At 40.7% G+C, this 114,937-nt stretch overlaps 6 protein-coding genes across 14 annotated transcripts in view; 2 read left to right on the top strand and 4 right to left on the bottom strand.

The window, feature by feature from the left end:
* LOC111865420 (mitochondrial Rho GTPase) overlaps window positions 1-2,376 on the bottom strand; it is a 44,088-nt gene extending 41,712 nt beyond the window's left edge. For 2 of the 6 annotated variants that reach the window (XM_023853436.2, XM_023853442.2), the window contains exons 1-2: window positions 2,261-2,374; window positions 1,081-1,290 (exon numbers count right to left, since the gene is read on the bottom strand). In XM_023853436.2, coding sequence (XP_023709204.1) covers window positions 1,081-1,276 — 196 coding nt within the window. In that variant the 5' untranslated portion in view covers window positions 1,277-1,290; window positions 2,261-2,374. Of the gene's footprint in view, window positions 1-1,080; window positions 1,300-2,260 lie in introns of all 6 variants that reach the window. The other 4 variants (XM_023853438.2, XM_023853440.2, XM_023853439.2 and 1 more) reach the window with 3 other exon arrangements.
* Window positions 2,377-8,166: 5,790 nt separating this feature from the next.
* LOC111865432 (annexin B9) lies at window positions 8,167-30,617 on the bottom strand. Of its 4 annotated transcripts, none has more exons than XM_023853464.1 (10): window positions 30,477-30,617; window positions 26,209-26,251; window positions 20,195-20,719; window positions 18,101-18,277; window positions 16,135-16,339; window positions 14,461-14,540; window positions 12,601-12,673; window positions 11,782-11,955; window positions 9,395-9,576; window positions 8,167-9,221 (listed from the first exon to the last, which is right to left on the bottom strand). In XM_023853464.1, the coding sequence occupies exons 2-10, from the start codon at window positions 26,239-26,241 to the stop codon at window positions 9,168-9,170; spliced, it is 1,503 nt and encodes a 500-aa protein (XP_023709232.1). In that variant the 5' UTR covers window positions 26,242-26,251; window positions 30,477-30,617; the 3' UTR covers window positions 8,167-9,167. The 4 variants fall into 4 exon arrangements, with proteins under 4 accessions (XP_023709232.1, XP_023709234.1, XP_023709235.1 ...); XM_023853466.2 differs by having other exon boundaries at window positions 30,507-30,606; XM_023853467.1 differs by lacking the exon at window positions 20,195-20,719 and having other exon boundaries at window positions 30,477-30,611.
* A 5,644-nt stretch (window positions 30,618-36,261) lies between these two features.
* On the bottom strand, window positions 36,262-44,090 carry LOC111865422 (BTB/POZ domain-containing adapter for CUL3-mediated RhoA degradation protein 3). The gene is made up of 5 exons (XM_023853447.2): window positions 43,499-44,090; window positions 42,718-42,977; window positions 37,843-37,895; window positions 37,524-37,722; window positions 36,262-36,763 (listed from the first exon to the last, which is right to left on the bottom strand). The coding sequence occupies exons 1-5, from the start codon at window positions 43,662-43,664 to the stop codon at window positions 36,563-36,565; spliced, it is 879 nt and encodes a 292-aa protein (XP_023709215.1). The 5' UTR covers window positions 43,665-44,090; the 3' UTR covers window positions 36,262-36,562.
* A 2,008-nt stretch (window positions 44,091-46,098) lies between these two features.
* Window positions 46,099-48,442, top strand: LOC111865443 (intraflagellar transport protein 20 homolog). The gene is made up of 3 exons (XM_023853490.2): window positions 46,099-46,235; window positions 47,753-47,907; window positions 48,299-48,442. The coding sequence occupies exons 1-3, from the start codon at window positions 46,112-46,114 to the stop codon at window positions 48,413-48,415; spliced, it is 396 nt and encodes a 131-aa protein (XP_023709258.1). The 5' UTR covers window positions 46,099-46,111; the 3' UTR covers window positions 48,416-48,442.
* Window positions 48,443-51,289: 2,847 nt separating this feature from the next.
* LOC111865425 (probable protein phosphatase CG10417) lies at window positions 51,290-69,004 on the bottom strand. The gene is made up of 7 exons (XM_023853452.2): window positions 68,769-69,004; window positions 66,939-67,206; window positions 62,572-63,436; window positions 60,006-60,195; window positions 55,995-56,229; window positions 54,330-54,550; window positions 51,290-53,727 (listed from the first exon to the last, which is right to left on the bottom strand). Exons 1-7 carry the CDS (start codon window positions 68,877-68,879, stop codon window positions 53,524-53,526), a joined length of 2,094 nt encoding a protein of 697 aa, XP_023709220.1. The 5' UTR covers window positions 68,880-69,004; the 3' UTR covers window positions 51,290-53,523.
* A 41,555-nt stretch (window positions 69,005-110,559) lies between these two features.
* The window catches only part of LOC111865430 (heparan sulfate glucosamine 3-O-sulfotransferase 5), a 102,586-nt gene continuing 98,208 nt past the window's right edge, over window positions 110,560-114,937 (top strand). The window contains exon 1 of the mRNA XM_023853463.2: window positions 110,560-110,628. The gene's annotated coding sequence lies outside the window, so the exon portion shown is untranslated. The remainder of the gene's footprint in view (window positions 110,629-114,937) is intronic.

Raw genomic sequence — 114,937 nt, 5'->3', positions numbered from 1 at the left:
GGCAATCTACACATTTCATTTGGTATATGCCACTTTTATTGTATTTATCTAATTGTGGTTTTTGTTTGAGTATGTTTTCTATTGTGTTTCGTGTGCGGAATGCTACTTTTATCTGTGTGTCTTTGAAAAGTTTTGTAATTTTTTGCACTTCTTTACTACTATAGGTAAATATGGCCCACTTTGTTTTATGTTGTTGTTCGTTGTCATGTGTGTTTGATTTTTGTTTTCGTGTTGTCTGATTTATTCTTTTGATTATGTTTGTGTCATATCCGTTGTTCTGTAGTATGTTTTTAATAATGTTCTTCTCTGTTTGCTTTCCTTTTTCCGTTATTGGGTATGTGTTGAGTCTATTTATTAGGTAATTAATACCCAACAATTTGTGCTCGAATGGATGGCACGAACTGTTAGGTATTATGATGTCTGTTTGTGTGGGTTTCCTATATATTGTGAATTGCAAACTATCTTCATTGCGATATATTGTTATATCTAGAAAGTTAACTGATTCTTGTTGTTCTCTTTCAATGGTGAACTTTATATTTTGTTGCAATTCATTGATTTCTTTGAGTGTACGTTCTATGTTTGTTGTTTTTTCATCACATATTATTAATACGTCATCGACATATCTGAAGTAGGCCACTATTTGTTGTTTTACTAGAATGGGATATATTTGTGTGTGCTCCATATATTGTATATATGTTTCTGCTATTATAGCTGATGTTGGGGCTCCCATAGCTAGTCCATCTGTTTGTTTGTAGTATTCTTCGTCAATTTGGAAATAATTTTGTTCAAATACTGTTTTTACCATATGTATTATTTCTTTGTGGCTTTCTTTATTTATTTTATGGTTTTTTCCTAATATAGTGTTTATTATATTTATGGTGCTAGTTTTTGGTGAGCGACATGAGTGTTATACACCTGATGAAGGCCGTCTGAGGCCGAAACATGTAGTGTAGGGGAACAAGATCAAAGACACAAAATATATTGTTTGCACTTGAGACGGAGTTTTTATCATTATATCATTTATCGTATGGAGTGCAACAGGATGCTTAAATATAATATCATCTGCTACACTGTTCATACCTGAGTAATCAACAATAAATGTGGGAACTTTCTCAGGTGTAACATCACCTGGGATGGTAATCTCTTCTGCTTTGGCTGGGACATCTTCTGTAAATTCTTCAGTCACCAATGACAACACAATGGAGGTCTTGCCAACACTCCTCTCCCCCACAAGAAGAATTCGCACATTCTGACGAACACCAACAGGCAATACCATTTTGGTAAATTGTCCTGTAAAAACTAAAAAAAGTAAAGCTATCCCTGTAACAGGCCATGAAGGCCCCTAGGGTTGTGAGACGTTGAGGGTCCAACATCTAGACAATCGGCTCAAAGATGGTGGTAAGATTGTCGGCCCTATGCGCTGGCTGCGCTTTACTCCCCAGGAAAATTATTTAATTAATTCCTGGTACTCATTTCTGTTACAGGCTGAGTCGAACCCAGGGCAATAGTGCGGCTGGAAGGATTGGGTCAATTGAAAAAAATCCAGTGACCTCATCAGGACTTGAATTCCTTGTTTCTGTTGCATAAAAGAATCATAAAAAAATAAAACTCTTGTAAATTCTTAGATTCTCATAGCAAAGGTTATGAAGAGTCTTCTCTTACATTAATAACGATGTGTACTTCTTTGCAAATCAACTGACGTTCCATAAGAACATGTTGGCTCCATCTTAGATAAAGATATGTTCCTCCAAAACGTCAGTTGACTTTCAATGGACTACACGGCGTTGTATCCCAAAAGATAGTTATGTATTCTTCAACATGCCTCTTCTTTATGAAATTGGTAACTCAGCTGATTAAATAAAATGTCTGAGCTCCTGAATACACAGGCAAGTCTCTTCAGGACAGGGGTATCTGTGAACTTCACACATCTTAGCATTCCAATATATATATTATATATTTTCCAACCTGCCAATATTTCAGCTATGGTAAAACACGTTAAAAGAATAACAAAATCTCACAACAGAATAAGGAATGTTGTGTATTATCTGAAATTACTATAAGGCTACTCCTGAAATTCGTAATTAAATATGTATCGTGAGTCAAACTGAGTGATGTTACTAAGAGCGGCTGATTAAGGGATTTTGTTAGAATACGAAAATTTACACATTAGTCTTGCGATTACTTTTACTTCTCACGGATACTGCATCGTATACGGCATACCTCTCCTGACAAACTTCTATGAAAATGAAATTATACTTACAACTCTAAACTAAATCAACCACACAGTTTTCAACCCTCCGTCAAACCCCCACTATGGCACCATTGCTCACATATAAATAAGCGAATCAACGAACCACAAGGACAACAACCCGCGCAGTGTCACCAACTGAAGATATGTCAGGCAATCTTCTTCTTCTTCCTCTTCTTCTTCTTCTTCTTCTTCTTCTCCTCCTCCTCCTAATGAAGGCAACGGCCAGCACGGACACCAGCGCCTGTTCAGCGACTCGACTTGGTGGGAAAGTCGAACACGTGTGTTCTTATGTTGTTTGATCTAAGTAACTAAAAATTTACAAATGATATTTTTAAAAACCAAACTTCCAGGCAACAAGAAAAATGGCTCCGTCTTATACTAGAATAGTTCGCTTGCGGGCTAAAACCACGGAGTCTGTCAGTCTGTGGTCAAACTATTTATATTCGACTTGAGATGCAGAAAAGCAATTACGTTGATCAAATTAATTTTCCTAATGCAGAATTTGAGGTTCTCGCACCGGTGGTGACGAAGAACTTACCTTCTGGTATATAACGCCGTGTAGTCCGTTGAAAGTCAACTGACATTTCGGAGGGACATGTCGCCACCACATTCAGTGTCAAAGCCGAGCAAGAAACAAGCAGAACTTTCCACGTGCTTTCACGGTGATTTCTTGCTCGGCTTATTCATGGACCCTGAAGATGAAGGCGACGTATTCCTCCGAAACGTCAGTTGACCTTCAGCTGTCTACACGGCGTTATATCCCGGAAGAAAGAACTCTACAATTTTCATAAGTAGAAAAAACGACAATACAAATGGGTGAGAAGAGGAGAGCATATAGGATACTGGTGTGAAAGAGACCACTGGGAAGACCAAGGAGTAGGTGGGTTGACAATATTAAAGTGGATCTTAGAGAGACAGGATGATATGGATTGGATTGATCTGGCAGAAAAAAAAAGAAAGAAAGAAGATAGGGACCAGTGGAGGGCTCTTGTGAACACGGTACTGAACCTTCAGGTTCCATAAAATGCTGGGAAATTCTTGAGTAGCTGCAGATTTGGCTTCTCCTCAAGAAGGACTCAGCTCCATAATTAAGTAAGGATGAAAACATTTTCCTATTATTAGAGGAAGGCCATACAATCTTTCTGGTGGTATGATGGGTGGAAATTTTCAACCCATTAGATGAAATGGTTCTTCGGACCTTTGGTATGTCTGTCTGCACTGTTTATGATAAATCAACATTTTTACGACATTTACTTGTGGTGTGCTGATAAATACCCCCCTCCCTCCCCCAAATTCGACCATGCTACAATTTTATTTTTTACTAGTTTATTCTAACAAACATAACAACATATTTATTCTTGGTCATTCCCATCATTATTCATACTGTCACGTGACAGATGACTCTAGACGGGGTTTGGATTGGTAATTGAATTTATTGAACACTTACAGATCATAATTACAAATAACTATAGTGATATCTCTAATCCACACACTGCAGTTCACTACCATATATACTCAGTCTTCTCAGTGTACTGTGCATGCACCTGTCATGGCCTGGTGAGATTCAACAATGCCCTCTGCTTCCACGATCAGTTTCTTACTGGCTGGAGACTGTCTCACTTGGCACGGGTTGCACAGAAAACACCATTCCCCTGTTTTTGTATCCATTGTTGTGTTCTCATCCCTTGGGATGCCCACATGATCGCTACTGAGCCGGCCGTTGTTTACAGAGCCACTATTTAACAACAGCTGTTATGTAACTGCTTATCTCATTGCCATTGCCTAGCAACAGGTCTACATGTTGCTGTCTTGTTACCAGAATGCAGAGCAAAAATGACATAGAGAGAGCTATCAGATCGTTTGGAAATTTGGCACAGTTCAAATATTTTCCTGAAACTTTTGTCTTCTCATCTGCTGTCTAAAAACACAAAAATTAGAATCTGCAAAACTTCTTGAGTGCCTATGTTTGTGTGTGTGTGTGTGTGTGTGTGTGGAGGGGGCATAGTAATTTGGCCCTTGCCCACAACCATCACTGATCTACATGTAGGTGTGATGCTTGGTATCTTGACATTACAGGAGGAACATAGACTGAGCATGTTTGAGAACAGGGTGCTGAGAATATTTGGACTGATGAGAAATGAAGTGACAGGAGGTTGGAGAAAACTGCATAATGAGCTTCATAACTTTTACTCTTCTCCAAGTATAATTAGAATGATCAAGTCGAGGAGGATGGAATGGGCAGGCCATGTAGCACGAATGGGGCAAAGAGGGATGCATATAGGATAGTGGTTGGAAAGCCAGGAGGAAAGAAAGACCACTAGGAAGACCAAGATATATGTGGGTGGAAAATATTAAAAGAACATGGTAATGAACCTTCAGGTTCCATAATTGTTAGGAAGTTCTTCAGTAGCTGCACAACTGGTGACTTCTCAAGAGGGGCTCAGCTCCATAAAGTTAGTTATGGGGACTGGACTAGAAGTATTGAATTGGATAATAAATTTACATCTGTGCAGTAGAATGGAAATATGAATTTAGTGATAGATGAATCTATCTCATACCACTCTATTTAGACTCAGGTCTCCCTTATTAGAAGGCTCTTTGGAAACAGCCAACAGATGTTTCCATCATATCAGTGGGAGACAAACAGGGAAGAAACTTCTGTTTCAATTCTTAAAAATTTGTGATATTTGAGTTTTTGAAGCCCGTGATTATGAAGGTTGTGGTCTCCTGGGATGCGATGCCATGTAGTTTGGTAGACAGCAACATTTTTCTGCTTCCAGGGTGGAAGAGTGTAACTACCTACCAAACTACATGGCATCACATCTCAAAAGTCAGTATAATTTGTTTCAATATCTTTTAAAATTATACTTTCTTGGACATTAGATGCGTTCCACATGCCCATCTCTGAAGATGTTAAAAATATTTAGTTTTCTTTTAAGTTCATGTATCATAAAAATACTACTCTAACAGTAGACCATTTTATGTAAATACTTTTCTATGACACTGCATTATTATCGAAAATGTAAACATATGGTGCAGATGAATATGATTTATGAAACCTGTAATACGTGCACACAAACTGCTGACTTTATTAATATACTTCATAAACACAATACATAACAAGATGTGCACCTATAATTTAACACACTGGCTTATATACATATTTTTCTCTGCATCTTGAATTAGGCAAAAGTCAAGCATATAACAAACTTCATAAAGACTATTTCTTACACTATAGATAATAATAAACAATTCTGCTGTAATTATCTTAAGTACATTTAAACATTTTTTATACAGAAATTATATAAACAGAGAGTATTAAATCATGTATCCAACATTTGAAAAATGTACTTAATTCCTGCTTGGAAATAAAAATGAAAATATCAAGTCAATGGACGAATATTAAAATAGCACAGAATGAAACTATACTGTGGTCAAAAGTACATGAAAAATAAAAAAATATTCCATAGTACTAGCCTCTAGATGGAAATGTACTATCACATATTTTGTACCATAATTACAGTGTAGTATTTTTATAAAATATAATTTTTAATATCAGTATTCACTAATGACCAAGATTCCATTTTACAATGATCAGATCACAAGAGAGATATACTGATAAAATTTTAACTCAGAAGGAAATATTTTCGTAGTATAAATTTCAGCTTTTGTTGCAAACACAAATTATATCCTGCAAGATATGAGATTCTTGTAGTATTGAGTATACCGTATTTACGCATGTATAGGCCGCGTGCGTGTATAGGCCGCTGCACAATTTTCAGACAGAAATTACAAAAAAAATAATTTTCTTGGAATATTACTTCAGGAGTATTACACCCTGTATTACTAATTATGAATATAATTTTTTTTAAATGAAGTGTGATTTCGAATATAAGCCGCACCCCAGTTTTCCTCTTGAATTTTTGGCAAAAAATGTGCAGCCTATACATGCGTAAATACGGTACTTTCTTGGATCTGATGCTGTGTAGTCTGGTAAAACCTTATCAACCATTTGGAGAAACACAATGCCTCCACCCTCAGGGTCAAAGAAGTACAAAAGCAGAAACTGCTTACTTTGCTTTCTCTTTGACCCAGAAGGTGATGAAGCATCTGTTGACTTTCAACAGGTTACATGGTGTCACATTCCAAAGGACTGTGCTCTTCAGTCAAAGCTGTCAGAATATCAAAGCCAACAGACTTATGTTTGGGGACACATGTACTGCCATGGCATTAGCAGACATCTACAATACTAAACACTACACAGTGAAAACTTTGTTTTGGCACAGTGTAAACCAGTGGCTCACAAAAGTTCTGATAAAACACCCCTCCCCCCATTTGGGTTTTCACAAAACCCCTATGCCCTTCCTCCAGTGTCTTACTAATTGAAATAAATGCAACCCTGTACACACCTATTTATAACACAATTTTTGATCAGGTAACCCATAAGTAGTAAAACACTATTATTATTAATACAAATTCAAATTTTTAAAATGAAAATGCTGCACGCTGTTAGCTACTGATGAACAACACAGATAAATTTTTAAATCTAATTTCTCAACTCAAACTTTGGAGGTCATTATGCACATTAATTCTGTACAAGGTTCAGGGTGCTGCATAACAGACTCCCATGCTTCTGGGCCATTCATTTCTCTATTATATACATGCATTATTTCTTCCGCTTTTTACGGGCTGTCACCCCAATTATTTAGTTGTCTTCACATTGCAGCCATTCCCCCCCAAGAAACACGCATGACAAATCAGTGCTGCAGATAATGCAGTGTTTTGAGACTGTTCTTTCACAATCCTGTACAAAAGGGAAGGCAGGTATTATAGTCCATTATAAATATAATTTCTATCTTCTTCTGGAAGACCAGTTGTGTGGACTATAATAAAGTGAAATCCCAGCTTAATAAAATCTCAGGGAATAACTTTTTTTTAATATTAAATTGCCATGTTCACTAAATGCAGGTTATACAAATGCAATAAAAACTGTTTTCATATTCTTATATGGGTTTCTAATAACAGTGCAATACCATAACCCCCTGTGAACTAATATATACATCTATGCTATCATCCCTCTCTGTGGTTCAGTTAGAAGTGCAGTTCTGCACACTGTTGCAGGTCCCTATCAGACTGTATAGTGACAGCAGGCACATGAAAAGCTTCACAGCCTACCTACAGTAAGCTATAAAATTTCCCTGCAGTCATAAACAAATCATGAAACTTTAGCTGGCTGCAGCTACACTTTATGGCAAAAAAGGTGAAGCTATCCCTGTAACAGAATGTGGAGGCTCATAGGGTTGTGAGATGTTGAGGCTCCCACATTTTGTAGACAATTGGCACACAGATGGAGATGAGGTTGTCAGCCTTCTGCCCTTTCCCCCAAGAAGATTCCTGGTACTCATTTCTTTCAGAAGATGAGGTGACCCCAGGGCCATAGTGCAACTGGAAGGATTAGGTCAACTGAAAAATCCAATGACCTCATCGGGAATCGAACCCGCAACCTTCCAGCTAGTAGCATAGTGCCTAAACCAACTACACTCCTGCATGCCACCCCCCTACATTCTATGAAAGAATCTATATTAAACTGGGAGCTGGGATGGTGCAGTCAGTATAGTGACTGGCTGGATAGCTGAGGGGTTGGTGTTCAAGTCCCAGTAGGGGCAAATTTTTCTCCTCTCCATATCATCCAGACTGGTTCTGCACCCCATCCAAGTTGCTCCTATCCAATGGGTACTATGGACTCTTTTCTCTGGTGGTAAAGCAGCCAGGTCATGAAGCTGACCACTCACCTCCCACTAGTGCCCAAGGTCAATAATACATGGATATATATACAACCACTCCCCCATACATCCTCATGGCATAGTGCTTAATTAGTTAAATACAGGAGTGACTTTACCTTTACCTTTTACCTATTTTAAATCTGACTTGCCAAAACCATGCAGGAGTACAACTATATTTCAAATAATTCTTAATATCATGGCAACCTTCCTCAGAACCAGTGGTGACTTCCTGGGAGGTAATGATTCACTGAATTACTTACAGAAGTAGTTAAACTGCTTTTATACAAATAAACGATATTGCATAATCAGCACTACTGGCAAATTTTTCTGGAAAGGTGAAAAGATCTTACATTGAATGTTATAAACGAAACCAACCTTCAAAGAATACAGGAAAAAGATATACATACTGTTTCTCTGCTGGGCTCTTGCTGGGACAAGAAAAAAATATCACTAAATACTAGATTTCACTATATGTGTGGGGAAAACCAAAATGCTTTAGGTTAGTTCTTGATAAAACAAGAGACTTGCACTGAAGTCATATAAGAAACTAAAGTTGTCCCTGTGCTTAATTAAGCACCACCTCATGAAGACATATGGTGGAATGAATCCCCACCATTTTTAATCTCAACCCTGAAGTGGTCAGCTTCACGCCCTTCCCACTTTACACCCCATGAAACAACCCCCAGTATTCACTGTATAAGAGGCTGGTTGGGTCCCAGAGCCAGTCTGGACATTATGAGGAAGAGAGGAAGCCCTTGCCCTTACTTGGAATTGAACCATAGTTCCTCAACTGTACTATGGGGCAGAGTTAAAATGAACTGCTGTGTGATCAGTTACAAAAAGAAGGAACATTATAAGAAGGGGGACATTACACAAGTAAATATGCTATCAAAGATCAAACTCATAAATCATTAAGAACTATGATTTTCATAGTTTGATTCTTCATATTGAGTAGGCACAATGTGTGCAGGTACAGTACAGAGATAAAAACTTCACACTAAAATGTAAAAAGTATATATATCTTATATGTAGTATATAGGCCTATATATTTAGAACAAGAAGGCATCTGCTAGAATATGCAGCATGGATGTAGCTTTTGAATGCTATGCAGTATGGACAGAGAATTATCCATATTATTGGGATGACAAAGCAAGCAGGCACTTCTTATAGTCTCCCGATGTATCATCCTAGAAAGAAGTAAAATGGCATCACTTTATATAAAATACAAAGAAACAAGTTTTATGATAATAGCAAGAACCAGATTAGCGAGACTGTACAAAATGAACTGTCATCACTGTGAAAACTCTGAATATCAAAAACACACCATCATTACTTCAAGCAATAAGATGAAGCCACTTACTGATATAAAACTCTCCAATGTCTTGCCATATTTACTCTGAAAAGCATTCTTAATATCGACCATATCCACTTCGCATCGTGTCACCATAATGCGAATCAGAGCTCGGTCTTTAGTACCCATACCAGCCATACTTTCATATAGACGCTCCGCAAAAAAGGCTGCCTTGTTGCGCACAGATTTCACTGGGGGGAAAAAATACATCTAAATAAAAAACATTTCACTTTAACACTGCCAGATTTTTCTACTCACAGGCTGAGCCCTTCATTTCTAATTCCATTGAGCCAAAACCTCCCTGAGAAGGTAAACATTGCTAAGCTAGTCAAGATACTACTCTGTCCAAAAAGTACCCAACCTTGGGCCTGGAAAAAGAAGTTCTGTATCTGGGTGGTTACAATACCTAATCGCCTTCAAAGTAGGCCCCTTGTGACTCCACACACTTAGCCAAGCGGTCCTTCCATCGCTGGAAGTAATTCTGGAAGGCTTCTTTTGGAATGGCGTGCAGCTACGCCATCGCATTCTGTCCTCACGGCTGTCAAAACAGCAGCCTTTTAGCGGGGTCTTCAATCTCAGGAACAGCCAGAAATCACAAGGAGCCATGTCAGGAGAGTAGGGAGCCTGGCAAACCTGCGGAATGCCGTGCATGGCCAGGAAACCCTGGATCAGGTGTGATGAATGAGCTGGGACATTATCATGATGCAGCTGCCAGTTGTGTGCGTCCCACAGTTCAGGTCTCTTGCGCCGAACTGCATCACAAAGATGCCGGAGGACTTCTTGGTAGTACTCCTTATTGACAGTCTGGCCTAGTGGTGTGTACTCATGATGCACAACACCCCGGTAATCGAAAAAAAAAAAAACAGTATCACCTTCACATTGCTCCGAACCTGTCGTGCTCTTCTGGGCCTCGGGGATGTTGGATGCTTCCATTGTGACGCCTGGACCTTGGTTTCCGGGTCATTCATATCCATACACCCACAACTCGTCACCAGTGATCATAGTCTTCAGGAACTCAGGATCCCTGTTGGTGCACTCCAGCATGTCCTGCACGACCTCAAGACGGAGTTGTTGCTGCTCTGGCGAAAGCAGCTTGGGCACAAATTCTGCCGCCACTCATCGCATGCCCAAATCCTCAGTTAAAATTGTGTTTGCGGAACCTCTGTTGATCCCAACCTCATCAGCAACTTCACGGATGGCCAAACAACGGTCCTCCATGATCAGTGTCCCCACTTTTTCAGTGACATCAGCACTGACAGTCTGCTGGAACGCTGCTCACTGTCCGCCGACATACAGCCATGTTTAAAGCAGCTGAACCACTCTTTACTTTGAGTGACCCCCATTGCATCATCGTCGAAAGCCTGCTGAATTTTGTGAATTGTTTCCGCTTGGGTATCCCCAAGTTTCTGACAAAACTTAATGCAGTATCGCTGCTCCAAGCGTTCTGTCCTCTTGAGCAAAACGAGAATGCAACAAACACGTGTTACACCACTTCGCTATCTGGCAGCCACAGACACATCTGGCAGTGTTGCAAGTCAGTAAAAAATCACACATGTGCATGAAAGTCCCTTCTACCACTCTGCTCAGTTTCCCCACCCCTTTGGCCATTACTTACAGTGGAAAAAAATAAAGTCGGATACTTTTTGGACATACAGTATTCTCATAAATTTACTGAACTCAAAGTTCCATTACTTTCTTCATAACAGCCCACCACTGGTCACCATCCTGAGCCAGATGAATCCATTTTACACCCTCGCATTCCAATTCTTTTGTTTTAATATCTCATCTACAACTATGCTGCCAAGTGGTCGTCTCTTTCTTTATGGTTTTCCCACCAAAACCATGCATTTCCCACCTCTCCTACACCACCTCTTTTCATCAACCACATGGTTTGTCCATTGGACAACATCCCACTCCTCTGTGCCACCAGTCCCCAATCTATACCAGAGGAATTTTCCTGGATGGACTTAGGGAAACTACAGGAAATCTCAGGCAGGACAGCTGGTACCCTGGCTGAGATTCAAACCCAGCACCTCCCAAATATGAGTCAAGAGGGCTCACTGCTATACAAATTCGCTCAGTACTCCCACACCTGAGCATAGCTGTTTACCATTGCTCTGTCCAGACTACCATATCTGATCAAGGTCAGATGGTACCTTGGCACAACAAGACAAAATTTTCTCTTTCAGAACTCAACTGGAGCAACAGTTTTTCCCTCTGCTGGTAGATAGTTCATACAGCTACTTTTGCTGTTCTCTGGATCTATGTGTATCACTTGCTACTCATTTCTTTGTTATGGTACACTGCAAACCACTAATGTACCATTAAAAGTGGCTAAGTTGGGAGGTTAGTGACCAGTAGAGTTGCTAAGACTGACAGCATAAAGTTTTTCTTACCAATAGCAAGCAAGCCTGCTTCAATATCCCCTGAGAATTCATTCTTTATAGCCTTCTCAAAGTCATGTCCTGTCAGACGCTGATATTCATTGAAGATCTGTTGAAGTTGTGGGTAACTGCGAGAACACAGGATGGCATTGAAGGTCGATTCATCTGTTCCAAACTGTAACTCACCTAGCATATAAAAACAAGTTGGAAATTTGGTGAGTACACCAAACATAATGTGACGATAAACATTAATTATATCACTCCTTTTCCCCACCAAATTATGGCATGAACAAAGAACCAAGTACAAGTGAAGACCATGATTAGATTGAGTAACCACGTGGAGGCAGATAAGGGGAGAAATGAACTGGATTAGTCTGTTCTTTTTATTCAATGATACCGCCAGTAGCTCAGATCATACAGTATAAAATGGTATGCTAAAAAATAATGAACTATAAAGGATATGGAAGGAAACAGTCATGGCCTAATCTAAGGTACTATCCCAGAATTAGCTTGGAGTGAGTGAGAAATACCACACAAACCTCATTCATGATAGCAAATCCATGGGCAAAAATTTGAGTCTATGAAGCAGGAGTGCTACCCACTTGACTGTGAGGATTGGTGACTGGAATGATTACAAATTCCAGAGTTAAAATCTTTCTGAAAGATATAGTTGTTAATATTTTATTAATCTTATAATTAACAATGGATATAGTACTTGTGTAATTGCTCCCTTTTCACATCTCATGATAAAACAGTTCATTTTAAGTGTGCACCAATGGAAACATGTTTTGAAAATGATGACTCCTGAACAGTAGAAGTGTCTGTACTTACCGGCTCTCAGTAGTGTCTGCGCATCCTGCACAGCTGCTGCATGGTCTACAGTGTAACTTTCATCACGGTTGCCCTGCAACAGCACATTCAGATTAACGGACATTCCCACACAGCAAATAAAAAGAATATAAATCTATGCTGCAGTTGTTCAACTCCTTGCAATTCTTACCCACATTCCATCAGCCAACACCAAACACACACAAACTAACCAAACCAGAATGCCGTATATTACAGTGTTGGACTGAGCACCAGTTTTATTAGCAACACTGAATCTAATTTTAATTATAGTAGTAAAGTATGTAGCACGCATAGATAAGACCAGTATTGCATATAGGATATTGGTGAGAAAGCCAGAAGGAAAGCGACCATTAGGAAGACCAAGGTGCAGGTGGGTGGATAATATTAAAATGGATCTTTTGAGAGATATGATGGAATGGTATGGACTGGACTGAGCTGGTTCAGGAAGGGACCAGTGGAAGGCTCTTGTGAACATCGTAATGAACCTTTGAGTTCCATAAAATGCTGGGAAATTCTTGAGTAGCTGCACAACTAGTGGCTTCTAAAGGAGGGCTCATCTCCATGGAGTTAGGCAATACAGCCTTGTATCTACAATGACTATATATTTACAGTGTATCCATGTAACCACCTGATTATGACCATACAATAGTGGAAAAACACAGTGATATGAACTAAGAATTTTGTGCCCAGTCTACAATAGTGAGGTTGTGATTAGTTAATAAATAATTACACAACTGAGCATCATCAATGGTGTCCCAAGTAGAAAAGACCATCCAAAGTGTAAAAGTTTTGAGGTTTATGCAGCAGTCATTGTTCAGAATGTGATCATCTCAAGTGTGACACCACATAGTCTTGCAGGAGGATGACATTTCAAAGGAACATGCTGTTTCTATCTTCAGAGTGGAGGACTGATAAGGGAAATGATGAGGATCAAACTCCACCTTACCAGAAAGAACAAGAAGCATGGAATCTCCATGAAAAGGTCATGGAATGAAGGAAGGGAAGATGGCTGTGCTTTCCAAGGACAAAACATTTACTTCTTACTGAGAAAACACTCAAAAAAAAAAGAGGTCTAATTTTTCACTTCCCACCCAGGAAGACCATGAAAGGACCGTCTTTCCCCAGTGCTCTATGTCCCATTTTCTCTTCTGTAATAAAAGCAGGTAGAGACTCTGAAAATGGCAAATTTCCTAGCCTTTAATCATGCTGGCCCAAAATGGGCTCCATTCTCTTAACCCATCCCATGGGTATAAGTGACCACTATCCTTGCACACCTTCCTACATAACAGAACTAGTTCCAACCCCAAAGGTGGATGCCACATGTTCTTCAGTCTTTATCCAGCTACAAGACTACAAGGTGTTACAACATGGAAGATCACAATCTGAAATAAGAAGGTGTCTGAGGTTCTCACACCAGCAAACATTAAGATAATGGCCCTGTGGGCTCTGATCCCATGTAGAATGGTAGACAGGTACCACTGTTTTGGAAGAATGTTCTCCCTCCGACAAAAGCAAACGAAGGCAGGAGATTCCTCTGCAATGTCTCTACCTACACCACAAGTCATCACATCCCACAAGGCTGTCAAGACGAAGATATGAAATTCATTACAACAGGCACAATACTTCAGCACTGCAGCCTATTAGATAACACATTACCATGGAGTGTCTCCAGAGATTACAGAAAAAAATTCTTAATTTCGTGGCTTTGTTAATTTTAGCACAAACCTTCCAATTGCACCTTTTCAATATTTATATTAAACACAATTTATGTACCAAAAAAGGCATAAAGAAATTACAGCACTTGTGTTTACTCGGTGTATTTCTTCAGAATTATTAACTTACAGTGCAAAGTGAAACCAAAAGTCTCCTGAAGTTTCCTGAGGTATCGCCTGACAAATCCTTTTCCAAGGAACTGCGAAACACTGAAAACAAATGAACCATACATTAATCTAAAACAAAATGAGGTACAGCATATGTGTCTCCCTTAATTTATGAGAGTCATGTTGCCAAGAGCAGCTGCATAACTCAAAATCACGTAACTTAAAATGTCTAATTGTTTTTTGTCACACCTTTATTTTAACTGCATTTAATTTTCATTAATAAATCTGTAACTTAATCAAATTTAATAATTAACAAAATAAGAAATAAATTAGTGCAAATTAATACAGTGAAACTTCCATTTCAGGCTTCTTTGTGGAGCACTGGATTTGAAGTTTAAATAGAAGAGAATCTTAAACAGAGGAAATTTAACACTGAGATAATTGGTTTGGGATCACTGAAATTGAACATTAAATGAGGGGAAACCTTAATCTGAGAATACCAGAATGTAATATAAAACGTTAATAATTAACTTAAAAAATTCAGCATTCACAGATCCTTTTTAGACAATTAACTTAATTACTTTTCAGTCTTCATAGGTACACTGCCCTATAACATTTAGACGGTCATATATTTGCTTACAAACAACTGCCACTGATCAGAAATTTCTATTAAATTTCTATTGCTTCAACAATACATTATTAATACAATAGTTGAGCTGTATGACAATCAAAAACAGAGTTTTTTCTGAAAATTCTGATACTACAAAATGTATTGAGAAGAAAACAGGCAACCATATCACATTTCTACATAGATTTATTTCCCATTAAAAACAGAGTCATACTAATTTGTAATACTTATTCATATTTACAAACTACTTCTGAAAGATATTTCAGTCCTAACTATTCTCAACTTCGTAACAGGGAGCATGAAATGCCTGTGATCAGTATTACCTTCACATTTTTCCTCATTCATCTGTCCTACAATATTTCAATTCACTGCACTGACCTTGGTCTAGAAAAGCAAGGTTATTTGTCATTATGTAAGAGGAAAAAAGATGGACATGAATTACCGTCCATCAAAAGAAAGAACTAAACATTTATACAATGATGCATTTCATGTACCTCAATGATATATGATTATGCTACCAGTATGCTCCTTGCTTCAGATACCATAAATGTACTCTCAGGCTGTATATGGGGAGAGGGTTCTTTTTTATACAACTCACAATGCTGATTTCAAATGTGTAGTTCCTTTTGACTGTTTGTTGCTCAGACCTGTGATGAATGAAGTTCATTTGAACAATATTTAAAAAAGAAATTCCCACCTTACAGAAAAAGAAATAGCCTGGCTCAAAATCACTGTTTATTGTGAGAATCACATGAAGCACATACATACAATGCATGGTCAAAATGAATAGCTTTTAGCCTACTTTCCTTATTTTTGGAAACATAAAAAGGTGGCTTATACGATCACTTTGCTGTCTGTATGTGTATCCCCCCCCCTATATCTTTCATTTTCTGTGGTCTGTATCATATAAAAGGAAAACAGGAGATTAGTTCTTCCCAGAACTTCTTGTTTACTGTTACAATAGGTAGTACATACAGTTACCACTGAGCTATAGTGTTGAGAGGAACAGCTGCATATAACTTTGGTGCAATGCCGAATTTTTTAAGGTTCATACATAGTATTACTTACTTCTCTCATAGGCAGCTCGAATTGTGTGTATCTCATGATTGGTTGTGGTACACAGTATCTCAATTAGCGTAGTTTCATTTGTACCAATTCCACTTATGGCATCATGCAATTCTTTAGCGTAAAACTGTGGAAGTGGTGTCATCATGGCTACAATCAAGTCCTCAAAACGACCACTGAGTTCGCTTTTCAGGTCTGATATCAAGTCCTGCCAACAGGAAGACGGACAATAAACAATACTTCTGATTTGGGAAGGCAAAACAACTGATTCATTAAACAAAGTAATTTTATTTGCAAAAATAATGAAATGACAAGGAATGTGTAATGCTGAAAAGAAAGTGTAATATTCTAAAATAATTATGTATTTATTTATTCACATTTCTAAATGAAAACAATATATATCACTCCATATAACTGGTTCCTGTTTATTTTAATGCTAGTGCATGATCCATCAAACATGATACAAAAAAAAAATTTCTTCTATTCCTTTCAAACCCTTGTTTCCTTCCCTCCATTCTCCCGTCGAAGCACGTGGTAGTGTAGTTGATTAAGACCCTGCGCTATAAGCAGAAGGTCACGAGTTCTATTCCCAATGTCACTGCATTTTTCAATTGGCCTAATCCTTCCAGCCGCATTATGGCCCTGGGGTTGAGCCAGCCTCTAACAGAAATGAGTACCAGGATTCTTACTGGGGGCAAAGGGTGGCCAGCACATAAGACTGACAATCTTACCACCATTTGTAAGCTGACTGTCTAGAAAATATGGGAGCATTGGCATCTCATGACCATGTGGGCCTCCACAGCCTGTTACAGAGATAGCTTTACATTTTTTTCCATTCTCCTATATTGTTTTCCCATCCCCATTTATCCAATTTTTGTCATTTATCTTCCCCTTCCGTCCATTCCCTAACATTTAACCAGGGCCGCACCCCAGCTCAAGCGGTTAGTCACTGGCTTCCCATCGCGGCAGCATAAGTTCGATCCCGGAGCTGGTCAAGTGGGATTTGTGGTGAACAAAGTGGCGCTGGGGCAGGTTTCCTCTGATTACTTCAGTTTCCCCTGCCAATCTTCATTCCACCAACTGTTCCACAATCACCCTCACCTATCATCTGGGGCTGGTACAATAGGACAGAAGTGGCCACAGTACAAGGGACTTAGTCCCACCCCATTAGCAACTAAAAAAAAAAACATTTAACCAGCTCATCATCCTGATTCTTCCACAGCTATGTCCCTTTCTTGCCTTTATTTCTTTCCCTCCTTTCTCCCATATCCTTTTACCATTCCTCTCTCCATACGCTAGTAGTGGCATGTTGCGATTTCCCAAAGCATGAAAAGAATTAGTTATTACTTAAAAATAAAGTAAAGTAAAGCTATCCCTGTAATAGGCCGTGGAGGCCCATAGGGTTGTGAGATGTTGAGGCTCCCACATTTTCTAGGCAACCGGCTCATAGATGGCGGTAAGGTTGCCAGCCTTACGCACTGGCCGCCCTTTACCACAAAGAATATTCCTGGTCATTTCTGTTAGAGGCTGAGTGAGGGCCATAGTGCGGTTGGAAGGATTAGGTGAATTTAAAAAAACCACCACATCGGGATTCGATCCCGCGACGTTCCGGCTTGTAGCATAGTGCCTCTGTAGATTATTTGTGTCGAAAGCAAGCAAAATGTGTTGTATACTCCCCATACCAACTTAAATTTCAGAAAACTGACACTGCAAAATTAAGATTTGCAATCACTGAATTTCTTCTCTACTTCTGGCTATTACAATGATCACACAAAACAGTTTGGAACATAAAGCTCACTTCAGGAACCATTCTGACAAAGCATCTCTATGTGTCAACCCATTTCATACTCTAAATGTAAAAGAAAAATAATGGCATGAAATAGATAAAATACATAAAAAATACATAAAACTACAGTATTTCATACAGACCAACCACAAGCTGAAGCAGTAACAGAAATATTCCACATACCTTCCCATACAGCGTCTTAAATTGCACCGCAATCTCAAGTCTTTGGCTATTGGTCCTATTTGCAAGGACATTAATAATGGCTTTCTCATCAGTCCCAAAACCTTTCATTGCCTTTCGTAGAACTTCTGCATCTTGTCGAGGATTGAATGATGCAACAGGAGTCACAGTAGGAGTGCCCTGAAAACACAATTGCTTCATCTCACTCATTCATTCCCTCACCCACACACTAACTCACTCACTCACGGAGCTCAGTCCTTCTTGAAGTATCGAACTCCCCCAGTGACCATATTTTAATAGACTGGAGACGGCATTCACGTATACTTGATGTCCGACCATTCCAACACTACAACGCTCGCAGCCAAAAAGGAAGGACACATCACAGACACAGTACACACAGAAACGACTCCCATAGTGGACAAACCATACTATACTCGAGCTTGAATTTAGGCATATAGATGAATATCTTAACAAGTTTTAGTATATACAAATTTTATTATAGTTGACGAACAATGTACTTTCTAAATAATTTTATGAAAGACACAAGATGGCAAACCATGTAATAGCTTAGCGTAAATAACGAACCTGAAGATGGCACTATGTTGCCGAAACATGTAGTAAGAAGCAACATATGAAACTGAGTGCACTACAAGACGGCCATTACATACGTATCATGGATGAAAATCAGTGCAACAGGATGCTAAAATACAACATTATGATTAAAATGTGTTTATTTTAAATTTCCTGATTGATACAATTGCTTCATCTAATCTCATTAATAGGATAAATTCTTCACTGTGCAAAATTTGTGTTACTAAGGCACACACAAGCATACACCATGCTCCATGCAACAAGTTCAGTCTTTAAGGCTATTTGTACACCAACCAAATTCATCCTGGTCAAACTGAAGAGAGCTGGACCCATGAAGATGCTGCAAGGGGAGGCACTCTCCTTCATGCAATCTGACAAGACTTGTGTAGTTTGACACGTACACATGAATTCTACACAAAGTCAACAGGTCTGCCTTCATAGCATCTTCAGACCTTTATGAGACACATCCTACTGTGTGTCATTTACGAAAAGATATAATTTGGGACACTTGCACAACAAACAATGAAAAAGAAACAAAGAGACACTCTGTGTCAACCTTTGTTTTTATTCGTTGTTGGTGGTAACGGTACATGTTTCGACCACCCTTTTTGGGTCATCTTCAGGCATACACGAATACTGTTTTGCTTCTGAATTGAATCAGTAATCAGTATGAATTCATATTGTGTTTGTATTGTTCTATACTGACAATTATATCTTAATTTTAAAATGTCGTTCAAAAGTAGTTAAAACCTGACATTAAACTTGATATTAAATTTATAAAAATTATAATTAAAATGGCTATTAAGGTATTTATAAACAATATTAAAAACAGCACAGCAGTAACACTCATCAAGGGGATCTGCATATATACATAACATCAAATTCAAACGTCCCAGTCCAATGGGATACCCCAAACATGTTCAGTCTTTACACGTTTAATAGGAAGGTCGAAAAAGAAAAAAACCAACACGACCTACATTCTGAAGAAATGTCCCAGCAAGCACTTACCCCACAGCACAATATCACTACCACAGTGGCACAACAAACAGACATACGATATTCAACAGGCACAAGTTTCAAATTAAAATTTTTAATATTGGCTATAAATGCCTTAATAGCCATTTTAATTCTAATTTTAATTTTTATCCATTTAATATAAAGTTTAATGTTTAGTTCTAACTATAATGGAACCACATTTTAAAATTAAGATATAATTGATAGTATAGAATAATACAGACACAATATGAATTCATACTGATTAATGATTCAATTCAGAAGCAAAACAGAATTCGTGTATGCCTGAAGATGACCCAAAAAGGGTTGAAACATGTAGCCTTACCACCAACGAATAAATATAAATGTTGACACCGTAGTGTCTATTTTGTTTCTTTTCGATCATTTGTTGTGTTACTGTCCCAAATTATATATTTTCATGGCATCTTAGTTAGGCAGACTCAATTTGACTCGACTGGATCGGTGTGACTATTAGTAACTCATGCTCCTCACCTTTGTGTATGTGGAACGAACTGTGTGCGTCACATTAGAGCCAGGTCTATTCAAGCTATGGCCACCCTGAATCATGCTCAGGGTGCCTGCACCAACAGCCGAAACACAAGCAGGTGTAACAGGGTTATATGGCTGAGGCTGCGGTGCAAAAGTAGCCGGCACTGGAGTAGGGAAACAATGCTGTGAGGTTGGATAAGGAGAACTGGACTGTGTCAACAGTGGATATACAGGACTGGGGTGCGTAACTGAGTTTGTGGGCGGATACATTGCAACCTGGTTTTGAGGCGAATAACCTGGACATGGTGGATTGCTGCTGGAAGGATATATGGAAGTGTTTGATGATGGATATGGAGGATACTGTGACATACTAGGAGCATTTATTTGACCAGCAAATCCAGGACCAGGAGGGTTTATTTGCCCAGCAAATCCAGGATTCAACGGATAACTAAGTTGAGCAGTAGCTTGATGAGGTGGAGGATATACGCCAGGAGTTGGCTGTTGGGGAGGTGGCATTCCAAACCCAGCCTTAAAAAGAAAAGAGAAAAAGAAATCAGCGCTAAGAAAGCATTAACACACAGAGTTTCACTCCACTATATTACATCAATTGTACATTTACGTAGGGATGTACTAACAGCTCATCAAAGGACAAATGATGATGCACTCACTCATTCATGGAGCTGAGCCCTTCTTGAGAAGCAGCCAATTGTTCAGCTACTCAAGAACTTCCCAGTATTTTATGGAACCCAAAGGTTCATAATCATGTTCACAAGAGCCCTCCACTGGTCCCTATCATCAGCCAGATCAATCCAATCCATATCATCCCATCCTATCTAATATCCAATTTAATATTGTCCACCCACCTACATCTTGGTCTTCTTAGTGGTCCCTTTCCAACCAATAAATTATATGCATTCCTCTTCTCCCCGTTCATGCTACATGCCCTGCCAATCTCATCCTCCTTGACTTGATCATTCTAATTATACTTCGAGAAATCACAAGTTATGAAGCTCCTCACTGTGTAGTTTTCTCCAACATCCTGTCACTTCATCTCCCTTCAGTCCAAATATTTTCAACACCCTGTCCTCAAACACCCTCAGTCTATGTTCCTCCCTTAATAATAACTCCACACCCACACAGAACCACAGGAAAAATTATAGTTTTGAATATTCTAATTTTTAAGTTTTTAGATGAGAAGACAAAAGATTCTGGACTAAATGGCAGTAAGCATTACCTGAGCTCAGTCTCCTCCTAATTTCCTCCTGAATCGTATTTTGATTTGTTATAGTCATTCCCAAATATCTGAACTATGCCACATTTTCAAAACACCTGTTACCTATCTTTATGTCCATTGCATTCTGGTGATGAGAGAGCAACATACACAGTGTATCCAAGTTCTGTCAGGACTGGGTTCATTAAAAATACAAGATGTGAATTATTTTCAAAATTTCACTCTTTTTATTCAAAATAGTCTCCTTTTGAATAAGTACGTAGCTGGAATAGATTGAAAAGGTTTTGAAAACAGTCATTGTACAAGTACTCCTTTTGTGGAATCACATTTAAAACTGCGGTACATTCCCTTTGGATGTCCTGGATGGTGTTGTGATGGTCTCCTTTCATTGCCAACTTAACTTCTGGGAACAACCAGAAATCTGTTGGAGCCAAATCTGGCGAATATGGAGGATGATCAAGGACTGTGATCGCTTTTCTGGCCAAAAAATCGTGCACAATCTTCAATTTGTAGGGTGTGGCACTGTCGTGGAAGAGAGACCAGGAACCTTGCTCTCGATATTCAGGTCGAATTCGAAGACTTCTTGCCCACAAACGATTGAGGACTCCGAGATAATCAGAATTCACTGTCTGACCTTCTGGCAGAAATTTCCTGTGAATGATTCCTTTGGAATCGAAGAAAATGGTTAGCAGTGTCTTTACTCGACTCATGCACACTTTCTTTGGTTTCGGCTTCTTTGGGCTCAACCACGCTTCACTCTTCAGCTTTGTGAGAGGCTCATTGAAAACACCATGTCTCGTCACCAGTAACATCCGATTTTGTAAATTTTGTATCACTTTGGGCTGACCGTAACATGTCTTTGCAGTGTTCCATTCTGGCATGTTTTTCATCGCCTGACAGCGCGTGCAGTACAAACTGCGCACAGACCTTGCATCGGTCACTTTTTTCACATTTTCTTCAGTGCGACTTGTTCTCTGCTTTGATGCACGTGGAGAGTCTTCAATGTCCTCCCTGCCATCACGAAATAGAGCATACCATTGAAAAATGTTCGAGCGACTCAAACAATCACTACCGTACACACTTTTCATCATTTCATACCCTTCTCCAGCTGTTTTGCCTAACTTCACACAAAATTTGATGTTGGCTCTCTGTTCAACCGCCATTTTCCAATGAGCATCAGAACAGTACTGTTACATTCAAGGTCAGAACACATGATGCAGCGATACTTGCGCTTTGAAATTAAAGACAGCTACAGCTGAAACTTCAAGAATCTTAATGCCACAACTCGCCAACAGATGGCATTGCAGGGCAAAATTTAAAAAATGAGTCCACATCCTGGACACAATGTGTATACTGTGTTTCTCTGTGTGTACTTGTAGAACAACCCTCTCACTAGCGTCAATTAAAGTTCGTGTGTTTTTCTTTATGGTATCTATATTACCACCCAACAGATTCACATCATCAGCACAGAGCAACAACTAATGTGTCCCATTTAATTTCAGCCCCACCTTGTTTTCCTGAACCTTCCTGATGGCATATTCTTAACCAAAGTTGAAAAGCTATGGTGATAAAGCATCTCTTTGCTCTAGACCATTCTGGATAGGAAAATTATGAGACAAATTTTACCTATAAGGACTTACTATACATTTCTTTCAAACACATTTGCAACCTGAGGACGCGCCATGTCGTGGTGACAAGGACCCATCTAACATGGCCAATGATGACTATGTTTAAATTTAAAATTTGACATGTTAGGTGACTAAGGTTTTCACAATTAAGATTCACATTGCGGTGTTCTGGGTTATGAAACAGTGTAGTCTGGTAGATTGTTACTAATGTTTTATATAAATATTATCCCATCTTATGAGTAATACATTAAGACAGCATGTTCATGGATGGAAATGGCTTTTCAGAACTAGGAAATGCTCCAAATTAACAGAAAAGCCCAGGGGAATGACCAAGAGATACTGAAAGGAAATTATTACAAGGCAGGGTCATGAATTTACTATTATATGCACGGTTGTTGGGAATAACAGTTATGACATCTTAAGACAATGGAAATAGCTTCATCAAAATAAAGTGCTCCAGAACTAGCTAGTGGGTGTCTACCTGTGTTGACCCCCTTTCCATCTTTAGTATGTTGCTCTAAAATACTGGTAACAACCAATAAAACTACACAGTGCCACAATCCAGAAGGTTACAATATGAACACAAAATTGTGGTTTCTTTTCCTTGTCAATAATCACACTCAAAGTTATAACTGTTTTAGCCATATTCAAATAAAAAAATTCCGTGGCCTGTAGTCAGCAAGTGAACCATACCGACCAAACGACCGCCACTTGTCGGAGAAGTGAGTGCCAACTTTAGTGGATAGAGGGTGTCGCGTGGTCAGCGCAACGGATCCCGATGACCGTAAATCTCGGTTTTCTAGGTTGGAGCCGCTATTTCCTTGAAATAGCTCCTCAATTATCCTCATGATGCTGAGGGGACCCCGTTCGAGACCCATTACTTTTCAGAAAATCTGGTAGCGCCGATAATCGAACCTGGCACCTCTGGATCTGTAGCCAGGAACTCTGACCACTAGACCACTAAGGCGATCCCATATTCAAACAAAAACACAAAATTCTTCGTTTCTTAAAGAAAACTGTCATGTTACATGCAAACTTCTCTAGTAAAAGGAATTTATGTTTTAAAGTTTATGGAGAATCTTGCCATATCTATTAAAGGGAACATGAGGCTGTGCTATACACACGTCACCATATGGTGTATCACTATACAGGAAGATCAAAAAGTCGCGCACATCAAACTAAAAGTAATAAATTGTATTGCAGTTAACATAATTATATCTCCTACCGCTAGATGGTACTGTAGGAGTAACAACGAGTAGAAACGCCATCTGTCATGTATCAGTCATATGACATCTGCAGCATAGCTTTGTTTATTGTGTGACAGACATGTCATTTTCCCAAGAACAACGATTTTTCATTGTGGAACATTATTTCGCCAGTCGTTCTTATGCATGTGACGCAGATCTTTTCCTTTGGGGGTACCTCAAAGGAATTGTTTATAAAAACAATCCACTTACACTGGATGACCTCAAGAGGAATATTATGACAGCGATTAACAGCATCAGTTTACAGGTGCTCCACAAAGTGGCCTCAAACATGGTAAAAAGAGCTCACATTTGCATTGCTTAACAGGGAAGCCATTTCGAGCATATGTTGTAAAGACATGATTTGATTTTGCACTTCTAAGATGTAAGGTTATAAACATTAATAGAAAATGCTGTGCATTAAACCAGCAAAATATAATTGCTTAGTGTGATGTATACAACTTCTTGATCTCCCTGTACTTTTATCATGCATTATAAAGTTGATCTATTTTCGTAAAGCAACACACTATAGTTCACCAAATATAATGAAATCCTTCTACATGCCAAGCAGAAACAAATAACCGATACTGGTTGACAGCAAACTTTGTTTGGCATCCTATACTGAAATGAGTATATAGAATTCTGCACATTAGAAGAAACCTTTTGAAAGATTAAAGCACAGATGGGTAAAAAAAAAAAGGTAAAATTGTCCTTGTGCTTAACTAACTAAGCACTACATTATGAAGGCATATGAGAGAGTGGATGTACAGATCCACATTTTCTTGACCTCAACATTAGTTTGATGTGAGTGGTAAGCTTCACGCCCTGGCTGCTTTACCGCCGGGGAAAGAGCCCCCAGTACCCATTGGATAGGTTGGGTGAACCTCAAAGCCAGACTGGAGGACTCGGAAAAGAGAAAATTCTTAACCCTACCAGGACTCGAACTCCAACCCCTCAGTCATCCAGCCCTTAGCAGTCGCTATCCTGACTACGCCATCCCAGCTAAGGCATGGATGGGAGGATATTAAAATAGGTCTCAAAATGAGTGTGAGAGGGGTTAAGCTGGATTTATGTGGCTCAGGGTTGGGGTCCAGCAGATGGCTTATAAGAACATAGTAATGAACCTTCAGATTACACACAAGGAGGGGAATTTCTCTGATTAGCTGAGCAACTGTTAGCTGATACACAGTTTAAATTTCCAAACCAGCAATTTCTCAGACTCTGGTCTTCTTGGATTCAACACCATGTAAGCTTGTAGGTCAATAGCAGTGTTTCAGAGGAATATCTTGCCTCCATCCTCAGAGTTCAACCATGAACATGGAGGCATCAAGGGCCTCTGAATGTATCAGGCTACAAGACTGGAAGGTGTCACGGCTCAAAAGCTCATAAATAACAACTCTGCTCTATGAAGTCAAGTCAGTGTCAGTACATGCAACAGGAATGTGGAACCAAATTTTCTGCAACAGTCAATATTGAATATCTGTTTGACATTTCTGCTTACAAACTGATATTTTGAAAGCTATCAACTGTTCCTAGCAGTCTAAGGGGTCCAATGTCTGCAAAACATTCTGCGTTATAATGCTCTACTAATGTGAAAGATTAAACCTAGAGCAAAAAAGCATCCTGGATGAAATTCTCTATCAGTGATTACAGAAAACAGAAGTACACTAGAATGACAGATGTCAGTTATTCCTACCTCATTTTTACCTGAAACTTGAACACAAACATGCAGGAAGGAGTGAAAGAAGCGGTGTGTTTTAAAATATCATGCATAACAAATGTTACAACTCTTCTCCATACATCTTAATATTGCGTGGATTTTATAAATATTAATTTAAGATCTCAAAATTAGCATGCATAATGCAATATTAGAATCCCCTCTTAACAAAGAATGAATATGAAAATTGTCACTACCTGTGGATATCCAGGATAGCCAGGGTAACTCATTATCCTTGACCTGCAATAAAAGGAAATTGTTTCAATTTTACAACTTTCAGATACCTTAACATTAACAGTACAGTGACTGACAATGCAGATAAATATTCCCTATTTTCTTTCCAAATCCTACTACCTATTATTTTTTTCATTTTGTGCATCCTGTTGTGTTATTGTATACAATTTCTTTATTAAAGTCCATCAAAACACAACAATATAAATGTCAAGGCTAAAATTAGCTTGGCTACATGTTTCGGCTATTAAAGGCATCATCAGGCAAACACGTGCAATCTATATTATCTACAGAATGGACAAAATACATTATAAGATGAGGCACCGGCTAAAAAATTAATGCCTAAACTATATTACACCTATACCATGAGCTTCCAAGCAGTTTATTACATGTATACAAGTCTGAATATACCATTAAGTCTGTGGGAATATAACAAAATTGCAACAACTGACTTGATGATATAGAATATCACATGAAGAGTTTTAGCCTTATTTTATGCCATAACTTTTGTTTTAATAAGTTTATAGTTCACTGTAATTTTACACCATATGTTTTATAATGTATTATCAAGTATCCAGGTTTACCATCTCAATTGCAGTTCAGTAATCGTGTGTTTGCCTGATGATGGCTTTAATAGTCGAAACATGTAGCCATGCTAATTTTAGCCTTGACCTTTATACTGTTGTGTTGTGACAGACTCTAATAAAGAAATTGCCTACTACCTTTTTCTAAAGTGTTCTGACAATGGTGTGCAACTAATTTCTAGAATACCGGACATTGGTCAAAGTCCAAAAATCAAGCAATTCTGAGCCAACTTATTTTTAGAATTACTAGGTTTTTTACTTCTTTCATCGTCCTTTATTAAAGAGACTAGTAAACATGCTTTGGAAACTAGAACTCTTTCCATCCTCAGGTGAGACGAAAGACACCTACTCAGTTGGGCCCCCTTTTCTTTTATTGCTAGTGGGGTGGGACCAAGTCCCTTGTACTGTGGCCACTTCTGGCCTCTTGTACCAGCCCCAGATGATAGGTGAGGGTGATTGTGGAGCAATTGGTGGAACGAAGATTGGCAGGGGAAACCGAAGTACTCAGAGAAAACCCGCCCCAGCGCCACTTTGTCCACCACAAATCCCACTTGACAAGACCCGGGATCGAACCCTGGCCACCGCAGTGGGAAGCCAGCGACTAACCGCTTGAGCTCTGGCATGGCCCAGTTAGGCCCCTTAGAAGAAGTGAACCTCGATTTCTGGACAACCCCTGTCTGGGTCTGAGTCTTATGTTACAATTGATTGTCAGTTACCCAGTTTGTCTTGGAATACAGCACCCACCAGGGTTTTATGGATCTTGATTACTGTCAGACAGTTGCGGGTTTGTTGATGTGGGGCACTCTCTATGAGAGGGCGGGTCTGCTGTTTACAATTGCTGCTGGCATTGCAGTCATTTTCGGGCCCAAGTCCCGTGGACCTCCCGATCATATTTTACTGTTTCAGAGTCGAGACTCTCCTTTTCATTGCCTTCTATGACTTGCAGGGCTCTGGTGGAGGCATTCAACCCCACCTCCACACTCAGCTCAACTTAATTTGACTACTCCTTTCACTTTCATACAGCTATTTAATCACCTGAGACCAGGCTAATTCGGTGGGATATAACAGGAAAATACACAATAAAAATTGTGATAGAATACGCACAGGCGTGGATCTAGGATAGAAAAGGAGGTAGAAATTTTTGCTACAAACCTAGCCAACAAAACCAGGTGCATGAACACCAAAGCAAAGAAATGGGAAAAAATTGTGAAAACAAGTGCTATCTAACAAAACCTGAACAGCTGAGACTGAAACCTTATGGAAACCCCTGAAGAATCTGTCGCATCATACATACAAATCTCCTTTGAGAATCAGAAACCTCATTGCTGATGAAGTGGATCCAGATAGGAGAAATGTCCAAATTGGGTTGGATGATTGGATTGGTTCAGCATGCCATATTGGAAGATTCCTTGTATTTTCTATACCTGCTGTTACTTTCAATTTCCAAAATCCTAGTGTCATCCTAGCTTACTCTATTGCCCTCTTCATATGCATGTTGGATTAGTTTTGATCTTTCTAGAGACCCTGTTGAAGACTGTGCCTGCAATCTTGTATTTAAGCATCCTGTTGCATTACTATACTCAACCTTGTTTACACACAATTTTCCATCAATAATGTAACTATTTATTTCTTCATTCACATCTGCTTTCGCTATTAACATAACATGTTTTGGCCCCAAATGGCCATTCTTAAGCGTCCCATTATGCCAAACAAGCGCATAACTGAACATTTTGTAATTAAAATGTTACAACTGCACTCAAATGTTGTGTGTTAGAGTCTTACATGTTACATACAGTTCACCCCATTTAAAATCAATTAAAAATCGTCAAAGTTTTTATTACATAAACTCCTAATTCCACCTCCTATGGGGTGTCATCCATTTGTCAAAGCAGTTGTTTAGATTGCTCACCCTTTCCATATGCAAACCCATTATGTTTTGTCTGCAATTTGGTCTCTTGCTTGTCCGTTGTTCCCACAAACCACGTGTGGTGTTGTCTTCGCGTGTGCAGACATTAGGAATTTTATTACTTACTTACTTACTCATGGACCTGAGCCCTTCTGGAGGAGCCACCAATTCTGCAGCTACTCAAGAATTTCCCAGCATCTTATGGAACCCAAAGGTTCATTATTGTGTTCACAAGAGCCCTCCACTGGTCCCTATCTTGAGCCAGATCAATCCAATCCATACCATCCCATCCTGTCTCTCCAAGATCCATTTTAATATTGTCCACCCACCTATGCCTTGGTCTTCCTAGTGGTCTCTATACTTCTGGCTTTCCTACCAATATCCTATATACATTCATCTCCCCCATTCGTGATACATGCCCTGCCCATCTCATCCTCCTGGACTTCATCATTCTAATTATACTTGGAGAAGAGTACAAGTTATGAAGCTCCTCACTGTGCAGTTTTCTCCAACCTCCTGTCACTTCATCTCTCTTCACTCCAAATATTCTCAACACTCTGTTCTCAAACACCCTCAGTCTATGTTCCTCCCTTAATGTCAGAGACCAAGTTTCACACACATACAGAACCACAGGCAAAATTATAGTTTTGTATATTCTAATTTTTTATGTTTTTGGACAGCAGATGAGAAGACAAAGGGTTCTGGACTGAATGGTAGCAAGTATTACCTGAGTTCAATCTCCTCTTAATTTCCTCCTGAATCAGGTTTCAATCTGTTATTGCTGTTCCCAAATATCTGAACTGTGCCACATTTTCAAAACATCTGTTTCCCATCTTTATGTCATGATTTTGTCCTGCATTTTGATGATGAGACAGCAGCATATACATAGTTTTCTCTATGTTTACTTCTAGACCAACCTCTTTACTTGTGTCAGTTAAAGTTGGTGTGTTTTTCTTTACGATATCTATATTATCACTCAGTAGATTCACATCATCGGCATAGACCAACAGCTGATGGATCCTGTTTAATTTCAGTCCCACCTGGTTTCCCTGGTCCTTCCTAATGGCATATTCTAAGGCAAAGTTGAAAATGAGTGGCGATAAAGCATCTCCTTGTTTTAGACCATTCTGGATAGTTAATTTATCAGACAAACGTTTACCTACACAGACTTTACTATACGTTTTGTTTGAACACATTTTAACCAACCTAACTAGTTTCATGGGTATCCCAAACTCTATCAGAATATTGTACAATACTTCCCTCCTAAATGAATCATAGGCTTTCTTGAAGCTGAATAGCTGATGTACTCTCTCACTGTACTCCCATTTTTTCTCCAATAGCTGATGAATGTAAAAGATCTGATCTGTAGATGATCTGTTACGTCGGAACCCACACTGACGATCCCCAATAATTTTAAGACTTTAACGCACAACAGTTAAGTGCAATTGTAACATTTTAATTACGAAACGTTCAGTTACCCCCTTGTGGAATGAGCAATACTCAGTGCAGTGCAGCAGGTTTGGCATAATGAGACACCTGAGAATGGCCATTTGGGGCCGACACATGTTGTGTTAATAGAGAAAGCAAATTCGAATTAGAAATAAATAGTTGCATTATTGACGGAAAATTGTATGTAACCTAGATTGTTCCTGCGTTCACGGCGGTTTTCCTAGGAGCCACGCCCATTTCCTAACTTTTAATAAATATTTTAAAGTACTTGATGTTTCAAATCTTCAACACTTACCCTTAGCTTATCAGTTACTTATCAACTTGCCTGCAAACAATGACACTTCCAGTCACTTTCACAGCTACCAACCGGACGCTTTATTAATCTCACTAACCTTGTGATTCATGCACCGTATTGCGATGATGTGTTTATAAACGTCATCACCAGAGATAAAATACGTCATCACTTTCGCGGAAAGAGCAAGCAACACATCGTGAGGTCGGTTCAGTTCGGTAAAAATCGGTTACGTAACATGACGCACATCGGCCCCGCCCCACTCCCACGAATCACTCTCCTATTGGCAGAAATAGCTGGTAGCATCAAGCACATATCGGAATATTTTTATTTTGAAAACAGAAATATATGTAAGATTTGAGCAGATTCGAGGTTTTCACGGCGGTGACTATGAAGAAAGCAGTCTTCTGGGATGTGGCACCGTGTAGATGCGGTGTTAACCGACGTTTCGAAGGAACGTATCGCCTCCATCTTCAGGGTAGAAGGAAAAATAAGAAATCCGCAAACGAAGAGACCGTGAGAACCGGTAAAAGCAGACTGCTGTTGGAAATAAACACAGCTATGTGAGAGCAGTGAAGGGAGGGGGCGGGCAAGTCTACATGGGAAATCAGTGGAGTGGGAGGGTTGAAGGGGCTGGGAACAGAAGCAGGATTTGTGTATGATATTGTGTCATGGGAAAGAAAGGCAAGGTTAAAGGGATGGCACTAACCCTTAAGCTGGAGTTGTGGGGATGGGGTGGGGGTTGCTATGTTAGTCGGTCATGGCCTGTGTAGCCTTGTGGATCTGGCGTCATGTCCCGGGGGGTTTTTTTAGGGAACAGATGAGAGGCTTCCATGACTTGCTGAGGCAACCCCCCCCTCCCTGTTCATATTTTCGGAATGGAGTTTGATCTCAATGGCTTCCCTAATGATGCGATCCATATATCGGGTCTTGGTAGCGAGGATGGAGGTATTCTGAAGCTGAATGCGGTGTCCCAGATCGAGACTGTGTTCAGCTACGGCTGACTTGTCCAGATGTTCAAGACAGATGTGCCGCTGATGCTCCTTCAACCTCATGTCCACGGAGCGGCCTGTCTGTCCAATATATGGAGGGACAATATACGAAGGTCACTACACACATAAACACAATATATAACAATGTGAAATTGATGTTCTAAAAGAAACTTCTGCTAAATTAACTTTGGTCAATAAAGATACTTTACTACATACTCTTTGAGGTCATCATAATGCTAACTACACAGATTGTAGTCTTCTGGGTTATGGCAGACTGTAGTCTTGTATACTCTGTCTTTTCTCATGGAGGCAGGGTTTGTCCCATAGGTCTCTTTCTGTTATATTTAAATTCTAATGCCCTTCTTGGTATCCATGTTCTGTACATGCTTTTTACATGGTCAAAAGACTCTGATCATTTCCCTTCTAAATATATTAAAAAATGTTAACATTGTAAACGTTATTATATGAGGGTGCAAATGGAATGAAGCCATTAGTAACAAAAAGTGTAACATAAGTGAAACTCAGTGTAACACTTGTGCAACCTCTTATGTAACCACTGATAACTCGAGACCTACGGTGTATATTATATTAAAGTCATATGTGTATGAAAGAATAAAGACTTATATATCCAAAATTGATGTTTTTTATTCCCAAAATAAAATTGTACATTGTTTATACAATTACCCAAAACATTAAGAGATGCATCAGGACATATTGTGAGTGAAATGTGTTAATAAATGTGAGCTTCTCAGAAATGCAACCCATTTTGGTCCATCGCTTACGGTTTAGGAGTTATGACCATTTGTTTGTAACAAATACGACTAATTCAATTCCTCTGTTTAGTGGTTGATGCAATACTGTCACGCACCCTGGTAACGTGACAATTCATGGGTTCTGGATTAGATGATTTGATTTACTGGATACTCACCAGGCAGAACTACAATTAGTTGTATCACAATCTTACTGTGACTGTAACACTTCATAACTACAAACAATGATAACACTCTAAAGGTTGCTGTAACAACACCACATAAAATAAAGACTTAATTTATGACTTCTTCTTCCGACTTCTGTCGTATTATGTCTTCTTTCATACTGTCTTAGCTCATATTCTGCCCGTCATTTCTCTCTCTGAGGTAGGTTCTGACATACTGAATACATGACACCAAGTCTAACAGTTGATTTCTCTGCTGTTGTGATTATTGAGACCTTGGCTACTAAGTAACCAAAATTCTATTGTTGACCTCGTTACCTTGGCAATGTGCTCAGTGAAGCCCTGCCCACAGAAGATCAGATTGCAGCTTTCAGGTGTCATGAAACAATTCTATATGCAAGATGCCAGCATATGACATCACGCGCTGATAAGATGGCTGCTGGTAATAGTCATGCTGCATATAAGAGACAGCAAGGGAAAGGGAAGTGGTTAGAAGAAGATAAACATAATAACGTATCCAAATTAAGTTATATGCCGAATGACAGCATTTTCAGTGTTAATCCTGGGAACCAAAGTTCCCAAATCATTTTTTAATCCTAACCTCTTTTCTAAAAATTTTCATTTTTAACCCTTACACTGCTGTGGTCGACATATGTCGATCTCTGAAAAACATGGCATCCTTGCTGCGATCAACAAAACCCATATTGCAAATTTAGAGTTTCAAATCTCAGGTTTGCACTAATCTCATTCAAACTTGGCGAGTGCATAGAGTCATCTATTGGGAATGTAATTAAGCATCATTCATTTCAATGGCTGCATTCTTCTGCCCTCTAGCTTAAGAAACGTAAAAGATTGAATCTGCACAGCGAGGCACGTGCTCCGTGGTCATGTGGAGCGGGTATTTCACAGGGCTAGTAAAAATGTCTTTGTATAGTGCACAGTGCTTTCTATAATAGTTTTAAATAAGGTTGTGGACTTTGGTCAACATGTGACATAGTGATAAGACTAGGATAGTGAATTATGTACTTTTTTGGCCATCTTGGACAACCCTGATTTAAATGGCTTTTTCCCCTGTGAAAAACACTGAATAATTTAACACTGTTGCAACTTCTGATGCCTGTTCCCTGTCTGAGCTGAGATCAGTTACATTTTATCACAAATTTTCATACTTTGCACTTAAATTATTTCATTCTTTCATCTGTAATCTGTCAAGACGACAGGTCCACAGTCTCTTCAAAACAGTTCCTCCACTTGATGCGATCTAGAGCTTTCTCCTTCAAATGACAGTATCCTCTTCTGTCCCCAAGGTCATCCAGCATCTTCTTACGTCTTCTTCCTCGTCTTCTTGTCACTTCTATCCGCCCATCTATCTTTCCTTCGATAGCTTCTTTTAGAAGGCAGTTTCTGCGTAAAACATGACCAATCCAATTAGCCTTCCGTTTTCTTATTTCATGTAGGATATTCCTCTGCTCACTGACTCTAATTAACACTTCTTCATTTCTCACATAATCGGTCCAACTGATCTTCTCCATCCTTCTCCAACACCACATTTTGAAGCTTTCCAGGTGTTTCTGATCTACTGCCCTAAGTGTCCAAGTTTCAGCCCCATACAAAGCAATGCTCCAAATGTAGCATTTCACTAGTTTCTTTCTCAAATTTAAGTCCAATTTGCTGGTAAAAAGATTCTTCTTCTTGCTAAATGCAGCTTTTGCCATGGCAATCCTGGATTTAATTTCACAAGTACACCTTCCATCATCTGTTAACAAGCTACCCAAATATTTAAAACATTTCACATTCTCCAGTTGTTTTTGGTCTATCTTTATTGTGACTGGGGTTGGTTGTCTCGAAATTTTCATTACTTTTGTTTTCTCCACATTCATTTCCATGCCATAGCACCTTCCAATTTCAATTAGTCTATCAATCATGCCCTGTAGCACAGTTTCTTCCTTAGCCATTAACACAAGGTCATCTGCATATTTCACAGTTTGAATAATTTGCCCTCCTACTTTGAAGTCACCGAGCCCATCCAGAGCTTCCTTGGTAAGGCATTCGCTGTACAAGTTGAACAGAATTGGTGATAAACAGCATCCTTGTCGAACTCCTCTTCCAATCTGCACACTTCCTGTCTCCCCCGTGTCCAGTCGTACTCTAACTTTCTGATCCATGTACAATTTGCTAATCAATCTTCTTTCATGCCAATCGATACCTGTTTCTTTCAGGATCTGCATTAATTTGGTCCAGTTTACCCGGTCAAATGCCTTCTGCCAGTCTATGAAGCAAACACACAGTTCTTCATCTATCTCCAAAGTTCGTTCCGCTATAATTCTCATCATCCCAATTGCATCCCTGGTTCCTTTTCCTCTTCTAAATCCAAACTGATCTTCTCCAAGTACATCCTCTATTTTCCTTTCAATTCTTCTTTTAAGTATCTTTGCTATTATCTTTGCTGTATGTGCAATAAGGCTTATTGTGCGATGGTCGCTGCATTTTGAACCTTTGTCTTTTTCTTTAAGACAATCATTGTCACTTCTGTAAAGTCCTTGGGCCACTCCCCAGTTTTATATATGGTGTTTATTAGTTTTGTCAGTGTTTTCAAACCACCTTCTCCCAGTAACTTGAGCACATCTCCAGGTACATCATCATCTCCTGTAGTTAAATTATTTATAAAAGATGTATTCAAAAATAATTCAGCACAGAGGGTACTGAGAGTTACTTAACATGCTAGCAGTGAAAGGGTTAACTTCACCCATTCTTGTCGCCCACAGATTTCTAAAACAATTTGTACCAATTTCTTAGACTTTATTTTTGCTTCTCTTTGTAAGAATCCATGTTTCAGCATTAGGATTGGTTCAATATATCCTTCTGCATAAACAAAAAATTTTGTGTGTCATTATGCAGTTTCAAGTTACCATAGCAACAAACTGTCAAGAGTTACACTGCATGAATACACACAAATGTGTGAGCACTCTTCTGTTTTCATGCATCATGTCTGTTACATGGTTATTGATTACACTGATAATATTGTGACGTGCTGCGCTAGGGTAATAGGCAGGTCAACACCTACCAACCCCGCCAGCAGTGACGTGCCGAGCCTAGCCTCCAAAGGAAAGGAACGGAGGTGCACCGTTAGGCTATTCGGGTGGAACAGCCTTAAGGTGGGAGCAGTGTGACGTGTTGCGCTATGGAGGAAGCCCCTCCCTCCCTGCCAGCCGTGACATGCCGAGCGGAGCCAAAGTGAGCCAAGTCCAAGCACACTGGTCGCTAGGCAAAGCGAGTAAACAGCGGTACCCATTACGTAACATGGGATGCCACAGTTGCTACATAGCTGTAAACAACTTCCAACAGCATTGCTAGGCTATTAGCAAACACAGCGACTAGGCTCGGCACGTCACCACTGGGGGGGGGTTTGACCTGCCTATTACCCTAGCGCAACACGTCACACTATTTTGATGTTGATATGTGATGTGGAGTATGCTATATAAAGGAGAGGTTTATGACTGACCATTTGTGAATCTTATTTGTGGGAGAATGTGTTACATATTGGCCTCAACGCAACATTCGATAACACAGGACTGGAAAGGAATATGGGAGAAATGGTGGAAAATTAATATGAAGCAATCTTATGTAACAAATAATGAAAATTCCCACTGAAGTACCATCGGCTGTTACAATGGTACTTTACAACTGTTATTTTGAAGTAAGATGTTTGTGCATTACTATCTGCATGCTGTATATCAATCCATCTAGGTTCATTAACAGTTTGCATGTAAGACTCTGACGGCAGAAGTGGTAACTTTGTCCAATTACTTTCACAGACAGTGAGGTATATAAAAATCTACAGAGGGTCTAACAAAGCATTTACTAAATTTCATATTATTATTTTATTAATATAATGTACAGTAAATTATTAGTTCCACATTTTTAACATGGCCACTTACAGCCCTTTGAATGTTAATCAGTCTGTTACAAAAATGTGACACCAACAAATTTATATTGGGGCATATGTTTCTAGCATACAACCCCTAAAAAATACTCATATAAGATATAAATAAAAATATACTTTCAATATAAACTTATGACTCACAGATATAGACGTTTAAGTCCTTTGATACACATTCCAGACAAGGACACATTTAATGTTGAAACAAATACTGTGTGAATATTTAAGGATTGTTCTGCTTATTAGATCGAAGTCGTGCTAAACCTGAGCGCTCTTCCTCGTCGTCGCTCGTGTACGATGACATTCCAGAAACTACTCCTCTAGTAGAAGTTGCCTGCATTAATTCTTGATCAGGACCAGTCCTGTTCTCATACAGAAGGATGTTGAGTGTCTCTTCATAAATGCGAGCATCTGGAAACTCAACCTGAAGTGAAGACAAAATAAGACAAATGAACTTCATGCTGGAAGAGAGATAAAATAAACTACAACGATGATGTTGATGATGAAAGGATATAGCTTCAGTTTATTAACATTTTTATAACAAATGTCCTGATTCTGTAACTTGCCAAGTGTTGGGTCAGAGATGAAGCCACCACCTAGAGGAGGTGATAATAGTCACGGCTATCACACGCCTCAAGGGGTGGTGACAGATGAGTATGGATCAACTGTGGTAATACTGGTAACCTTCTACTGAACTACACGGTATTACACCCTGAAGACAATATCTTCAGAACAACATAGTTTCCTCAAATACAAATTGTTTATTCAGCAATGGTGCCAGCAGCTGAGACTGTATGGTACTGAATGGCAGCATGGCTAGAGAATAGTGAATTGGAAAGGATGTATAAGAATGTGATTGTGTCCCATTCACAATACTCTCATGGAATTTGCCTGAACAGCTGAAGAAAACTGAGGAATTTGCCTGGAGCAAGTGAGAAAAATCAGCGGCAGGACAACTGGTTTATGTACTGACATACAAACCCAAGACCTACTGAATATGAAGTAGTGCTACCCATTCAACAGGGACATTTGGTGGAATTTAATGCATTTCCAGGTGGACAAGGTACATTCTTACTCAGTAACTGTCACCTGCCCATCAGTGCATTAACCCTTTGACGCCCAGAAATATAAACACTGCTCTCCTTAGGTAACTACATCTGATGGCAATGGAAATGAAATATTACCTTTGTGTGTTTCTTATCAGTGGCATATACAATTGAAGTGCAACACACTTCAGCAACTTTCTTGCCATGACCATAGAAACTCCAGCAACAAATTTCACTCGATCCAATGACATCCTTAATAAAAAGAACTCGTCCACTGAACCGTAGAGACAGCTTGTCGAATAGCTCAATGTTCTTCAGCAAGTTGTCATCAGATGTACTGCAAAGAAAAATTACCATAAGCTTTATTAATACAATGGTCAACATCATTAACAGCAGGCACAGCTAAAGTATGCCATATTTTCTCTTACTCAGACTATTTATATGCTAAGACACTCACCCTGTATATGAATATTTGTTATTATGTCTGTTTATCAGCAGCTTCACAACAGGCTGAAATAAAAAAAAACACATGTTAGTCTTGTTGGAAATATGCTTTACATCTTACTAGTGGTTCCTGGGTATTTTGTAAAAAATATTATCACTGAAACTGTCGCTTTGCTAATATAAAAACAGGCATTTTTAAGTCTGCTTAATATCATGATTTTCTTTATGTTGATTATTAATCTTCACTGTATTGCCCATTACATGTGTTTCTGTAATATGCATCAATGAAGATTTACAATCATTTGCAGTAGACTGTACATCATCTCACTCTGCTGTAAGTTTCTGACTTATCACTATACTGTTATTCATACTTGTCTACTACCACTGAAGGCAAAGGTTGCTGTCTGTTATTGCAACACCTGTCTCACAGTTTAGAGACTAATAGCATTGCCACTGACAATTAAGTGATTTGCAGAGTTTATTGCAGCACGGACACAAGGTGTTTAGAAATGTTTGCATTACCTACAGTTTTTAACTATCTGTTCTTCCACATCTCATCTTTAGAAAATGTAAAGCTATCCCTGTAACAGGCAATGGAGGCAAATGGGGCTGTAAGACGTTGAAGCTCTCACATTTGCTAGACAATCGGCTCACAGATGACGGTGAGGCTGTCAGCCTTACGCAATGGCCGCCCTTTACCTCCAGGAACATTCCTGGTACTCATTTCTGTTACAGGCTGAGTCGATCCCAGGGGCCATAATGCGGCTGGAAGGATTAGGTCAATTGAAAAATCCCATGACTTCATCAGGAATAGAACCCACAACCTTCTGGTTTGTAGCATAGTGCCTCAACCAACTATTCTACCCTGTGTCCCTTTCTCCATTACATCAGATAATAGAGAGTTCACCATATTTGAGTTTATGGATAATGATATTAGTGTTGAAAAAATGGTGCACTTGGCAAGTTGGATTGTGTGCACATGCCATATGAATTGTAAAATGCATGGCCAATATGGGTTAAATCATGAGATGGTTATTGTATTATCAAAATCATCTGAATATGTTGCACACTCTGCCTAGTATGTAACAGTATATCATACCATGGGTACGTAATGCTACAGAACAAAGATCCTGTGTAAATCACCAGCATCACAATTCCAGTTCCTGCTGTATGATTAACATTGAATCTCATCTCTAATAATGATACACTGGTATGTTTTGATATCTGATAATGATGTACTCTCAGAGATGTTATAGGCAGAGAATATATACATACGATGGGGTACCCAAAAGAAACCGAACTAATTTTTTTGTGGGCAGAGCTTTTGTAGTACCGCGTTTTACCACTATGAGTGCATAGAGCTAACATTCCTGAGTCGATAAGCCGACTACCATTGCTTCAGAAGGTAAGGACTAGTTTCGGTAGAGTTTATAGTGACAACTGTTTTGTGTGATCGTCGTTTTTGCAATGGCTGATTTTCGTGAACAGTGTGCGGCGGTGAAATTCTGCTTTTTGCTCGGGAAAAGTGGAACAGAAACTCTTGAAATGTTAAAAACGGCGTACAAGGACGATGCTATGGGGAAACTCAAGTGTTTGAGTGGTTTTCCCGTTTCAAAAATGGTGAAATGTCAATTGATGACAAACCTCGTTCTGGTCGTCCTTCCACGGCCTGAACACATGAAAATGTTGAAAAAATTCGTGAAATCATCAAGGAAGATCGACGATGGACCATTGAAGAAATTGTGGAGCTGTCGCAAGTGACTTGGAGCTCAGCGGCCAGATTTGTGGCAGTCGGCTGACTGGTTTTTCCATCATGACAATGCCCCTGCTCACACAACCCTGTCTGTATGACAATTCTTGAATTCTTGACCAAAAATGGTATGACCACTGTTCCTCACCCTCCATACTCACCCGACCTTGCCCCATGTGACATTTTTTTGTTTCCTTGAATGAAAAGAGACATGAAAGGAAAAAACGACGGAGGCACTGTCAAGCATCTCAAAAGATGAATTTAGACAATGTTTTGAAAAATGGAATAAAAGACTAGACAAGCATATTAGTGTACGTGGAGAGTACTTTGAAGGGGATTGAAGGTTTGTGCTTAAAATTTGAATAAATAAGTTAAAAAAAATAAGTTCGGTTTCTTTTGGGTACCCCCTCGAACTCATGATTCATGAACAAGAATCTACTTAGCTACAGAAGTCACTCTCATGCTGAGAGCATGAAAGTTTATTCATGTGTATCTTATGCATTTATGTCATTAGGGACATCACATTTTTGGTGTTTTCTCAATGCACTGTATTGTACAAGGGGCAGATGGTAGCATAGTTGGTTGAGGCACTATGCTACAAGCCTGAAGGATGCAAGTTCTATTCCTGATGAGGTGGATTTCTTCAACTGACCTAATCCTTCCAGCCGCATTATGGCCCTGGGGTCGACTCAGGCTCTAACATTAAGAAGTACCAGGAATCTTCCTGGGGGGTTAAGGGCGGCTGACAACCTTACAGCCGCCTGTGAACCAACTGTCTAGATCAGTGTTTCGCAACCGGAGTGCCATCACAAGGTGAAAGGTGTGACGTGAAATTTTACCTATTGTAAGAAATTAATTGTCGAATTTTATTCGTTTTATTTTATCCCAGTTACCGTGTTTCATGTGTTTGTATTTTATTCTCAGCCACTGCACTGATTAAATAAGATGAAGCTTGTTTATTCTTTATTACATGCTGTGATTTTTTTATGTACAGTAATGTTGTATAAACGTAAATTATTTATTTTTATTTTTCTCGCATCGACACAGCTTCTTTGATACGCTTGCCGCATGTTCTGTGTACGTGCTTATCCCCAAAACTGCAGGGATTAGCATGGGGTTTCCTGTCTTTTATAACGCTGTTTCAGTATTTGCCCGTTTGTTAGAAGTTAGAGCTTCTTCAACTTTATGACTTTCTTCCTGTAACGATGCACCCAATTGTTGGACTTCATTTAAAATTAAAAATATTTAAAAAATAAGTCGGTATAGTGTCACTTCTTCCGTTTGAAGAGTAGAGATCCAGCGTTTTACAATTGTTTCAGTTCTATCACAGCTGTGCTCTGAAGTAGTTCACAAAGTTTGGTTGTTAGTCAGAGAATTACAGATGGGTCGTTTGAGATGTCCCCGACTGTATGGTCACTTGCTGACGGCAGTAAAGTGGTGAGGGACACAATTAAAGAACATTTAGAAATGCTGCAGCAGAAATTCAATAAGTATTTTGGAGAGAGTGTACAAGATTTTGACTGTGTTCGCGATCCATTTGTTGTGAATTCAGAACATCTTCCGATTAATATACAAGAGGAACTCACAGATTTAAAAGCAGACAGAACATTGAAACTAAAACTTCTTGATGTGCCTTTGGGTATGTTTTGGTTGGCAATAAGGAGTGGATACCCGGCTATCTCCGAGATGGCAGCTAAAGTGTTGGTGCCATTTTCAACTATATATTTGTGTGAACTGGGCTTCTCGACGTTAACTGAAATTAAGACATCAAAGAGGGAGCAGCTCAAATCCATCGATGAAGAAATGAGACTTGCGTTGTCAACGATTCCACCACGGATCAGTCGCCTGTGTGCAGCTAAGCAGGCGCAAGTATCACATTGAATGTATGAGTAGAATTACTGTATTTACTTTGAAAGTAACAGAAGCGTATTTTCTACACTCTACAGTGAATTAAAGTTCATTAACTGTTAATATTTTCACGTGTCGATTTCTGTTTAATGATAATAAAATAACAATATAATAATATTATAGTTAAGTTGATCACGTTACGAAGTTATATTAATTGTCTGATATCATGCGTTTCTGAGGGGAATAACATTTTGATGTGCCGTGTTGAGTCATGGATACTTCATGGTGTACCGCGAGCAGAAAAAAGGTTGCAGAACACTGGTCTAGATAAGGTGGGACCCTCAATGTCTCACAACCATATGGGCCTCCACGGCCTGTTACAGAGATACCTTTAACTTTACTGTAATGTACAGTGATTTGTTTCATATTCTGAACAGCAAGCTCCATAGAGCACATCTGTCTACCTATCCACTTGTGCATGTGTATCCCCCATTTCAGGTTTCCTCTCATTCAACATTTGACTTCAGCTAACCAAAAAGTTATTGATGCATTCCATTTCCTGCATTTGAGACTCCTCTCGCTTTAGTATATAAATCCACTGCTCTCCAAAGAAACCTTGAATGACAGTTTTACTGTTTTACCTTACCTGAAAGGACACATGTTTGGGCATTATTTGCTATGTTCTAAAATTAAAAAAATTACATAGTTTTTTAAACTGACTATTTCCACCTTCAACCAAAACTCAGACCAGAGACAGGAGATATCTACTATATAGGGCCCATTTGTTAATTCTGAACCACTAAACATAAAAGCAAGCAGGAAATAAAGAAGCTATATAAGAACAGAAAACAATAACTGCAACCAGTGACAGGTCAAACAGGTTAATCAACATAATAAAATAAATGATAGAAATGTCAGATCTGAGGTTCTCAAAGCAGTGACCATAAAGATGGGATATGATGCAGTGTAGACTGGTAGATTATTACTGATGCTTTGAAGGAACCTGAAGCCTCCATCTTCAAGACAGAAGATGAATGCACTATGTTCATGCAAAATGTCTGTAAAGATCTACCAAACTACATGGTACCACATCCCCGAATGCAGTAATTTTCAATGACAGAAATAATCCGCAAGGAACCAAGGCCACACCATAATATTGGGGGTCAACCTAATCATGCTCTCTGAGGAACCCAAGGGTTTACTAAAAACACAGACAATGGCTAATGACCATAAAAAGTGCTGTAGCAATGATACCACACCAATGTCACACAGGTTTTGGAGCCATACTACCTTGCTCGTTGAGCTAATAAGCAGCTGCTCCTCTTTTTGAGACGTGATAAGTGGAACTCTGCATATTGGTTCTGCATCACGCTCCTTCTTGAGAAGTGCCTGTTCACACGATTCTGCCAGCTCGGAAATGCAATAATATTTTGCCTCAGCTAGCAATTCTGCCATCTGCTTAGAACTTTCTGGTAAAGGAACACACCCGTCTCGTAGGAAATTCAATATCGTTCCAAAGTGCTTCCCACACCTGTCGATAAGGATCCAACCTGAAAACAAATTCTTACAATACAGAACATACACAGAAACTGTGAAATCTGATATTAAGTCTTTGGTGGAAATAAAGTTTTGTTTAAGAAATCACACTGATGTATAATACACAAGGTTACAGTTGCCAATACAGATTCAAAAAAGTAAATCACAACAGAACATGTATTGCAACTGCAAGTATTGCCATCATATTACAATTACTTCCATTCAATTCCAGACACAAAACTACAACATCTTTACAAAACACGCTCAATTACAGCGTCCTCCTTGGGTTTCTTAACCAGAAGTAAAAACTAAACTCAAGCAAGTTACTATTGAATGAAGCCCATTATACAAAACTTTTGCCTATGGCCTTTACACACATATTGAAGACTTACAATGCCTTCAACGAAAATAATCTACAAACTAAAGTCTTTCAATTTTAAATGGAACTCCTAACTCATAAGCTTCATATGAAACAGAGAAACTGTTATATTTCGATAAGAAATATTTCAGTATACGAATTCAGAGTTTTTCTTACCCTCAGAATCAGTTAATACTTCCATACGGCCACTAAACATAGCTCTGAGCATTGTGTCATGTTTAGTTAAAGTTCCAATGGTGGTGTAATGTAACGATCCACCAATATTGAGTTTAACATATTGGGAGGGATTGCCCTTAATTACAGTTTTATGATCACCCGACATAGTCGAGCAATCCCAAACGTTTGGTCTAATAATTTTAAGATATATATTTATTCTTACTAAGTGTAACAGTTTAACGCCTACTTTTAATTGAAGTAAATATAATCCAGATTTCTATCGTAATTAGACCCGTATGATCTTCTAAGCACCAACTGTTCCCTTCACTCTGCTACTAGGCTACCATACATTCCGATTCTCCGCAAGTTACTGAACTTTACTGAACCACTTGTCTCCCCATTCACTGATTACACGGACTTCGAAACCCAAACGGCAAACTGATCTCCAACTTAATGCATTTTATTGAACTGTCACAATCGGTCACAGTCGTCACAATAGCCAACATTTTAAACACGAGTTCAACCACTGAAATCAGCGAACGTTTGCTGGAACGTGAAATGAGGCACCGAGAGAGATTGCCTTCGATGACTGAATGCAGATTATCTCAGAGAAACTCGAATGAGAAAATTTAGCACTGCCGATAACATACATTTCTCGAGATTCTACCAACCCCCTTACAATAGTTACGTAACTCATATTTTTATTATATGGTATATAAGTTAAGAAAGCGACCGAACCTTCATCCCAATTTTGTGTTGACAGAACTGGAGTTGTCATCCAAGCATGCAAAATAAATTTCGTATTTCAGCCATGTCCTCTAATTTCGTAGACTACACGGTCTATTCCATGTATACAGTGTCTTTCTTCAATTCCAAATTTAGAGACTATCACCGAAAGGATTTAAAGTCAATGTCATACATGAGAAGTGCAAAATCTCTCATTCTATTTTATTTCTTTGTGGTTTATCTATCGAATATGTTATGCTAGTCTATGCTATATAACGTTGACATAAAGAGGACAACAAATTGCAAAAGCCATAGAAGGAAGCTGTCATGGACTGATTTAAAATAAGAGCTATACTTTCTGGGATAGAACACCGTATAAACCGGTGAAAGTTAATAGAAATTTCAGAAGAATATATCGCCTCCATCTTCAGGGTCTGTTTGCTGCCTCCGAAATGTAGATTGCCTTTCATCGAACTACATGGCGTGATATTTCAGAAGAGGGAATTCTTCATAATGACCATGTGAAAACCTCAAATCCAACAGATTCAAAGTAGAGGTAAAAAGGTAAAGTTGTCCCTATGTTTAAATAATTAAACACTACGTCATGAAGGCGTATGGGGGAGTAGATGTATAGATCTACATTTTCCTGACCTCGGCGCTAGCTGGAGGTGAGCAGTCAACTTCACGCCCCTGCCTCTTTACCACCAGGGAAAGTGGCCCCGGTACCCATTGGATAAGTGGCTGCGTGAGCCCCAGAGCCGGTCTGGTCGACTTGGAGAAAGAAATTTCTTGACCCTACCAGGACTCGAACTCCAAATCCTCGGTTGTCCAGCCCGTAGTCAATCGCTATACCGACCATACCGACTGCGCTATCCCGGTTCCTTGAAAATACAGAATGATTCAGAATTATTGTCTGGGTTTCCGTGGCCTGTAAACGGAAAAACTGACAATAATTTAGAATCGCTCTGTACTTTCCCGGAACTTGTCTCGAGGGACTGGAAGAAAAAGAACTCGGCTGACATGGTCCGTGTGGCAGGCGAAATTCGAACCAGCATCTCTGAGTATATGTCAGAACTGTTACCACTTCAGATAATTTGCTCGGTAGTAATCGTTCAAATTAGATGCCCTACATTATGTACTGCAACGCGCACGTAAAATATGACGTGGCATTAAATATTAAAATCGAGTAAACCGGCAACATTTTACAGAATGTCAATAAAAGCTCTCACATGAAAAAACACACAAGGATTCCTCACGTATGTGAACGCTTCTGTCCCTTTAAATTTGTTTGCGATAAGGGGTATGTGATTTGAGATCAATATCATGACAAGCCATATAAACGCGAACAAAAACTAGCAATGATAATTTGCAGTAGGTCTGTCCAATTATAAAGGTAATTTATGAGCAGTATTATTGGTTAATTTCCATAAGCAAGTTGTGCAGCCAAAATTCTATGGCAGTCCTATTAACACTTTAAAGATTTTCTTCCGAATATCTTTTGTATCTCCGATACAAAAGTAAACCTTTTAATTTTGTCTAGGAACACAAACGTTTATTGTAAGAACCATGAGATACACATTAACACACTCTGCATGCAGAAATCAGATTTTTAATATGCTCTATATACACTCTACACAGTAAGTAGTTTCAAAATTCTGAAATTCAAGTACTTTTATGGGTTTAATATTAAACAGCCTCTTGTTGGGTCTATCAAGGCAAAATGTACAGTAGGCCGGAAAGAAATTCTTTAGCACTGAAGATGAACATCGATAAATTTCACTGGACTGTAGGTATCAATCCCAGCAGACAAAACTCATCATAGCCATTGCTGCGTGGACCTCCTACTTAAATTCTTAATTCAATGTTGGTAGAAGTGTTTGTTGTGAAATGGCGGATTCTCTAGCTAAAGCAGGGTTGTATTTTGACGAATTAAGTAAAATAAGAGTCCTGGAACCTGAAGCAGCACAAGAAACAAATAAACTAAAAGAAGAATGCAGAGACTTTGTGGAAAGTAAATATCGAATATACAGAACATATCACTCTGTCGGGGACTTTTCTATAAGGCATCGAGGGGAGGGTTGATGTATTCTTTGCGTACAAATTTCAAGGTGCACATAATTTGTGTTCAGCGCTTTTCGTGACATTTTGTAAAATAAACTTGTAATCTTGATGTCGAGAAAATGTATTTCGAATACCAAAAACTAAGATTGATTGTTGCACCTGAGGCTCATTTAGGCCTCACCAGTCAGGCATACCTTACAAACTTCACTACATGACAAATGCCAACAGTAAAAATATCCTAGTCTTAAACTATCCACACTCGACCTGTCATACACAGCAGTCAGCAGCATAATCCATACACGGGGAGGGGGGGTATGAAAATAAAGGGTAACCATTCAGAAATAGACAAGCAGGAGTTTCCATGCACTGTGTTTAAACAGCACACCAAAAACCACTTAATATCAAGGGAGGCTGAAAATGTGTAAGCCCATCAAATCCTCAATATATTTTTTTATAAATCATTGCAATACCTTCTTGTATTACATGAGAAAGTAAAATGAACACTTTTGCAATTGCAATGTAAACAGATGTTTTTTCCCTCCCACACTAATTTGTAGCATACACTCCAGCCTGCAAAATTAAGATTTGAATAAGTTATCCACTTAAAAGTAAAGTCATCCCTGTACCAGGCTAGAAGGCCTATAGGGTTGTGAGACATTGAGGGTCCCACATTATCTAGACAGTCGGCTCAAAAATGGTGGTAAGGTTGTCAGCCTTACGTGCTGGCTGCACTTTACAGCCCCAGGAATATTATTTAATTCCTGGTACTCATTTCTGTTAAGAGGCTGAGTGAATCCCAGGGCCATATTGCAGCTGGAAGGATTAGGTCAATTGAAAAAATCCAATGACCTCATCGGGACTTGAACCCGCAACCTTCTGGCTTGTAGCATAGCTCCCCTATCTGAAGAAACATATAAGAAGAACAGTTGTAGTAAAGGCATTTTACTATGATCTTAAGAGCAAGACATAAAAATGGCAGTAGGATTTATTGTACATCACTTGCTGCTATAATGTGTCATACACAAAGATAATAGCAAATTACTTTGAAAATATGGAAGTATAGAAACAATTTAAATGAAAGTCAGACTGCTCTTCAGGAAACTTTCAGAATGCAATAATATGTACTTCATAGAAAGTACAAAACCCAAGAATGCTGAAACAGGTTCAAGTCTACTGTGTTATACAAAGACCAGAGAAATGAAGAAGTCTCATGGAATGTACCTTGCCACATCCCCCCCCCCCCCCAAGCACACTTCCCTATACTGTATTCTCATCCAGCCATTCAGCCATTCTCTTCAAACAAATGGTGGTAGTGATAATAGTTAGTGACAAGTGCTTTGGGCTGGTTGACATAGGCTACAGAGGACTGGAGGGGACTAGAATAGTAGGCAGAAAGGGAGCCCTGTCATTACCACCATGGGACTTCTTTCCAAAGGTCAGTACAGTCATTTAAATATCTTGTTATAGAGATCACTGAATTCCAGAAGATAGCTGATGGTTTTATCTTCATGATTGATTCATTAGCCAAAGAGGTGGAAAAGGAAAAAATGAAGGCAATTGGAGCTCGCAATCTTCTGAAGTCAGTGGCAAAACAACGAGAAGCTGAACGACAGCAGCTTCAGGTAGGTAGAACACAAATGAAAATGACTGTATCCCATATTAATGTTTTTGGAAAAGATTATTATAATTACCCATTCAACATTATAAAACAGTGTTTCTACATTAAACTGTCACACACTGAACATTTTCCACTGTATGATTTTTGTCAAAGCATAGTGTTTTGGATGCTGGCCCTGCTTCTGTCATGTAAAAGCATGAAACGACTCTGTTAGGTCCATTAGATGTACCTAATATCTATCCAGGGGCAGGAACCTGTTTCAGACTTTTACCTTAAGACAGAAGACAGCCAAAATTGGGCTGTGAAATTTTTCAGTGTGGCAGGCAGGTTAATAACAAGCCATCTCAAACATATGAGATACAACATTTCTGTATGTCTGTAATGATTGTCTTCAGGCACTGATCAGTGAAAAGTCTATGGAACTAGAAAGACTTCGAATTCAGTACCAGTCGCTACAGAGAACAGAGATGGAGCAGCAGGAGAAAATCGAGCACTTGGTTCTACATCGATGATGAACCATGCAACTTGAATCCCCCCCCAAAAATAAACAGATGCACAACACAGGCGGCAACTAAATACATATGATTGTTTACACCTCCACAACAAGGGACAAAAATTAAGATTAAGGTTTTTTTGGGAAGTGATGCCATCTGGTTGGGTAGACAAGAGATGTCTCAAAGGAACCGAATACATGCATCTCAGTCCTCTACGATATGATGCTGTGTAGTAGTTTGGTGGTACCAATGATTCAGAGGAACCTCCTGCATCCTTCTTCTATCCTGAAGATAGAAGCACCACATTCCTCTGAAACACTTATCTATAAACCTACAGGTGTCATAACCCTGAATATTGAACACTGTGTGGACATGAGATCTCATAAGCACAGGTCAGTTTTATTCCATTTGTTTCTAAGTAAACTTACCAATTATTTATACAGTACTCACATTTATCTCCCTGGCTCCTTTAGTTGCAGTCAAATATCTGCTCAAAAATCTCACGCAAAATTTATGAGCAATAAATACAAACATGTAATCACAAATACATTGTAACAGAAATATCACATTGCTTGTATCAAATTTGGTATACATATTAGGCACCCTTCTAACACACTAAACTCCAAAATATAGAGGTATAGACATGATATAGCAATGTTATAATGTCAAGAATGGATCAATAACTACACTGAAGAGCATCATCTTCTGGGATGTGATGCCATGTAGTCCAGTAGTTTGCCATTCTTTGAGAGGAACATTTTGCTTCCATCTTCAGGTTCCTGACTGCTTCTTGCTTCAACACAAGAGACGTCACTGAACTTGTGTTGGGCTACAGAGTGTCACGTCCATGAAGACGGTATTCTTCATATCACCACTGTGAGAACCTCATTCAAACAATGTACATTACCATCTAATTTTGACATTTCAACCCATTGGTGTTTCTCTTCTGTCTGATGGTAAGGAGTCAAAAGAAGTTTGACCTTTTTGGAGAATAAAGACGAACCAACCTGAGGCAGTCTTTACAGCTGATGTTATAGTTTGCTTTGAGAATGGGAAACAATTTTAACACTCGTCTGATAGTGAAAAAATCTATTTAGTAATTAATAACAAAATTCTATATAACAGAGAGAACCACATATTAAAACTACAGCAATACCTCGCATAGTCTGGCTTTGATCAGTCCGGTTTGAAAATTTCAGAACAAACTAAATTTTAATTGAGCAAAATAAATATAAATTCTAAAAAATTAGTACACAAAATTATTCTTAATATATAAATGATCAGTTTTTCCCTTTATACAGTCAAGTCTCTTTTTGTGTGGCTTATTTTCATGTGGTTTTAAAGTTATGCGATACGATGCATATTTCAATTTTTTCTAGCGTTCCCCGTTGTATATGTATGTACCTATGCTCGGGTCGTTCATTCTTGAGCTGTGACAGCTATCGCTGGAGGAGGTGGGGAGAGCACTACTTTAACAGAATTTTGGAACAGCTACAACATCAGAAACGTTATCGAAAATATAGGCGAAGCATGTCATGAATTAATGGCAAGCAATATGATGGCTGTATGGAAACATCATACCATATTGTGCAAATGATTTCATTGTTACAAATGATAAAAACAATTCTGTCCAGTGTGACTGTTGAAGCTTTTACTCCTTCACTTTTTAGCACCCTAACATATTTCGGTCCCTATAGACCATCATCAGAGGGAACAGCAATACTTTTTGAAACTACTATTACATTGGGTGTTTTGATTTTTAAAATACATAAATATACAATATTTGTAATATACACCTTATACAAAATCCAAATTTCTTACAACTACAGCAACTGTCCTTGATGCATTAAAGTTTTTTTAAAAACTTTTTGTTATTTAAGTTAAAATTCTTTAACCGAATAGGTTCGTTTTTCCTGATGGGGCCGAACTTGTGCCGCCCATCCCTCTTGGGAAAGTAGCTCGTCATCCTATGTTTGTGCGTAGCATGTAAAAACAACACAGCACGCTACGCGCAAACATAGGATGACAACAAGAGCTACCTTCCCAAGAGGGACGGGCGGTACAAGTTCGGCCCCGTCAAGAAAAACGAACCTATTCGGTTAAAGAATTTTAACTTAAATAACAAAAGGTTTTTAAAAAAACTTTAATGCATCAAGGACAGTTGCTGTAGTTGTAAGAAATTTGGATTTTGTATAAAGTGTATATTACAAATATTGTATATTTATGTATTTTAAAAATCAAAACACCCAATGTAATAGTAGTTTCAAAAAGTATCGATGTTCCCTCTGATGATGGTCTATAGGGACCGAAACATGTTAGGGTGCTAAAAAGTGAAGCAGTAAAAGCTTCAACAGTCACACTGGACGGAATTGTTTTATCATTTGTAATTGTATGTGACGGACCAGAATGAAACAAATGATTTCATTGGTTTTGAAACTCATTTTGCTGAAGTCACTAATAACATACTGGAAACTGGACAGCAACTTGGTTTCAATAAGTTAGATGCTGTCAACGTAATTGAGTGCATCAAATTGAATACTAATGAACTAGATAATGAAAGACTTATTACCACAGATGAACAACGGGCTTGTGAAGAACAGGAGGACAACTTAGACAATGACTGTGTTGAAGTGCCTGCACAAGAATTAACAGCTGAACTATAAAAAATTACTGGAATGGTTGAAACCTTGTCAGAGCATATTATGGAAGTTGATCGCAATATTGAATGTAGCCTTACAATTCGCTGAACGGTAAAAAATGCAATTCATTGCTACAAAGAAATGTATGAAGAGAAAAGGCCAAAGAAGAAAAATGTGCAGACATCAATAGTGCAATTTTTAGAGAATAAAAAATTAATTTTTTAAAATTAGTTCTAATAAAAACATTTGAATTTATTAATCACATTTTATTTACTGAAAAATGGGGATTTTTTTTTTGAAACCAGTTATCATTTTATGTATGTGTTTAGTTTCTTGATTAGTCCAGTTTCAAACAGTCCAGGTTATTGGCGGAACCAATTACCCGGACTATGCGAGGTATTGCTGTACTATATTTTAATAACTAATTAACTATGGGTTCTGCTACTATGTCAGTATGCAGTTTCTTTTACAGGAGCCACTATAAAGTTTAGAAAATGCAAAATTATAACAGAAGCACTTTCCTTCATCCTCACTTCACAGTATAGGCAATCAAGGCTGTTGTGACCTTACACATTCACATGACTGCACTAATATTCCAGTGCGTACATTTTGCTACAGACTGCATAAATTATGACTGACAAGAAGCTGGAATGTAGAAAACAGTCAGTGGTTCTATGTTTATTTACCATATGTGTAAGGCAAGTATTCTAACACCTTATGAGCAAATTTTTTCCATGACTGTTAAAATGCATTCCTATTTTGGAGAAATGTTTGGCAAAAAGAAAAATGATGTAGGATTTGAGGTTCTCATGGCAGTGGTTATGAAGATTTATGTCTTCTGGGATGTAACACCATGCAGTCTGTTAAAAGTTAACAGATGTTTCCAAACAACATGCCACCTACATCTTCAGAGTTGAAATGCTGCCTGCTTCATGATTTTTTGTTTGGCTTACTCTTCAACCTTGAAGATGAATGTGACATTCCTCCAAAATGTGGGATGACTTTTAGTGGAATATATAGCATTATATCCCAGAAGACAGAACTCATCAAGAACAGCAGATAATTGTAACAATATAATCCAAACAGTTTGGTAGCCAATATATATTGTGTATAAAATTTCTGTGATGCAACTGACCTTTGTAATGCAATAATATTCAGTCCCCAACTAACACAGCTGATGCACTCTTGAAAAATAATGTGTAAGGTGAAATCATGTTAATGGACACAAATTTTCCACAAGACAAGTCAGTGTGCTAATTGGGGACCGGGGGTACACTGCTTATATAACAATGAACTTTCAGAATCCAGAACTGAATTTTGTTCTCAAATGCAATTATGTTTGTTACTTTTAACTAATGCCTAATATGTAAATATCAGATACAGGTTATGTTTTCTGATTAAATAGAGCTTAAAAACTTGTGGGAACCTTGCAACACAAAATTAAAATGTATGTTAGATGGTCTCTGAACCTGCTGTCAGTACAGAGCATAAGTCTGGTTATATTCTGACCATACATTTATGTGAATTGGGCCAGGACCCAAAGCTTCAGAGATCATTCAAACTCACCCTCACATTTTAACTTGGTACTTTCACATTCTTTTGCTACCATGTGTTCACTTTAGCCATGTCATGTAATTTTATATCATTAAAAATGGAACATAATATGTGTTTTCGTACAAGATGAAGTTCTGTACAGTGCTCAATGATTGTATTTTATGGAATTTTGAATTACAGGTATTTACTTTAATACATTAGAAAAAAAAAAGTTACAGAATACCATGTATAAAAAACTTAAGTCTCAATTCAGAAAATTCTAACGATTCCTCTGTGCTAGTTTCTTTTCAGAAAAATATTTATATTTTAAATGCTGGACATTATACATACAATAAACATGACATATGAAAATAGTCAAAATATTGGCACTTGAAGAAAGAACTGAAATTATTTTAAGAAAAAAAGAGAAAAGTAACAGAATACAAAAATGAAACATTTTCTTTGAAAATAAACTGCATGTAATAAGTGACAATTTACTAAAACTGCAAACTTTTTAAATAAACTGTGTTGAAAATCTTGTGTATCATTTGTCTACTGCCCACCAACCACAAGATGGGGTTCAGCATTAAAAGTGCAACACTGTCTTTACAGCTGAAGTGGCTTGCATCCATCTTCAAATACAACGGAAGCAACCACTAATGTCTTGCATGTGTGGTACTTTTCTTATGGTTGCTGTGGGTCTAATGGTACCCATGCAGTACTGCACTCTGGATGAGGGGAATATTCTTGGACCTGCATACACTCAGGATGTGCTTTGGTGACTCTCTGCTGTGGGCACATAAATTACTAGGTGCAACGCTGGTTTTCTTGGATACATAAAGCATTCACCTTCTGATGGTGGTCCAACTTTTACCATTAATATAATACCTTAAACCTGCAAACTGTTGTAATTTCCTCCCACACGAATAATGCACTTAAAAGTAAACTGCTGAATCACATGCAAGTTGATGCTTCTTCTGCTTTGGGACGTTTGGTTGTATCAATGCTGGTTTCCATCACTGGAGATGCCAAACGCTTTACTGACTTCCTCTCGTTCTGGTTCACGAGCTCTGGTCGAAACTGCACAATGACTGCAGTCATGTTGTCACATCCAGTTCCATCGCCGAGCGTATTTGGCGCCAGGCAATGTTCAAAGAGCTGCAAGCAATCACCAGTTTCTTGTGTGTTAAAATACAAAATGAAACTGTATGAATATTCTGGGGCATGCAGTAGCATAGTCAGTTGAGGCACTATGCCACAAGCCAGAAGGTCACAGGTTCAATTCCTGATGAGGTCATTGGATTTCTCAATTGACTTACTCCTTCCAGTCACACTATGGCCCTGGGGTTGACTCACCCTCTAATAGAAATGAGTACCAGGAATCTTCCTGGGGGTACAGGACGTCTGGCGCATAAGGCTGACAGTCTCATTGCCATGTGTCAGCCGAATGTCTAGAAAATGTGGGAATCTCGACAGTTCACAACACTATGGGCCTTCATGGCCCATTATAGGGATAGCCTTACCTTTTTACCTTTTTACTTACACAAATTTCGCATTTTTTAAACACAATTTCATATGATCTTTTTAATACTGATGATGAAAATATCTGTCTAAAAAAATTACAATTCCAAAATGGCTGAAATGAACGGTGTTAATGTTAAGCAGGGCCCAATAACTGTCCTTTTCTTTTTCTCTTCCTACCTATCCCCTTTTCTTCCACTTTTCTTCCCTTCCAACTCCTTTTCCCCACTTCCTCTTACCTCTTCACATATTTTGGACAATTTTGTTTGTCCGTCTTGTATGCGTTGACGTACAAAGTCTACAACCTCTTGACTGGACATGAAATTCCAAATTCCATCACATGCAAGGACCATAAACTGATCTTCTGCAGGATCAATCATGAGTGTCCTGACATCAGGCAATGCCGTTATCATCTGTTCCTGGGCAGACAAACCTTCGGATCGTTTGTATGCATGGTCACCTGTAACAAACAAATATGCATGGGAACGACAGTTCAAGCCACATATGCAATTATGGTTCAGTGAACAGTGTATTTACCAAACAGGATGGTCTAGCACCAACATTTTAGATTTGTATTTTGGAGGCACACAGTTCAAATCCTGGCTGAGACACCAACTATCCTGATTGAGGTTTCTCATGGTCTTCCTCAGCCCTTCCAGGCAAATGCTGGGACAATACCACAATTAGGCCATGGCCACTTCCTTCCAAATCCTTTCCAATTCATCAATCATCCTATCATAGTCTCAATACTGAATGTTATTAAATAACCAATTTAAACAACACTAATAATACAAGAATGCTGTAATAGCCCAGGGAGCCAGGACAGCTCAGAAAATATAGTGACTAGGCCATGGGAAGGACAACTGAGGAATCTGGGTTCAATTCCCAGCATGGACAAGTGTTCTCCCCTTCTCCACAGCATCCAAACTGGCATTGAAGCACACCCAGTTTCCTGTCCAGTGGGTACTGGGGATTGTTTGCCTTTGCCTTGAGGTAAAGTGGATTGGGCATGCCAAGGTTATGAATGTGTGGAGCAATACCTTCACTCCCTCATATGCTTTCATAGTGTGGTGCTTATATATGCACAGCAACAACTACCTTTTTACCATTTAGAGGTTCAGAATATAAGCCATCAAATTACAGGATTAATAGTGAATAAAGAATTGGAAAGGATATGGAAGGAAGTGGTCGTGGCCTGATTTGAGGGCCTATCCAACACTTTCCTCCAGGGACCAAGGATAGCCATGAAGAGCCTCAGTTAGGAAGCTGGAGTGCCACATTCAGTTTCCAGTTTTGTCAATATCCAATGCCATAAGAGTTTACACAGAACTGATAATTTGTTTCTGCACAAACATGTATGTATTATTCTAGCAGCAGATGGGGATATCCAGGGATACAGATCAGCTGCACCCCCCATGGAACCAACAGAGCAGGTTTCATACTTCTATCCCATCACAGAAGGGGAGCTGGGATAGCACAGCCACTATAGTGACTGGCTACAGGCTGGATGACTGAGGAGTCAGAGTTTGAGTCCCAGTAGGAACAAGAATTATCTTCTCCACGTCCTCCAGACCAGCTCTGGGGCCCACCCAGCCTCCCATCCAATGGGTACTAGGAGCTCTTTCACTGGGGGGGCATAAAGTGGCAGGGGCATGATGCTGACCGCTCACCTCAAACTAGTGCTAGGGTCAAGAAAACATGGATCTATACATCCATTCCCCCATACGTCTTCATGGTGTAGTACTTAACTGGTTAAGCACAGGGACTTTACCTTTTATCCCATCATAGAAACTGAGACAGCTTCAGGAACACTGTTTCTTTAACCAAAATGAGACGATAGAAAATGTCCAAAATTACCAACGTTCATATGATGTAACAAGGAAGTAAACTATTCTGTTACTTACCAAGAGCTCTGGACAGATTGAGCCCACCGTTCACTCTGCCGTCTGCAGTCACCTTGCCCCCAGCCTTCACTATCCTTTCCATTTCAGTCTCATCCTCAGGCTTGTGGTCAAGACTCATCTCAATTGCTTGACCTCTGCGGCATACTACACATCTCGAGTCCCCAGCGTTTGCAACATACAACTCCCGATCCCTGAGAAGTGCCACTACTGCAGTACATCCACTGTCTGATCCAGGCTGTAAGGAACAACAGTTCAGAGATGGGCAGGAGGACTTTTGTTATCCATATTTTGCATATTTATGGTTTTATTTCAGTGCCATGAGTGTCAACATCCTATCTGCAGCCACAGCACAATCTGCACTGCATGCCCAATGAGTTGTGTTTACAGTTTCCGTGATGTGCCACACCATTTTGACTGAGGTATCTCATTTCCTACCCCTTCTCCACTGTGCTCCATGTTCCTGCATATAACAAGTCACCAGTACTCAAACATACACATCAGTGCATCTAAAAAAACATCTATATTTTAAAGGGTTATATTTCATAATACTGTGACGTGTTGCGCTATGGATGACGCCCCTCCTTCCCCGCCAGCCACGACGTGCCGAGCGGAGCTGAAGTGAGCCAAGTCCCAGCATGCTGGTCACTATGCAAAGCGGGTAAACAGTGGTTGCTAGAGACGACGGTAATAACAGCGGTACCCATACGTAACAGGCAAACAGGGTGTCACACAACAGTGGTGCCGATTACGTAACTGTTTTCCTGTTGTCCAGCTGAGGGTTTATAAGGGAACTACACAGCCACCGAAGAGAGTTTTCAAGTCAGCAGTGAACAAGTTCTCAAGGCAGCAGCCTACGAGTTGAGTTGGAATCTAGCAACAGTTGAGTTAGTGTGTGATCAGGAGTGACACAGTTGGAATCTAGCAGCAGTCACAGAAAGAAGAACCGGACACATGTGTGATAATCAGTGACAGTTTGTGATAAGTGAGTAATAATTGGGAGTGTGTGATACAGTGACACTTGTATAGCTCTCGTATCGTAATTAATACATGTAGACTACTTAGGACAGAGTGAATTGATTAGTGCATAGGGTTTGTAAACTGGAAACCCGCAACAGTGTTGTAATTAATTGTGGCCGATACTTTTAGGTTGTTAAATAAACCAGTTAACAATCCGAACGGCGTCTTCAGTAACAAAACATGTTACAATACAAATGAGTTGCAATATTATATTTTTAAATGAAAAGAAAACCTCAGTGTTTACAAATAATGTGCAATATACATTAATGTAGACATCTGGATGATAACCAGTTTCTCTCTATACAAAGCTGATTCAAAATTTGTTAATAGAGTTTTAAGGGAAAGAACTGCAATGAATTGGTAACATGAAATAAATGGATAGAACAAGGATACAAAGAAGGATGTTAGAATTACAAATTCAAGGAATGAGGACTATGGCATGATACAGAACAAGAAGGTTCAGCTATGCACTGAAGACATTAGGAAGAAAGGAAAATTGGCAAGAAATCAAAGATGGAATGTTGTGGGATGACAGAAGAGATCTGAAACATTTTGTCAATCAAACCATATAAAATGGAAGGGAAACCAGAGGAAAGAGAAGAAGCCTCGAATGTATGTGTGAATGGCACAACAACTGAAGTGATTATTTCCGGTACAGCAGAAGTTTTGATGTAAGAATCAATGTTGAATAACATTACATCTGAGCATGCTGTTACACTGATGTATCACTCACTCATTTCCCTTCGTGTTTAACACAACTTAAAACTGTTCACAATCTCTCTTTAATTTAAAATGACATTAAAGTCACCTCAAGTGCTACAAAAATATTCTGTTTGTCCTTGCATAACACAGATAGTGTCCCATCTGCACAACTTTTCCTCCCACACGAGTAAGTTTATCAGTTTTAATTGTTTCTTGCATCCTGTTGTGTATTTAATCAATATTAGAGTTAATTTTACCATCTACACAACACGTTTTTATTATTATTATTATTATCACACTACATGTTTCGACCTCAAGAGGTCATCCTCAAGTGTACGAACACAGTTGTATAATCGCATGCAATCACCATCGTTTTTTCCACTCATTTGACTCTGTATCCTATCCAGGTCCACGCTCAATAATATATTAGGTTCCTCCTACAATAATACAAGTTAAAATACCATTACAAATGTTAAAAGTTAAGATGTAAAATTTAAAATTTCGTGAATTGAAGTTTCATTCAGGTCACTGGTATACTTTCACTTTCACTCGCTTTTCAGTCTCTTCCTACTTACGCTCATCACTGCGTACAGTTCACTTTAACTAGTTCAACTATTATCATTGGTTAAAAGTTCATGCATTAAAGTTCAACTTTATTATATTGGTGTACTTTCACTTTCTGGAGGTCTCGCTCTTCTTCTGTGTCCTCTGATGCTGTTGGATCTGTTTACGATCCTTGTCGTTATCGGTCGTGATGGCTACTCAATTCAATTCACGAAATTTTAAATTTTAAATCTTAACTTTTAACATTTGTAATGGTATTTTAACTTGTATTATTGTAGGAGGAACCTAATATATTATTGAGCGTGGACCTGGATAGGATACAGAGTCAAATGAGTGGAAAAAACGATGGTGATTGCGTGTGATTATACAACTGTGTTCGTACACCTGAGGATGACCTCTTGAGGTCGAAACATGTAGTGTGATAATAATAATAATAAGAACGTGCTGTGTAGACGGTAAAATTAACTCTAATACTGAAGTGTATCGGTGTTAATGTGGTAAAACCTCCAACAGTCCATCTGGGCTTCGTCGTGTGGGAAATGCACTTGATCCCTGATACAGCCCCAAAGGAAAACTGCTGTGCAGTAAAGTAAGATGACTAAGAGGAACAGCCTGCAGGAAATCTGCCACTTTCCATGACATTCTCAGCACCCCATACAGTTGAAACGAGCAGTAACCTCACAAATGAAAAACACCCATTACCTGCCAGTACGGTACAATACAATGCAGTGAGTGTAGTGGTATACTGTTAATGCTCTGGGCTTGTATCTGAGAGATGCTCGTTTCAAAACTTTGTCAGGACAATGGTCACTCTGACTGAAGATTTCTGTGGTTTTCCTCAGTTCTTCAAGGCAAGTGAAGGAATAGTACCTCAATCAGGCAAAAAATGCTTCCTTCCAACCCCTTTCCAACCGACTGTTCATTAATCACCCCGCTGTTATGTAAAACACAGTTTAGATACTGACATTGTAAAATAATCTACAAACCACGACACATTTTGTAACACATTCACAAAGCGGCCATCTCATGACTCAATGTACACAGGTTCAAACCTGGCGGAGGTCATGGAATTTTTAAGGGCGGAAAAATTCAGGGAATAAGTCCTCCGGGAGGGACTTTAAGCCGTGTGTCCCGTGTTGTAGATTTACGGCACGTAAAAGATTCTCATGTCACTGGGAGACCTCTGAGCAAAATTAGGCAAAGTTTCCCACCCAAGTAGTTTCCAATTCCTCCGGCAGATGGGGAAGTATCGGGGACCACTGCCAGAGAGGGCCGACCTCGCTGGCAGAATGGGGCTGATAGCGAGCACCAGTACTGGAAGGGCATGGCGACTAGTAGAATAATTATAGGGGGATGCACAATAGATCAACAACTGGTCGCAGTGCATGGGAAACCCACCCCCTCCTAAATAATAATAATAATAATAACACATTCACAAGTCTATTCATTTTGGAAATGTGGCTGTTTAAAAGAGCAACCTACTCTTGTTACAAAGAGACATCCAATCAATTCTTCTCATGGACATAAACTCGGGTATGAACTCTCCTTTCTCTTTCTCTCTTCTGAGTTCCTCTTACTAAAGGCAGGTAACTTGTGAATAACACTGAATGGCTGGTCACAAGATGAGCACTGAACACATTAGCATTATAATATAGAACATTTATGCATGTGATGAAAAAAATCAATCCTTGATAAAAATAAATTAACCTCCTTCCAAAAAAAACTTACCTCTTCTATCATCTTCATGGCAAAATCATCTTCATCTTCATCTTCATCATCATCCAACATGCTATCATCCTCATCATCATCCACATCTTCATTTTCATTATCTCTATCTTCCACACCCCCTTCTTCCTCTTCATAGTCATCATCGTCATCATCATCTTCCTCTTCGTCATCATCAGCATCCTCATCACTACTATAAGATGATTCAACACAATAATCAAATTGCTGATTATATGTACCAAACAAAGCATCCATCATATATGACTGTCCTCCTATATGGGTAAAAAAAGTGATGTAATGGTGGGATGAAAAATTTGAAATTACACAATTTGTTGGTTACCATAGAAACAAACTGCTGAGCATTAACACATTGCACGCAGTAAGCTGTGAATGAGTGAGCAACCTTCTTTTTTCAGTGTATTGTGTCTATTGTGAGTGCCGATATTTTGCTGTGAATATGTTAAATGTAGTATATAAAAGAGATGGTATATTATTCAATATTTGTACATGTTATTCATGGGAGCTGGCATTAAATGGAGACTTCAATGCATCATTCGTTAACATGTAGGACTGGAAAGTATGCAGTGGAAATTAAATAGTATAAAAGCATATATAACAAATGACAAGATTTCCTGCTGAATTCTCAATAGGTGTTACATTCGTTCATTCTAAAAAGCAAGCAGAAGTACCGTCTTCACCGAGGATATAGCTGCTTTCCATATCAGTATCACAATATACAGTGGCTAACTGACAGAAAGAATAAAGCTCAAATTAAGAAATTCTATTTTTAATGTTTGCATCCTTCTGCGTGAGTATAACTAACAATACAAATTCCACTGTCAACACAACTATAATTTATTAACTTATGTTCCACTACATGTTTTGACCCTTATAGGGTCATCCTCAGCTGTTATGATTTACACATTTCTCATTACTGAATTGTAAAGCATGTCTACATATTTACATACATAGGCTCAAAATGACTAGACAACGCAGCAAAGCATACCACATAAACTAGACAACACCACAACAGTAACAATCGACAGCCTGGTAATAAGAAAGATGATAAATTGTGCTCAAGAAACAGTACAGAAACAAATCTGGCCAATAATAGAAGCATAATACAAAAAGATACGTGGTCTACTACAACAGCAGACACTAAGCTGAATACAGCATACGACACTTTCAAATTAATTTCTAATTGTTTAATTCTTAACTTCTAGTTCATATATATATATATCTTGTATTTAAATCAATATCTAGCAGTTAGAATATAAATGTACATAGAAAGCAATCATTTTAAGCCTATGTATGTAAATATGTATACATGCTTTATAGTTCAATAATGAAAATGTGTAAATCACGACACCTAAGGATGACCCTATAAGGGTCAAAACATGTAGTGGGACATAAGTTAATAAATTATAGTTGTGTTGATGGTGCAATCTGTATTATTAGTAAGAAACTATAGTTTACTCATATAATTAAAAGAAGTTTCAGAATGATGATTCAAACTGCAACCAACAACTCTACCACAATTGCACATCGCTTTAGCTACCACACATACCAGCAGGGGCAAAGCTAAAGGTAAAGTTGTCCCTCTGCTTAACTAAGTAAGGACTACACCAAAGAGGCATATGGGAGAGTGGATATATAGATCCACATTTTCTTGACCTTGGTACTAACTGGAGGTGAGTGGTCAGCTTCACGTCCCGGCTGCTTCACCCCCAGGGAAAAGACTCCTGGTACCCATTGGATAGGAGGTTGGGTGAACCCCAGAGACAGTCTGTACGATGTGGAGAAGAGAAAATTCTTGACCCTACCAGGACTCAAACTCCAACCCAGTCACTATACCGACTATGCTGGGTACAAAGTAAATTTCATAGTATCTCCGGATGCCATCTGTTCATTTTCAGTAGTAAACAGGAAAGTTAAAAGACACATTTTTCTATAAAGTCTAACAGAAGTAATCAAAACCTGTGTGCTGGACTGTGGGGGGGGGACATAGATGATATTCACAGATTAAACAAGATTATGTCAGTTGAAACTGCAGTGGATAAATACATTTAAGAAATGCAAGAACTGAAAGTGACTTTGCAGCAAACTAAGACAGGCAGAACATGCACTCAGCATATCATGTAATTATGTAGCATAGAATCGGTAAGTTAGGAAACATATGCACTGTGTAGCAATTCGGGCATGTCTGCTCCACTGTGCTTAATTCTTCTGAAAATTCAAAGACACATGGAAAACATGTACTGCATATAAAATGTGATTTGACTCTGTAGACTCTGGTGGAAGTTTACCATCGTTCTGTACACACATACTACTACCACCTTCATGGTTGAGGTTAAGTCAAGCAAGTCCTCTTCTTGCTTGTTACATGCAGGGCTTACTCTTCAGCCCTGAAGACAGAGGCAGCAAGTTCCCCTGAAGTGTCAGTAAACTTTTATAAAACTATCTGGCACCATATCCCTGAAAACAGCTCTCTTCTTCATCCATGCTGTGAATACCTCAAACCTTACAAAAAGTGTGTTCCAGTTTTCTCTACAACTTTGTCTGAACTTACCTGTTATCAACCCCTTGAAATGACACGTCTCCCTCATCGTCTGAATCACTGTCACTCTGATCCTGATCCCTAAGTAGCGTGCGATAAAGTTCCGTTGCAGAATGGCGACGAGGTGAGACATGCTTCTTGCTTTCTTTAGTGACTTTGGTTGGAGATTTCCCTTTGCTCTCACTTTTAACCACTTCCCCATTCTCATGTGGTGCAGAGGAGCTAGTAACCCCATCACAATCTTTTGCGGTCTGTCCCAAATCTTTCTCATCCACATCGCCAATTTCTCCATTCACTTCCTGCATAACACCACTAGCATCATTCACTTTAACAGAAGTGTTTCCTTCCCCAGAATGATCTGATGTTTTTTCTGGGCTCTGTACCTTCACCTCTTCTGAACTATCTGGCACTGCTGCTTTGTGTTTAGCTGTTTCTATTTCCTCACATGATTCTGACATTGACTTTGTTTCCCCATTATTTGCACTGGAATCAGACACCTGATCAGCCTCACAGTTCCCTGAATGTTGCCTGGATGTACTTGAGGAGTTGCTACTTTGTCCTCGACTGCTTGAGCTGCTGACTTCCGTGTCCCTTTCATTGTTATCTTCAGAATCTGGACCAGATTCAGTGTTCCCACTCCTGGATTCTGGTTGTGTGCTTGTGCTACTTTTTGAACAAGATCCAGATCCCGAGGTTGATGCCCCTGATGAGCATGAACGACGCCCACGAAGGAATGGGGACACAGGTGGTTTCCCAGCATCTTGTTTTATTTTCTTTATGTTTGGGTTAAGGAAGTCATTCTGGTACTTGGCCATCACTTGCTCAAGTGGCATCTGTGCTTCTTCATAGAGGTTCTTAACATTCTCTTCCTCTTCATCTGTAAAATGGCAAAAAGAAAGAAAATACTTTGATACAACTGTCCTTCTATTAACGTGTCACCTAATATTCTGAACTTTATCATGTGCCACTGCTGATCCTGACAAGGTGACAGACAGGTGGCAGTGTTTAAATACATTAACTCATATTATATTTAAGCATCCTGTTGCACTATACACTTCTGTATGTAATAATACAAATGCCGTTGTGAATGCAACAATTTATTTAGTTGTAGTTCTTTGTCTTTTCTTCCTCTACACTACATGTTTCGGCCATAACTGGCCATCATCAGGCGTATTTTTCACTACGTAGCTGTCACACTGCACACAATCCAAAAGCTAAATCACCAGCCTGTCAGTTTTGTTTAAAATCTCGCCAACATACGCTCGTCAATTTGATTTTAGAATTCCAGTTTAAAATTTTTTTTTTTTTTAATTTAAAATTCAAAATTTAAAGTTTTAAATGACAGAGCTACCTGCTCTGTGTCTACATGTGCTGCAGCGGCTATTTCTTGTTTCCAGCACTGTTCATATATTATCTGTAATACACAAATATTCGTATTACTATCCTATGTTCCTACGTTATTCTTATATGTTTCATACTGTTGTGTGTACTTACTCTGTGCAGGCTCTCTGTGTGTGTGTCGCTGCTCATCTTTAATACTTTTGCCATCTGGTGTGTTGTGTGCTGTGCTTTTATGTTGTTGAGTGTAGGAGAGGAAGGGGTAGTGGGGAGGGGGAATACTGTTAGTCTGTATAGATCTCGCATATTGTTTGAAATATGGGATTGTGTGTTTCTATGTGTGTGTCATTCATGTGTAGGCCCCTCTTACTTACTTTGTATATATGGTATTTCTCTAGTGTATTCAAATGTCTACCCTTCTTTCCCTTTGTTACAACTTCCATTATGTCTGTTATTGTTCCGTATGAATGTCCCGTATTTAGTATGTGATTTGAGTATCCGGAATTGCTATTATTATTTCTAATATCATGTATATATTCCTTATATCTGGTGTTAAATGTTCGGCCCGTTTGTCCAATGTACTTCAATGGGCAATCCGCACATTTCATTTGGTATGTGCCATTTTTATTGTATTTATCCAATTGTGGTTTATGTTTGAGTATATTTTCAATTGTGTTCTGTGTGCAAAATGCTACTTTTATCTGTATGTATTTGAAAAGTTTCATGATTTTCCTTACTTCTTTTGTACTATATGTAAATATGGCCCACTTTGTTTTTTGGTGTTGTTCGTCGTCATGTGTTTGATTTCTGTTTTCATCTTGTCTGATTTGATTTGTTAATTATGATTGTGTCGTATCCGTTGTTATATAGTATGTTTTTAATGGTGTTCTCTATCTAACAGATCAAATCAGACAAGATGAAAACAGAAATCAAACACACATGATGACGAACTAAATAAATTGTTGCATTCACGATGGCATTTGTATTATTACATATAGAACATATAACTCAAATGCAGAGATACCTAATGAAGTTCAGCTCGTTGAAACTTGAATGACCCAGAACTTATAGCAATTGTCAATTCCAGTTCAGTTCTGAATGCTGTAAGTTCAAAATCACATTTTCATATAAAAATGGCCAGCCCAGCATATAAAATTCCAGTATGGAGTGGTAGGGGGACATACATTAAGTGGCAATCACTTAGATTCTAAAGAAACTGATTCATTTCAATAAAATAAAAATTCTCACAAGTGACCCAAGTAACTTTAAAATTTCTCACCAAGTTGTTTGTGACAACAGTGCTGCCAGTCTTGGTAACCTATTTGTAGGAGAAGAACCAAACTCCTAATCATAAAGGATCTCATGGACTTCCTGGAGGCAAATTCTAAGGTTATACTTTGGTTCTTGTTTTTAGAAATAAACTTCCAGTAATTACATGATGATAACCTTTTAACGTTACTTGAGTCAGTTGCTAATACGTATGTACCTACTCACATTCTGAAAGAAAACATAAACTCTGCTTTACTGAACAGTAATAGTACAAGGGTCTGACATATTCCACAGCATTAATTAACATACCACCTGAGTACTGAAGTGTACTTTGTCCATCAACACTGATTTCTGGGAAACTGGGTTTGATGTTATAAAATCAACTGCAGGTTAAAATGTAACACAGAACAAAACACACTCTGATATCTCACACTTGCAAGTGAGGTAAACCTACGGAAGTGTGTGTGGAGACCATGCAACACAGTAATGAGAACCAGAAAGCATATTATCTGCCCAAAATGTGCAGATGGATGATGAGCACTGTAAATAACAGAATCTCAAGATAGTGTCTTAAAGATATTGCATTTTTCATCAATTATGAAATATTATAACCATGCATTAACATTTCATCTACAAATGCCTTCGCTAAACAGTAAAAGAAATCAAACTTGTACCTGTTTGATGAATATAATGCCATAGTTTGGCTCTGATTGGCCCAGCAGCACGCTGGTACACTACTAAAGCGAGCAATACAAAACAGAAATGTTTTCTCTTCTATACTCAATACGAACTCCTAACATTTTCCATCCGATCATCTGCATGCTATGTGTGGCTTATGCACCACAATGTCTTAGAGCTTTGTAAGAACCAGGCCAGAGAACCACTTGTAAAAACTGTGCCTTTGTACACGCGTTGCTCCAAAAATAAAGAGAGACTATAGTTCTTATAGAATGATTTGACACCGTCGAGTGTGACTCAGAAGTATATTTATATGATGCCTTTACATGTTGGTCAGCAAACGATCATCCTCAGAAGGTACAACAACATGTTGAGGAAACCACTACACTGGTCAAAGTTTTATATGAAGATCTTAATGAAGAAAAAATGGTTGCTGAGCTAAAAATTCAACAGTTTGTCTTACTGAAAATGTTTATATAAAACTTCATTTCAATTTGATGTACTATGGATAATGTAATGGTAGTTTCCTCAACAGGTTGTTGTGACTTCTGATGATGGTCGTCTGCTGACCGAAACATGTAAAGACATCATATAAATGTATATTTGAGTCGCACTGGACAGTGTCAAATCAGTCTATAATATCTAACTAGTCTGACGGACCAAAATGATTAAAGTTAATTGTTCTGTTAGTAATGTCACATTGCACCTGGAGAATTATACCAGTAGGGATGTAAGTTCTGGTAGGATCACCCTAGATAGATAGATTGATGGGTACAGCCCAGACAAAGATTCTGGTCCTTTAGACTGGGGGTTCAGTGTACAGCTATCAACCTCACCTCAGAAAAAAACAGAGGTTAAGAAACCTAATACCATTATTAGGAAATTTATGGAAATAAATAAATATGGAAATATTACTGGATGACCCAAGGAACTTGAAAATTTACTGCCATGATATCACACATGCAGATTATTTGCTATACATTTCTTTACCTACAGTGTACTGTTATACAGTGATCTGCTTGTCATACTGCAATTATGAATCACTTTCAAATACAAACAGCATTTACAATATTCTTATTTTGTAATTCTGTTACCTGATCCTGAATTCTGTCCACCATCTTTATTACTTGCTATTTGTTTGAGTAGAGACAACACTTCTGGGGTAGTGAGGGTAGTATCAAACCCCAAAAAGGCATCTTTCAGGGCTTGTGCGTAATCACCCTGCTTGTATGCTTCACAATTCTTCAGGTACTGGGGCAAATGCTGGGCAGCATATGTGGCAACCTCATGGCCACCATGGCCATCATACACAGCAAAAAATGAAGTGCCTGCATCATACTCCAATGTGCAATTGTGAGCATCCTGAAAACACACAAAAAGAAAAGCAACTGTACTAATGCTTTAGCATAAACACATCTTTAAAGCACGACAGGGAAACGTCTTCTTGCCAGTCCTGTTCAATGACATTATGGATACAACTGCTAATGGAGGTATGGGAAACCAAAAGACCAGATATGAAAACATCAACATTCACAGATGTCTTCATATGGTGGGAAATAAGACAATAAGGACAATGAGGAGAAATTAATCACTGATAATTTCATAACAAAGGCACATGGATTGGAAATGAACACAGGCAAAAGTATCAGGATTTCAGGGGAAACAGAACACAGACATCAGAATAAAACATAAAGACACAGGGGTTAAATATGAAGATAAATTTATTTCCTTGGAACTGAAATATATTCTTGCAGGAAAACTGATGGACAGATAAACAGAAGAATAGAGAATGATTCAGGATCTTAGACAATCATAAAGGGAATAATATGGAACACAAAAATCCTCAAATAATGCAAAACAACAATCTATGAAGTACTTTTTAAACTGATATATACAATGCCCAGAAACATTGGTCCTTACTAAGAGAAATAACAGCAAAATCCAAGAATACTGCATTTCTTTTTTAGAAGTACTGAGGGAAACACAAGGGATTAAACAGTTTACTGATGAAGCCGGAATTCAGAATGTGTTAAAATGGAAGAGAAATGACTACAATATTTGCAAATGTAAATGAAATGAACACAATACTGAAAAGAGCATTAGAATTAAAATTTAAAAGAAAAACACAAAGGGGGACAAAGTTGCTCGTGTCCGTGACATTCTTTAAATCATACCTGTCCCCTGGGTAGTGCAAAAAGAGCAACAAACCTGGCAAAGCTTCCCAAAAGAAAAGTGCAAACTTCTTCAAGATGCAACAAAGCAGGAATTTGAGTGTTCTCTATTGGGAAGCAAGAAGCAAAATGGGTTAAATGATCCCAAATGCAGCCATTGGAAACCAACCAACGAAAGAGACCAGTGGGTCAACACATAACAGATGGTATAGAGAGGTACTGGAAAATACGTATAAGAGAAGGGCGATCTGACAAGGAACTGAAAAGGAATGATTGTGGAAAGAAAGAACAGACTGAAGAATCTTCATCCATTGAATCATGTAAGACAGAACTAAAACAATGCATTCATCAGGGAACAATGGTTAACGCAATAGTTCTACAACATTGCACGAGGAAACTTAAAATACCAATTTAGCAAACTACTTAACCACAGTCTTATTAATTTAAACTTCGTTCCTTCTGGTAGTAATTTGGCAACGATGACTGAAGTATTTAAAGGCCGTTCATTATAAATTCTGATGTCAACACCGTATTTCGGCTGGTGCACACTCTAAAACAATATCGTTCGGTATTCTAAAAAAGCAAAATCATTCAGGAAATCAGACACTACAATTAAGTCACAGTCTCATTACAAAGAATCCCATTTCATGTATGATTTATATACTTAAGCACTCCATCACAACCAGAACAAAAGACTTAATTTAAAAAAACAAGCACGTTTGAATTACAACCACAAGCTACTTAAGAGCCTACCTCTTGAGTAACTCGCCATCCTTGCATGGAACTCGCACCGCAAATTACACGTTTTCCCACCTCATCAGTCGACACCTTCTCCGTTATTGGTTCTGAAAGGTATGCGCCCATCTTGTATAAAAGAAGTATTAAAACTAAAGCGAAAAAAACCTAATGAAAATTGTATTCAACTACATTAACCTATCCCAATCAACACCGCTTAGTTTCCGCCATGCCTATGTTACGCGTACACGAATTTGTCGCCATCTATGGCGCCATAAAATTCTGCGGGAGCACTACAGTCATTTATTTTAGCGCCAAAATTGCATGGGGCTAGCGCACGTCCAATCAAAGAAATTTACTATTTGCCTATTTTATTAATTCTATATCTGATATTATGCATGAAACAGGATTAAAGGGGGGAAGTCATTACACTACATCCTCTGCTTCTCCGTCTTACTATAATTCAATTCAATTCAATTCATGTTTATTTACGTGCAAACTTAACAGCACAGAGGCCAATTACAAAGCTAGCACGAATAGAGAAATACAAATAATTAAAAAATAAAATACAAAAATGATAGNTTCAGTATAAGATATGTTTCATCAACAGAGTTTTTGGTCCAAAGACGTCAACGTTTCTACAGACAACATTAGCAGCAGAAGCGCATCTAGCAGAGGGGCAATTTTTACTAACAGAACAGACAGTGAACATAGGAAAGTCTCGGATATATCGAACAGGGACCCTAAGGCCAACAATTTCCAAAGCAGAAGGGCAAAGTACAGAACCACGATAAAATTGAATAAGGAAGAGCGCATCAAGGTGATACCTCCTCTTTTGCAAGGTGTGCAATTTAAATTGTTCTAAAGCAAAATCGTAACAGTAATCTACTTGAGGAAAAAAACGTTTAAAACAGAGAGCCGTAAATTTCTGCTGAATGCGTTCTAGTTTGTTTGCATCAGTTGACGTAATGGAATTCCAAACTACTGAAGCGTATTCAACCTTGGATCTAACTCCTGAAGCGTATTCAACCTTGGATCTAACTAAAGTAAAGTATAATATGAACATGCATCCAAGGGTTGAATAGTTAAAGGAGATACTGCGAATTATACCTAGCATCTTAATACGATGTGAAAATATAGAATTAACATGATCATGAAAATGAAGTTTAGAATCAAGGTATACGCCCAGGTCTTTCACTGAATATGTTCGAGTTATAGTGAAATGAAGAAATTTGTATTCGTATATCAAATAGTTAGTTTTCCTGGAGAACGTTATAATTTTGGTTTTGTTAACGTTGTGTTTCGTATAGTTCGCTGCACACCAGCTACGTATACAGTCAACGTCAGATTGCAGAAGATTACAATCTTCAGGAGAGCTAATAGCACGGTAAATTTTAATGTCATCTGCAAAGAGTAGGTACCTGGAGTGCTTAATTGAATCACACAAGTCGTTTATGTAGACATTGAAAAGCAGAGGCCCAATAACAGATCATTGTGGAACACCGGACAATACTTCAAAGGGCGATGAAATAGTTTCACCAATACGGACCCGCGACTGTCTGTTGGTTAGGTAACTGCATATCCAGTTTACATAACCACCAGAAAATCCAAGGGCACTCAGTTTGTGAAGAAGCAAGGAGTGAGGAACGAGGTCGAAAGCAGAAGTTAGGTCAAAGTAAATGCATCCACTTGACGTTGAGAGCCAACTAGGGGAGTAATAAAATCAAGATACGTTATTAGATGGGTGGTGGTGGATTTACATTTTGTGAAACCATGCTGGCAGGGATTTAATTTCAACTTGAGGTCGTGTGAAACATGGTCATGGATAACATATTCAAACAATTTCGAAAAATTGTTAAGAATCGAAATAGGTCTGTGGTTGTTGACTGAGGCACTATTGCCTCTCTTAAAGAGAGGAACAACTGCCGCTTACTTCCATAATGCAGGAAAACACTGCTGAGAGAGACTAAGATTGAAAATATGCTTCAAGACAGGTGCGAGTATATCAGAACACCCCTTAATGACAAATGCAGGGTTGTTATCAAGACCGACAGGTTTGGATGGTTTCAGACGTTCAATGGCTTTAAAAATGTCTGAATCAGAAATAGGTGATAAAGATAGAGATCCAAATGATGATGAAAGGGAGGGGAAGACCCCTGGAGAGGAACTATTATATATTGACTGAAAGTGATCAGCAAATGCGTTGGCAACTTCATAGGGTCTACCAAATGAGTACCATCAACTCTAAGCTGAATAGATAATAATAATAATAATAATAATAATAATAATAATAATAATTCAATTCGTGTTTATTTGCGTGCAAATTTAACAGCACAGAGGCCAATAACACGTTGGCACGAGTACATAGAAATACAGATATAACTAAAAGACAAATACAAATAAGACAGTCTATATAATGGCATTAAATTAATAATAATAATAACAATAATCTACTTCGACGTAAGATTTTACTGTTTCATTATTTACTGTAATCACATAAACAATAATACAAATTTAAAATAAAACAAATATGATCACTAGAAACATATAATAATATGCAGTTTTAATAAGTTTTTTGATCCGTTGCTTAATTCGTTAAGATAAAGCTATCCCTGTAACAGGCCGTGGAGGGCCATAGGGATTTGAAGCGTCGAAGCTTCCATATTTTCTAGACAATCGGCTCACAGATGGCGATGAGGTTGTCAGCCTTACGCGCCGGCCGCCCTTTACCACCAGGAACATTCCTGGTACTCATTTCTGTTAACAGACTAGTCGATCCTAGAGCCACAGTGCCGCTGGAAGGATTAGGCAAATTTAAAAATCCAGTGACTTCATCGGGAATCTAACCAGCGACCTTCCGACTTGTAGTATAGTGCTTCAACCAACTACGCTACCGCGTTCCCCCACTTAATCTGATACGGATCTATAAATAATGTACTCCTAAAAATAATTCGAGCAGATGCATGATGCTACTCATGAATATTCATTTCCTGTTTGTTTTACGTTCTCATGTATCTAGTAAAAGGTAAAGCTATCCCCGTAACAGGCCGTGAAGACCCATAGGGTTGTGAGACGTCGAGGCTCCCACATTATCTAGACAATCGTCTCACAGATGGCGATGCGGTTAAGTACGAGTAAAGCTATCTCTGTAACAGGCCGTGAAGGCCCATGGGGTTGTGAGGCGTCGAAGCCCCCATATTTTCTAGATAACTGGATCACTGATGGAGGTGAGGTTGTCAGCCTTACACTCCAGTCGGCAGCCATTTACCCCCAGGAAGATTCTTGGTACTCAGTTCTGTTAGAGGCTGAGTCGACCCCAGGGCCATAGTGCAGCTGGAAGGATTAAGTCAATTGAGAAGAAAATCCACCTCCTAGGGACTCGAATCCGCGAATTTCCGGCTAGTAGTATGATGACTCAACCAACTACACTACCTCGTGCTCCTGTCGTGTACTATACATAAGAAAGTATTCTAATGGTAAGAAATCTATCTTTCAACCCCCTGCATACGAAAAAATGACATTCACATTGCTGTCTCATTGCATGTACGTATGTACTGTTAGAAATGTTTCATTCATATTCGGAATTTAAGAATTCATTCGACATAAATCGAGCGACCGCCGCTTGTCGGCGAAGTTAGTGCCATATTTAGCAGATAGAGTGTGTCGCGTGGTCAGCGCAACGAATCCCCACGGCCTTTAATTTCGGTTTTCTAGACCGGAGCCGCTACTTCCTTGAAATAGCTCCTCAATTATCCTTACGAGGCTGAGCGAACACGGTTCCAGAACCACTACTTCTCAAAAGATTTGGTAGCGCCGGGAATCGAACCCGGACCTCTGGATCTGTAGCCAGGAACCCTGACCAGCAGACCACAGAGGCGATCAACAAGACTATATATACCAAATCAACAAAAGTGCGCGGGAGACTGAGACTCGTGCGCGGGTGTGCGGCAGCGAGCGGGCGCAGCTTAGAGGGATCATTGCTGGCCACTCATCTGCATCTAGTGCTGAGGTCAAGAATGGTGGAGCTATACCTCCACTCCCCCATATGTCTTTATGAAATAGTGCTCAATTGATTAAGCATAGGGACAACTTTAACTTCTGAGATGGTATCTTCAGGAAAATAGCAGTACATGCACTGGGATGCCAAACGGCCTGTCGAGCGACAGTCGATCTCGTTTCGAAGGTAACGTTGTCAAAGCTTGTCGTATTTATTTCGGGACGACAAAACGCTGAGATCCGCCAGGCGTGAAATGTGGCAGCACTGATTCCTTTATGTCTTGTATATCAGTTGTATGTATAACGGAGAGGCGAGATTTAACAGCTGTACTGTGCCTGAAACTTTTCTGGGGTTGCGCCTTCATGAGAGTGACGCAGGTTGTTACGTCACCATTAGATAGTTACTACAAACTGTTTTCAATATGCTATGGCATACTGGCTCAACGCAAGAACTGTGGAGCCAGAGAAACAGCCGTTGCTAGCGAAAGGATCTGAAACAGCATTTGTTTCTAGGCAACGGCCAAGCAACAGACAACGGAACAACGTCCGTTGCTAGGCAGAAGATTCTTAGTAAGCAAGAACAGACGGCCGCTTCTGGGGAACAGCTCGGTAAACACGTTCCCGCTGCAACGAATATGCGTACGAAAATGAAAGATGTCTGCGCGGACATGCCCACGAGTTATATGGAAGAAAAATCGGGCAACCAAATCAGTGAAGAAAAGAGTCAGTTGGAAGCGAGCTGCCATCCAAAATGAACTTGAGCGTGGAAGCTGTTAGAAGCCGTCACCAGAGTACGGCTCGTAAAGACAGTAGGCTGAAAAAGCTTAGCGGGTACTGTGGGGATTTGTGGAGATCAGCGATAATGCTGTAATTGCTTGTAGTCCCGAGTCGTATGTGTGTAGGTGGTCAATAAATCCATTATCCAACCCAAAACCAGGTCGAGAGTCATATATACACGTGACAATAGGTTGCGAACCAAATTCATCATCAGAAGACTTCGTTTCCATAAAGCTGCTTATTCAGGGCACGATGTATTCTCAAACATGTTTTAGACTAAACTGACTTTGTTTATTCGCCTACTCTGCTGTCACTTACAAAAACAAATTATAACCCCATAAACAGAACATCTCGTACAACTCTCGGGGCCTTTAATTACTACTGGGCAAAGTGAATACGTGGGTATGTGATTCATCTATCCAGGTTCTAACTCTCTGAGACTGGGACAAGTCTGCTTCAGACTTCTCACTTTATATGCATAAAATTAATTTATATACATGAACATAACGTTGGGTACTTAATGCTTATTTGAACTCTCTTTGAGTTGCCCTATAAATAACGGATGTCTTCTTTGTTCTTTATTTGAAAAAGGAATAAGGTATGCGTCCTCTGTTGCCTGATCTGCTTCGATATTGCCTTTATTATAAAGAACAAGAGTGAACAGATTCGCTGGAATGGAGTACACATATTTTCCAAACGTGCTCCTTTTAACTTTGTTTTCCTCTATGGCCTTGGTGTAATTTATTACAGACATAATACATTAATTCATTCTTTTCATTCTTCTTACCTATCTTGTGCTGAATTCTTGTGGCAGAAATAAGCGACACGGCTTCATAACACATTGTTTGCAATCTAATAATAAATATAATACGTTCGTCAGGTTGTATATCACTAAATATATCAGACCTAGTACATTAGGGACGGGTGCGTCTTCAGTGATGTAGGTTTTGTAATTTGACAAAGGAGAAATTAAAACATTACAATTTCTTTCCGTCATCTTCAAACTGAGCCCAACTCTTCTAGCAGGAATAAGTCCTAATATTTTTTCGTGTTATGACATAACGTAGTAACCATGGTGTGTAAACACTCTGAGTATGCTAAAATTATTTAAGATTTTCGTAACAAAGAAACATAATAAATAACGTTATATTCTTAAAGTTTTCTTGCCATGAAACTATAAGCTGGGGGCATGCGGTAGCGTAGTTGGTTGAGGCACTATGCTACAAGCCGGAAGGTCACTGGTACGATTACAGATGAAGTCACTGGGTTTTTTCAATCGACCTAATCCTTCCAGCCGCACTATGGTCCTGGAGTCGACTCAGCCTCTAATAGAAATGAGTACCAGGAATGTTCCTGGGGATAAACGGCGGCCGGAGCGTAAGGCTGACAACCTCATCGACATCTGTGAGCCGATTGTCTAGAAAATGTGGAAGCCTCGACTTCTCACAACCCTATGGGCCTCCAGCTCTACTTTTTTATGAAATTGCAATTTAGTATGAGCCGCACAGGATCGCAGCATGGGTGGAACTCCTCCGGGGGACGCAGGAGAAGCCAATTTCCGCTTGGATAGCTAGGAAATTTACGCGATAAGCTTACGTTTGTTATGCTGCAAATTTCGAGAAGGGAAATTTGAGACATTGCCTCAAATGTTGTGACTATTTCAAAAGAGTTTCACTCAAGTGGGGCAAATATGGCAACACATAGATTGTGGAACTCGGTCAAGAATGTCTTAGTCAACGGAGGTGCGTAATCGCTCAAGCGGGAAGCTCGCTCCAGTAGGCCACTGGGGAGAACGAAATTACCAAATGCACAGGGGGAGACGCCGCGGATTTTCCCGCGAGAATAGAAATTGAACCAATAGAAAGCCACCACCCTTAAAGAGGGCAAAAGGAGGAGGTAGCTTTGCCTTTAGAAAGCTGCTGCGCCAGTTGTTTTCGCGTTAAAATGTGTAAAACGAAAGGCTCCGGGACTCTCTCGACACTCGCTCTTTTGTTCATCAAACGTAATATTTAGAAAAGTGCCGAAGGCCCTTTTCGGCATGGGTGCAACAAAATGGTGGTTGGTGGTTGGTGGTGGTCGCCTGCGTCAATACCTCAAGCAAGTTAATTTGCTCATACTAGCCATGTATCATAAACTCCTGTTGTTTGTTAAATTGTTGAAACACAATCTCCAGCGTGCCCTGCGAGCATTATGATAAGATAGGGTCGAAACTACTTAAAGAGGGTAGGAATGAAGAAAAGTGACAGTCGCAAGCCAGACTCACTAGGCGGGAGATCAAAATGAAAGTGAGAACTAGTTAAAGGACCGATACTATGTAGACCCGACAGAACGTCGGCATTATTATACTGTACATATGTGTGTAAATAGACCAATGTTATTAGGGTAGGATGTAGTTAGTTAGTTATTGGAGAGGTTGGGTTTCCCCATGCACTTAGACCTGTATTGGTCCATTGTGCTTCCCTCTATGATTTCTACCAGTCTCTACATCCTACCAGTACTGGTGCTTACCATCAGTCCCGCCCAGCCAGCGAGACCGGCTCTACTAGCTGAGAGGTATCTATAATGCTTCCCCCATCTACCAGAGGTATTAGAGACTGCTGTTGGGCGGCAAACGTCCGTTAATTTGGCTCAGTGATCTCCTTTGGAGATATGAGGTTCTTTTACGTGCCGTAAAGCTACGACACGGGACCCACGGCTTAAAGTCCCTCCCGGAGGACTTGTTCCCTGAATATTTCCGCCCTTAAAAATTCGACGACCTCCGCCGGGTATTTGAACCCGCGTACTACGAGTCATGAGGTGGGAACGTTACCTCCAGACTACGGAGGCCGCTTAGGGTAGGATGTAACTCAGAGTTGTGATTTACCTCCACGAACGGAACGCTTCCCAGACCCATCCGGAGCTATCGTAGTCCAGACGAAAATCAGAACTGACCCCAAGCAGCCGTATGCAACGAAACAGTTTAAGGGTGAGGAGAATCCTAGTTCAGGGTAACTAAATGACACCCCAGTCTTTGGGGGCGTGAGTTAGTGGGTAGAGGCGGGCCAGAACCTACACGCCCGCTCTACGTCATTACAAAGTGGTGTCAGGTGTGGGGTAGCCAACGAAAAGATGGTTGGCGAGCGAATTAGAATTTTCTTTAACGCCCCCATCACGGCAGTACAACGTTTAAGGCATTTAAGCCCTTTTTTCTTATCGCTCTAGAATGTTCAGGACAGAATAAATTTGTGAACTCTTGTTGTTACTCATATTTTCTTTGGTTTTTTGTTTTCAGATATCTAGGGGAAAACAAATAAAAGCCTGGCTGCCCATGTGCCTGCCAGTAACACTGGCAGCTGGGAAACAAGGTCTGCAATGCTTTTCGGCTACGCTTTTCACACAACAACGCGGGCGGGTGGTTACCATTCGATTCAGTAAGTCCTGGGTTTCGTCCAAAGGTCAGTTAACGAAAGAGAATCCATGGGTTTCCTCATTCATCCCAGGAAAATGCTAGGAATTTTACAATTTTCTTCCACATCCTTGCCATTTCATCGACCACAAAATCCTATCAGACGCTACAGAGACCTGGTCCGCGTTCGCAAGCGCTAATTCCCAGTGGCCACACAAGAGTTTAAATTCATGACTGCTATATCAATGCTGCCTGACCGAACACTAACATTCGTGTCATCAGCATAGACCGATATGGCTATGCTGGAGTCATTTTCAATTGAAAGGATGTCATTAATATAAATATTGAAGAGTGTGGGTCCAAGTAACCTACACTCAGGCACACCACCCTGAATGGGACGTAGGTTTGAATAAGAGTTCTTGCGTATTACAAAAAAGGATCGATTCTAGAGGCAGTTATGTATTATATGAATGAAGTCAGATGGAATTTTGGCCGCAATGAGTTTAGCAATCAACCCGGTGTTCCAGATCTTGTCGAACGCTCGTTCAATATCCAGGAATAAGGTTACTGTACATTTGTTATGGTTGAAACCGTGCGTAATGCGTTCCACGTTTCATAACAACGCATGTGTTGTGGAGTGACTTCTTTTAAAGCAGTATTGGTCATTTCTGATAGCTTTCAGGTTCCTAAGTTCGAAGTTTAGTCTTTTAGAATGATTTTCTCAAAAAGTTTACCTAAAGAATTTAGAAGGCTTATTGATCTATAATTTACTAGGGACACGTGGTCTTTGCCTGGTTTCGGAAGCATAATAATTTTTGCCTCTTTCCGTTGTCTAGGCAAATAATTAGGGGCAAGTGATCTATTAAACAGTTTCGCAATAAATTTGAAAATAAACCGCGGCAGATGCTGAAGTATTAAATTCTGCATCCCGTCAGGCCCTGCTGCTTTGCCTGGTTTGAGGTGGTGGACAATCCAAGCAACTTCAGAATGATTTGTAGCCCTCATCCGGCCTGTCAGTGGCTGTTCAGTGCTAACTGTAAAAGTAGTATCAGCATCCAAATTAGTAGTGAAAATTTGTTCCAAGGTATCGGCAAATTCTGTTATTTTTCTTGGATTTCGGTCACAGTTTTCCCATTAATGGTAAGGAGTGAGGTGTTAGAATTTGTGTTTCTTAATCTTTTAATTATCCTCAAGATGTCTCCCATGTTATTGGTGTCCAGCCGTTGTAAAGTTTTCTGCCAGGTGATAATTTTCTTTTATTGCCGAATCTACTTGCTCTTTTATAGAATGAATGACAAGGCGAAGAGTAATGTCATGTGTTCGTTTACCATTGCGTCCGAAAACTGTTCCTTTTTTGAACGAGCACAGGAGTGGAGGCTGCAATCTGCACTGATTTTAAAGTTTTCCTTTTCAACGGTACAGCATACAGAATGGCTCTATTGAGGGTGTCTGTAAGGTGCTTAACCGCTACATCAATCTCGCTCTTTGAGCAGCTGCCTTCTTGGCACTGAGTATTCAGATTGTTTGCTAAGTAATTTTGAAAAAGTTCCCAGTTCGCTTCCCGGTGGATAAAATTTGGTATAATTTCGTCCAGTTCTAATGGCCCACGTATTGTCAATAAGACGGCGTTGTGATCGGATGTGGAGAGGCTACCTAGGGTGCGTACAGAGTGACTTGACAGTACGTTACTGAGGATGGCAAAGTCATGGATTTCCGCCCCTGAAGGGTTTCTGTCTGGAAAATTCGTAGGCTGGGACGGAGCGGAAATTATATAATTATTTTTGTAATAATGATTTAAAAGGGATTGTCCCGCCACATTATTCTGCCTAGCGCGCCATGTTACGTGCTTGCCGTTGAAATCGCCTGCAAGTATTACCTTGTGCCCGGTTCCAATGAGGACGTCTAAGTCACGTTCTATTATTTTCCCTGGCGGATTGTAGACCGAAATTAATACTATGAATTCCTTATTAATGTTGAGTTGAATAGCTGTAGCTTCCATAAGTTGCAAGCGAGGAAGTAGAATTTCGGTGTGCTTGAAATCCTGACGTATTAGAATGGCTGATTTAGCATGTCAGACCTGTACGTTATGCAGTTCGGACATTTAAATTTCGTGGATGGCTGTAAGTGGGTTTCACTTATTAGTGCTATCGGTATGTTATTGGCTTCCACGTAATTTGTAAACTCGTATTTTTTCGATGTAATGCCCCTGCAATTCCAGAATAAGATATCGGTGTGTGAGGACTTACCCAATATGTGGAAGACACAGGAGGTTGACTAGGAAGTTATTGGATATGACCGGGAGGGCACTCTCATATGGGTGCTGCATAAATTGCAGGAGCATGGCTTGACATTGTTTGCAGAAGGCACTGAAAGGAAAAGTTTGGGTTGAAAGCCCGAACTCAATTAACAAATTCCCTGGTTTGATGTTACGTGTATGAGTTACCTAGTCTCTGTCTGGGCGGCTGATGGCCGAGCTGATGCACGCTATCTGCCGACTGAAATAAATTTTGGTCAGAAGAATTGTAACTGTGTTCCTCCCGCGGGTGTATTGAGACTTGTTGCTGACATTAGTTTGTCCCTTTGTTCTGGTCAACTTTGGGGCAGAGTGCCGAGAATCAGGGGCGACCGGAGAATCTGAGTTAGACTTGTCCTCTGCCCCACAGGAGGGGGTGAAGCAGGTATGTTCTGTGCTGGCGAAGAAATGGCAGTTTCAGAGTTAACGGGTTCTTTTGCAGCTGGTTGAATATTATTGTTTACTGAAGGGTTGGGGCGCAAGTTGCAAGTGCAGCTTAGTTTATGGGAAAGCCGAGGATCTTGTCTGTAATAAAATTGCGGAATTTCCGAATGAGGTACAAACATGTAATTGGACGGAAGGTTACGCGGTTGATTTAAACGTGGAGGAGGAGGAGGAGGTTGTGGCAATTGTGTAGTGGAAAAATTCAGAGGCTTGCTCCAAGCGTTTCCGGGTCTTATTCGCGGATAGTCGTGGAAGGTTTTAGAGGGAGGATTTTGCGAATGGACAGATTGAAATGGATTTCGCAACTCTGCTCACATTAGACAGAAGGCTGGTGATTATTCAACTTTTCAGTCTGAGATTTATTTCTCATCTCCGTTTCCATGAGTTTCCGAAAATAGGGGCAACCTCTGTACTTGGAGCCGTGATCTCCGATTCTGCACAGAGCGCACGGGACACGAAGTTCGGTTCAAAACGTTTTCACATTGCCACGAGCAGTGTTCCTCTGCACAGTGGGCACAAGCCGGGGGTGCCTGACAGTTTGTCGCCACGTGAAAGCATTGCTGACACCGTGCGCACTGAGGCGGCACGGCGCGTCCCTTATAAGGCTCCACAGTGATTCTGATGTAACACAGGTGGGACAACTGAGAAATTATCTGGCTCTGTGGAATATTGTATAGCTCAATTATTTGCATGGGCAGAGGGGTTTTGTCTCTCCATGTGGTCATTGGGATGACGTTTTGAACTGCCAGCTCAAGAACAAGTAGTTCATCCTGAATGGCTTTAGGAGGGGTGGTAGGAGGGATGCCTTTGATAACCATCCTGTACGGCTTGGAATCGTTGTGTTTAATTAGGTTAGATGGAACTTTACTTTCTTTTAAAAAGCTTTGTAAGTTGAGGTAATCTTGGTAGTTGAAGTCTGACATGCTATGCCAGCTTTCATTCTATAGGTTGCGAAGCGTATAGGCTGGAATTTTGAGTGAAAATCTTTGTTAAGTTTGGTCATGTCACCTTGGAAGTGGTGGTGGATGACGACCGGCGGAATTTTCTCTCTGGGTGCGGTTAGGAAGTTGTTCCTCTTGTTCTATGGCTGCCAGAAACACGACTTTCAGGAGCGGGAGAGGATGGCAAAGCTGTATCAATGGCAGTTTCTGTTATGGTTGGGTTTACTTTTGTTTTATTTCCACTCTTTGTTGGGGTAATGACAGTGAAGTCATTATCATCCGCTATCTCATCTGGGTTAGGCGATTCAGAAGAGGCTCTTGCAGATAATGCAGGTTTCTGTGCACCTTGCCTCACAGCTTTAGTTCCACCTTGGGAGCAGTGTACATCTGCAGCCACTGTAAGGCTGTGATTGCCAGAAGAGCATATCACGGGCGAGGCTGACTTGGGTCTGCTTGGTTCGGACTGTTTAAGATTTCCTTTAATTGGAGGGGTTTTATTTTCCGGCCATACAGATGCCATTTCTGAATCTGAATACTCAGATGAAGGGCTATCGGACTCCACGCTCACTGGGGACCGGAGCGCGTGTTTAGGCTTTATGGTTAATATTGTTGATCTTTCGAATGTTTTTTTTTTCGGATTTATTTCTATATACTTTCCTGGGTTTCTTTAGGTTTGTATTTAGGGCTGAGGGACCTCCGCCGTCCATAACTCTCTTTAAGTCTTGGGAGTCCAATCTAATGGCCTTAGACTTCACCATGCTGGCAGCTACGGTTTACTCACCAACACCGGGGGTACCAGGGAAGTGATAATACTGGCACTGATATTTGGAACGGAGTATAACGTAAAAGGAACTGAACCAGGGACTGTTGCATCATCCGATGATAGCAGTAACCTCGGAGAAGCAGACGGGCCGAAGCCCACCTGAACAACTTACCCCTAGAAGCTAACGCCGATTCACCGATATTGCAACACTGGTTAATGGTAGAATGTAAGGATTACAAAGGATCCTCAGTGTACGTTGGCACCGTTAGGTTTGAACTGAGGCAGTACCGCCGGGAACATACGGCTTAAGCTGAAATCCTCTTCTTTGCTTCTCTTTGTCTTCAACGTACGGGGCTGGTTATTTAAAACCGTAGGCTGCACGATGCCTTCGGGCTCCCGCGCTGGGCCAAGAGAACAGGCCTGTCTTGGGTATACGCCCTTCCTACCTGAAGTCTCTCCCAGAACTGAATGAATACAAAAATACACTGTGTGGGCAGAATTCAGAGTTCAGTCCGTACCTCACAGGAAACACATTACGTCTCCATAACAAAGCCCATCCGGTTAATGCTGTTTAGTGAAATAATCGCTTTTATTGTGAGAATGACACTGAACACCGCGTGGGGAAAACACAGAGTTGTAGCATGTCAAAGCCCATGGTGAATATAATAACTACTATGCTTTAATTTGTTAACAGGACGTAAAAAGCTGTGATATGATTAACATGGGTCTGTAAACTGTGAGGAAGCTCTGGCTTCCATAGCTGAGACTTTCGTGACTATAATCTATATCTTCTCTAGAATGATATTGTGCCAGGAAGCTAGATATTTTTAAAGCACACTGGTTACAATACGTAACACCTACTTTCTTATACGTATAAGAACACTGCGCTTTACCTACACAGTGTATCTATGCTTCTTGTATGTAAAATAAATAGCGATTACGTCCCTGAACAACATTAACCGGCTAGTCTTTCTAGTGGAGAAGTAATATGTTTCCTGTGAGGTACGAACTGCATTTTTAATTGTTATTTCTATGAGTATGAGGCTGGAAAGGGTTAAAGAAGGCTCAAAACCCCCAATTAATTCTGATACTCACATCGAATTATCCAGCACACATTAAAGTTTTCTGTTAAGCGAGTGAGTGTATTTGCAGATGGATGTTTTGACTTCCTATGTTATATCGCTAACTACCACAAAGTTTTTCTATAAATAGCTAGGCCTACATATGTAGCAGGAGAATCCAATATATTTACACACAATAACACAGCCAAAATTTGATATTTTGGATACTAGTCAAACATACGAGTACTTTGAACAAAGCTTAGGAATACTTAAAACGTCTATGTATCCACAGTCCGTCAATAATGCAACAATTGTTTATTCACAATTTAACACTTAACACAACATGTTTCGGCCATAGATGGCCATTTTGAGGTCTCTTAATATATCGAAACTGTTACACTGCTCTGATGTGCGCTAAATCCGCGCGCTGCAGTTCGCTTAAAAATAACATAAAAATAATTAATTAAAAATCCATTAAAAATAATTAACATAACACAGCTCTAAACAAGTGGACGACACCCTTTATGAGGTGGAATTGGATTTTACAAAAAAAAATAATTAAAAATATTATAGAAAAAAGGAAAAGATTAATGGATTTTTAATTAATTAAAAATCCATTAAAAATAATTAACATAACACAGCTCTAAACAAGTGGACAACGCCCCTTATGAGATGGAATAGGATTTTACAAAAATAATGAAAAATATAATAGAAGAAAAGAAATTAATTGATTTTAATTGATTATTATATATTATTTTTAAGTGGACTGCAGCGAGCGGATTTAGCGCACATTAGGGCAGTGTAACATGGGTTAATTGTTAAGTGGTGAATAAACAATTGTTGCATTATTGACGGACTGTGGATACATATATGTTTTAATTAAAGTTTTGCAACAAGATGCTGAAGTACAGAATTGCAAGGAGGAACACCACATATTCGTGTTCAGCGGAAAATATTAAATACACGTACATGGAAGTGCATACTTTTAACGTACTTGTAGCAGATGGCAGGAGTAGCGAATTCTTTGGGCATTATAGGGGAAATTACAAAGGAAGTTCCTGGAGGTTGTGAACTATGCATAGTACAATGTGGCACATTTCTTACTTGCTGAAATGATTACATCTGAATATATGTTTTATTCGCTAGATAATGTATCTTCCTTACCACTTAACGCAAAGCGGAGGAAGAGCTGACATTTGCGTTGTGTATAAGTGAAATTATATATATATTATATATATATATATAAAGAAATAAATTTACGCCGAGGCCTATCTCAAACAAATAATACATAATTAAATCATAATTTAAACAAACCATACATAAACAACTGTTACTAAAAGCAAAATTACAAGGGTTGATGATAAAAAGTAGTGGCGACACTGCTGTAACATGAAAGATATGCGTCAGGTGGCACTAGCGCCGTCTGTAGCTGATAGCAGAAGTTCAGTTGAAGTAGTGCAGTGAGTGGCTCTGGTTGTGTTTCATTGAGCTGCACTGTGTGCCGTCTTGAAGTGCAGGAGCCCAGTTCAAGCACCCTAACAACATGTTTACGAAACAAGAACAACGCTCCTGAAAAAAAAATTGAAGTTGCACGAGGTCGTAGTGCACAAGACTGTTATCAGGGACTGCGAGAAGCATGTGGTGATGCTGCTTTGCCATATCGCACAGTGGCACAATGGATAAAATTGTTCTGTGAAGGGAGGGATGCCATTCAGGACAGCCGTCGTTCAGGACGACCCCATGTTGACAACCACACAATTCAGCTTCTTGCTTTTTGCTGGATGTCGATCGTCGATGGGCTGCGCGGGAGTTAGCTGCTGAGGTAGGCGTATGCCACAAGACTGTGCTCCACATTCTGCACGATATTCTTGGATACCGCAAAATTGCAGCGCGTTGGGTACCCCATACAATGTCCGAGGTGCAACAATGGCAACGTCATGCAATTGCACAGGACTTGTTGGACGGTACCAGAAGGAAGGTGACGACTCCCTTGGAAGAATCGTCACTCTGGACGAAACTTGGTCTCGCTCATACGAATTGCACTTGAATTGACAATCAAATGAATGAAGCATCCTGGCTCTCCTCGTCCAAAGAAAGTGCGCCCTACGCAAAGTAATGTGAAGGCGATGTTCATTGCATATGACATTGATGGAGTGATGCTGCACCACACTATACCTCAACGACAGACAGTAAACGCTGCCTACTACTGCAATTTCCTGCGTAATCATCTTCGTCCAGCACTTAGGAGAAAGCGACGACACTTGTTGGCAACGAACCCCATCATCCTTCATGACAATTCAAGGGCACATACTGCTGACGCTGTCAAGGATCTCTTTCGCCACTGGCGATAGGAGATACTGCAACATCACCCAATACTCACCCAATATGAGTCCGTGCGATTATGATCTCTTTGCCAAAATGAAAGAACAACTGCGAGGGACACGTTACAACACAAGAGAGGAGATTATTCGTGCTGTAGGGCTGTCACTGCTGGACATCAACAGAAGTGGACGCGCTGATGGTGTACGACGCCTTCCACAAATTTGGCAGAAGGTGGTACACATGGGGGGGGGATTATATTGAAGGAATGTAAGTGTGTTTACCTCAGGTAATAAAGTCATTTCAGAACTATAGAGATGTTGCCACTACTGTTTATCCGACCTATTTATATACGCTAACCTCAACAAAATCATCAATAAATGCTTACGACAGGACGAAAATAACCCGATAACACGGAAGAAAACTACGGATAAATAAAAATATGTATTAACAGTACCACGCTTTAATAATTTTATTAAAAAACTGTAGAACTTTATGAAAAACCCTAGAGAAATGAAATGTCTGACCAAGTGAACAGGATTGCCAACTGTGCATGTCTGTTTCTGTGAAAACCAGAACCGAGTTCTACCAGGAGTTTTGTTCAGCCCCTCAGCGTTTTATATCAGACAGTATAGGCATACAGTGTTCGTCAGATACTTCCGTGGACTTGACATACACACCTCGAAGCTCAGGAAATATATTTTTAAGCGACAAAAAATACCGAAGCCAACGACGTATTCAAAGGAAAACAACCCGCAAGTGGAAAGAATGCGCATTTCAGCCCGAAGACCTGGGCCACAAGTAAACTACTCAAGTCGCTATGTATAACACTAATGCACTTGACCTGTGCTGAGAACACAGGCAGCTTTGGGCTTTGTAGTGGAGATGTAATGTGTTTCCTGTGAGGTACGGACTGAACTCTGCATTCTGCCCACACAGTGTATTTATGTGTTTCGTATGATTCTCACAATAAACAGCGATTATTTCCCTAAACAACATTAACCGGTTGGGCTTGTACTGTGTTTCTTGTGAGGTACGAACTGAACTCTGCATTCTGCCCACACAGTGTATTTATGTGTTCCGTATGGTTCTCACAGTAAACAGCGATTGTTTACCTGAACAACATTAACCTGTTGGGCGTTGTAGCGGAGACGAAATGTGTTTCCTTTGAGGCACGGACTGAACTCTGCATTCTGCCCACACAGTGTATTTATGTGTTCCATATGGTTCTCATAATAAATAGCGATTATTTCCAGAAACAGCATTAACCGGTTGGGCGTTGTAGCGGAGACGTAATGTGTTTCCTGTGAGGTATGAACCGAATATTAATACACTATTAGGTTAACTTCATATTTAAAAGGCACATACTCGTTCGCGATTTGCACATGGCTTTCAAAATTCCGTACGTATATGATAATTTAACAAAATTATGCAGGCAACAAGCAGAAGTCGTACAAAATCATGATAACGAAAATGTTCACAATATTGGACAAGGGGAAGCCCGACATAGAAAGTATAAGAGGCTTAAACTTGGCGGCGGTCAAGCATACGACCGTTCAAGTGACTAGACTGCCGTTGTAGCGGAAGCTACTAGAAAGCTGTAGTGAGCCTGGACTGACAGAGGCCCTGTATATATTTTATATACATTTATTATCATGTTTAACGTGTAAGATATAAATATCCTTTACATTATGACAAATGACTTACTACTACAGACAAGAGACAGACCCGTCCTCTCGTCAGAGAGGGCGCCCCACAATAACAAGCCCTAAACTGTCAAACAGTAATAAGTATTTGGTCATGAGCCCCAGATTGTGCTCGACACCAAGATTGGGACTGACTGACCGTCAGTCGCAATGTGACTTTGACTTTGACATCTTTAAAAAAGAATCGCTTCAGGAGATGTGTATTATATGAAGGAAGTGAGGTGGAATTCTGACCNCTCAACTCTCTGCACCCCCGCCTCTCCGCAGACTGAGAAGACATCTTCCACATGATCTCCCAAACAGATTTCTTGTATAATGTAGTATTATTATTTAGATCTTAAGTCCCTAGTTTGTAAGTATTCTCCCACAAATCATACCAGACTTTATCTACTGCACAAGGAGCACCGCTAATGAGCGGTATTCTACACGTTCTTTTTCTTTCCTTGTCACATCATTATGCTAAATGTATTAACTCAGATTGCATAATAAATATGGGAGTCTAAAAAAAAAAATATATAGTGTTTCTCAGTACCCCCAACTTTCTTTCTTCTCTCTCTCTCTCTCTCTCTTGTCATGTTTCAAAGGCTTAAACAAGAATGTTACACCATGCTATGGGATGACGGCTGGCTGGGAATCGATTGTAACGTCATAACAGAAAGAGACGGAAAGGATGACGTCACGACATTACGTAGTGTGGTGGGGGTGTTCTGACGTCGTACAACGTGGGTGTTTCGTTTTTATGCGCTGAAGTCATGTGAAGATGAATACGGTCCATTGAGGTCGCTACAGAATGCTTCATAGCGCCAGGAAATGGGGAGGAGGCTGACTGTGGCGTGCGTTGGTGGATGTAACGAAAACAAGGGGGATTTTGTCACTAAAGACAGAATTATAAAATAGACTAGCAGATCCTAACGGAACTGTTCATGTGCCATGCGCGCGCGCGCGTGGGAGGCGCAATAATGCATCGCAATTATATGAGACTCCCACGCGGAATTAATTTCATGCTCCCGCACAGAATCTGCCTAAGGTCAAACGACAGGGTGTCACACCCTTGGGCGCTCTCTCTTTCCTAGCAGTACCTTGAACCTACAGCGTCGCACAGTAAAATTGTAGACGAATTATGGATCGGAAAGGGTTTGGAAGCAAAGTGTCGCGACCTAATGGACGTATAACTCAGGAATTTCACTGCAGGGACTGAGAAGAAGCACGAAACACTTCAGTCAGAATAGCTGATGTCATGATGGGTACTGAAACCAGGCACCCCCAGAATATAAGTTCAGGACACCACTGCCAAACAAACCTATTCATTCGGTGCTTACACATCTTGAAGATGGAAACTTCGACAATGATCGACGTTTCGAACTACACTGCTTCACAGACAAGACGGCAGTGTTGTTATGACGAAAATATGGCGTATGAATGTTATTCGCTTTTCATCTGCTCTTTCGCGTCGGGATGGCTCAGTCGGTATAGGGCCTAGGCTACGTGCTAGATGACCTCGCAATCGGGGTTCTGTTTCCGACAGTGGCAAGAGGTTTTTCTGCCGGTCTCCCATCCTATGAATAGGTCTACAGGGATTCTTCCTCCTGGGAATAAAGCGGCCGGGGCGCGAGGCTGACCACTATCCTAAATTTACAGCCAAGATCAAGAATGCGTGGAACCGTAATCCCACTCCTTCATACTTCTTCATGGATGGTGCTTAACAAATCGCAGGGCAACGTTACCTTAACCTCTACCCGTTGCTTTATATGGGTGCGAAACTTGGTCTCCCATTCGAAGAAATTGGATATATGAAGTGTGTTTGAGAGAAGTGTGCTGGGGAGAACATCTGGACTAGAGGGAGAGAGAGATAGAGAGAGGAGGAGGAGGAGAAACTAGATGATGACAAGTCTTATGATGAGCTTCATGACTTCTATTGTTAAGCAAATGTTACTAGGATGGTCAAATCACCGAGATGGGATGCGCTGGCCGTGTAGCAGGCATAGGGATATAAAAAATGCATACAAAATTTTAGGCGAAGATAGGAAGACAGAGAATGCTATTCAGACTAATCTGAAAAGGAACTGGGTTTGAAGGTGCAGACTGGATTCATCTGGCTCAGGATAGGAAGCAGTGATGGGCTCTTGTAAACAAGGTGATGAATTTTTTGGTCCCGTAAAATGCGGGAGGTGTCTGGAACAGCTGAAGACTGTCCGTCTCTCGAGGACCTGCCCCATAGACTTCAGAAAATTTCTAATAATTCGTAATTACAGTATCCGTCTATATACTGTCCCGTGTATGTGTGACTATCGACGGAGTTTAGGTTGTAGATAGGATCCACTGACCACTTTAACACACGCAACTCATAACTACAAGTAATTATAGCGCCATATCTAATTTCCACACTGTACCAACCACTACAGCATACGCCAAGTCTTTTCGGTCTGCTGTGTCTTCACCAGTCGTTCCCTGGCAACGACTTCTAAGAGTGGAGATTCCTCAGCTTCCACGCTCACTTCGTTGCCTGCTAGATCACAACTGCTCCGAATTAGTCTCGTCTTCGCAGACTCCCTTACAACTCTCTCAGAGGGGGGGAGAGGGAAAGAGTGAAAGCAAGAAAGTTACATCACGACTGGTGATTTACAGCCAATCAGTTCATCTTGGCGATAAGCTCCCTGAGACTCACGACCAGTAATATTTTTAATTCAGCACTGGCGGTTATAGGCCTTATGTAACATTATCTCTGACGAGAGGAAGGGTCTTTCGTTTACAACTGCTTCTGACCTCGCCAGCACAGTCATTCTCAGGTGGGAGTCCTGCAGGACTCACAATCACATTTTACTGTTTCATATTCGAGAATCCCCCAACTGGTAGAGCCAGGTCTCAGTATTTATATCCCCCAGGAACAAGGGGACCAGGTTATATCCCTAGGCACTGGATTTCCTTTCCGTCGCACTAACACGGCTACGGTATCCTCCTTACATCTCGGAACGAACCGCGTAGAAAACAGTGTTTCCAGCAGTTCCTCTATTGTTGCTCTTGAACTCGTTGCTGTGGGAACCTGTTTATATCATGAAGGAAGCAGTATTCTTGGATGTGGCACCGTGCATATGTGGTGTTAACCGACGTTTCGGAGTAACGTATTGCCTCCATCTTCAGGGTAGAAGGAAAAATAAGAAAATCCACAAGAAATTCCTTCTAACCTGAAGATGTAGGCGATACATTCCTCCGAAACGTCGGTTAACACCACATCTACACGGTGACGCATCCCAGAAGACTGCTTTCTTCATAGTCACCGCCGTGAAAATCTCAAATCTTACGTGTTTATATCGTGTTCGCTACCCAGTAACGGATCTACACGCTGCAATACAAAGTAAAGTAAGGATGAGATGAAAGCGCTGATGGTGGGCAATTTCAGATTACCATAGCAACAAACTGTTTAGCGTGAACGCGTTGAATTAAGGTAGCAGTACATCACGAATGAGTGAACAGTCCTTTATTTCAGTGAATCGTGTATATTCTGTAATTATGGTAATATGTTGATATGGACATGTGAGCTGTAGTACAGTATATGTAGGAAAGGGCTGACTGACTACATGTGTGAGTTATTCGTGGGAGATTGGAATAAGCGTCGACATCATTTGTAAACAATTTTCATTTATGAAAAATAATAATTTTATTTGCCTGATGTCAGACCGTACCTCACAGGAAACATATTATCTCTGCTACAAAGACCAACCGGTTAATGATGTTTAAGGGAATAATCGCTGTTTCCTGTGAGAACCATACGGAACACATAAATACAATGTGTGGGCAGAATGCAGAGTTCAGCCCGTACCTCACAGGAAACACATTACATCTCCATAACAAAGCCCACCGGTTAATGCTGTTTAGGGAAATACTCGCTGTTTACTGTGAGAACCATATGGAATACACAACTGTACAAGTACTGCGTGGGAAATTGCAAGAGTTCTTGCCTGTTCAGACAGGTGGTACATACAGTAGCTATTGTGCTTTAAGAGTTCAAGGCTTGAATTTCTTAGTCCAGTTTAATCCGCTCCAAGTCTGTAACAACACGATAGCTATATTGGTTACAAAACATCTCCTGCAGAAACTTTGATTATTATCGGCGGATTTCACAGCGTCTCTTGTTATCTGGGGAAGGGGAGGGAAGAGGGAGGGGGCAGAGCTCCGTATCGCATTTCTGGATTACAAGTTTGTTCAGCCTTGACGCCAGATCAAAAACTGCTTTCCCTGCGTGGGAGGTAGTTTGTCTTTTTTTACCTCTGTGATCTAAAATCTCTTTTCCCTCCCATATAGACACAAGAAACTTTAATTGGTGTTTCATTTCTGTGGCATGCTTTCTCATGCTCCGCTCCAGTGGTTTTATAATGGTGTGTTCTAGTGTATGAGGACGATATTTCTAGCTCCTTAAATCCGGTTTTGCACACATTTCGTTGTATGTTTCGGACAGCAAAAATATTTGCAACGGTACAGTGTCAAATATATGCGCCAGCTGCTTTAACATTACAAAATCTCTACATTCTGCCCACAGTGTACTTATGTGTTCCGTATTGTTCTCACAATATCAGCGATTATTTCCTTAAATAGCATTAACCGGTTAAGTTTGTAGCGGAGACGTAATGTGTTTGCTGCGAAGTACGCCCTGAACTCTGTATTCTGCCCACACAGTGTATTTATGTGTTCCGTATGGTTCTCACAGTAAACAGCGATTGTTTCCCTAAACAGCCTTAACCGGCTGGGCTTTGTGGTGGAGACGTAATGTGTTTCCTGTGAGGTACGGACTGAAATCTGCATTCTGCCCACGCAGTGTATTTGTGTGTTCCGTATGGTTCTCACAATAAACAGCGATTATTTCCCTAAACAGCATTAACCGGTTGGGCTTTGTAGCGGAGACGTAATGTGTTTTCTGTGAGGTTCCAACTGAAATCTGCATTATGCCCACACAGTGTATTGTCACGTTTTGAGTGTATAACGTGACAAATAACTTCACGCTTATTTTATATAGCGAATTTATTGAACACTCGCTATTACACTTATACAATTCACAGTTTCCCAATTACTGCCATCGGTAGTATCACAAAATTATCGTATCAAATCCTCTAACCACGCGTTCGGGTCTTATTTCCGCGACTGCTGCTATATTTCAACTAACTCCTTAGTCCAAGTCCAAGTCCAAGTCACATTGCGGCTGACGGTCAGTCAGTCAGTCAGTCAGTAAGTCTTGGTATCGAGCACCCTCCTGGGGCTCATGACCAGCTATTTATTGCTCCTCGACTGTTACCGTCTTGTTTCTGTGGGGCGCCCTCTCTTACGAGAGGACGGGTCTGTCTTTTGCATATGCTGCTGGTCCTTGCCAGCGCAGTGTTTCTCGGGTCCTAGTCCCTTGGGAGTTGCGACCATATTTTACTGTCTCACATTTGAGACTTCCCTTTTCGTCGCCTCCTACGACTCGCAGGGTCACGGTGGAGGTATTCGACCCCGCCTCCACACGGGGTTCACTCTGTCAACTCACTACTAACTCCTTAGGCAGTGTAGTTCTCTTATAAACCGAAAGCCGGACAACGGGAAAACGCCTCGCTTTCTTGTTGCCTAGTTACCGTGTTTACAGGTGTTGCTGGGCAACGCTGTCGAGAGTTGTTTACTGCTGCACAGCAACCGCGGCATCCACCGGTACGTCACCGCTGGGGAGGAGGGCGGAGTGTTGTCTGGCCTGTTACCGTAGTAGCGACAGCGCCCGATGTTCTTACGTCACCGCTGGCGGGGGAGGGGATGTCCTCCATAGCGGAATACGTCACACTACTCCCTTCTTAAGACTGTTCGTTCCGAATAGGCTAACGGTACATCCCCGTTCCTTTTCATCCCGTTGCTATGTTTGCTGTGTCTCCTGTTGTGTGTACTATTCCACTTTCAGTGACTATTATCCGGCCGTTACATCTGCTCCCTTCTTAAGTCCAGCTTGTGTCGGGCGGTTTTCTGCTGACTTGTCAGGAGATCCTGTTGTATCACTTTCATCGATCGCTTATTCACTCTGGGGAGGACGGTGTTTCTGTGTTACCGGTTCCTCTACCGTGTGCTATTCCATTTTTTCGTTTCGGAGGGGTTCGACCCTCCACCAGTTCCAATCCTTGTCTTGTCGTAGGCCGACAGAAAATCCGGCTATTCGCTTGGCGGTCTCCAGTCTTGCAGTTTTCGTGAAATTCATGTCAAAATTTCCCGTTCTTTTCACTTGTACCTTCTTCAGGTCTGGTTTCTTCACATATCGCGGCTGTCCGCGGCCTAGGTCCTTCACTTCATTTCTGCGTTGTAGATGCTGTCTCAGGCTTCGGTCCCTTATGGCAGTGTTGCATTCTGGGCCTTTCCACAGTCTCTTCCCGAACGTCCGTTTCTCGGTGATTTTCGGTGCGACCTTATTCTTGTTTTGTCCCATACACTTGTGTCCTGCACAGCGTGTAATCTTCCTCGTGGCTGCCTTTACTTCTTTCCCCGGTCCACAGTTTCTTTGGGTCCAAGATTTCCTGAAGATGTTCCTCTTTCGCCATGCCACTGTTGCACGGCGGGACACCTTCCTGCAGGAGGCAGCCAACTTCATCCGGGATCCACAATCTCCTCGGGTTAGTTCCAGTGGCTCTCCACGTCGCCCTGCAGCTTGCTTCTTGCCTCTATGCCTCCTCTTCAGTCCTTTGGCCGGTTTCACTACGGCATCTTCGTGGGGCACTTCTCGTTGTTAGGCCACCTCAGGTTTCGTTTCCACTGAGGTCGGCTTTTTCTTTTCTAAACGCGCCTCCGTCTTTTCTGGCAGGCCATCGTCTCTTTTTGGGTAATCGGCATCAATTCTTCTTCAGGTTCGCTGACTGGCATCACTGTGGCGTCTTCTGCGAGGAACTCTTCTTCTTGTACCGCCTCAGGTTTCGTGTCCACTGAGGTCGGCTTTTCTTCTTCTTGACGTGTCACAATCTTTTCCAATCTTGCTAAGAAATCTTCTTGGGCGGCCAGCAGGCGTTCCAACATTTCTTCAATTTTCATCATGTGGCAGTATAATTCGCTGTAACTTGTGGCGTGTTCAAGTTCGTAAACAATTCTGACACCAAATTTTCACGTGTTGGGTGTATAAAGCGACAAAAAACTTCACGCCTTATTTGATATAGCGAATTTATTGAACACTCGCTCTTACACTTAAACAATTCACAGTTTCCCAATTACTGCCATCGCCAGTATCACAAATTATCGCATCAAATCTTCTAACCACGCGTTCGGGTCTTCTTTCCGCGACTGCTGCTATATTCAAACCGACTCCTTATCCAAGTCAAAGTCACACTGCGACTGCCGGTCAGTGAGTCAGTAAGTCTTGGTGTCGAGCCCCATATGTATTACCTTTAACAGTTACGGTCTTGTTTTTGTGGGGCGCCCTCTCTGACGACACGACGGGTCTGCCTTTTGTATGTGCTGTTGGCCCTTGCCAGTGCAGTTTTTCTAGGGTCTGAGTCCCTTGGGACTCGAGACCGTATTTTACTGTCTCAGATTTGAGACTTCCTTTTTCGTCGCCTCTTACGACTCACAAGGTCACGGTGGAGGTATTCGACCCCACCCCCACACGGGGTTTGCAGTCCAAGTCCAAGTCACATTGCGACTGACGGTCCGTCAGTCTGTCTGTCTTGGTGTCGACCCCCGACTGGGGCTCATGACCAGATTTTTTCTTTTCTTTTTTTTTTCCTTATATGAAAGTTACTGTCCTGGTCATTTGGGGCGTCTTCTCTGACGAGAGATCGGGTCTGTCATTTGTCAGTCATAGCCTGTGTTAGTAAGTCCATTGTCAGTATTTACATATATTTACAAATTTAATCTTAATTCATATTTCTATGTACAATATATACAAGGCCTCTTTTAATCCAGGCTCAGTACAGCAGATATTGCCCTTTTTCTACCAGTATTCGCTACTACGGCAGTCTAGTCACTTGAACGGTCGTATGCCTGACCGCCGCCAAGTTTAAGCTTCTTATACTTTCTGTGTCGGGCTTCGCCTTGTCCGATGTTGCGAACATTCTCATTTTCATGACTTTGCATGACTTCTGCTTGTTTCCTGCATAATTTTGTTATATAGTCATATACGTACGGGATTTTAAATGCCATGTGCAAGTCGCGGACCGGCGTGAGCCTTGAAAATTGCCAATTGTGCGGAGAACCTTGTTCTGCAGGCGCTGCAATTTCACTAGATGAGTGTCTGCGGCGAATTCCAAGGCGGGACTAGCATAAGTCATTACAGATCTAAGCAGAGCTTTGTGGAGGGTCATTTTAATGTTAACGCTCAATCGCTCACTTTTGAATAGGGAATATACGCTAATGAATGTTCTGAAGGCCTTGGCTTCGATCATTTCTATGTGCAATCTCCATGTAACTCTCTTATCGAAGATTACACCTAAATATTTTGCACTATTTACAAATGGAATATTCCGTCCATTTAGGGTGAGATAAGACTCAGGCGGTCGACGACTACGAGAGAAGTAGACCCCCCGAGTCTTATCTTCATTAATTTTAATATTCCAGCGCTCACACCAGGTCTCCATAGAGCTGAGACCGCGCTGGAGTTTCTAACAGAAAAACCCTCCTTGCGACCTGTCGCATACAGACAGATGTCGTCCGCAAAGAGGGCCATGTAAACACCATGTGTTTGAGGGGCATCATTTATGTACAGATTGAAAAGGGTAGGGGAAAGGACTGAACCTTGTGACACCACTGCTTACATTTCTCTTGGGGGTGACATTTTGCCTTCAACCGAAACCCTGAATTTACGTTGAGAAAGAAATGACCCAATAAGTTTCGTCAAACTGTTCGAGAATTCCAATTTTGATAACTTATACAGCAAGCCTGAATGCCACGTGGTATCAAAGGCTTTTTCGATGTCAAAGAACACCGCGGCCGTCGACATTTTGTTGTTGTTGTAAGCAGTGTAGTTCTCTTATAAACCCTAGGCCGGACAACGGGAAAACGCCTCGCTTCCTTGTTGCCTAGTCGCCGTGTTTACAGCTGTTGCTGGTGAACGCTGTCGAGAGTTGTTTGCTGCTGCATAGCAACCGCGACATCCCGCGGTACGTCACCGCGGAGGGGGGGGGCGGAGTGTTGACTGGCCTGTTACCGTAGTAGCGACAGCGCCCGATGTTCTTACGTCACCGCTGGCGGGGGAGGGGATGTCCTCCATAGCGAAATACGTCACAGGGATTATTTCCCTAAACAGCATTAACCGGTTGGGCTTTGTAGCGTGAGATGTAATGTGTTTCCTGTGAGGTACGAACTGAACTCTGCATTCTGCCCACACACTGCCTTTATATGTTCCATGTGGTTCTTAAAATAAACAGCGATTATTTCCCTAAACAGCATTAACCGGTTGGGCTTTGTAGTGGAGACGTAATGTGTTTCCCGTGAGGTACGGACTGAACTCTGCATTCTGCCCGCACAGTGTGCTTTTGTGTGTTCCGTATGGTTCTCATAATAAACAGCGATCATTTCCCTAAACAGCGTTAACCGGTTGGGCTTTCTAGAGGAGGCGTAATGTTTCCTGTGAGGTACGGGCTCAGTCCTTATATATTTGTGTATCTGTGTTCCGTATAGTTCTTGCAGAGAACAGTGACTGTTCCCTTAAATAACATTAACCGGCTGTTCGTTGTAGCGGAGAAGTGAAATATTTCCTGTGAAGTGCGAATTGAATGCATATACCTATGGTTTTAGAAGAATTTCAGGTTTCAAAGGTTTAAGCATTACCTCGTCCGCGTTCAGTTTATATGATAGGAATTTTAGAAGTTCTTAAACCGTTGGCTGAATGTCGAAACTAACACGTAAAATAAATAAGAGGAAAAATGAGAGTCGCTAAAATTCGTTGGTTAAAGATTAATAATATTGCATGACGTCACATCCCGGTACTGACTGACGGTGTAAATCCTTCAGATGAACCAATCAGGATCATCTGTAACGTAGGTAAACATTCACCTGACTACACGGTAGCGAAGTTAGCAGCAGGATAGCGTCCAGATTTAGACTTCGCCTAGTCCTGTCTGCTGCCTACCCCTTGTTAGCTGTTTGCATGGCTTACACTTCGACCTTGAAGATGGAGACATTCCTATTCTTCGAATCGCCTGTTAACTTCTACCAAACTACAGGTCGTCATATCCCAGAATACAGTCATTTTCTGACAATTAAACCGTTTTCCTATTGGTTGAAAAATTATTACAAGTGAGGCCAAACACGAATGCGCCTTACCAAATGTGAGGAGGCACCATCTGTGTTTTGAATGCTCCGCGTGTTCTTGTGTTCTAGAGTGCTAATGCAGTGCATTCCTTCTCTTACTGTAATTATCTCCTTCCCCCAATACAGCTAATTCTGACTCATCCTCTGTCTTTATTATCGCGCTAAGCAAATTGAATTTCAGTTCGGTGCTAGAATTGTGCAATTCCCCCCCCCCCCACACACACACACACACACTACGGGCCTACACGTACAGCTAATATGGTACTACGCCGCTGGTACTGTTGAGAAGGCAGATAGCGATAAGATGGAGAAGGGGGTGGGAAGTTCACTGCGACCAATTACATTCTATTACTAGCGAGGACATCCAAATTCTGCCTACATACTGTGAAGATCGCAACACATCATGGCTGGTCCAAGAGTCCCGTAAGTGAAAATGGTAAAAAGGTAAAGCTATTGCTGTAACAGGCCGTGGAGGCCAATAGGGTTGTGAGGCCGCGAGGCTCCCACATTTGCTAGACATTCGGCTCACAGATGGCGGAGAGGCTGTTAGCCTTACAGGCCGGCCGGACACCGTTTACACCCTGGTACTCATTTCCGTTAGAGGTTGAGTCGACCCCAGGGCCATAGTGCGACTGGAAGTATTAGGTCAATTGAAAAATTCAGTGACCTCACCGGGAATCAAGATCTGCAGGTGGGGTGCGGAAAGCGTCTAATGAGCGGGGCCCCTCTTATTTTAGGGACCTCACAGCGGGAATGTCGATACCATATGCCTGAACTTTCCCAAACTATTTTGGAATATCTGGAGAATATATTTAGGGGACCTTTTTCTCTATATCTTGATAAGATTCAAATAATTATTACACGTATGTATATATTTGCCGGTCACGGTAGCCGAGCGGTCTAAGGCATGCACTGTCTTCGCTCGCTCGGAAGCCGGGATCGTGGGCTCGAATCCCACTCAAGGCATGGATGTTTGTGTGCGTTTTTCTGTGTTTGTCTAAAGGTAGAGGCCTTGCGACGAGCTGATCACTCGCCCAAGGAGTCCTACCATATGTGTAATATCTAGAAAAACCGAAGTGAACGGAGTTCATGGAGGTAGCCTAGGCCCACTGGGGCTGTAGTGCCAAGGAAAAAATGTATATATTTATGGATTGCATGCTTTTAATCTTCCTATATCCTTCAAGTTTTGTTATAATAAACAAATATCAGCGCAACACTCGTTGGTAATTCAACAGGAAGTATCACAATTCGTTACATAAGGTTACGTACTATTAACTTCCCCAGCTTGAATGAATGTATAAGGGGTGGTCCTTCTTGGCCCTTGCACCGCGACCTACAATGGTCTATTGTGCTTAACTTCCCCCGCTTTCTCCCATATTCCTTTCAAGTCATACATATTATCGAATGATGAGTAGAGGCCGACGAGTTTTCGTCATCTACCACGAATAACACGCACAAATACTTGGTCTTGAACAGTCTCCTTTCTATAAAAGAGAACACTAATCACATCTACAATGAATGCGCTATGAACACTTACGGAACAGATACGAGACACTGAAAGAGAACACTGGACGGTCGTTTGTAACATACGCTGATGCAACTTGTTAGGTCTCGGTAATTCGTTACTATAAAGATAAAGTTATCTGCGTGCTTAACTAATTAAGCACTATGCCATGAAGGCGTATGGACAATGGATGTATAGATCAACATCTTCTTGACCTCGACATTAGCTTGAGGTGAGTGGTCAGCTTCAAGCCTCGGCCGCTTTACCCCCGGGGAAAGAGATCCCAGTACCAATTTGATAGGAGGTTGGGTAGATCCCAGAGCCGGTCTGGACGACGTGGAGAAGAGAATATTCTTGACCCTACCGGGACTCAAACTCCGACCACTCGGCCGTCCTGCCCTTAGCCAGTCGCTATACCGACTGAGCTATCCCGGCTCATACTTCGTTACTATGGAAACTCGAAATGAGTAATTTGATATTTTTCATTTCTCTGTTACATTACCTTCTTACATGTACACAAGGCTATTCATGGAAGCAATGAACTTGATATCGAGAGCGTGTTAATAATTTCGAGTGTAAAAAGAAATCATAATATGCGCGAAGTGTCCGTCAACTACTTGTAAGAGATGAAAGGTCAGTTAATCTCATTTTTTGAGGAGCTACCAAACGATGCATTCCTTTTCCTGGATTCGGTTGCTTTTCACGATAGTTTCAGAATGTGTAGTTGGTTGAGGGGCTATGCTACAAGCCGGAAGGTCGCGGGTTCAAGTCCCGATGAGGTCATTGGACTTTTTCAGTTGACCTAATTCTTCCAGCCGCACTATGGCCATGGGATCGACTCAGACTGTAACAAAAATGAGTACCGAGAATTAATTAAATAATTTTCTTGTGGAGTAAAGCGCGGCCGGCGCGTAAGGCTGACAACCTTACCGCCATCTTTGAGCCGATTGTCTAGATAATGTGCGAGCCTCGACGTCTCCCTATGGGCCTCCACGGCCTGGTACAGGGATAGCTTTACTTTACTCTATTTTTACTTACTTTTACAGAAGCCGCAACTTTCAAGAAAGAACATAAAATTAAAAATTAATTTTATTCGTGTAATTGAAAAAAAAAATGCTTGGAATGAGGATTTAATCGCATCTTAAAACTTTACCTCAATACTTGAACATCGCTGAAATACATATTGGTAGAAGTACGGATTATATTCCATACTAATTCGTGTGTTCCCTCTTAGCTCCGTCGTTGGAAACACGCATGGCAGGTATATTGAGTCCTAATGCAGACCAAGGATCACTGTGCTGCAAAGAGCCGGTAACAATCAAGTAGTCAGTCAGTCAGTCAGCCCGACCCGATTTTAATATCAAAATTCTGATCGCGCGCAGTAAAACCCATGTTCAACTTTTCTCCTCGGCTCATAACAGAGTCTACTCACTTAGGCCGCGCCATATCTCAAGCGGTTAGTCGATGGTTTCCCACCACGGCGGCCCGGGTTCGATCGAGTCAAGTGGGATTTGTGGTGTACAAAGTGGCGCTGGGACGGGTTTTCTCCGAGTACTTCGGTTTCCCCTGCCAATCTTCATTCCACAAAATTTTCCATCATCATAACCACCCGGGGCAGGCTACAATAGGCCAATCAGCGGCCGCCGTGCCGAGTGGTCCCAGTTGGACTTCACACCCCACTAAGCGAATTTTAAAAAAAATTTAAAAAGTCTACTCACATCCTAACCATTTACCTTCATCACTCTCTACAACTTTACCCTGTCTCAAACGCACCTCTACCAGAAGGACAAACGGGCACTGCCTGGGAACCTTCAAAGAAGAACAATTTTTGTCACCTCTCTAAAATTTGGGATCTCTCATTACTGTCCTTATATACAATCTCCAAGGGATGAATATATTGCTGACACAGGCAGACAGGTCTATCCGCCACTGGCTCACCAGCTATGGGTAACGCCATGTGGGTATGCAACCCTTCAGGCAGTAAATCAGTGAGGGAAGTCTGGTAACCCAGGCGGTAAACGAAGTGTCTTCCGCAGCCCATGACGTGTATATAGACCAGCGCTCGTCTGTCAACTGTCTTAACATACGTGTTATAAACGTCTGCCACAAGATTGTATCTTTGCAGAGATCTCCCTAACTGGACGCATAACACTCACCAGAGGTAAAGAAAAGTAAACATTACGCCATGAAGACGTATAGGAGTGGACGTATAGATCCACATTTTGTTGACCTCGGCAGTAGTTGGAGGTGATTAGTCAGCTTCACACTCCGGTCGATTTACCCCCGGTACCCACCGGAGAGAAGGCTGGGTGGACGCCAGAGCCGGTCTGGACGACGTGAAGAAAATTCTTCACCCTACCGGGACTCGAACTCCGAATCCTCAGCTGTCCGGCCCAGCCAGTCGCTATACCGACTGAACTACCACGGCTCCTATAGCACTAACGAAAAGAACACCAACTATAGGGAACAAGCCGTGTGATTGTACTGGTCTAGAATAAAAGATGAGAGAAATGGAAAATTTTATGGGACGAGAATTGGCAAGGGAAAGAGCAGAACTCGCAGAAAACCTGTTCCGCTGCTACACTGTTCACCATAAATCCCACAGGAACTAACTTAAGATTAAGCCCGGACCTCAGCGCAGTTGTCCCTCAGCTAATCAAGCAATCCCCGCCCTCTATAAAACCAGAAGCTGCTGGTTGCCTAGCGTCGAACAGTAAGATCACAGATGAACTTGAATGGACTTGGAAGGAAACACCCATGGTACAATCGAAGTACTATCCCGGGAATTTTCTTCGAAGGGGAGGAAAAGCCTAAGTCAGTATATCAGTGTTCTGGTCGAGATTGGAACCTAGAACCTCCCGAGTACAAGTTTAAAGCTTTACCGCTAAGCAGACCTGCTCGGTGACTTTCGCATATAGAACTGATCTTCTGAGAAGAAATGTTGCCATTAGTTTTGGAATTAACTGTACATCTTTCGTTTTTTCCCCCTCGGCCTGTGATGGATGTTCCTTTTTAGCTTCTTTATGAATTTAACTCCTGTGATAATTAATTTTGGCTCGCTCTAAGCGGCTCGCTTCTAGAAGTTTTCTTCTTAGTTGCAAAAACGCAGGACCTTTCCTTATTGTGCTACTTAATTATATTATGTTGTAGAATACACAAATATATGTTTAAACGCTGTGGTAGACACTTTAGTAAATTTATCACATTTTTTTTTCTTCACAGCGGTTTGTGAGAACTTCAGTGACCATGCAGGAAGGTTACAATTTAAAACTGATATAACACCCTGTACTCTGATTCTGTCAGTTACTTCACGACTCTGTCAACATGTAGCACATACAAAAGTATGGCGATTGGCGAATGATGAATTCTGAAGGATTTGGAAGGAAACGGTCGTGAGATAATCGAGGAACCATCTCAACATTTGTCTGCAGGGACTGAGTAAAATAACGGAAACTGTAAGTCAGGATATTCGGTGTTACGGCCGAGATTCGAACTGAGCATCTCCCGAATGCAATTGTAGATTGTTGAAGTTAAGTTAGTATGTTTCTTGTTACGCTGTGATTTGCTGAATATTTTTACTTTATTTTAAACATCGTCTCTCTACTTTCTCCTCTTCTTTCACATGTTACCCTTTACCACTCTGCCTAAAAGCCCGGCCCTTCTTAGGGCCACAAGATCCCATTCAACTCCCACCGCTACCACTGGTTCACGTTCACCTCCAGCCTTTACCGTTCCTTCACTACAGAAGCGACGCTTTTACTCGCCTGAATTATTCTTCCACCTTGAAGATGGAGGCAGTAGGTTCCTGTAAAATCTTTAGTAAACATCTACCAGATTATAGAGTATCACGTAATATTACGTAATTTTTTGTAGTGTGACTATAGGCGGGATTGGATCAGTAACTGGATTTATTCAACCCTCATAATTCGTAACTACAAGCAAAAATTATGCTTTCACTCTTCTACACACTTCACCAATCGCTATAGGGCACACTAGGTCTTCTCAGCCTGTTACAGTCTTCACGAGCCGTTGCTTGGTAGCGGCTTTCGGAGGAGGACATTCTCCTTCTTCTGGGTTCCAGGACTGTCCCCGGCCTGAGCTACCAGCTTCTCGCGCGAACTGACCCGCAGCAGTTCTCTAACTAACTCACCAACCAATACCTGACTGTCCTGCTTATATATGTAACATCTCGGCACGGGCCGCACAGAAAACACCGTTCCTGTGTTGCAGTGTAACTCTTGCTTAACGGTGGCATTAGGTATTCCACTTTGCGTGCGCAGTCATTGGCACGGGCCACACAGAAAACACCTTTCCTCTGTTGCTGTTTACGGGCCATTACTTAGCAATAGCTGTTGTATAGTTGCTTACTTCGAGGTCATTGCCTAGCAACGGGTCTATATGTCATAATATACTATTTACTTTATGGTTATTTAACGACACTGTCAATAGCTCAGAACGTATAGTGACGAATGTCGGGATGATTCTTTTTACGTACATTACTGTGGAAGTACCAGTTTCGAATCTAAGAGAGTACACTGATTATCCTGATTAATTTTGTGATTATCCTCAGTCCCCAGCCAAATTCAGGGATTGTACCTTTAATTAAGTCTCGACTGCTTCCTTCCCCATCTCTTCCCATTAATTAAACACTGATTTTCCGATCATTTGTCAATATAGAGCCTCAGTTACGGAAAACGTCGTTCAACAGACTACCAATAAATAATAAATGCTCCACTTTCTTAACCCACTCTTCGACTCTGAACGAAGAAGCAGCATGTACCTCTGAGACATCTGTGAAGTTCTTCCAAACTGCAAGGCATCACATCACAGAAGGCAGTATACTTTACAGGGAGCCTAAAAATGAAGGTACTACATTTCTAACAAACAAACAAGCGAACGCCGAGTGTGGTTCCGTGAGATTTCTGATATGCCTTATGAAACGTTTTGCGACCCGGTGCATGCAGCAAGCCCTGCCCGGCTGCCACTTGCTCTTAGCGCTTGCCCGATTCGCTCGGCCGCTCCTGCACCCCCCCGCAGCCCCCCCCAAATCATGGGACAGTGGTGACTCTCTGGAGTACTATGTTCTGGGGTGTACTGTCGTGTAGTGTGTCAGACATTCACCGCTATCTCGGAAGAACGTACTGTGTTCCTGACCCTGATGATGTAGGCAGTTCCACCATCCGATATATGATGGCGTGTAGCCTGGTAGAAATCTACCGACGTTTTGGAGGAATTTACTGCATCACCTTCAAGATCCTAACCTTGAAGAGGCGACATTACGACTATGTGATGCCGCGTAGTCCGATAGAAAAAAATATGAAGCAACTTAACAACTTAAAAAAAATTAATTCCAACTGGGTCCGCTCGGCACGGCGGCCATTGATTGGCCTATTGTAGCCGGTCCCGGGTGATTATGATGATGGAAAATTTGGTGGAATGAAGATTGGCAGGGGAAACCGAAGTACTCGGAGAAAACCAGCCCCAGCGCCACTTTGTCCACCAGAAATTCCATTTTACCAGACCCGGGATCGAACCCGGCCGCCGCGGTGGGAAGCCAGCGACTAACCGCTTGAGCTATGGCGCGGCCAAATTTAATAGCTTGCTTTCGAGCAAGATGGCCCAAGCCGTAATGCATCTGGCTTCTAAGCAGGAGGCTCCCGGTTCAAATCTCGGCCGGAACACCAACTATCCTGGTCGAGATTTTTCGTTGTTTTCTTCAGTTCTTCCAGGCAAATTCCGGGATAGTGGTATGTACTTTAAATTTGGCCCCGACCGCTTTGTTACACATCACATCCAGTTTATCATTCACTAACATCTACTCAGTCGACGCCGTGTGACCTGAGCTGCAGAGAACGTCGTTAAATAAACAACGAATAAATAAATAATAAGTTGTTTGATTAAGCATAATGTCATCAAGATGTATGGGGGAGTAGATGTATAGCTCCGCGCATTTTTACCCTCGGTACTAGATAAAAGCGAGTGGCTAGCTTCACGCCCCGACCACTTTACGGTACCCATTTGACATGAGGCTGCGTGGGTCCCTGAACCGGTCTGAACATATCAGCAGAGCGAAACGTTCCTGGCCTTCAAAAACTTCAGACCCGGTCTTGGAGATCATAACCAGAGACTAAGCTGACTGAGCTACGCCAGTTGTTGTTTGACAATAAATCACTAACATTCTCTAAAATTATTGTTGCTAGGGAAACAAAGGCTTCCAAAATCCATATCTTGCAAATCAAGGCTTCTTTCACTATGTATGCTATATTTCTCTTTACGTTTGCATTTCTTGCGATGTACTATACTCTATGCAACAGTGGCGTAAATCCACTCAGTTTAACTTGTTCACACGGAATTTATAAATCGTGAAATCCTCCAGTTCTTTTTCCTTACATAAGTCTTGGCTCTCACAGCAAGGGTTAAAAAGAGTTACAGTTTCTGGGTTATAACACCGAGTAATCTGTCTAAAGTCAACCGGATTTTCGGAGGAAAATGTCGCCTCCTTCGTCACGGTCAAAGAATGAGCCAAGCAAGAAACCAACGTGTGATGTGATGCCGCTTACCACCTGCTTTTACGCAGGTTCCTTCTTTGGCCTAGACCCTTCGAACGCGAAGGTGGAAGTAACATGTTCCTCCGAAACGTCGGTCGACTTTCAAAGACTACACTGCGTTATATCCCATAAGACAGAACTCTTCAAAGTTCTCCTTGTTTGGCCTCACAAGGAGATTGCTACCGTCTTCCATGTGATGCCGTGTAGTCCGGTATGACTTCACCGACATTTCTGAGGAACTTACTGCCTCAGTCTTCAGGAAAACAAACAACACGAAGCCATGGACAGCCGGCTTCTGTCTTGGCTTACTCTCCGACCTTGAATATGGATTCAGTACGTTGCCCCGAAACGTCAGAACTGCAATACATGGCGTCACATCCCAGAAGATGGTACTCCTCATAGTCACTGCTATGAGAACCTTAGATTCAACGTGTCTCAATTGATCTGAATTGATTTCCTACGAATCTCTAAGTTCACAGTTCAACTGAAACCGTCAGCTGTTGGTAAACTGCGATTCCCTCTGCTAGCACTGCGCAAGATCACGTGATTGTGAGTTTTGTGCAATGCGAGATGTGATTAAGTGACACAGGTTTTACTTCTCTCGAGGGAAGGAACGGAGAGCGGAGTTCACTTGTTATGGAAACCGGCTGGAAATTTCGTCCTATAACTGTGAATTATGACTCCCGGGGACACACACGTGGACAGCATCGTTACCCTCTCTCGTATAAACGTGTAATTAATTTCGGTTATTTAATTACAAGGTACAATTTGTTCCCGCACTTAATTAGTCATCACGCTATGAAGAGGTACGGAGGTACACCTCCACACAGTCTTAACGTCGACACCAGACGGAGGTGAGTGCTCACCTTCACGCTCCGGCCGCTTTATATTCTCGGGGAAACGACCCGAGGTGCTCTTTGGGCTCAGAGTCAGTCTGGACGCTGTGGAAGAGGGGAAACCTGCTTCACCTGCCGGGAATCGAATCCAGATTCATCAGCAATCTAATCTCTATACGGAATTTAAATAAATACTGTCACGTGTACGAGTGTAACTAGAAAAGGAGTCTGGATTGATAATGGGATTTATTGGACTCTTACAGATCGTAACTACATGTAACTAGTGCTATCGCCAAATACACACACTGTAGTTTACTGCAGTACGTACTAAGTCTTCTCAGTCTGCTGTGTCTTCACCGCTTGTCGCCTGACAATGCCTTTCAACGCCGTAGCTTCCTCAGCTTCCGTGCTCACGTCCTTACTGGCCGGCGACTGTCTCATAACTAACTAAATTTTAGACTTTTCCTGCTTAAAACACCTCGGCACGGACCGCACAGAAAACACTGTACTTCTGTTGCTGTTCTGCTGTTGATTAGCGTGAGCCGTGCTGAAGGTCAGTTCACTCTAGCTGTGACGTCATGGCGGCTGTCATTCCCGGATTCCATCCCCACTCCTAAATATTTCCACGTGATACCCTTGTCACGTGACCCCGTCCCACCTCCTAGGTCTCGGAACGAAGAGTGTTGTGATAACGACGAATGAAATGGCACAACCTGCTGACCAAACCTCTGTTAAGATATACAAGAAACCGCGCGATATGCTCTTGCATCGAAAGCGGAGATACGAGAAAGACAAGACGTGTCAGAGAAGACAACAGGAGCATGAGGACATAAAAAAATTACGGATGAGGGTGTAACTGATCACATACCCACCGACCCGATTCAAGTACAACGACATTTGTTACTTAGTACCAATTATATACCAAATGTAACTTATGCCCAGTCTTGCGCTAACTGTTCTAAAAATCGCATTGAGCAATATGCAGATAAGAAGCTACTAGAAGTTTCTTTAATAGTCGGGGTGGTATGTTGACGATTACTCATCCAACTGCCAGCCTAATTAAAGGAAACTTCCAGAATGCTCTCGATCAGAAAAACAATTAAAAGGAAGCTTCGAGAAGGATCTGGAAGGTTCTAGAGCGTTACGTCATGCAGCAAAACATCGAGAGAGTTCGGGAACATTCTCAAAGGGGAAGATTCCAGAACATTGCACTATCCTTTAGTATTTAATGGGGTTGATCCACAGATGGCGAAGAACACACACACCCACAAGTTATGGACAAGCAGTAGACTAGTAGCAGACTAAACAGTGGTAGTAGAGACTACAAGACACCAAGTAATGGAGAATTAACGCTCGTCAATTAGGCTGGGAGACTGTCCGTCGCTACCTAGTGCTGTGGCCATCCAAGTTTGTATACAAAGTGTGGTAAAGTATAGTAGTGGTTGTAGAACTGCTGTTGTAAAAGAAAAGTGTAGTGTGCTGAAAAAATTAAGTGCATCAACTACCAGTGCTTTGTGGTGGTCTGAAGACTTCTTCGCCGTGTATGTGATCCATTCTCGTCGAGCAAGGCCCGTTAAGCCCCGAGACAGACTCTCAAGGCTCAAATCTAGGACATCGTCCTTTCCATATTACAAATACTTCGACGTGGTTCCCAGACCACGTAACGGCGCCCTACTTCATCATCAACGAAAGTGCAAAAGGACTGCTAAAAGTGACGCTCAACACGAGGTAACGACAAAAGCTCTGCTAAAAGTGGCTTCCCTTAACGCGAAGCCCCCCCAAAAACACAGCTAAAAGTTGCGCCCATCGTGGGGCAAAAGTCTTCGCAAGACGAAAGGCGAGCGAAGAAGAGGACCACATCAGCAACTACACAACGAGGCTAAGAAGAAGCAGCGGTGAACAACCAACCGAGTAACAAACCCAGCATACCGATGGCAAGCCGAACTCGAAGAAACAGGACAGCGGAGCCCAGCCAGCAGGAAGACCTACCTGCATCCCAAGAAGGCGAGTACGATTGACCACAGGACCAACCAACAGAATCAGATAACTAATCACAAGCAAGTGAAACGAAACAAATGTCAGTACTGCAATTAGACGAGGCAACACACCCACAAATACGAATTAACCCCATAACAAGAGGCCAACCCGCAGGTAAGGAAACTAGTACAAATGAAATAAGTGAACTAAAAGTCATGATGGTCAACTTAATGACTACGCTACAAGAAACCTTACAGAAAGAATTCATAAAAACTAGCACCAAAGAAAGACGTGAACAAATAAGAAGAGTTTTGGATAAAGCAATAGAAAGTTTTGAAAAGCAAGCTACAAACAAACGACCAGGCAAAAGTAGCGGAACGAGAAAGGCACGTAGTGTAGGGACTGTTAATCCACTAGATGATGGAATAACACAATAAATGAAATTTAATTAGTGAGATTCGAAAAGCCAAGAAAGACTGATGTAGTTTTAAGACAGCAGGGGGAGCGCTTCGAACAGATGATAGTTGAAGATGATGATAATAATAATATGGCAAAATTTGATCCAAATAATGACTTTGAAGAAAGAATTTCGGAATATAATAATGAGAGTTATGTTCCATGCATTCCCTGCTCTGCCTGTGAGAACATTAGAGATAGTGACTATGAGCAAGCACAAACAGTGACAGAGAAAACTAAGTATATGTTGCTGTCTCGTCACCAAAATGCAGGCCAAAATCTTGACATAACGATAGAAAATAGTTTTGAAAATGTGGCACAGTTCGGATATTTGGGAACGACAATAACAATTCAAAACCTGATTGAGGAGGAAATTAAGAGGAGATTGAACTCGGGTAATACTTGCTATCATTCAGTCCAGACCCTTTTGTCTTCTCGTCTGCTGTCCAAAAACATAAAGAGTAGAATATAAAAAACTACAATTTTTGCCTATGGTACTGTATGGGTGTGAAATTTGGTCTCTGACATTAAGGGAGAAACAGACTGAGGGTGGGTCGCGCCATAGCTCAAGCGGTTAGTCGCTGGCTTCCCACCGCGGCGACCCGGGTTCGATCCCGTGTCTGGTCAAGTGGGATTTGTGGTGGACAAAGTGGCACTGGGGCAGGTTTTCTCCGAGTACTTCGATTTCCCCTGCCAATCTTCATTCCACCAGTTACTCCACAATCATCCTCACTTATCATCTGGGGCTGGTAGAATAGGCCAGAAGTGGCCGCAGTACAAGGCACTTAGTCCCACACCACTAGTAATAAGGGTGTTTGAGAACAGGGTGTTGAGGAGAATATTTGGACCGAAGAGGGATTATGTGAAAGGTTGAAGAAAACTGCATAATGAGGAGCTTCATAACTTGTACTCTTCTGCAGGGCATGTAGCACGAATGGGATAGGCGATGAATGCATATAGGATATTGGTGGGAAAGCCAGAAGGAAAGAGACCACTGGGAAGACCAAGGCGAAGGAGGGTGGACAATATTAAAATCGATGTTAGAAAGATAGGATGGGATGGTATGCATTGGATTGATCTGGCTCAGGATAGGGACCAGTGGAGGGCTCTTGTGAACACGGTAATGAACCTTCGGGTTCCATAAAATGCTGCACAATTGGCGTTTCTCAAGACGGGCTCAGCTTCATGAGTAAGTAACATAAGCGTAGCGATGTGACGAGAGATACAGAAATGACACAAATAAATGACATAATTCGCATCTTCGGATTGTCTACAAAACGAGAAGCTGCTCACGACGGGGCCAGTGCTGATGTCTCATGACTGTTTTACTGAAAATTGCATCTAGGCTGCGGACAATATGCTCCGTCTCTCTTCAGGCTAAAGACTAGCTTGTCTGACATGCAACCAGCCAAATGCTGACACTGAGAATGTGATAACGTGCTGCCTGGTTAGGGTTACGGCACACCTCAGGGGGCGATGATATTAGTGAGAGGCAGTGGTAGAGCGATGACATATTTGTATCTTCGCAGTTAGATAGCGTCGTACTGTTACGAGTTCGTGATAAACTGCTTCTAAAAAGCGCTATGATTGTGTTTGAGAGCGTGACAATATTAAGCAGCTCAAGTTTAAACAACTTTTATTAACATTTAGAGCAATAGTTCTGTGTGAGTTACTTCTCAAGTCTTTGGAGAACACATTACGTCTCCAGTACAAAGCCCAACCGGTTAACGCTGTTTAGGGAAGTAATCGCTGTTTACTGTAAGAATGGAACACACAAATACACTGTGGGCAGAATGCAGAGTTCAGTCCGTACCTCACAGGAAACACATTACGTCTCCGCTACAAAGCCCAACCGGTTAATGCTGTTTAGGGAAGTAATCGCTGTTTACTGTAAGAATGGAACACACAAATACACTGTGGGCAGAATGCAGAGTTCAGTCCGTACCTCACAGGAAACACATTACGTCTCCGCTACAAAGCCCAACCGGTTAATGCTGTTTAGGGAAATAATCGCTGTTTATTGTGAGAACCATACGGAACATACTGATGCACTGTGTGGGCCGAATGCGTGGACTTAGTGTGTTAAAGCAGGTGGTACCACTGTGGTTTAAAGAGTCAAACACAAGGAAAACACGAATCTGCTGGAATTCGCCGGTTCGTATCTGCATTCATCCCCACGCGTTACACCGTGTCGCGCTGGCAATTACCCTTGCGCCTTCCCTTCAGTCAGTTTTTACATTGATGTGTACGGGGTAGAGTGTGATTGTTGCAATGAGCGAGTACGCCGATGACGTCAGGCGTCGGGGCGGAGCGCGAAATGGCTGAGAAGCAGAAGAACTCAACGACGACGACGGCGACGGCGACGTCCTGACGGTGCGTGGTTGCCTATCGATCGAGGGAGGTCCAAGCAGGGGTTTTGCTGCTCGCCGAGCTGGCTACAGCGGGGAGCGGGGCGAGTGTAGGTGGGGGGGCAAGGAGATATAGTAGCGTTATAACGCCGGTTTCAGCAGTCCAAGATCTGTTGGTAATATGGATGGACGGAGTTTGCAATCCGTTGTGTGTGTATATGTTAGTGACGGGGTCAGGGCAGACCAACGTGGCGACTAGTGACTCCCCACGGCTGGTCACTGCAGGTAAATGAAAACCAGGTCATGCCTGCTTTTGTTTCGTTATTTATATTTGCTTCTTGTTTGTGTCTCCAGGGGGCGTAGCGCTTTGACAGCTCTCTTGAGTACTGGAAGTGTACGATAGTTCACGCTTTGTCCGTTTCAGTTTGAATGTGGCCCGTTTGAAGATTTTTTGTTTGATTTTGATGTTGTGAAAAGTTTCGACGGCTATGGCTTCGCATGGCTTTAATATCCACGTAATATTTAGTGTCATAATAACTGCCTCTAGATCGAACTGCGACCACTATAAGTGAAGTTAATATTTAAAGCAACGCGGTAAATATGTGCACCACCACCTTTAGCATTGAAAAATATGCAGTCTGCCACACTGTGTTTATGTGTTCCGTACGACTGTCACAGTAAACAGCGATTATTTCCCTAAACATCAACCGGCTGGTCGTTGTCAAGGAGACGTAATATGTTTCCTATGGGGTACGAACTGAATTTTTAAATTTTTAAACACAGTTGTAGCAGGAGCTACTAATGATAGGGCATGAACTGCTGTACTGAGTCTGGACTGAGAGAGGCCTTGTATATGTTGTACATACATACATTTCATAACTTGTAAAATGTAAATTGTACATACTGACAACATACTTATTAATGCTGACTGTGACTGGCAAAGGAGAGACGCGTCCTCTCAGAGAGAGCGCTCCACATCAACAAGCCTGGAACTGTCTGACAGTAATAAAGATCTGGTCTTAAGCCCCAGATGGGTGATTTTTTCCAAGAGAGACTGACTGACCGTCGGTCGTAGTGAGTCCTTTAATCAAAATTAGACAATATGTTTTTAAGCAATCACAGCATCTACAGCTATGGAATGTAGCACACACGTCGTTGAAGGCTGCCTCTACCTGCCGTTCTTTATTTAAGTTGCTTGTAACATATTTGTAGCACTTGCATAAAGTAAAGCCTTGAAGCCTCATAGGGTAGTGAGTCGTCGAGGCTCCCATATTTTCTCTAGACAATCAGCTCACAGATGGCGGTGAGGTTGTCATCTTTACACACCAGCCGGCAGTCCTTTACCTCCGGGAAGATTCCTGGCACTCGTTTCTGTTAGAGGCTGAGTCGACCCCAGGGTCATAGTTCGGCTGGAAGGATTAGGTAAATTGAAACAATCCATCCATCGAGACTCGAACCCTCGACCTTACGACTCGTAGCTTAGTGTGTCAACCAACTACGCTACCGCGTGCCTCTTTAAAATTGTCCCTATGTTTAAGTAATTAAGCACTAGGCCATTAAGGCGTAGGGGGAGTGGATGTATAGATCCACATTCTCTCGACCTCAGCACTAGTTAGTGAGTGATGAGCTTCAGGCCCCGGCCGCTTTATTCCCGGAGGAAGAGCCCCGGTACCCATTGGACAGGAGGTTAAGTGAACCCCAGAGCCGGTCTGGACGACGTGGAGAAGAGAAAATGATTGACCCTACCGGGACTCGAACTCCGACCCGTCGGTCGATATATATACGATTATATATATGTGTATATATTTTTTCCCCGGAAACGTAGAAAGAATGGCATCTTAGAAAAATCCGCACATTATGAAGACATTTACAAACAGATTGTTGTGGAAATTATCATCTTACACGGATAGCCCACAACTGCAGGGTTGGAAGCTGCCTAGAATCTGTTAGGAGCAACATTTCGAAGATAGGGCTTAACAAGTTTCGCCTGATAATGAAATTGTTTGAAGCGTGACAATGTGTTGCCATGGATACTACTCGCATTCTCTTACATTACACAGTGTTGCCAGTTTTACTATTAACACATTTGTTAAGCTGTTGTTGTTACTTGGTCACTAAGCTTAATGCAATAGGTTCGAAAAAATTAATAAATGAAAATTACCATCTTTGGGAATGTGACGCCGTGTAGTCTCCTAGTTCGTTACCGAGGTTTCTGAGGCAACTGGGCTAAGACCGTCTCCTTACACAACCTATCCAACTTAGGATTCGCTATTCCTGTTTGAAGCGCTCACAGTGTAAATAACTCAGAATTAAAAAAAAGTAAGTACATAAGAAAATAAACAGAATAGCAAGTAAATAAATTAACATATAAATACACAAATAGATGAATATATAGATGAAAAACAATTCACTTGACTATGTAATTGATTGCACAATTAAGGAGATGAGCAGATACATAAACGAACGCATAAATACACAAATGAATGTATAAGTTCCTATATAAGAAAATAAATCACCAAATATATTTTCAAGAAAATAAATTAATACATAAATATAGGAAAAGGTAAAGTTGTAATTAAGCACTACGTCATTAAGTCGTATTGGGGAGTGGATGTATAGATCCACATTTTCTTGACCACAGCATTATTTGTAGGTGTGTGGTCAGCTTAAAGCCCCGGCCGTTTTACCCCCAGGGGAAAAGCCCACAGTACCCATTGGATAGGAAGCAGGGTGGGCCCCAGAGCCGGTATTGACAACGTGGAGAAGAGAAAAATTCTTGACCTTACCGGGACTCGAACTCCAGCTCGTCGCTATACCGACTGAGGTATCCCGGCTCCCTACATAAATATAGATAAGTATATAAATTACTAAACAAGTTCAATGATCACTTGGAAGGGACACGAACGGAAGCGGTCATAGGATATATCTGAAAAGGCTGAGGAAAACCATGAATAGACCTGTCAGTATAGTCTATTTCACGGTCTAGTTTCAACCCCGGGCCTCTGCAGAAATGAAACACCAATTCTAACCATTCGACTGAGATGTTAGGTATGAATAACTTGCTCCCGAGTGTTTCATAACGAATGCATAATACTTAAGGCGGGCCGCACACAGTGGGTCATAAGTAGGGACCGGATTTTAATGCAAATGCATACTCCTTTCTTGCAACCAGAAAGTATGCTCTTCTGGATATATGTATGAATTACTTCATTTCTTAAATTTTGGACATGGTTTGATGGTGCATATAAACGCATATTTTGCCTGTTTTATGAATAAGCATCATATTTTCGAAGATCTCTGTTTATACTGCATATTTCAGTTTTAAAATATTTATCATATATATTTTAATTTTATGTCCAAATTTTCAATCATGGTCGTGTGTATACAATTTTTCTTTTCCGCATTACAATATGTTGCATATTTGACTAAACATTTCGTCATGATTCACGTTTCTGAAGCAGTACCCAGGACGGGACTTCCCCGGTCCCTCTACTCGCAACTTGCCTCATCCGCGTACCATCAAAGTGGCCGCGAAGTGATTAGTCAGAAGCGTTCACATGTAGCCGCTATCAACGTGATACTATTCAACGGATAAGAGACTTCACTTATTTATTTCCGAAGGCTCCACGAATTTCGTTACGCTTCTTCATTTGAAGCTGGGGGCCATTCACATTAGTGGTGACTAGTCTGTAGTTAAGTTTGTTTAGCCTTCTGTTGTCATGCCGAGAGTGAAAGTAAGTCAGAAAACTAAATTACAGATGTATCAGCGGGAGTTCGAAGGAGAGATGATAAGTACGGATAACGAAATTCTTTATGCCGAGCGTGTGAGAAAACAGTTGGTTGTGAAAAACGCTTTCAAGTGCTACAGCATTTGAACACTAATATACATAAAGAGAATATTAAAATTAAATCCACGAAAAGTGCTCCTGTTCAAAAATTGCTTAGTGAATTTTCTAATAATAGTTTCTCACAGTTTTCCTCTGATTTATGCGAAGCATTTTTAGCGGCAGATATTTCGCTGTGGAAACTAACCTATCCTACTCTGAGAAACTTCATAGAGAAGTATACACAGTGCAAAGTGCCGGATGAATCTACTGTGCGCAAAAATTACGTGAAGCAGTGTTACGATCTTACAATTGAAGGCACTAGAGATTAGATTCAAGATAATTTTGTGTGGGTATCAATCGACGAAACACAAGATTGTGAGGGACGGTTTATTGCAAATTGTATAGTTGGATCCCTNAGAATGAACAAGCTACCCCATATGTTCTTGCGGTAGAGCAATTTGAAACCACAAATGGCTCCGCAGTTTCCGAATTTTTTTATCAATTCCATGAATTTACTATGGTCAAATGGCATTCAGTATGAGCGCGTATTGTTCTTTGTGACTGATGCCGCAAGTTATATGATGAAAGCCGCTACTGCTCTTAAAGTTATATTTCCAAATATGACACATTTGACTTGCTATGACCATGGGTTGCACCGTGTTGCAGAAACAATTCGTGCAAATTTTCCGCTTGTTGACAAGTTTGTGTCTTCTGTGAAGAAGGTATTTTTTAAAGCGCCATACAGAAAAGAAGCCTTTAAAGCAGTA

This window comes from Cryptotermes secundus, unplaced genomic scaffold, assembly GCF_002891405.2.
Source record: "Cryptotermes secundus unplaced genomic scaffold, Csec_1.0 scaffold343, whole genome shotgun sequence".
NCBI lineage: Eukaryota > Metazoa > Arthropoda > Insecta > Blattodea > Kalotermitidae > Cryptotermes > Cryptotermes secundus.
Note: the sequence above shows the minus strand (reverse complement) of the source record. Positions and strands in the feature narration are given on the sequence as shown.

Bases quoted from the DNA above. Each gene is read 5' to 3' on its own strand.
- LOC111865422 (XM_023853447.2), bottom strand. From the start codon at position 43,664: ATGTCGGGTGATCATAAAACTGTAATTAAGGGCAATCCCTCCCAATAT. The intron at 37,896-42,717 runs GTAGTATGGCTC...TTTTTATTTCAG, and splicing joins TTATTAGCTCAACGAGCAAG to CCTGTTGTGAAGCTGCTGAT. The intron at 37,723-37,842 runs GTGAGTGTCTTA...TTTTCTTTGCAG, and splicing joins AACAAATATTCATATACAGG to TACATCTGATGACAACTTGC.
- LOC111865443 (XM_023853490.2), top strand. From the start codon at position 46,112: ATGGCGGATTCTCTAGCTAAAGCAGGGTTGTATTTTGACGAATTAAGT. The intron at 46,236-47,752 runs GTAAATATCGAA...ATCTTGTTATAG, and splicing joins ATGCAGAGACTTTGTGGAAA to AGATCACTGAATTCCAGAAG. The intron at 47,908-48,298 runs GTAGGTAGAACA...GATTGTCTTCAG, and splicing joins CTGAACGACAGCAGCTTCAG to GCACTGATCAGTGAAAAGTC.
- LOC111865432 (XM_023853464.1), bottom strand. From the start codon at position 26,241: ATGAGTTACCCTGGCTATCCTGGATATCCACAG. The intron at 20,720-26,208 runs GTAGTGACAATT...TTTCTTTTTAAG, and splicing joins GCTATCCTGGATATCCACAG to GCTGGGTTTGGAATGCCACC. The intron at 11,956-12,600 runs GTAAGTACAGAC...TTTATATGCTAG, and splicing joins GCAGACACTACTGAGAGCCG to GTGAGTTACAGTTTGGAACA.
- LOC111865425 (XM_023853452.2), bottom strand. From the start codon at position 68,879: ATGGGCGCATACCTTTCAGAACCAATAACGGAGAAGGTGTCGACTGAT. The intron at 63,437-66,938 runs GTAACAGAATTA...GCCATTTTACAG, and splicing joins TGGACAGAATTCAGGATCAG to ATGAAGAGGAAGAGAATGTT. The intron at 60,196-62,571 runs GTAAGTTCAGAC...ATCATCTTATAG, and splicing joins TTTCAAGGGGTTGATAACAG to TAGTGATGAGGATGCTGATG.